Source organism: Haliotis rufescens, unplaced genomic scaffold, assembly GCF_023055435.1.
Source record: "Haliotis rufescens isolate VD_foot unplaced genomic scaffold, xgHalRufe1.0.p SCAF_12, whole genome shotgun sequence".
In the NCBI taxonomy this organism is placed as follows: Eukaryota; Metazoa; Mollusca; class Gastropoda; order Lepetellida; family Haliotidae; genus Haliotis; species Haliotis rufescens.
In genome coordinates this window covers 10,852,927-10,997,105 of record NW_025963802.1, presented here as the reverse complement: position 1 = coordinate 10,997,105, position 144,179 = coordinate 10,852,927, and the positions used below count along the sequence as shown (strand labels likewise).

Genomic DNA, 144,179 nt, shown 5'->3' with positions numbered 1-144,179 from the left:
AGTTGAATAAATGGTAGTGTAACTGAACAGTTGCAGTAGATATACATTGTTATAACACTGACGCCTACTTTCTTAATGTGCAACATTTGGTGAGGACCATCTGCTGCCATACATGGAAATCTGAACTAGTTTCATATTGCGCAGGTTTACCACGAGACAGAAATAGGTCATCTACGTCTTCCCGTAGTTCTATAAATATGTTGACATCAAGTAGAACATCAATTCTATTAAAAAGGAGGTATCTTTCGTGGTGGATTTAACATGACATAAAAACGTGTTTCACCATATAATTGGCAAAAATGCCACACTGACATTCTTTAGACTGTACGGAGGATCATCCTAGGCATGCAAGCCTAGCAATGTCAGCAAAGTTGTCTGGGTGAAGTTTAGCAAGTTTCCATAACCCCTGTGCACTACCGGATCTGATAACGATGTATCCAGACAGTGACAATCTGGACTGCAGTACTCTCTCTGTTGCTAGATTGAATGTATTGTAACGGAACGGGCAAAGACTGGTCGATAATTACCAGTGGACAAACTTCTAAAATACATGGATGCTGCCGCCAGTTACAAAATGTCAGAAAATAAATACCAGAGCTTGGAGACGAGGTTTAGCGAAAATATATCACAAGGATCTACAGTTACGAACGTCGAAACTAGCGAAATGCAGAAGATACACACAACAAGTATGTTAAGTTCAATAACGAGTTTATTAATTATTGACTGAACCGAAACATCGTGTACATGGTCTCGAGATCGCGAGATGCGATACCGGCTGTCAACTGTACTGGAAACATCAGTCCCCCGGCATGGTCTGTCACATTATGGCACTGGAATCCGGTACGTCTCTGTATCCCTCACACGACTGATATATCTGACCTGTTAAAACAATTAAACTGTACAATAAACTTTGAAACTTGAAAGTATACGAAGTTGGCTGCAACCGAAAATGGATCCATGTAACGTAAACAATACATTCCGGAAGTCACGTGACCCAGAATGAATGACAATGAGGCCACACCTCCAAGAGCTGTCAAACGTCAGCATGAAGTTAAATCCTAATAAAAGCTTGGAATTAAATACATAGGATCGATTCTGGAATGATCCCTCTAACATCGGTAGACAAAAACCCTTTGAAGTTATTCAAGTTGGAATTTACTGTTAAACTTGATTCTGTAGTTTTGAAAAATATTGCATAAAGGAATGTCATCATAACAACCAACATGATGCTGTTACCATGGTTGAAATTAGTGTGATGAGTGTGAGTTGTCCCACTGTCAAAAAAGGCTAGAAGTGTGATCTTTGAAGTACCAGTTAACCTTGATAACACAGGAATTTACACTATCATGGCGGTTTACTCTTAGCTTAACTAGGGCGGTCGGGTAGCCTAGTGGTTAAAGCGTTCGCTCGTCACGCCGAAGACCCGGGTTCGATTCCCGACATGGGTACAATGTGTGAAGCCCATTTCTGGTGTCCCCAGCCGTGATATTGCTGGAATATTGCTAAAAGCGGCGTTAAACCATACCCACTCACTCACTTAGCTTAACTAATTGGGTCCAAAATGTTTTCTGAATGAAACGAGAATCATATACATAGCTGTCTATTTCATCGCACAGCTAATATTTTGAGGCAAGCTGTAGCATGTTAATGATTGACGACTTCATATTCCATTTCCGCTTTTCAATGACTATTACTTTACATATAAACTGTGCTAGCCTGGCCATGAAGAGGTGTTTGCAGATGAACTTTCATTTGGTGTTTCCCCAACAGAAGACATTAGACGCACCATATCTCGAGCAATTACATTAAGTGTTTGTTTTGGGAACCCTTGCATTTTCTTACAGAAATATCGTTGTATTATTTCTAACATTTCATATACGTTCAGCGAAAGACTTGTCCATACATTATAGCCATATATACCACTTGGTAAAACAAGTCTTTCCCATATATGAACATCAGCAATTGGTTTAAGACTACCAAAGTGCAAGCCAAAGTTCTGATTAATATGAATCAATTTTCTGAGTTATTCACAAGCTTAGGTTGTCCGCTCAAGAGACAATCTGCCTGTAGGGATAAATTCTCCTGCATATACAACAGACTCCTTCACCGGGAGTATGATATATATCAGTTTGAGGGTGGCGTTAGTTTTCTTGCACACCTAAATGACAATATAGCACTTTTACTTGCATTGTATTTATACTGCCATCTGTTTGCATACGTTTCAGTGATATGTACTAGTTGTTACAAGCCCGTGGAGCTACTACTTACTATAGTTGTATCATCTGCAAGGAGTATACCGGGACAATGTCCCCATGGGAGATTAAGTCCATAAACAGAGACGTTTAGTTGATACAGTAAGCCATTAATATGGAGCGTAAACAGCCATGCAGATATGACACAGCCTTGGCCAACTCCTTGGTTGACCTTAAATACATGAGACTTGAAGCCAGCTTTATGAACACATGATTCCATTCTGATGTATGATAAATGCAGAATTATCCATAGTTTTCCAGTAATTCCAAATTTATACAACCTGTAGAAGAGGCCGTCAGGCCAAACCCGGTCGGACGCTTTCCCATTATCGGGGAAAGCCCAGTGTACAGGTGACTCTCTCTCATAGTAGGCAAGACTTCACATTTTCATTAGTCCACTTTTCTATTGTTTCAAGAATACATCTTTCTAACAATTTGCTTAAGACGGGATTTATTGTTATACCCAGTAGCAAGAAGGGTCACTTTTACATTTTCCGTGACCTTTGCATACAGGGAGGATTTGACCTGCGTTATACATATGGAATGAATTCGTAGATAACAACAGTGTTAAATAATAGTAATATATATTGTATCTAAGATCTTCCTGAGTATTTTAGATGCTCACTGGTTAACCCGTTTGGTCCCGGGGTCTTGCCAGGTTTTAGGGCCTAAACTTGACGTAAGACTTCATTGTGGGAAAACAGTTCCTGTCTGCATTTGGTACAGACATGACTCTGAAGTATCGGGGCTCGGGGCCATGACTAATGTCATTCTTATGTAAAATTTGGTATATGGAATGATCATATCAGCTGAAGCAAAAACAGATTGAGTGATATACTGATATGAATAGTCAATACAGTTTCATGGTTGAGAATCGAGTTATATCGTCATTTACCTTACGGAAGTAGTTTTGTGTTTCGTGACGACATAGCATCGAGTCTGTTTCAGTTGTTCATCTATGGTGTAACTACAGCTGCATTTGCTGTAGACATGAAAATCGTCATGAATTTTGGCTTGGGTAATTGTCTGATTTCTCATTGAAATAGTTCACAGTTTGAGAATGCAATAGTTTGTTTCAGGAATTGGTACAGTCAAGCTTCCCCTCAAAGGTACGCGCTCCTCTAACAATGGATGCAGTGGTGAGCGTTTCTCGAAGTTCGTGGATTTCAATGTCTTTACGCTTGAAGTCATTTCTCATTTGTATTACATCAGATTTCAGTTTCCCCTCACGAGATTGTAGTTCTTGTGATTCAGAAGAGAGATAGACGACCTCTTTACTTTTCTCTTCTTGTTCCTCAATCAAATGACGCATGTCACCTTCAAACATTTCCTGAAAATGAGTTAATTTCTCACGCATTTAACCAAGCTGTTCATTCATATCCTCATGCATACACATTAATGTGGACAAAACAAAACATGAAAGTAGGTGTTGTTTTTTCTCGTCTACAATGTTAATGCTATTTATATCAGAATTATCCTCTGATGTGCGTGACCTTTGCCGATTCACTTCTTTAGACTGTATAATATGTGCGAAAATTCAAGTTGAAAATTCAAGAAGCTACGTTAAATATTCACATTGCTGTGTTGAAAATTCAAGTTATTGAATTATTTAAGATAAACTGAAATAAAAAAAAATGAACTTCTCAAAGCGTTACGTTTTGCTTTGAGTTGACGCTGTTGCCAGAAAAGAACTTTTAATTTTCAGGATAGCATCTTGAATTGTCATAGGAACTCGAATTTTCAAAATAAATATGAATAATTTTGTGACCCTAATGGGCTTCGTACCACTCACATCCCCATGATGTCCCTCGAACCTTTTTTCCGAGATGGATGACAGGGAAACACTCCGTGTGGCCTTTTCAAAGGATCACAGATATGATTGTATATTCGTCATTTGTAAACTGTAGCAGCTATTCACACGTTGAAATATTCCCCATGGAGAGGACGGGTAATAATTGGTCCCCAGCAACCTATGTTTGCCTGACGACTTAATGGATCGGGCCATCAGGCTTGTCGCTGGGTTGATGACATGCACCCCGACAGTGCTGATCGTTTCTCACAATATCATTTACTAGATCGTCTTGCCCAGACTTGATTATTTACAGGATACCTTCAAAGGGCTGGAATATTTTGAGTGCGGCGTTAAACAAAAAAACAAGCAAACAAACGTTAAAATATAAATAAGATTTCGATTGATATTTGTTTCCCCATTTTGACTTCTTTTGATTGAGTTTTGACTTGCATCTCTTCTTGGGGACACTGGTATTGTACCATACTGCTTGTATTCCGCGTCGTTGGGTCGAAAATGACAATGTATTTTGTATAATAAAGCCATGTCTCATATAAGGTAACACGATGTCCGGAAAAAGAGACCATCCCCAACAGCTCTTGAAAGTAATGTGACTCTTTGAAGTTCATTGGTTCTAAAAAGCTTTAGTGAATCACGCCCTTGGGAACAAAGTCAGTGGTATTGTTTGTAATAATATTCAAAATAGATTTAATTACCTGCGACAGTTATAAATAGATGCACATCAAAGTGAAACAGCTCAGTTACAACACGACAATGATTAGACATCTGAGGAATCGTCTTAAGGACCCGCAGTTTGGCAGCTTGGAATAGGGAACTGTATATTGATCAAGACACGAGCTGGGGCTCTTTTATTGAAGACAAAGGTTGCTCCAGGCTGTTTGTTTTGCTGACAATGTTTTCCAATAATAAGATTCACAAGAGTGATGTGCCTGAATTTGTCCAACTCGGTTGACATGTGATCAAACAATGAAAGCAAAGCACGGCCGATTGGATTCGGGAGACATTGCGATTGGGTTTCAGCATTTCGGGAAGGCAATGAAGAGGACTCTATGACGATCTGGCTCGCATTGTGCCAATAACTATAGACATTAGGCCACTTCGGTTGTGCCTCGGCTTCAGATGGCTGTCATATGACGGTGCGGTTTAATCAATAAATACCCCCAGATGGAATGGGTCGCATCCTGGGGAGAACTGCCGTGTGTCTCGCTTTTATGACAAGGAAATACCTATAATTTCCGCCGAAATTGTTACATCAGTTACTTCAAATCGGGATGCAAGGAAGAGGTGGTGGTTTTCGGGAACCTCGTCTTTAAATCGATCTAACTGCCCTGACAACATAAATCATTGTCACTGTATACGGTTGACGCTAACTGCGCTCCGGCCGTCTTCTGTTGACGAGACCCCCGAGAGTGTTATCGTGATCTCCGGCTATCACCTTCCAATATATTTGAGTGAGTTTGTGAATTATGTGTTACGCCCCATAAAGCATAATAGTTATTCCAGATATCCGTGTTGTGGTCAGCTTATTGCAGTAGACATCGGCAAACCAGTTGTCAATTGAAAGCAATGCCGTCGCCAAACCAATATTTCCAGCCTCGTGGGTTAGATCGCTGACTTTGTGTGCTGGCGATTAGGTGCCTCACTCTGGCAGTGTGGGTTCGAATCCCGGGCGGGAAAAAGTACGAGAATTAGTACTTTAGTAAGTGTTACTATAATCAAGGTTTTGTCCCGGGTTTGGGAACTTGATTATACCTTAATAAGAAGAAGAGGAACGATTACAGTCAAGCAGTTTACTGTCAGTGGTATTGTGTTTTATAATACAAAATACAAGAGACATAATAGCAATACATGGTACATAGAATGATAATAGTATGAATACATGAAACATATAGAATAATGATAGAACGATCGAATAAGCAACGGTTATAATACTTGAGGGGGGAAGCTGGAAAGGTAGGGGATATAGCTATAGGTAGAGCTAAGCACACTTTCATGTCTAGAGAGAGCATTACATCATGACACCAACATTATGACCTGGGACTGCATTTGTAAGTAACGTCACTATAAATACGCCTGAAGTAAGACGCGCTATTTACTAAATGTAGATAGACATATACGCGATAAATGATAATAACAATAACCTCAAACCAAGTATAATAAAACATGTAGATGTAGGATATGAACGATATTGATAATCAGAATAGTATCATTTGCATGGAGTTGACTTATCACGATGTTAGATTTGATTTCTAAGTTCATCAATGCTTTGTCATCGTTTGTATCAAAATATGATAAAGTAACAGTTTCTGTAACGGCCGAACATTAGATATACAGACTAACTGTCTGTGTCTTTATCGTTCAACATACCGCCCGATTAACGTTACTTTCATGACATTTATTTGATACATATTGTGTTCTGATACCGTGTATATTCGGATATTGATAATGGAAAATCATATTCAATTAATAGGTAATTACTGCTCATTTACGGACACATGTGGTGCTAAACACATTTCATAAAACATACAAAGTATAGTAAACATCTATTCATAGTACATACAAGTTCTGGTAAACAAATATCTCAAACACGCACGTTATCTCATACGTACATAGGTAATAATGAACGTTTCATTATTTAAACATACAAGGGACCCGTGCACATGCACAGTGCAAATATGTCTCCACAATCTTACATTAGCTTGTTAGAGTTAACCATCTATAGAAACACAGACTATCTAGAATATATCACACACATATATATAATATAGGACCAAATGTATCAAATAATAAAATGTTTCTTACCTTAATAAGAAGAAGAGGAACGATTACAGTCAAGCAGTTTACTGTCAGTGGTATTGTGTACTGACCAGTGGAGATGCTTGACTTTTATAGTAATCGCCTCGTACATTTTGACTTTGAGTGATTCCCTAGTCAATGAATTGTGCATTGTCTTCATCTAGTTCTTGACCGACGGACGATACGTCACGAGGTAGTGATGTTGTATTATTACATAATAATAACTTCTACGCCGGCGCGACTAAATCCTCTGGACAATAGAATTCACTCAGCGCGATGGGTTTGATGGATACGTCCATCTTACATCACTGTAGCCTGCTATGTAGCTGTCAGTGTTCAGTGTGACACGTGAACGTCTACCAGATTTAATTGCTTGTTGATATGTTGTAGGTAATGAAACCTTTATGAATATTTTAATTCCATTTATATTTAGCTAATAATTATATCAGAAAACGCTAATATTTACATAACATATTGGAACAATATTGAGTGTAGTTTACACTGGTATAATTTCCCTCTTGTGTGTTTTAGCTTTTGGCCTCAAAAGCTGAATTAAAGAACATGTTAAACAATGACAAATTGAATATAAGACTAATAACATATGGAATCTATACAAACATACATAATTATATAAAGGCATGGTGATTAGTACTGTAATGGGTTCAGTATTCACATGTCTGGATACATTTTGTCACTGATAATCTCTGGTTCCAGCACGGTGAAGAATCTTTGATGTACAACCAGAATGTGGGCTTGAAAGGGTTGCTTTAAGACGGTCTTCAATGTTTTACCAGAAAGGAATGGTACATTCAGTGTAGAACTTACTAATATGCTTTTACCCGAAAATTTGTTTTCAATTTTGAATCCTGGCCAGTTAAGAGAAAGGGTCGGCCAAAATGTTCCAGTAAGGGATAAATTATCGATGGTAATAGGGTGTGTCAGATGCCAATATGACGGACAGAGGGACAGTTTCATTATAGGGATAATAACACACGCAGAACCTGTGGTGATTTCCAGATGTAGCTCAGTGGTGTGGGAACGCTTCCTAATCAATTTGGAAATGAACAGAAGAAGTACAAGCAATGTACAGATACCAACCAATAATGATGCTAAGGGGAAAGCATAGTCTACATCAATGTAGAATGGTGAGGGGGGAGGGGGCGTGGTCTCAAATGAATATTTAAAGGATGGAACGGTCGGATCTCCCAAGGCTTTGGCAGATGGAGTTTGTGTAAACAGTATTATCATTGCTGTAAGAGCGCGCAATCTTAAAAACATCCAAAAAACTGATAATGGATAATAAACATACCATGAATAAGGAAGCATAGGAAATCATAGACTTACCATCTAACCATGACGTTTGTAAGTGTATTTGACCATCCAATAAGGGTTCAGTAAGTGTCTGGAAAATGAGTTGGTCCTTTTTAGCGCTCTCAGCCATGCGTCTGAGATTGAGGTGACTATTATGGTCATTAGCTATGATGTTCGAAAAATTGTGTGAATAAATGTGAAAGTCTGGAATTTCAACTTTGACAGGAGATAGGTAGGTGGTGGTTCCTGTAAGTGTTTCTAATGTATTGTCCTCAAAGAAATGCTGTAGCAAGGCCAAATTGACTGGATGAGAAGGAGTAACAGTGTCACTTGCGTTACTGCATGAATTTAGACTTGCAGGAATAAATAGTGATTGGGTGGATAGCGCACATCGACATGGAATGGACAATATGCAGAAATTACAACCTTTTACCATTTTTAAACCTGACTCGCAGTCCAATGAAATTAGAGGAACATGATAAACTAGTACTTTGGAAGGGGATATTTGAATGAAATTAGACTGTTTGGTAGTGATGAGAAAACGGAAGTTGCAAAACTGTTTAACATCTTTTACTTTGTTATGAAACAAGGACATAACACAGGACGACTGGGTGTTAGGTATCAAGGCGAGTTTGAAAGCACATTGTAATTGTTTGAATCCTTGACACTGGGAAAGATGTTTGTATGTTAAGGGAACATGATATTGACCATCTGAAGAAATAGCTAAATATTTGGGTAAATCTAAAAGTTGGGTAGAATGAGCTGAAGTGGAGTTAATGGGAACAGGAAGAGAAATAATTTCATAAAGAGACATTGGTAATTTCATAGCTGAGATGGGGAATTTAACAGAAACATATAAGTTCTTGTGGTGTCGAGCAAAGATGAAATCAGCCTGTGAATAATAGTAATTTGTGTTTTGGTGCATCAGTGTAAACGTTTTGTATTTGTCATGTATAATGGCAGTTATTTGCCGAATACTGTGTCTCATGTCCTGTGGTTGTACAAGGAGTGGAGAAAGTTTTCCTTTTGCTAGATCCTGTACACCTGAACTAAGCTGGTAGAGTTGGTGTTTTAAATGTGATGATTGCATCATGTGTTTGGTAAGCAGAGAAGACATGAATACGTTTTCAGCTTGGAGGATCGAAAGAGCTGCATTTACCGAATATGTGATATTAGATATATCGTCGTGGTTTTGTTTCATCCCACGAATAATATTTTGGAACCTGTTATCAACTGATGCCATAAACGATGAAAGATGTTCTGAATGTTGACTTAAAGCATTGGTGATACGAGAACGATCCTTTGTAAGGGCATTGATGTGTTCAGCTAAAACCTTCACATCGTCAAGTGTGGCTGTGTTAAAAAGTGATCGAGACAGATCACCTATAAAAGAAAATATAGCACGTTTAGTTTTGCTTGGTGATGGAAAGGTTGTGTGTGGAACAAATGTATGCACAAGTTTGACTGTTTCATTGAGTGTTGTCATGACATCGGTTTGAATTGAGTGTAGAATCGTGTTAACATTATTCAATGCAGTACATTTGTGTGATTCGGAATTGCATTTTGGACGCATTGGCATGTGAACATGTTCTGGGAGGGGGAGTTCAAAAGTATGAAGCCATTGTTCTGTACCCAATGTAACATATGGATGAGCAAGGACTGGTTTGAAGACAATACCATAGTTCAGTCTCTGGACGATATCTGGAGCTGAGGAAACCGCAAATGGGAGAAGCATACTCAACAGTAGCAAGAAGTAGATCCACAGTGGTCCTGGAAGTGCCAAAGAGAAAAAAAAATGATGTAGCTGTCTCATGGGTAGGGGTGAGGTAAAGCGGCCAACAATACCTTCTAGCACTTTTATAACAGGACAGAACTACAATAATTTTCCTGGACAAAAAGGGGAAGGGAGGGATGGAATGGAACTATGATGTATGTGCACATACAAAAAAAAAATTAAAATGGTATACCAGGTGTGGAATAGTATACCTCTGTGATCTATTTCTTTGTAAAGTATGATTTCCGTGGTCGTTTCCTATTTCTACCTGACATGGCCTTTGAGCTGTGGAATTGTCGTTTGGCATACTCACCAACATGCGAATCTGGTTCCCATGAGGTGGTCCATCCTCTTTTTTCTACTTCACATGGTACATTCTTGTACCATTCACCCATTTTGATGACAAGATCTTATCGACTTCAAAATAGTCAGATGATTGAAATTGATCTTTTTCACCTGACCGTTGTTGTCCTTGATCTGTTTGGTTGGGTCCTTGGCTGGTTTCTTGCTTTTTCTGATTGTTGGTTTGTGTGTCTTGTTGTGGTCGGGATCTGTGTTGGTCGTTTCGTGCTTGTTCTTGGTAGTGATGTTCTAGGTCTGTTGCTTTTTCTGGCCACCATCCATATAATTTAGCAGGGCCCACTGGTCAAAGCTGTTGAGCCAGGTAGTGGCACAGTCTTGTTCCTTGCCATGGAATTCAGGCAGTGTCTGCAGGGCGAATACAGTGGCCATGTTGGTGTGGTAAGGTCTCCTTTGTAGTTGTAGGGGCTGGTTATGCTGAATGTGTTGTGGGTGCTCTTGTTCTTGTTCTTCTTGTAGCTGTTCTTGTAGATGTTCTTGTTCTTCTTGTTGTACTTGTGTTTGTTCTTGTTCTTCTTGCAGTTGTTCTTGTTGGAGTTGTGCTTGTGGTTGTTCTAGTTGTGTTAGCTTGGTATGTGATTGTTCTAGTTCTTCTTGGACAGGTCCTTATTTGCGCAGTTGGTAAAAGTTCGTTGGTGTCGCTCCTCTAGACATGTAGTGTTTTTCGAGGTCGAGATCGAATTTGTTTCCACCAACTATAATCAAGGTTTTGTCCCGGGTTTGGGAACTTGATTATACCTTAATAAGAAGAAGAGGAACGATTACAGTCAAGCAGTTTACTGTCAGTGGTATTGTGTTTTATAATACAAAATACAAGAGACATAATAGCAATACATGGTACATAGAATGATAATAGTATGAATACATGAAACATATAGAATAATGATAGAACGATCGAATAAGCAACGGTTATAATACTTGAGGGGGGAAGCTGGAAAGGTAGGGGATATAGCTATAGGTAGAGCTAAGCACACTTTCATGTCTAGAGAGAGCATTACATCATGACACCAACATTATGACCTGTGACTGCATTTGTAAGTAACGTCACTATAAATACGCTTGGCCTATTACGCCTGAAGTAAGACGCGCTATTTACTAAATGTAGATAGACATATACGCGATAAATGATAATAACAATAACCTCAAACCAAGTATAATAAAACATGTAGATGTAGGATATGAACGATATTGATAATCAGAATAGTATCATTTGCATGGAGTTGACTTATCACGATGTTAGATTTGATTTCTAAGTTCATCAATGCTTTGTCATCGTTTGTATCAAAATATGATAAAGTAACAGTTTCTGTAACGGCCGAACATTAGATATACAGACTAACTGTCTGTGTCTTTATCGTTCAACATACCGCCCGATTAACGTTACTTTCATGACATTTATTTGATACATATTGTGTTCTGATACCGTGTATATTCGGATATTGATAATGGAAAATCATATTCAATTAATAGGTAATTACTGCTCATTTACGGACACATGTGGTGCTAAACACATTTCATAAAACATACAAAGTATAGTAAACATCTATTCATAGTACATACAAGTTCTGGTAAACAAATATCTCAAACACGCACGTTATTGTGTTTGATCTCTCATACGTACATAGGTAATAATGAACGTTTCATTATTTAAACATACAAGGGACCCGTGCACATGCACAGTGCAAATATGTCTCCACAATCTTACATTAGCTTGTTAGAGTTAACCATCTATAGAAACACAGACTATCTAGAATATATCACACACATATATATAATATAGGACCAAGTGTATCAAATAATAAAATGTTTCTTACCTTAATAAGAAGAAGAGGAACGATTACAGTCAAGCAGTTTACTGTCAGTGGTATTGTGTACTGACCAGTGGAGATGCTTGACTTTTTTAGTAATCGCCTCGTACATTTTGACTTTGAGTGATTCCCTAGTCAATGAATTGTGCATTGTCTTCATCTAGTTCTTGACCGACGGACGATACGTCACGAGGTAGTGATGTTGTATTATTACATAATAATAACTTCTACGCCGGCGCGACTACGGCCTCTGGACAATAGAATTCACTCAGCGCGATGGGTTTGATGGATACGTCCATCTTACATCACTGTAGCCTGCTATGTAGCTGTCAGTGTTCAGTGTGACACGTGAACGTCTACCAGATTTAATTGCTTGTTGATATGTTGTAGGTAATGAAACCTTTATGAATATTTTAATTCCATTTATATTTAGCTAATAATTATATCAGAAAACGCTAATATTTACATAACATATTGGAACAATATTGAGTGTATTTTACACTGGTATAATTATCACAAATATAACAATGGTTACAGTACTTCCAGGTTAAGATTAACATTTGATTGTCTAGATTGTCTAGATGGACACGGCTTTGGTAACACATATATATATATATATATTACTTTTTTCCGACCCGTGAAGATCCGGGGTAGAATAGGTCTTCAGCAAACCAAGCTTGCCGTACAAGTCGACAATGCTTGTCGTAAGAGGCGACTAACGGGAACGGGTGGTAAGGTTAGCTGACGTGGTGGATTCATGTCATCGATCCCAATTGCGTGGATCGATGCTCATGATATCAATCACTGGATTGTCAGGTCCAGACTCGATTATTTACAGACCGCCGTCATATAGCTGGAATATTGCTGACTGCGGCGTTAAACAACAAACAAACTAAAGAAACTACTTTTATTCATACAGAAACGAAAAGGGTGGTAGTCTGAGCATAACGGTCGTTTTCCCTCACAGTTTGGGTCCCGATATTTAAATAATCTGTGTAAAATTAAGATATGGGCACTGAGTAATATTTCACCTAGTTCGGTTGTTCGTTATTTGGTGTTTATCGCCGCACTCAGCACTATTACAGCTATACGACGGCGGCCTGTCAAGAATCGAGTCAGACAATCCAATGATTGACATCATGAGCATCGATCTATCCCGTTGGGATACGATGGCATTCATCAGCGAGCCTGACTCCCTGATCCCATTAACACGGATCTTCACGGAGGTACGGAGTAATGTTGAGCCATATCACGCCTACAGTGTAGCTAGCAAGGGATTAACTGTGGTTGACATATTTTAGATCTAACATTACTGTCTGACTCCACATTCTTCTGTTTAAAAACTGGTGTCCGATATTCAGCTGAAGTTAATAAATACGCACATTGTACACTGAATGACAGTGGAGGATCATAATGGACAAGGGGCGGTCGGGTAGCCTCGTGGTTAAAGCGTTCGCTCGTCACGCCGAAGACCCGGGTTCGATTCCCGACATCGGTACAATGTGTGAAACCCATTTCTGGTGTCCCCCGCCGTGATATTGCTGGAATATTGCTAAAAGCGGCGTAAAACCATACTCACTAACTCACTAATGGACAAATAGAGAATCACACCCGAGTGCCTTTTGTTATCAAATATATATCAACACGAGTAGATAAAAGTGGAACGACTCCGAGGCTTGCCGAGGCGTTTTTTATTTTCAGTTACACAACATTTTATCACTATATAGGAACAGATACATTGTTCCGTTATTATAGTTCTGCGACTTTGACGTTGTTGTGTACATGTAAGGTACAACGGAAACCATTGGATACCATGTAAACAATACTCCTCACATGTATAATGACCAGATGGTAAAGTGTAGCAGGACGTAGCTAGGATTTCGCAGCTAAGGATAGGCAAACAGTAGTCAATTAGATTGCTTCCGTGGTCTTGTGGTAGAGCGTCCGCCCGAAAGCCGCGTCATATCAAAGTACGTTAAAAGATGGTACCTATTGTTACCCTGCCTGGCACTCGGCATTAAAGGGCCTGGTCGGCTCGGAGTGAGTATAGTGTGTCTGAGTGGGGTAGTCATGGTTTCTCACTTGGCTAGCACTATAAACTCAGCACTATCGTCGCCATATAAGTGAAATGATATTGAACGCGACGTTATACCGTTTCGCCTCTCCTCACATGTCATAAATGGAGTCCAAATTAAAATCGCCGATGATTACGTATTCATGTAGCTGAATTGCTCAGTTCGCCGTTCATACCATCAATCTTCGTTTGTTTGGTCCACACACTTTTTGTGCAGACCGCCGACATTGCTGAAATAGTGGAGAGCGCGGCGTAAAAGAACAAACAAGCAATTATACACACAGACGACAATGTTAAATGTGTTAATGGTGTCCCAGGGGTGATACATTCACATATGCCACATCAATAACTACGTCCCTATGTCAATATGAATGTAAATTGTATTAATACATAATACCCCTCAGGGCATTCCGGGTCATAGGTCCACAGAACGCCATGTTTGTAGAAAGAGCCACCTAATTGGGATCGGGTGGTTGCGACGTGTGATCTGGCTGATTGGTGGTATTGTTTACCGACGGTGTAGTGGTGTAGCACCTGGCTACTGGCGAAATGGAGTTTAACGTCACGTTCAAGATCATTGCAATGGCACAGCGACACGCATGCAGATTTGTATGTGACTGATAGTACTAGTCATGCCTAATGCCAGGTTTATAGTGCTAGTCTACTGAGATACCATGCCTCATGTTAACATGGATAACTATTCATTATATACTTCAGTGTGAAAGACTGAGTTTTCTGAAGTTGAGAAAAGTGATATTTTCATTGCAGTGAACATAACACTTGATATTTCACTGCAGTGAACATAACACCTGATATTTCACTGCAGTGAACATAACACGTTGACGGAACTATGTTGGCCTACACGAGACAGCTCGTACACAAACTGTTGATTTACGTCAGTTCAACGTTGACAAGTCATATAATGACAGATGGTCATTTATGTAGTTAATACCGATTCTTACCGTTTGTTATTTTGTTGAAAATGATTTGTATTAAACTGTGAATTTCTCTTCTGATTTGTCAGTCGATACTTTCCGTTTCGCAAAGCGCCATTTTGTTACTTGAATTGCGTGTATTCTGTCGCTTCGAACAACCGTCTCATTGATTTGAAATTTATTTTTTGATGAAGTTGATTTTGTATATAATCATATCCAAATATATGCTAAAGAATTTTAGTGACATCAAATATTTTTGGTAACTTTTGTTTATATTTTTTAAGATTTAGCAAAGACGGAACTACATTTTTAGTCGTACTTACAGGGGGTGGAAAACCGTCCATGTGTGTTATGTAGGGAGAATTTACGCTTGAAGGTTTTACATTTGTAATGAAATAATTTAATCTTCCTGCAGACAACTACACCAAAAGTATATAATAAATAGGATATTTCATGTGTCGAGGGAAATATCATGTTTCTCTCATCTCGTGACGGGGGGAAAGGAGATATTATATCGGTGAGAGAAACATGATATTTCCCTCGACACATGAAATATCCTCTACGTAGACACAGTGTACTGACTCCAAGCCTCCCAGTCCCTGTTTTATCCCTTTTTTTACAACAAACACCATATTGTTCAGTCTCTTTGGTACATGTATGAAGTGATCGGGGATCGAACCACCGACCTTCGTCTCTCCGGAAAGACGCTCTATCCACTAGGCCACGGAGGTGGTCCCTTAAATACTTGTTTGCCTGGTCCAGGTTCAATCATTTTCAAGCCTGATTAATCTGAAATATTGCTGATGGCGGCGTAGAGCAGCATTCACAAACGAAACACACATCTTTGCACTTGGTGCGCAATCAAAATGAACGATTCGTGCCATATATCACTGTCTAAACGAGCGGTCGGATAGCCTAGTGGTTAAAGCGTTCGCTCGTCACGCCGAAGACCCGGGTTCGATTCCCGACATGGGTACAATGTGTGAAGCCCACTTATGGTGTCCCCCGCCCTGATATTGCTGGAATATTGCTAAACTCGGCGTAAAACCATACTCACTCACTCACTGTCTAAACAAACCGAAAGACGTACACAACTGATTCCCATATGAATTCTTCTTACTCCATTGGATCGCATTTATATTATAATAAAACTACCATACAGAAAAGATATCAACCACCTGATTTACTTAATTAAACAGCTATTGGAATTTTCCGGATATAGTTTCATGGAGTCATTTCCCCAATAACGAGAGACTAATTATCTCGACAAGGCATCACTGATGTGAAATACTTGTACATTGTACTTGAAAATGCAATCATTGTATTGTGTTTCATAATTGTAACCAAACCATTTCGAGATGGATGAGTATTCAATTGATGGATTGATCACAGTTGCTACAGTTAGTGCTTACGCTGTGTACATTGGCCACCACTGGTTAAAGAGTCTATCGAGTTTCGAATAATGAAAAGGTTCGATCGCCTTAATTGTGTTGTTAGCAATATCTCGTTGCAGCCTTGACAACTGCTTTGCCAGCAAGGGAGAGTTACGATGAAGGCCCTTGTTAGGCCACCGTAAAAGTCAAATCTTATAACGTTGATATATTGGTATGGGTGTTAGCAGACATGTTTATATGGCTGGCAAAGAGCCCATTCTTTTCTTAACGTGGCCGTTTTGCACTTTCGACATAATCAAGTAAAGTTGTATGACTGAAGTGAATGATGAAACATCTAGACGATCGCCTATATGAACTTTCAGCAAACCCGTCACGAAAGATGTATTGCTCGGTCTTTGTTGACATCTTATAAGTATATAAGTGCAAAGAGATTAAGAGAAAACAAATGTCGTTCTCAATAATGTTAACACAACACATTTTATTTATTTTATTAACCATACAGCTCGTGTTTTAAAAAATGATCTTAATGATACCTCGTCGTATCAGTTTAAAAAAAAATGATTTACAGAAAATCGATAAATGTACTTATGCACCACCAAGTTGTTAAACTGTTATTTTACGAATATTACTTTGGATCCATCTGTCACAGCTGAAGAACGAAGAACGTGCCTCATCATAGTGATGGCAGTAACATTGTTCTACCTTTGTAGCTTCCGTAACTGGTGTCTCATATGATGATTGCTGTTATATACTGGCACTGCATAGTAATTACATTTGATTAAATATCCAATTTCTTGTATTTTAAATCGAAATCAACACTTGAACCGCTTGCAATTGGCTACTAGACCACCCAATATTCATTAAGGACCCTTGTTTAGAAAATAATAATTACAATACATTCATAAGTGGAACAATAATATATGTATCACTTTTACCATCTAAGCAATCGTTCGCCTTTCGTCATTAACTGTAACAAAATGAGTGAGTGAGTATGGTTTAAAACCGGGTTGAACATTATTCCAGTTATGTCATGGCATGTCACGATGTGGGCGAAATGTCTGTAGTGCTGAAAGTTTAGACGTTTATAACCTTCGTGAAACCTACGAACAGGGGTATGATGCTGACGAATCATAATGAAACATAATGAGGGCTAACCTGGATTCGAACCACGATTATAGGTTTCTGGCTCGCAAGGGACGCACAGCTAATTGCGGCGCCTTATACGACTGGGCCACCCATGCCCCCGACGACAAAATGCAAAACACATGGACGAATGAGTGAACAGCAACGTATGAGTGGTATTTCGAAGAAATGTTCTTCGAGGCATCTTTGACTTGAAGACTGGAAGTTCATCATCTCTGTTAGTGTCCCATTCCAGTACTGAGTCAACTTCCGGCTCCGGTAGCGGAAGGACGCAGTTCGATCCCCGTTCGGGTCATTCCAAAAGAGGTTAAAAGATGGTACTTGTTGTTACCCTTCCTGGCGCTCGGCATTAAGGGGACAAAACAAGGACTGGTCGGCTCGGAGTCTGAGTGGGGCATTCATGTTAAACTGCGACGTTAAAACCCGTCCATTTCAGAATACATCCACAAGCCCAAGTTGCGTTTGATATATTCTACACGGCAGGTCCTAGGGGTAGTACATACTTGTCAGTCAGTTGAGTGAGAGAAACAAGATGTAAGACCCGTTTTATCACAATATAAATCTTGATTATTGATCAGATCGTCTTGACTGGGCGCCGTCATTTTGTTTAAAGCAAATGCAAGTGATACAAGGGGTGGGATCTGATTGAGAAATAGGAGAGACATAGAAGGGACACAACTTGTAATAGGCACTGGTGGCGCTACGATCGAGCCTAGAAATTCCAACCTAGTTGGGCAAGGGTGGAAACTGGACACTCACAGTCAGTGAACTCTCTTGCCTCGGGAAGACGGCACGTTCCAGGCTCTCTCTGCTCTTCACTCGCAAAACGCCTTGATGACATTAAGAGACGTTGTACAAGTAATCTTAGCGCTAAGGTGATCGTAACTCCATACATTGACATAGACTTTCGACAGTCGTTGCGCTGAGGTTGTATTGTACAACGGCACGCTGGACATATGCCTTGGTACGCTGACACGAAGGACGTGTAGTTTGGTTGTGTCAGTAACAAGAGAACTTCACCTGTTGGCCAAACTCAATCAGGACACATGCACTAACAAAAGGCCTTACCTGCTAGGGTACATGCGTTGTCGAAGATAACAGTTTCATATTGTGAGCCTGTCGCGACGTGCCCATGAACTAAGTACTGGCATCTGTGAAGTCAAAGTACAAGGTAGTCTGATATAGTTTTTTAACATGTAAAATCAATATAACGGTTGTTCATATAAAGTCAAAAGTAGTTGTGATCAGGTTCTTATTTATTGTACTTGATTTTGTACAAGAGCTGTCTAAAAAAAATATTTCTGTGTTTTATTGGACCAATGGACATTCTCAAGATGTTCCTTTTTTCAAATATTCTTTCCAGCAATTCCGATGTTCTTAAGACAAGTTGCTATGTGTTGTTTGGTTATTATTATTTCTGGATATAAATGACCAGGAATATTATGGATACAAACGTCTTTATCACATGTATGCATACACGGCGTATGCTCATGGTGTCAATCACTGGATTGTCTGGTCCATATTCGATTATTTACAGACCGCTGTCCTACAGCTGGAGTGTGGCGTTAAACAACAACCAAAGAAACAAACAACGTATCAGGGCTACATCGTGTCATATGGATCTCCAACTTATTTTGTGTATTTTCATTATTTCATTCAGTGCGTGTATGTTACATACCTTTGTGTAATGCACATGGCAATGTTCAAAGGAGTGTGCACTACATACATGTAAGAACATATGGACATAACATATACTCTTCCAAAACAAAAAAAAGGCAAAACGGATATTTTTGGCCCTAAAAGCAAAAAGAGGTGCAAAATGAAGAGGACGACCAAGAGTAACCACCCCCGCCCAAGATCGCTACATCCGTCTGCGCCACCTACGTGAAAGGACGACCACAGCCACCTCAACCCTACCCAAATACCCGGACTGCGCAGAATCTCCGACCAGACCGTACGAAACCGTTTAAGAGCAGTAGGTCTACGAGCAAGACGTCCTGTTCGACACGTCATATTGAATCGACAACAACGACTGCATTGGTGTCGTCAACACAGGGCATGGCCTCAACTGCGATGGAGAGATGTCTGGTTCAGCGACGAATCAGTATTTTACCTCCGTCGAGGGGATGGAAGGGCACGGGTCTACAGACGTCGGGGAGAACGTTACGCCGGAAACTGCGTATAGATTTGGTGGGGGTAGAGTTATGATGTGGGCGGCTATATCTCATCATGAGAGGACAGGTTTGGTCCATATCAAGGGCAATCTTACGGCTCAACGATACATCAACGAAATTCTCCGACCACACGTCCTCCCAATTGCAGCCAACGGCAACGGTGTATTCCAGCAGGACAACGCTCGAACGCTATTTGAACCCGATAGAGCACCTGTGGGATGAATTGGATAGACGGCTACGCCGACGTCAACCACAACCCAAGACGTTGCAGCAGTTGGCTTTTGCGTTGAAGGCCGAGTGGGCTACCTTTCCCCAGGATGTGATTCGCATACTCGTCTCTTCCATGGGCAGGAGATGTCAGGCCGCTATCGATTCCAGCGGGTTCCATACGCGTTATTGATGGCAGTTGACCTTCACCTTGGACTTTTCCTATGTACCGATAACTGAGATGACTACAATCACCAAGCGTTCTCTCCACAGCATTTTGGCTCAGTACCTTGTGCGGTTCCTCGTATAAATGTATTTTCCTACCTCACACAAATCTAGCTTTGCGTACAATAAAGCCACAAACTTTAGAACAATAATCTCTATTTATTTCAGATTCCTTAATAAACTAAGGATATGACATATTTCCAATTTCTAAATGCCTATATGCCAAAAAACAATTTGAGACGTGATTTATTTTTTGATGGGCATACAAAATATTTTGGCATCAGAATACTCTGATCTGTGGTAGCTCAAATACACAATTTCGCCTCAACTTGTTATGACGGTTGGGACAGACACATCAAGGGTATTTCTCTTTGGCATAGAACTACCACGTTGCTGCACGACGACACTCAAATGACAATTGAAATTCAAATTTAATTTCAATTCAACTGAAATTCCCCATTTGCATGCTTGTGCTTTCTCTCGTCCCAGAATACCAAACCAGTGCCCCCTAGTGAGGAAAGTAATACAGCGCCACCTGGTGTGAATATCGATGCCGCCATGTTTGATTGCCGGAGCCAACTCATCTGATGGAGTACGAGGTCAGCCTGGGGTTAGGGCTGGCCAGATACCATCGCATCACTACGCCACGTGAATTGATTCATTTCCGCCGCCAGAAATGTAATATTTTGCGATGACATCGACACTTCGTGCATTCCATGGCTCCATTGTTCATGAGAATCTTCCACACTGGCAGAAATAATCTCACCAGCTGAATAGAAGCGACTGAGAGACGAATGATTTAATATCACAGCTGATCACAGTCACTGCTCTGGATATTACGAACATGACAACATTGGATATAACGAAGTTAATAGGATTTGAAAACAGCATGTCCGGAAGTCACAATTTATCCTAAACATCCTTTCAGAGGTAATACATATGTATAAAGACACTCTGTCCTATAGCTAAGGTTTTGGCTGTTGATGAATCTAGCATGTCTCAATTTCACACTGTTACAATGTTTACACATAGACTGAAACAGATACCACAGTCAAAGGCGGATCGTCGCTTCTGAACACAGTAGCAACTGCAGCCACTGATTATGCGCATCATCTGTTGGCCTTAGTCAACAAAAAATGTAACGCATGAATTCTTTCGCCTCTTTTAGCAGTTGTACACTGTTTATCTATCATGTTGTGCCAGCTTCTGAGAGGAAAACACGAAGATGTAGGTCTTAGCCGTTTACCATAAGAACATGGCGCTGTTGTTATGAGAATGAACCTGTAATTCAAACCCACCATCATATACGATTTTAGCACTCGAGGTTTCAGAAAATAGACTTGCTCAGAATTAATTAAATTGGTGCCCCAGTGGGATCGGGGTTTTAAACAAGACCCATTAAACGAATATCACAAAAAACGCATAAATAACAATGGATATATCCAGATCATGTTTCCTAACATACATATGATCAGTAGAAATACCCCTGTATGCGATGTCTTCTATTTCTTTTTTATGTACAGCAACAACTGGCTTTTGTCATTTATCCGTTTTTGTTCTGTGAAGGAAGTAAGTTATTCGACCCCACTGCTGGTGGTGTCTATTAGCCCAGGTGGAATTCAGTGTCTCGGATTTGATTGGGTATTACTTAATCAAATGATTCCGATGTGTCATGGGCTGTCCTTGGACTTGGCAGATCCAACAGGAAATTGGACAAAATGTTCTGAACGTTTTTTCTCAAAATATATTTCATCTGCTTAATTTAAGTTTATTGATAGAAATAATTGCACTAGAAACATGATTAGACTGATTTTTGTATTTCATCCCCGTGTGTAGAGGATTTATATTGGAGTTCCCGCTGGTCTATGACATAAAACTATATGAGCTTTTATTTTATTCTCCGAACTGCGGAAATTATATTTTTTTTATTTACATTTGTAACACCGCTTACTGACAGTGCTTCAGGACAAGTGAATTTGGCAACATTACCGTTATACCAGCCTGAATTGGATGAACCTGCAGTGTCTGAAGGAAGTGAGACAAATGGCTAGCTGTATCTGCAGGGAGTGAGACAGACGACTGGTTGTTTATGCAAGGAGTCGGACAGACGACTGGTTGTGTTGGTAGGTAGTGAGACATACGACTGGTTGTGTTTGCATTGAGTGAGACAGACGACTGGTTGTGTCTGCAGGGAGTGAGACAGACGACTGGTTGTGTTGGTAGGTAGTGAGACATATGACTGGTTATGTTGGATGAGTTCGTGGCATACGACTAGTTGGGTTGGCAGGGAGTGAGACATACGACTGGTTGTGTCTGCAGGGAGTGAGACATACGACTGGTTGTGTCTGCAGGGAGTGAGACAGACGACTGATTGCGTCTGCAGGGAGTCGGACAGACGACTGGTTGTGTGGGCGGGGAGTGAGACAGACGACTGTTTGTGTGGGCAGGGTATGAGGCAGACGACTGGTTGTGTCTGCAGGGAATGAGACAGGCGACTGGTTGTGTGGGCAGGGAGTGAGACATACGACTGGCTGTGTCGACAGGGAATGAGACAGAAGACTGGTTGTGTCTGCAGGGAATGAGACAGGCGACTTGCTGTGTTGGCAGGGAGTGAGACATACGACTGGTTGTGTCTGCAGGGAGTGAGACAGACAACTGGCTGTGTTGGCAGGGAGTGAGACAGACGACTGGTTGTGTTGGTAGGTAGTGAGACATACGACTGGTTGTGTTTGCATTGAGTGAGACAGACGACTGGTTGTGTCTGCAGGGAGTTAGACATTCGACTGGCTCTGTTGGTAGGTAGTGAGACATACGACTGGTTGTGTTTGTATTGAGTGTGACAGACGACTGGTTGTGACTGCAGGGAGTTAGACATACGACTGGCTGTGATGGCAGGGAGTGAGACATACGACTGGTTGTGTCTGCATTGAGTGAGACAGACAACTGGTTGTGTCTGCAGGGAGTGAGACAGACGACTGGTTGTGTTGGTAGGAAGTGAGACAGATGACTGGTTATGTTGGATGAGTTCGTGGCATACGACTAGTTAGGTTGGCAGGGAGTGAGACATACGACTGGTTGTGTCTGCAGGGAGTGAGACAGACGACTGGTTGTGTTGGTAGGTAGTGAGACATACGACTGGTTGTGTTTGCATTGAGTGAGACAGACGACTGGTTGTGTGTGCAGGGAGTTAGACATACGACTGGCTGTGTTGGCAGGGAGTGAGACATACGACTGGTTGTGTCTGCATTGAGTGAGACAGACGACTGGTTGTGTCTGCAGGGAGTAAGGCATACGACTAGTTGGGTTGGCAGGGAGTGAGACATACGACTGGTTGTGTCTGCAGGGAGTGAGACATACGACTGGTTGTGTCTGCAGGGAGTGAGACAGACGACTGATTGCGTCTGCAGGGAGTCGGACAGACGACTGGTTGTGTTGGCGGGGAGTGAGACAGACGACTGTTTGTGTGGGCAGGGTATGAGACAGACGACCGGTTGTGTCTGCAGGGAGTGAGACATACGACTGGCTGTGTCGACAGGGAATGAGACAGAAGACTGGTTGTGTCTGCAGGGAATGAGACAGACGACTGACTGTGTTGGCAGGGAGTGAGACATACGACTGGTTGTGTCTGAAGGGAGTGAGACAGACGACTGGCTGTGTTGGCAGGGAGTGAGACAGACGACTGGTTGTGTCTGCACGGAGTGAGACAGACGACTGGTTGTGTTGGTAGGTAGTGAGACATATGACTGGTGATCTTGGATGAGTTCGTGGCATACGACTAGTTGGGTCGGCAGGGAGTGAGGCATACGACTGGTTGTGTCTGCAGGGAGTGAGACATACGACTGGTTGTGTTGGTAGGTGGTGAGACATACAACTGGTTGTGTTTGCATTGAGTGAGACAGACGACTGGTTGTGTCTGCAGGGAGTTAGACATACGACTGGCTGTGTTGGCAGGGAGTGAGACATACGACTGGTTGTGTCTGCACGGAGTGAGACAGACGACTGGTTGTGTTGGTAGGTAGTGAGACATATGACTGGTTATCTTGGATGAGTTCGTGGCATACGACTAGTTGGGTCGGCAGGGAGTTAGGCATACGACTGGTTGTGTCTGCAGGGAGTGAGACATACGACTGGTTGTGTTGGTAGGTGGTGAGACATACAACTGGTTGTGTTTGCATTGAGTGAGACAGACGACTGGTTGTGTCTGCAGGGAGTTAGACATACGACTGGCTGTGTTGGCAGGGAGTGAGACATACGACTGGTTGTGTCTGCATTGAGTGAGACAGACAACTGGTTGTGTCTGCAGGGAGTGAGACAGACGACTGGTTGTGTTGGTAGGAAGTGAGACAGATGACTGGTTATGTTGGATGAGTTCGTGGCATACGACTAGTTAGGTTGGCAGGGAGTGAGACAGACGACTGGTTGTTTATGCAAGGAGTCGGACAGACGACTGGTTGTGTGGGCGGGGAGTGAGACAGACGACTGTTTGTGTTGGCAGGGTATGAGACAGACGACTGGTTGTGTCGACAGGGAATGAGACAGAAGGCTGGTTGTGTTGGTAGGTGGTGAGACATACGACTGGTTGTGTTTGCATTGAGTGAGACAGACGACTGGTTGTGACTGCAGGGAGTTAGACATACGACTGGCTGTGTTGGCAGGGAGTGAGACATACGACTGGTTGTGTCTGCATTGAGTGAGACAGACAACTGGTTGTGTCTGCAGGGAGTGAGACAGACGACTGGTTGTGTTGGTAGGAAGTGAGACAGATGACTGGTTATGTTGGATGAGTTCGTGGCATACGACTAGTTAGGTTGGCAGGGAGTGAGATATACGACTGGTTGTGTGTGCAGGGAGTGAGACATACGACTGGTTGTGTCTGCAGGGAGTGAGACAGACGACTGATTGCGTCTGCAGGGAGTCGGACAGACGACTGGTTGTGTGGGCAGGGAGTGACACAGACGACTGTTTGTGAGGGCAGGGTATGAGACAGACGACTGGTTGTTTATGCAGGGAGTGAGACATACGACTGGCTGTGTCGACAGGGAATGAGACAGAAGACTGGTTGTGTCTGCAGGGAATGAGACAGAAGACTTGCTGTGTTGGTAGGAAGTGAGACAGATGACTGGTTATGTTGGATGAGTTCGTGGCATACGACTGGTTAGGTTTGCAGGGAGTGAGACATACGACTGTTTGTGTCTGCAGGGAGTGAGACATACGACTGGTTGTGTCTGCAGGGAGTGAGACAGACGACTTGGTGTTTTTTGCAAGGAGTCGGACAGACGACTGGTTGTGTGGGCGGGGAGTGAGACAGACGACTGTTTGTGTTGGCAGGGTATGAGACAGACGACTGGTTGTGTCGACAGGGAATGAGACAGAAAACTGGTTGTGTTGGTAGGTGGTGAGACAGAAGACTGGTTGTGTTTGCATTGAGTGTGACAGACGACTGGTTGTGTCTGCAGGGAGTTAGACATACGACTGGCTGTGTTGGCAGGGAGTGAGACATACGACTGGTTGTGTCTGCATTGAGTGAGACAGACGACTGGTTGTGTCTGCAGGGAGTGAGACAGACGACTGGTTGTGTCTGCAGGGAGTGAGACAGACGACTGGTTGTGTTGGTAGGAAGTGAGACAGATGACTGGTTATGTTGGATGAGTTCGTGGCATACGACTAGTTAGGTTGGCAGGGAGTGAGATATACGACTGGTTGTGTCTGCAGGGAGTGAGACAGACGACTGGTTGCGTCTGCAGGGAGTTAGACATACGACTGGCTGTGTCGACAGGGAATGAGACAGAAGACTGTCTGTGTCGACAGGGAATGAGACAAAAGACTTGCTGTGTTGGCAGGGAGTGAGACACAAGACTGGTTGTATCTTCAGGGAGTGAGTTTGGCGTTAAACAAAACACATACGCACGCAAAGAGTTCAGTGTTGCCGCTCAATAGTTTCGCCACTCTGTGCCTGTGTATGATCGGTTAAAAGTAGAATGACGGTAACAAGAACTAATCTGCAAACTTTCTCCAGTAAGTTGTAAATTTTAAAGAAATATATCACGTCATGTGTTTTCTGAATACTTTTTTCCTCTGTATTTTTTTCCACAAAGATGGATTGATTCGATTTTTATACGTCACCATCAAAGTCAATTAACAGAAAATAATCATAAAAAAGATTGGATTTAATAATTACTTTCTCTTTCGAAAATAAACTCTCATCTATCATACTGGTAAAACTAAGGTCGGTGACAGCAACTTTGACACGAGAGGCAAAGTGACATTATAATTAGGCTTACTCTGTAGTGTATAACATGATGATGTGGTGGGGTGGTAAAGGTTTGAAAGAGCGACAGGAAGGATTCTTGTAGAAAATATAAGAAATCGACTCCAGGTTAGAATTGGTCACCAGCAACCTATGGTTATCGCACTTAATGGATCGGGTGGTCAGTTTCAGAAACTTTCTTGGAAGCACGTCAGCGTACCCCGACGGCATGGATCGTTGCTCATAATTCCAATCACGGGTTTTTGTGGTCCTCGTAATAACCCTGTGGCGTATTACCGCATTATCGCAATATACATACTGAACATTATCATTCTGAATATATCATCAACATCCTAAGTATCCAAAGCTTATGAGAACTCATTCCTTTAAAACCATGCCGATGCCACAATTCTTCCATCCCTAATCCTCCTCTTCGTCATCATAACATCATACTCATTGAGGTTAACTGCAGAAGGGCTGAAAAAGCATTACCCTCTGACTGTATTGGGAGTTATCATCATCACTGAGAACATCAGAGGCGCTGAAACCATCAATGCCATCACGTTTTCATATACCCGATGAGCGCTATCAGACTGCACATCAATATTATCATCACCATAATCATGATCCATTGTATATACAAGGGGAGACCGTAAGTCCACGTCATTCACAGTATATTTATTACTACCACGATTTTAATCGCAGAATATATGTTCTTTTAATGCGGCTAAATTGACAATAATCGCCAACCACTGAAGGGATGGTGTAAATCCTGCTGGGGTCCATGCAGGTAGCAAAAGTACTGTAAGTCCCCATGGCGTGGTGATCTACCTTTAGTTGTTGGCGATCTATAGCCTGTTTTTATATTGTGTTGCAAAATGATAATATATTTTTACATGTTCTCTAACTAGTTTTATGTAAATCTGTGATGTTCTAGTTATTATACTGCCCTTCGTCGGCAGAATTTTATACAGTTTAATATATATTGTTGATGTCAAATTTTGTTTCGTCACGATATGGCTGAAATATTGCCGATGTGACGTTAAACTTTAACTCACTCACTCACTCACTACAAGGGGAGAGACATGAACCAGAGATCCATCACAGAATGGCTCATCTATTTGTCCAGCTGCTGTCCAAGAGGCCTCAGGCTGTCAGTAATCAACCCTTTCTCACCCCCCTCACCCCCTCCCCAGATGGACGGTTAATGGGTTGTATCTATTGTTGGCAAAACAGGAAGCACGTAAGCCCTCTGGATATAGTGGACAATGTCATCCGTCAAAGCTCCTTTCTTGCCTGCCATTATCATTTTATTTTGTGAGTAGGTGAGTTGGTTTTAACGCCGTTTTGAACAGTACATTCCAGTTATATCACGGCGTGTCAGCTTAATGTGGGAGGAAAGCCCGAGGTGATGCAGGTCTTAGACGTTTACCATTACGGTGAAACCCACGGGCACGGGTATGGTGTAGACAAATCTAGAAACTTAATCGTGGGGATCAGGGATTCGAACCCACAATCATAGGTTTCTGGCGAGCCCAATGGACGCACCTCTGCACAGCGAATTGCGGCGCCTTAGACGACTTAGCCACCTGTGTCCTTTAGGATTCAAAAACAGTAAATGTTGACGCTATCATATTCAATATGTCTTCAGGATAGTACACGTATCCGACACCTTTATCATACAAACTGTGATTTTGCATCTAGATTAGATATTGTTTAAGCTACGTCTACAAAACCAAAATATTCTTTATTCAAAACTGAACCTTAATCTTAAACACTGTAATTATTGTTGTAATGTGACACAAGTCTTCTTAAAAAAATAAATCAGGCAACACCACACCACCCCCAACCTCACCCCCAGAAAAATGGTCGGTCCCTAATCAAGCACCACCTGATTCAAAATCCAATTCCGCAAAATAATAACGCACCCTGACCTGAACCCAGTTGAACACCTCTGTGATTACCTTGGCCACCAAGTCAGAGCTGGAGGCCCGCCAGTTCAACACCTGAATGAACTGACCCCGACTCTGCACCAGGAATGACAGAGGATCCTAGTGTTGAAAATCAGACGGCTGATGAGCAGGAAGAGACGATCGAGGCCTCGTGAAAGTCATCCGTTAGAGGGTTGGATACTCCAAATACTAGTTGCAGGGATAGTAGTGATTCCTAGGCTGACAGTAATCGTTTTTCACTTCATAATGCGACAGTCCGATTCGTGGTGTGGGCTGGTTCCTGTTACCTTTCAGCATTGTTAAAATGAACATTTTTAGACTATTAAGACGTGTGATGGTGTTTTGTATGTCATTTTACTACTCTTTTGTCGTGTTTCCAAAAATGATTCACACCAGGCCATTTTAATGCAAATCCAAAGAAGTGAGTGGTGCTTCACCAATGCGCATCTGTATATATCTAGCCAAAACTGATGCAGAGCTGCTAGAGCCCCAGAAACGTCTGAATTACACGTCTATAAATCTTCTATTGTTGATCAACATGCTACACTTACTGCAATTCATATTTCCACAATATATATCAAACATTTTAAAAGACATGGAACGTAAGATAAAAAGAACTTTATTGTATATATTGTGAAGAAATTACAACTGGTACAGAATATATTTTTCTGAATATACAACAAACAGTAATGCATCAGTACGACACAATTTTCAGAAAACAGATGAGATAAGAATTACAAACAAACATACGTCTCATATATCAATAATTCTATTAGAAAAATACCTCAAGCTAATGAACATGCATTTGGAATAGAGATACATTAGAAAACGTGGCATGCTGGTACATTTAACCTTGTTACTCCGGACGACGATAATGCGGACACTCATTCTCCCTGACAGAAGCGTTGGGGTACTAGGTAATAGTTACTGGTAATAGTTAATCTGGTGATACTTCATGTTTCACATGTGGAAACAAATCGTAGTTATACATGTGTCACTGGTAATTATGTCGCCCGGATTAACAAGGTCATGCTACGTATTCACTTCCAACAATATGGATGGTTATACTAGATTTCTTTTTAAACAAACTACAGTTGCCTGGAACTAGTGTATATTACCTAGTAGGAATAGACAAGTGGCTGGTTTCAATATAGACGGTTTTGTTCAAGTATGGACAATTGATGGCATAGTATCTCAAACCAATTTGTTACCATGGTAATCGATAGGGGAAACTGAACAGGTTGGAAAATCGGTTTAGGGGACATGTTCTTACATGTAACGGTTCCAGTTGTGGGTTGGACTGTTTACCCTCGTTAATCCGGACGGAATCCCCTCCGTGTAGATATATGTAGATATCGAATAGAATTAATCGCCCGAAAGGTTTTTTCGAAGTAACAGGGTCCGGTATACCGAGGCTATAACTGTACATGCTGAGGAACAACCTAACACATACTTGTAAACGACCAACAAACAACCCTTACGCCTGATGAATTTAACGCCGCTTTAAAGAGTATTCCAGTTTTATCACGTCGTTTTAGGTTTAAGTGATGCAGGTCTCAGTGATGCAAGTCTCAGACGTTTACCACTTCGGAGAAACCACGAGCACATGTATGGTGCTGACAAACCTAGAATCATAATCGGGGTGAACCATGATTCGAAACCATTATAGGATTCTGAAGTGTCCAAGGGACGCAACTCTCAACAGCGAATTGCGGTGCCTTTGACGAGTGGGCCCCCCGTGCCCCCCTAATGAATTAACAAGGATGAGATGGTATGTTTTATACTGCAGATCCAGTGAACGATATGATGAAGAACAGGACCAAGGGGTGTTGGAAAGAGTAAAACAAACTCACTGTGTGAAAAAGGACAGGTGGTCATACAAAATGTTAATACCTCTTGGGGGATGTGGACGATATATCTTGTGAGACAAAGGTGTATGGACTTGATAATTATTGACCAAAAAGGCTCTTGGTGACAGAAAAAATGGTTACGTACAATCCTGTCTGAGTATAGAGCGATGTTATATGAAAAAGAAATGCCTTGATAATTATGATGATAAATCATGTCTAGTCATACACCAATTATCAGACAACGTTACGTACCACGGAAAATATAATTTCAAAGGCAAGTCCACATTTAAAGCTTTTATGTTAACACCACGAAGTGGGCAGTTTCTCTCACTTGTAAGCTTCCCCGTGTACTTGTATGATATGCCATTCATTGAGTGAGTGAGTGTGTATGGTTTTACGCAACTTTTAGCAATATTCCGGCAATATCACGGCGGGGGACACCAGAAATGAGCTTCACACATTGTACCCATGTCGGGAATCGAACCCGGGTCTTCGGCGTGACGAGAGAACGCTTTAACCACTAGGCTATCCGACCGCCCCTGCCATTCATTGAATCAATACATTACATCACTAGCCTTACCAAATCATGTCAATCGTGCTTCCAGTACCATCTATTCCGATATCAAACAAATAACCATTTCTCAGATCTGTGTGGTCTGGATGTCATTGCTGCCAACAACCAATTGCCCTCAGTCATAAGGTAGACGAACAAGAACGTAACCATATATACTTTTGTCGTAACCCACAATTTCAAACTTGTTTAGTGCAGTGATAAACATGTTTTCTTTCTCAGTAGGAACCTCGTAGAGCTGCTGTTTATTCCAGGTGCTGAAACATGATGCTTATTATTGTAATATTCTTCCAGGAAAACAACACGAGATAACAACATACATTGTGCAAAGGGAGAAGGATAACATAAACAAATAACTTTCATGAATATAACAGAATAAGGTATAGTGATCAGTAGCTAATTAAACATGTCATCTAAACCAGCGAAATCCACTGGGGAAACAACGATAACAACTGCAAATACATGGCTATTTGTACAGTAATGTACATAGTTATTCAGGTTACCATAGCAACCTCTGTGATTGCGTTGGTGATCTTAACTGGGGACGGCTGAGGCCAAATAACAGTCCAAGAAAGTCAAAACTCACTTAATTTGTCTCGCGGTCCAGGATTGTCCTTCTCACAAAGATGACTTTAGTAGGCCTGGACAACAGATGGACAACAGCTCAAGTAGCATAGTCTCTCTTACACTTTTACACATTATAAATATTGATGAAACCATTCACGATTTGGAACCATTATCAAGGGAATTTTGAACCCAGTGTATGACATACGGATATAGGCTTTGACATGTAAGTGTGTACATGATTCACACGCTACAATATGGAATACATACAGGCTGGTTTTCTAGAAGATTGGTTCCCTTCATCCGTGTATATAAAACATATATAAATGTCATTTGCACTGTTGGACTACCACGTCAATAAGAGGAACGTCATTCATCTCTGGTTGCAGACTCACTGCCATTGTTTTCCCTTCTCAAACAGAATCCTCAGAAACTGTTGTAAGTTCTTCTGTACACAGATGCGATGTCTCACAAAACTCAACTTTCCACTCCTACGATTATCCCTGAGATTGAGTTCCAATGATACAAAATCCACAAGACGAATAGTGACGTCATCCAGTGCGACGTCATCGATGACATCACAGCACTGTTACAAGCGTCCGAATCGCAGCTGAGTATGCATCCACGCATTTCCTTGCCGTTATATTTTAGCACTCTCATCCAACCACAGTGACTTTGTCGACCGATCTCTGTCTCGGAGTTTGTGCCCCCGTCGTCGACGACACAGTTACGGACGATGACGGTATTGCCGTTACTATCTGCAACCAGAAAACAAATAGAATAAGCCACGACACATTGAAATCGGAATGCTATGTTATAATCGGTAACAATATCTGCTCATTGATACGGGTGGCACGCTTTATACTCATGTCACCCGTGAAGATCCAGGGTAGAATAGTTCTTCTGCAACCCATGCTTGTCGTAAAAGGCGACTATGCTTGTCGTAAGAGGCGACTAACGGGATCGGGTTGGCAGGCAAGATGACTTGGTTGATGCATGTCATCGATTATTTGGAGGCCACTGTCAAATAGCTGGATTATTGCTGAGTGCGGCGTTAAACAACACACAAACAAACAAACAAACTTATACCCATGTGGGTAATATAACCCAGACATTCGTGGTTGTGAGCGAACATTTAACAACTATGTTAACTAGGGCTGTAACGATTCGCCGATATAACGATTTAATCGATACTCGGTTACACACGATACTTGAATCGTCAGTCTGTGAGATCGCGATAAGCTATAAATAGATCAGGAACTAATAGAGTTACTTCCCGAAATTGCAGAAGTCGACCAGCGCGACCTGTAAGCGTGGCAGAACACAAGGACGTGGAAGCTGACGACGTGCCGACTAACTGTTGCATTTAATAACCATCCCTTCATTTAAAACCGTTTAGTTCTTGTGGTTTTCTTTGTAAAAGTTTTTCAGATAACAATAAATAACTGTATGAAGAAAAAAGTTTCAGCGCTGTATTTCACTGATTTCATCATTTCTTTCTATTTGATGTGTATCGTGATACCAGTAGTATCGTCAGTCCGTATCGTGATACGAATCGTATCGCATGAAACCAGGCGATACTAAGCTCTAATGCTGACCCACTGAATCGCCTGGTGCTCAAGTAATAATTGCGAGTGCGCTGCATTTATTTCAACATACGTGTCCATGTATACATCATTTCGCGTGGGGGCACGTGTGGCCCAGCCGTCTAAAATATGGCTCCATTATTACTTGTGCAACCAATTACAGAAATCTATGACCCTGGTTCGAATCCCAGCTTCACCCTGATCATAGGTTTGTAAACACGTACCCGTGCCCGCGAGTTTCAGCAAAGTAAAACGCCCAAGACCTCACTACTTCTTCCGACTTTCGGTTGACACGCCGTCATGTAACTCAAATACTTGTTGGTAACAAATAGCTGGAATGCAACTTATCTTGCACGTGAACATGTGCACGTGATTCACGTGATTTGCGAGAAAAGTGATTGTAAACATTAAAAATGCAAAATGTGCACATAGTTACCCGTATGAAATTCGGGGATAAAACATGAGCAGGACTGCACTCTCTGATCACATGAAACCGTTTAAAGTAACGAACATGCCTAGACTAAACGCAGAGCAGAGGGAGAGAGCCATCGGTATGTTGCAAATGGGAGCGACGCAGGAGCACGTTGCCAGGATCATTGGCTGCTTCAAGTGCACCATCGCCAGATTGCAACACGTCTAGATTCCTAGCTGGGGCGTCATCATCCGCAAACAGCCTTGGACATCCAGTCAGCAAAAGGACCGTTGCTAGACGACTCAGCCTGTATGGTCACCGTGCCTATCGACCTTTCAAGGGCATGATATTAACGTTTCCACACCGACGTCACAGACTGAGATGGGCCAGGACTGAACAGCAGTGACAGCAGAGAAATTGGCGAAGAGTGATCTTCTGCGACGAGTGCCAGCCCTTCAAGTCTGATGGGCGGGTTTGAATCTACCGACGACGTGGCGAACGGACGCACGTTGTTGTGTCCAAGAAGTGGTGCCTTATGGAGGTGGTAGTGTCATGGGCTGGGGTGGCATCCGCGGAGACCAGAAGACAGATCTGGTCATCATCGACGGAAATCTCACTGCAAGTCGTTACATTGATGAGGTTATGCGGCCTGTGGTACTGCCTTTCCTGCAACGGCACCCACAGACGCTGTTTCAGCAGGACAACGCCACCCCGCACACAGTTCGATTCACAAGCGACTTTATGAACGCAAAAACGTGACCATATTACAGTGACCAGCCAGATCTCCGGACCTGTCGCTCATAGAGCACCTTTGGGACCAACTTGAACGCAGGATTCGGAAACGTTAACAACCTTGGAAACTGCCCTGCAGGAAGAATCCCTAATCAGGATGTCAGGAGACTGTGTACTCAGTTTGACATGTTGCTGGAGGGGGTCACATTCGATACTGTGCCATGTGTGTAGCACGAAACTTTAAAAGAGGTCGACGTCGATTCTGCGTATGTGATCGAATACTGGACAGTGCAACGCCCATGATAAACGTTTCTGCAGAACTTTAAGTACATGGTTTTTGATCTTGTCATTATCAAATACCGTTTTTGAATAATTGTTTTTTTTTATAATAAAACATCAACTGTTACTAAATTTTGCGTCTGTTAGGTTTTAGACCAGAATTGTTTGGTTTCTTTTGCCCGTTAATCAATGTGAGAGTAGTCTTTCTCAACCGGTTCCACCCCTCACGAACAGATACAAAAGGCAAGTCAAGCGTTCACCTGAACAAACACGGGAACAAATAGGGAATTGCATGGGGCATAATTTTAGTAACTGATGCGCCAAATGTCCTCCATATGACTACCATAAAGCTTTTTTTAGAAGCGTTACTCAGGCCTTGAATGCCGTAACCCTGATCATACAAATGTTGAGCAAGAGGGTTATGGCGCTCTTTTAAAGCTTTGTAGAAAGAGCATGCGACTCAGCTAAATAGATTTATTCGATTAGGAAAAACATCACGAAGAAGGTTCTTTACAAACATTGCATGTTGCTGGTTCTGATGTTAATATTGAGACATGAATGGTTATTGTTCATTTGTAATCTCAATTCTTAAATATTTTTCAAGGGATGTTTGGCAGTAACGTGTCACATGTGTGTTGAGTCGCTTGTTGTTTCACGCCAGATCGATGACCATAAAAAGTTAGATGAGCAGGGCAATGTTGTCAATTGGCAACAGGACCTGACTGATGCTTTAAACTCATCAATAACGCATACCTATTCATGACTGGTATAATGAAAATTCGGTTGTCATGGCAATGTGTGCGTCAGTTCGTCTGACGGAATTGGTCCACACCTTGCCATCCACAACCCCCGTCAGTTTCTTCATCATTTTCTTCATCACGGCTGATTTAACAAACCTCTCGGAATTTGTTTAAATCTGTTTTAGAATGATTGCTATAACTCCCGTAATGGGGTTGTTTAACACCAGCGTGTTACCTCCCTTGGTATGAATGACATAGAAAGGTCACGTTGAACGTCTAAATCGAATTACGTCAAAGCTCATTCAAGCTAGATTGGTTCACTTAATACTAGTTCGGAAGAAAGCGAGTTCTCGCTGCTAGACAAGGTGCTCAATTTTCCCACTGGCAGTCAAAACAGTTAAGTAGTATTTAAAGGTACGGGACGCCTAAATGTCTTGTCACCGCTGATATATTTGTGAGAAAATGGCGATTAACGCGGGGCGTTTAATGGCGCTATGCTGAGATTTTGCAGCCTAATCTGTCTGAAAGGCCAGTGGAATATATAATTGAAGTCTTACAGTCAATTTAGGAAGAAGGTTTTCCAGCCTGGCAGCGACGGTTGACCAACGTTAGAGAGACGGGGAACGGTCTTTGTATTAACCTTTTAAAGTTGTCCCATTAACTGCATTAAACACACCTAGGTAACATTGGGCGACCAGATATGCACCTTGTAATGTGGTGTATACAACGCCCATGGTGATAGATTATAGTGCGGTATTGTAGAGATTGGGAAGAATACATGTAAATATGTATTATACCTCTAGGAAATGTTTGGTCGTTGAGTATTAATAGCAGGTACTGATGATGATTTATTCAAACCTTTTCTGAGATAAAAAGCCTGGCGGACGTAATTCCATTGCATGGCATAATAGCTACAAAACGACTTAATGCGGCAAATGTATTCTCTTTACATGCAAATATACATGAGATAAATCAGCGTTTGCCTGAAGTACAAGTGTTTTAATAATCGAGCACGACGAGACTTTCTCATTTCATTCCGAAAGGCTTATTCACTTCAGGCATTCACTTCCTTTCCAACTAAATCGAAAAGGAAGTAAATGTTCAAGCATTACTGACATAAAATTGATATATAACGTCCAATTAGGGAGAAATTGCATTGATCACCAATTCAACACGAGCCGAATTTAGATATCAACGATCTATGAAATTGTAAAATGCAAATATCAACATAATGGCTTCTCATTAATCAGGTAATGTCCATTCAAGTAACCAAAAATGCTATTCTACTAATGTGATGAGGGCACTTGCTGAGAAAAATGCTTTTCAACAATAATAATTTTCTTATATTATTGTATTATGTACAAATTACATACACATATTACTGTACACATGAGTCAATCCTATAATTATTCCAGAAAAAATGACAGTTGTGAAAGGCACTTAGCATATTACATATACGAAACATTACATATCTAAAAACACATCGGTTAGAAATAAGTGTACCAAGGCTCCGAGTATATACGCTGATATATCATAATTTACATTGGTTCGTTTCATGACATGCACTGGAACTGTTACTATACTGGTTCACCCTTCTGCCTGCGGACTTACAATAAGGGTCATTATGACAGAGCCTGATTCTCGAGGGCCCCTATGTCAGTACTAACAAGACAATCAAGTGAACTCTACAAGGTTAGGTATAGTACGACCCCTGATCTTTACTGCTTGGAGAAAAGCTGTTCGGCTCCAATACCGTATCTCTATCGGAAATGGTTAAGCGGATGCTTCTTGTTATTACTTTAAATGTTACCTGTATGGCTCCAATAAGTCTCATTCTGCCCGAGAATGTGTAAAAGATTCAATCTTGTAATTGCTGCAAATGATTCAGTTTGTTTTAATTTGAGTTTGATAAATTGTTTTATTGCCAAGGGAAAACAAGTAGAAAACATTGTAATATTAACAACACGACTTTGACAAATTGATCAGAAATTAAAAACAGCTATTTTATTAAATCAAGTTTTAATTCTTTGCCAGAAGGAAGAGGAAGACGCCCTAAAGTGATACACGTTACCTTCAATGTAAGCAGTTATCTTTGAGGACAAATATTCAAAGCATTACCTCTATGTTTTATAATGTGTATGCGTGTCTGATGTTACATATATTCACACCTAAATCTGTAGCAGTCTTTTAAAATCTAGCCCACTGATGTCAGTGGGCCCTTATTACTACGAACACAAGAAAAGACTTGGAAACGTGAAATGTCCTATTTGTCGACACATATATGGTGGAAAGTCATTTTCAGAATCAATCAATAATTCAATCATACATGTTTGGCCAAGGACCTTTTATTCTCTGGCCATTTGTGATTCCTAATCAGGTGATAACATAGTGATCACTCCTTTTTCTAATCATGATTGAGATTATTAATGAATATTATTGTCATTTGGCTACATGTAACCTCCCGAAAGGTCTCACGACGAAGGTTCACAATACGAAAAAGGTTAAAAGAATGACTAGGCAATGACTATCCAATGACTTTCCAATGACTATCTGATGACTATCCAATGACTATCCAATAACTGTCCAATGACTATCCAATAACTATCTAATGACGTTCCAATGACGTTCCAATGACTATCCAATGGCTGTCCAATGACTACTCAATGACTAGCCAATGACTATCCAAAGCTCCGATGTGTAAATATAAATTAAAACTATAAGTACAAAGAACACATAGCTGAAACATATATTTTATCTTTTAAACATGTTCTTAATATCGGATTATCCAGTGTTGTATTTTATGACAAGATTCATCGAGACGAACACGACACCAATGAATGACTGGGCTCCACAATCTCGTGTGCCTGTATGTCGTCCTTGCTATGTCAGGGTTAAGGGGACTACTTCAAGATGTTCTATGTCATCGGCCTAGTGTCTATTTCCAGTCAAGGTCTAGACGTTGAAATTAGTGCCCGAGATATTTTGCAAGGAGGTATATGCATTACCTGTTTGATTTATATAACCTTACAATGTCAGTGAACAGACAAACACAGATACTTGAAAGACTTGAATCAGGTTTGATGTCTGCCAATTGGTCGAGTCTAGTCCTACTATAAATGATCGTCATATTGTCATATGACCTTTAATCCAGTAAAAAAGACTCTTGCGTATTCGAAATTATCATCATATCGATATGTCACTCTAGCCCTTTCAGTCGCGAACGAATACTGCCACCTGCTTAAAAATGTACGACGATCGATGGAGAATGAGAAAAACTTGGAAGATATATTAGTTTAAAAGCTACGTCTCCAATCGATACCAACTTATATTTTGGTACAAAGAAGCTGTATACAGTTATCCTCAAAAGGAAACCAATAATGGCAAAAATCACTAGGTACAGCTTTTACTCCAATCGACATAACTGTCGTCATGGTTGGAATAACAAAATTTATGCAAAACAAACAAACCTCAGTTTTTCTATTATTGCCATGGTTACCAATAAGGAGATCTGAAGTTTGATTGTATACGAAGCTGGTTATATGTTAAATGCTTCAACACATTGAGTTTATCAGTTTAAATTTTACTTAAACCACAAAAATAATACAGGGTTGTTAATGGTCACTGTTGGTGTTAGATGCAAGGCAACATGGCAAACTTATGATCTTGAACTATGGTTTTGTTGTTTGTTTGGAAACTGAAGAGACAGGCTGGTCGATAGACAGGAACAATATATATCTCATGGTACCTACTAAATGCCATTACATATTTATATCTGAACATTAACTACCACACTGTGTACGATTTAATCCATAATGATTGACATGTAAATAGGGTTATTGAAAACGTTTCACTGGCCAACATACGGAATTGAACGTTGTAATATTCCAAAATTAATATTCCACAGGATTAATTTCTGTATAGAGACCTGGCGAACCACAGTTCCCTGTTAGAGAGAGACCAGCGTGACTACTTGCCTACTCCATACGTGTGTTGGTGGAAATGTGCCGAAGACAAGGGTTTGAGTCCCAATATGGATACAATGTGTGAAGCCCATCTCTGGTGTCTCCTGTGGTGATATTGCTGGAATCAAAGCCTTGTGAAACCACTTTCACTCACTTATAATATTGTTTTCAATCATATAAAAATCCCTATTCACTCAAATCCAGGCCCTTTAAAAAATGACCGGTTAATCATATCCACATAATAGCCCTTACAAAGATACGGGAATCATTGCAAATTCATTTGCATTGACGCAAAACAATTTCCAAGCTAGTATCTGTTTATAGCAAAACCAACATGAAAGTAAATAAGTAAATGAGATTTTACCTTATCCATTTAAATACACACGACTGACATCTCACATTAAGAAACTAAATCGTCTTTATCTTCAAATCAAACCTGAATGTTTATCTTACAATGCTATCTTAAACATCGCAAGTTCTTTAACTGACCCAAATCAACGTCCAAGCAAATGGTCTTTCATGACACTGAAATGAAGGTATATATACGGACGTAAGTGTACCCCAGCGATTCAAGACATTCAAGACTGACGACCTCGTCAAGACCCGAGAGCATGAGGATCTGCTACCAACAAGGATCGCAATGGAATACCGACAAACAAGAGAGGGAAATAAACACCCCTGAGTGAAGACGCATGTTTGCTGTTTACAAAGGTAATGATCAAACACGAAGGCAGTACGTCGGTTAGCCCTCCTGGTGGGCTGCAACCATGAAGCTGACGTATGAGGTTAATTTCCTCCGTGAGAGGTGTTTGGTAACGGCCGGAGTTCCTGGCTTTCAATCTGAAGGCTGGACATACCGTTTCGACTTTCTGTACAGATCGGATATTGTCACAGCGGTACCTTTATGGATACTGACAGTAATCAGAATTTGTTTGCCAGATATAAATATAGAGATACTACCGCGGGCATCTGACCTACTTGGTCTCTGGCACAACGCCATGCTCTTTCGCTGCCGGGCCAAGGATGGCGAGTTTATCAAAGATTATATTCATAAAAAATACAGTGGTTAATCGTAATGAATAAATAAGTACACACAAAACAACTTTTATGACTATAAATGATTAAGAATGGAAACCCTCGAGTATTAATTGAATGTTTATGCCACTTAGGACATTATTCCAGTTATATCACGGTGTGTCAGCTTAATGTGAGGAAAGACCGAAGTGTGATCCAGGTCTCAGACGTTTACCACTTTGGTGCAATCCACGAGCGCAAGTATGATACTGGAATCAAGAAATATAATCAGGTTGAAACGCCGAGTATTAAGGAACCTTGAAGTCTCGTAATTCCCGGAGCTAATCAGGGGGCGAGTATCGGGCTGCAAGAGATTAGAATGGGGTAGGAGTGGAGTGGGTAATGTTCTGTTATACATGTTGTCTACGTGTTAATAAATCCACCAGTTAACGATACCCCTAATTACACCGATATAATGTCTCAGTTTCACACAAGGTACTGCACACCCGGGAAGATCCGGAGTAGAACAGGTCTTCAGCATCACATCCTTGCCGTAAAAGGCAATTATGCTTGTCGTAAGAGGCAACTAACGGGATCGGGTGGTCAGGCTCGCTGACTTGGTTAATGCATGTCATCATATCCTAATTGCGTAGATCGATGTTAATGATGTCAACCACTGGATTGTCTGGTCCAGACTCAATTATTGACAGAGCGCCGCCATATAGCTGTAATTTTGCTGAGTGCGGCGTTAAACAACAAACAAACAAACAAACACCAACAAGGTACTGCATGTATCACGTCTAGAGCTAGACTGGAATGGGGAACCAGACCATGCTAACAGTGCCACTTGCAGTAACTTGTTTAGCCCCTGACAAAGACACACGACGTGCATGGGGCCAATAGGATTACAAGGGGATAGAGGTTTGTTAAATCAAACTTCAAAGTGACTGGATGGAAGCCAAACTAGATTTTTAATGTTAAAATCCATACTGGATCTGTGTATATATAGAACGAAAGCCAAATTAGGTACTCGTATACATTTTAGGGTTTCGTTAACGTAAGAGGAACGTCGTTCTTCCACATCCATAAGGGTGAGTGAGTGAGTGAGTGAGTATGGTATTACGCCACTTTTAGCAATATTCCAGCAGTATCACGGAAATGAGCTTCACACAATGCTATCCCCACGCCCCAAATCCATTATGACACAAACACTTCCCCACTTACAAGTAATGTGAAACAATTATCTGGACTTCATTGTAACGTCAGAGGACACGTAATCCATCATCTGCTACAGCATCAACAGGAACGTGCTATTTGCCCATACAGTAAAAAAATTGACGTCGTTAGTCTTGATTCCCATCTTTTCTTAAAAGAACTGATTTGTTTTTTAAAACATCTCTGATTTTGCATTATGAAACTGAAGGACGAATAGTAGTGTTTATGAGTCATGTTATGATGTTTTACTCCTCGCTGAATTAATTCGGAATCATGAGAGAGAGAGAGAGAGAGAGAGAGAGAGAGAGAGAGAGAGAGAGAATTGTTCTGCGAAGGATATATTCTCAGAATATGTGAGAGGTAGGTCTTAGGTATTGTTTTTGCAGAATATGTACAAATCACTTTCTGTCAATAATAGTGAAAATGTAAAAATATGTTAATTGATGTTTTCTGGAATCTTCATCTGTATATCCTTGGTTGTTTCATAACCTTTAAGAACGTCTATAACGTCTTATTGAGCTAAGTTTCCTTACTCAATAGATTTTCAAGATGTCATTATATTTACCAAATAAAGAAGTCAAAAGATAGTTAGTTCTTTTAGCACATTTGAAGAGCTTCACGCACTGACACCATTTAAAGAAAGATACCTCTAAACCAAGTTTTTTTTTATAATGCTTCAAGATCGTATCTGTCAATTTATTTTGATTGAAGAAGTTCACATTGTTGAACTGAGTGAGTTGGGTTTAACGCCGCTTTAAACAGCATTCCAGTTTTATCAAGGCGAATCAGCTTCGGGAGGAATGCAGGATACAACTTTGGTGAAACCCTCAAGCACGGGTTTAGTGCTAACAAACACATTCTTGAAGATTAAGTTTGGCTACATCATGGTTACCAATGTAGAACATACTTCAGTCACTTATATACAACGCACATGATAACCTGGTGTTGTCATTAGTAGTGGTTCAACTTATAAATCATTATTATTATTATCAGCTCATTATAAAAACCTTACTTGTCTGTCCTTCAGAAGAAAATATTCGAATAATATTATATTATTATATTTATAGAATTATGCTATCAGTTGAGTTGTACTGGCATACACTATGGGTAGCTATGAATAAATTCTTGATCATTTCACAAAGAACATACTCCATGAATTAGTCAGAGAATCGGGTTTTACACAATCGTCGTGGTGTGGTCGATCAACAGATATGAGCGCTACGATCGTGGTAAGTGTAAGCTTAAACTTCGGAGTGAAACAACTCGTAGGATTAACATTGTTTTGTAGAACGGGCCTTGTCCACAATGTGTTCCCGTGAGAGCCGTCGTTGAACGAAGACACGTTACCAGCAAGGTGACAGCTGCATGTAGGTTTTGGTCACCGTTTCAAGAACTACCAATTGACAACGACCATTGTCGACATTGATGTTTTCGTCCGTAAATCGACATCGTACACACGCATGGTGTGGTTAGCATACGTGGTCCCCGGAGTCGAGACTCCGCGGGCCACGTTGGGAGCTTCTTGGAACTACGTGTACTTACAGTCCTCTGCGATCATCTTGATGCACTGTGTGCCGGGGAACTGGCCTATCCTGCCCTTCCTGGATGCCCAGCAATTCTCAATATAGTACTTTCCGGTGTTATTAAAGGTATCCTCACAGTCAACATTGCTGTGGTTTATAGATGTACACGCAAAACACCCAATGCCTTCACCTGAAACAGAAGACAGACCATCAGTATACGATTTGAACGAGTAGTGAGTGAGTGAGTTGGGTTTAACGCCGCTTTTAACAATATTCCAGTTACATCACGGCGTGTCAGCTTAATGTGGGAGGAAAGCCCGAAGTGATGCAGGTCTCAGACGTTTACCACTTCGGTGAAACCCACGAGCACGGGTATGGTGCTGACAAACCTAGAAACATAATTGGGGCGAACCGGGATTCGAACCCACAATCAAAGGTTTCTGGCGTGCCCAAGGGACGCAATTCTGCACAGCGAATCGCGGCGCCTTAGACGACTGGGCCACCCGTGCCCCCGATTTGAAGGAGTAAAATACCACCAACATACAGTAATTTTCTCTGATATCAACCAGACAGCCTATCGGAATCACATTAAGTTTGTTTGTTTGTTTGTTATTTTACGCCGCACTCAGCAATATTCCAGCTATGTGACGGTGATCTGTAAAAAAGCAAGTCTGGACCAGACAATCTAGTGATTGATATTATGAGCATTTGATCTACGCAATTGGGATCGATGACATGCATCAACCAAGTCAGCGAGCCTGACCACCCGATCCCGTTAGTCGCCTCTTACGACAAGCATAGTCGCTAATCACATTAAGATCGGCACTTGATATTGCATGACACAGTAATACTGGGTTTTGCGATTTCATTCATTGACGTCTTGTTTTGATATGGCACACTCACTGGGTGTAAAGTTAAACATTGTCATCATTATCTAGGGTGTCAGGGGCACGGGTGGCCCAGTCGTCTAAGGCGCTGTGCAGAGTTGCGTCCCTTGGGCACGCCAGAAACCTATGATTGTGAGTTCGAATCCCGGTTCGCCCCGATTATGTTTCTAGCTTGGTCAGCACCATACCCGTGCTCGTGGGTTTCACCGAAGTGGTAAACGTCTGAGACCTGCATCACTTCGGGCTTTCCTCCCACATTAAGCTGACACGCCGGGATATAACTGGAATAATGTTAAAAGCGGCGTAAAACCCAACTCACTCACTCACTCACTCTAGGGTGTCATGTTATGCCATCGCACAATATCACTTGGTGTTTCAAGTTACACATTGTCCTGAAATAAATAATGTAACTACCCGAAAATATCTTTTGCAACCTAAACACATATGATTGTACTATGTCGTTATATGAGGGGGTTACACCATCGACAAACGACAGTAGCACAATGACTGAAGTGCAAACCGTTGCTAAAATGACAACGAGAAACATTTCAATTTCCTGCTCATTACATGTAAGTGTTATTAGCCGTATGTAGATTTACCAAACAGTTATCTTTTGGGTTAAATGCTCATGCTAAGGATGCGTACACATTGGTTGCCACATACAATTAAAGTATAACGAAGACTTCACGAGTTAATAATACAGTTATATGTGTAGGAGAAACCATGTCTCCGAGGGATTACTAGAGATTGTAAACCCTCACATGAGGGAACGTCCCGCGGGGGCCGTAGGGCCACGATGGACGTTCCCGAATGTGAGGGTTTATAATCGAGTTACACAAACAGAAAGTAGGTTTATAAGTGTACGTTTACTGCCCTAGCCTCTATACACAAGGTGCACGCTCAAAGCCCTAACATTATTACCCCAGTCAATGGATCAGCATGCACTCGTGCATTCTCAGCTCCCTGGGAAGAATACAACCTACGCTGACTTGTCAGGCGCTGAAGGTTGAAGGTCACATTTTACCGTGTACCATTTTTACTGCTGGGTGAACAGAGGCTTATTTATTAAAATCACTTGCCTCAGGAGAAACCACATATGCTTCAGCATCGGGCAGGACCGGAACCCTAGAAGTTCTCGCAGTCACCCATCCAACTACTCTCCGCGACCTGGCTTTCTATCTTCACCTGATGTGTTGCGCTGCGCACAGAACCACGTGCCATCACCATATTCTGTGGAACTGGATAGAAATGTTTCACTACTGCTACTAAACGGTTACGGAACCATAACCACACTCATCTCTATGTTCAACTTGGGACAACCAGATGAATCTCCATCTTTACATTGACTGACGCCAAATGCTGTATGATGGAGCTTGTTATGGCGTTACTTCATAGATGCTGTCATGAGCAGCCTTCCTCTCTGAACAATAAATATAAATTAAGGTAGACAACTATTATCACAGATACTGCTACCTACGAGTCAGCCATGGTTACGGTACACTACTGTTGGTTAATCATTCGTACAATAAAAGCATAAAACCTCCATAACTAAAATACCATGCCTGCATATTCAAAATACTACATAGCGACTATCGATGTGTTGTTCAAACAGTATTTCATAACTTCAATGAAATTTCGTACTTCAAGTTTCTGCTGCGAAAATGTTCTCAGAAAGGTAATCGAGAAAAAAACATTACACAAGTTCGTTAGTGTGTTCCTTAGAACTGATTGGTTTTTATCACCAAAAACGTGCGTTCATTTAATTTACTGAACAGTAAACCGATATAGCATTTTTTCACATTCTGTACTTGCAGGAAAGCAGATTAAGTTTGTCACAAACACGCAAAAAAGTGACCTCTATCAAAGACATCGTCTTGATTACATTTTTCCGTTTGAAAGATAATTCGCCTCACGAACGAAACCAATATCCCATGTTGTTTCGGGAGAGGAAAATAGAATGTGAAGAATGATGCCATAGTGTGTAACAAACAGATTATTTCGGTCTGGTTAGGTCATCATGGCAAACACAATAAACCCCTGAATCAAAGACACACCTTCTGAAATATTCATTTTGGTTATAGATGAAAGAATATGTTTCTGCGTTATTGAATAAATGTAATGGGAAAATGCAATTTTGAAAAAAAAAGACAACTAATGCTTAAGATTGACAATTCTTTTGGGAAGTGGACCTCCGCCGTACTGTGATTGTAAAATTTATTTTTTTAATAATTAACATGCCAATACAATAGGAACGTGTTTAAACTGGAAGGATGTTCAGTGTCAAAGCGATTCGTTTTGTAACTAGTGTTAAAGACAAGCTTGTGGATTAACCACGATTGTGTATATTTGTTTATTATGTATTGTAGCATGCTGGATTACCCTCATTATTTCAGGGGGCAGGGGTGGCCCAGTCGTCTAAGGCGCCGCAATTCGCTGTGCAGAGTTGCGTCCCTTGGGTACGCCAGAAACCTATGATTGTGGGTTCGAATCCCGGTTCGCCCCAATTATGTTTCTAGGTTTGTCAGCACCATACCCGTGCTCGTGGGTTTCACCGAAGTGGTAAACGTCTGAGACCTGCGTCACTTCGGGCTTTTCTCCGACGAAAAGCTGACACGCCGTGACATGACTGGAATGCTGTTAAAAGCGGCGTTAAACCCGACTCACTCACACACACATTAGTTACGAAGCCACAATCTGCTGTGCAAAGTTGTGTCCCTTAGATATACACAGAACTGGCCCAGGCTTTGATAAACCTTTGGATTAAATTCTAGCAGAATCACTCGAAGGACACCAAAAATTGGATTTGTACCGCTGTGTAGCATTGACGGCATGACGAGCAAACGCTTTTACCACAAGGCTACCCAACGGCTAGACTAACATATTGTCTATGAAATCTTTTTTGTACACAAAACATTTCCCTCCGCCAAATACTTTTCCTGATGCTTATTGAGATAATGTTGGCTAGACTAGCTTTATATAAATCTAAATGTTGTGTTCATATAATATTTAAAAAAACCATGTATTTTACAGTCATGGTGCAGGACTACCCATCGCCTCCAGATGAACTCAATTCTAAAATTGATTTATGGCTTAAAAGTGACTCCATGCATCTTTTTAAACTGACACATGCTACGAAACACATATGACAGACAGACTAAGATAAAAATCCATCTGAACATGCTGGGTCTATTTCCGAGAAAGAGGAAGTCACGTGACAAACCAGTATGATACGAGACTCCTGCATCTTAATTGTGATATAGTACGCGCAAAGCGTGGACCAACAGGGCGACCAGTTAGCGATGGTGGCATTCTCACACTTGGCATTTTATTACCCACAAGTCACAGCAACTTCCTCCCTCAAATTCCATATTGATTTTCTAACTCTACAGCGGCCTGCTGCTAAAAATAGCCTAAAACTGTCGATGAGATGTCAGATAGAAACATTGTTCAGTATGGAGGCTTGTGGTTCTCAGATTCACTTTACGATGTGGTTTTTTTTGGAGAACAATTTCACCCATAATGCATTAAAAAAATTCTAATAAAGAAACTTATTTCCATAATATGCTGTTATCCAAGAGTTAATGAATTTGTTTATTTTGTCTTCAAAAACCTGATCTATGTATAGCACTGCATGTTTTACAAACAGCCTGAGGATAAACGCTTTAGCTCATTGGGCCAAAGGCCCGGGTTCGAACCCAGGCAGGTCCAATATGAAGCACAATCCCAATGTATGCATTGGGATACTAGTAACTACAAGTAGTTGGTAGTAACAACAACCAACAATTCACCAGTCCACAGTTGGTTTCTTGGGTTGGCGGTGTTTGTTATTTTACTGTTTCCCCTTGACTTTTCTCTTGCAACAAGCGAATATCAACTTTGGATATAACGTTCTCAAAAGAATCAACAAAGTTTGTTCGTCCCATCGTTAATAGGATATTACGTCATTCACAAAGCGGATATCTGTCAAATGGCTCTTGTATAGTCAGTCCACTCGATACAGTTGTAGTGATTAAACACTCGAGTTAACATGGTCATGATTAGACTCGGGATATCACGGGATTCTAAATGAGTGTACCTATGAACAAATATTACAACTGCCCAGGAATGATGACTGACCTATAGATGATACGGAGGATTAATGAGGAGATACTAGATAGATTGATGCAACATAGATGATCTGGAGGATTAATGAGTAGATAGATTGATGCTATATAGATGACCTGGAGAATTGATGGACAGATAGATAATTGTTACACAGATAATCTGGAGGATTAATGGGCAGATAGTTTGATGTTACGGAGAGGATCTGGAGGATCAATGAGTAGATAGATTGATGCTATATAGATGACCTGGAGGATTAATGGACAGAAAGATAATTGTTACACAGATAATCTGGAGGATTAATGGGCAGATAGTTTGATGTTACGGAGAGGATCTGGAGGATTAATTGGTATACAGACTGATGTTACATAGATGATCTGGAGGATTAATGGGTACATATAATTAATTATATTGATGTTGCATAGATGATCTGGAGGATTAATCGATAGATAGATAGATGTTACAAAGATGATCTGGAGGCTTAATGGGTACATATATATTGATGTTACATAGATGATCTGGAGGATTAATCGATAGATAGATAGATGTTACATAGATGATCTGGAGGCTTAATGGGTACATATATATTGATGTTACATAGATGATCTGGAGGATTAATCGATAGATAGATAGATGTTACATAGATGATCTGGAGGATTAATCGATAGATAGATAGATGTTACATAGATGATCTGGAGGATTAATGGGTTGATAGATTGATTATTGACTTTAAAGGGGAAATGGTGGATTAATGGGTAGAAAGCTAGATAACAAGTGGGGATACAGCTTGTTGGAAAAGGAGGGGTACAGTTGTGGTCAGAAGTTAACATTCAAGTGTTAGACGAATACAATGCTAAACGACAACGCCAGGGAACAGTCATTCTCGACTATCTTCATTGTTTCCATGGGGCGTAAAAAGCAAAACAGTGGTGATAAAAATCAGTGATAACACCAGATGGCAAATAAGCCCGAAAGCAATTTATGAAATGGGTAATCGTCACAATGTGTTGAAAACATTTCATCCAGTGACTTAGTTATAGTGCTGTACGCTTACACGTCGTTTACGCGATCACCTGTTCCAGTTACAGGTGTATGCTCTAATTCCTCTATCGATCTGATTATGGTTAGCTAGATGAACCAGTTGATTGGAGCCCTACAGAGACTGACTGTCGACTCGATGGTAGACTTGGCAGATGGTTGACTAAATAGAGCAAATGGAGGACTGATGGGTTGTTGTAGTGATGTTGAACTCATTGAATCCTTGTGGAATCTCTGCTTTAAAAGCAAATTAATCATACTACGTCATATCAGGTGAAGTTGATACATATTGCTGAGACCGGATCCAGTTTCAACCATGTTTCAACACCTCGACGTTAACACGCTGTCGACATTAAATTGACTAGCCGTCGAACGATGCAGCTGGGTCCTTGTTGTACATACAGACTCATGATTAAAGTCAACAGTGTGAGTGTTATGAAAAAAAATCACCATGCCATAAAGAAGATCTGTAAACTCAGCGTGGCTAAAAGTACAACCCTGTAAACAATGTCTGATAATGCCGCTATCCAAGGGAGTGATGGCTTCGTGCTTCATGCATTGATCTAAACCAGGTTTTATTGCAGTGCATTAACAGAGACGAATGAGAATTGTAGACCAGCTTCAGCCTAACACATCTGTAGAAGAAAGGCGCCGTCAGAGCCTATGTTCACGTTAACGGTCATTAAGCGTAATATGTCATAGGACAATGAACTAAACGTGCACTAACTTCCCAAGAATGGTCATAACGTGACGAATGGGGTGGAAATGTTTCGTCGAGTTACAGCACGATTTCAGTATCGTGGTTACGATTTATTGACTAAAAGACATCTTCGTGTCCTAGAAGCGGTTATTTCATAAACAGCATGGGTCTAGCTATAGGGAGATACGATTGATACGTGGAAAGAGATAGAGAATTCCGCTGAGACGTATTTATGCCACGTGTAACTTTAGGTCTCCCAGCCTTTTAGTGTGACTCGATGACTATCTTTAAGCATGTGTAATCTACATCTGTTTGTGCATAAGTTTCTTTATCTGTCCCTAACGATCTCCGTGTGTCCTAGTGCAAGACTTCGAACATAACATGCCCCGGTGTAGGTGTGAAGTATGTCCATGTGAATGAAGCATGTCGTCAAATGAAGATAGTGGTTTCACTGCCCGAGTACAAATCCAAGCACTTTAACATAGACGTGTGACAGTAGCAGAGTTGGTGGTCACAATGATAATTCAGCATGACAAAGTTATCATAATGAATAGTAACACGTCCCATACGTATCCTGGCATAACACAATGTGGAAGTAACAGATTGACAATGAATGTTTCTGTAATTGGTTTAAGGCAAGTATTAACACTAAATCACTTTTACCCTCAGTATAAGTGACGAAAGGTCGAACGTTTATCTGTGTACCTGCAACTGCCATTCACAACACCACACATGTATAACAGGGAGTCGAATTGGGGGTATTAAGACGCCAGCAGCGGTATTGACAGTTGAAGGGAGAGAGAGAGAGCCACCATGCGTGTAACCATGCGGCCACGGGGGTGTAACCATGCGGCAATTTGCAGACGGACGTCATATCGGGCCATATGTATGACAAATATACCTATTTAACATCAGCATCTGGATTATGTCACAATTATTCTGTTCCGTAAAGAGTTTAAGGTGTTCACATCTGTGCTATTCTGATTTCGGTTCATAGGATTATTACAAACCCAATCATATGTCCGGAGCAGTGGTAAATTACGTTGTTGTTCATGTTTCCCGTCGCTGATCCGCGATCCGATTACATCGTGCCCGTGGAGTTCATTAAATTCAGAGTAGACTGGATTCATATGTACATTGTGAGTCAGCGTCCAACATAATCCACCTGCCAATACACGTATGTGTCATAAAGAAGATCATGGATCATAAGATCATGGATGTAAACTATTTCACAACCGATAGGCACACACGGTTTAGGAGAATGTTCTTTCTCCTTCATCCATTGATGACCACACAACTTTCAGGAGAATGTTCTTTCTCCTTCATCCATTGATGACCACATAACTTTCAGGAGAATGTTCTTTCTCCTTCTTCCATTGATGACCACATAACTTTCAGGAGAATGTTCTTTCTCCTTCATCCATTGATGACCACACAACTTTCAGGAGAATGTTCTTTCTCCTTCTTCCATTGATGACCACATAACTTTCAGGACACTGCCCTTTCTCCGCATTCCATTAGTGACCACACAACTTTCAGGAGAATGTTCTTTCTGCTTCATCTAGTGATGATCACTCAAAGTTTAGGAGAATGTCCTTTTTCCTTGACTGAGTGATGGTAACACAACAATATGGAGAATGTTCATACTCATGAGGCGATGATCACACAAAGTTTATGATACTGTTCTTACTCTTCATCAAGTGATGATCACACAACAACATCGAGAATGTTCTTACTCCTTCATCAGGTGTTGATTACACAAACTGTAGGAGAATGTTCTTACTCCTTCATCAGGTGTTGATTACACAACGTCTAGGAGGATGTTCTTACTCCTTCATCAGGTGTTGATTACACAAACTGTAGGAGGATGTTCTTACTCCTTCATCAGGTGTTGATTACACAGACTGTAGGAGAATGTTCTTACTCCTTCATCAGGTGTTGATAACACAAACTGTAGGAGGATGTTCTTACTCCTTCATCAGGTGTTGATAACACAAACTGTAGGAGGATGTTCTTACTCCTTCATCAGGTGTTGATAACACAAACTGTAGGAGGATGTTCTTACTCCTTCATCAGGTGTTGATCACACAACAACATTGAGAATGTTCTTACTCCTTCATCAGGTGTTGATTACACAAAGTTTAGGAGGATGTTCTTACTCCATCAGGTGTTGATTACACAAAGTTTAGGAGGATGTTCTTACTCCTTCATCAGGTGTTGATTACACAAAGTTTAGGAGGATGTTCTTACTCCTTCATCAGGTGATCACTCAACGTTTCGGAGAAGTCTTTCAAAAGCAGGTTGAAGTGATACACATAACGAAGAGAATTAATGGATGTCAACTTCCTTATTATGAGGAACACAGCGTTTCGGAGTATCTACTTACTCAATTATCAGGTGAATAAAGTGAGTGAGTTGGGTTTTACGCCGCTTTTAACATTATTCCAGTTATATCACGGCGTGTCAGCTTAATGTGGGAGGAAAGCCAGAAGTGATGCAGGTCTCAGACGTTTACCACTTCGGGGAAACCCACGACCACGGGTATGGTGCTGACAAACCTAGAAACATAATCGGGGTGAACCGGGATTCGAACCCACAATCATAGGTTTCTGGCGTGTCCAGGGGACGCAACTCTGCACAGCGAATCGCGGCGCCTTAGACGACTGGGCCACCCGTGCCCCCTCAGGTGAATAAATGCTACGAGGCAGAGAACAAATCTATGTACCTGTAAGAACAACAAAAGTAATAACATGACAAAGGTGGAAACGTAACAAGGGAAGCCAACAGGTAATTGACGCTTATAGGTGATAAGCAATGGACAAATTGTTTAGGAGAAGGTTCTTCTTCATCAACAGATGAATGATTGATAACGTAGGAGTATGATCGTACATGTACCCCCAAAACGTTGAGTGCCTATCCATAATGAAGGTGACATACAAACAATGCCAAACAGAGCCCACCACACCCTCTACAGAGCATGTTGATCGAGTGACCTTCATACACCTGTCACAGGTTGAGCCAAAACTCACCTCCAAGCATTCCTGAAATACTCGAAGAGTTAACAAGGAACACCAACAGCCTCTAATCAAATCAGGTAATAATATCGACTTGTGCTTCCTGAAAATCTATTTATCCGTTTGCCTCACAGACGTTAACGTGATTTCTCCCTCTAGGGACCCGCATAAATACACAAAGTAAACTTTCAACTCAAATTGGCATCTTTTCCGGCTGGCCTGAGATATTTAGCGCACACCTTGTCCCGTGTACGGCTCTTAATTCCGTCTGGTCAAGCTAATATGTCGGTCGATGACGTCAGTAAATAGCAGTATCAGCAGTCTCGTCGATAGAAAATGTTACAAGTAAATGTATATAATCCAACATCTCTGTTTGCATAGGCTTATGCAAAGGCTTATGCTTATACAAACACAGACAGAAGTGAGATAGATGGTGGACATATTGCGAATATAATTCAAAACATATAATACTATCCAATATTCGTTCTCGTGTCCGTGCTTTCATCTGATACCATGTTATTTCTAATATGTGTAATACACGAAAGAAATTTGATAAATAACAAACGCGCCTCTGTCCCGTCTTGTATAAATATTCTTCATCAAACTTAGTTTATCTAGTAACAAATTCAATGTTTTCAAACTATAACCAGTGAGTGAGTGATTCGTTTTTCCACCGCATTTAAACATATTCCACCTGTTAAACCAATAGACAATAAAATGGCCCCCAGCATCCAATGCTTTTCATAACAGGTTGTCACAACATGGTATCTACGTATACTGAGCTTCGAGTGGGTGAATAGATGCTCATGCTGTCAACCACAGGTTTGTGAGGTGAGGTGAGGTGAGGTGAGGTGAGGTGAGGTGAGGTGAAATTGGGTTTAACGTAGCGGCCAATATCATTGCACTTATATAGCGAAGGGAAAGCCCGTGCGTGTTTGCTTGTACTAGTCCGGTGTAATGCCGATTTATAGTGCTAGCTCACTGAGATACTATGTCGCAGTTGAACATGAATATCCCACTTAGACACAGTATACTGACTCCGAGCCGACCAGTCCTTGCTTTAGCCCATTAATGCTAAGTGTCAGGAAGGGTAACAACAAGTACCATCTTTTAACGTCTTTTGGTATAACGCGGCCGGGCATCGAACCGGCGACCCCCTGCTCACGGGGTGGACGCTCTACCACTAGGCCAAGAAGGCGGTATGATGACTGACGCAAAAGAGCGTTTACTGTGCTCGGGAGTTGTCCGTCAGGTTAGGACGGATATTTGTGCTGGCAATTACTTTGGAGGCTACCAAATTGCTATCTTTTAATTTATCGAACCGATAATTCGTATTCGATGGATACATATGTAAAAGTTAAGTAAAAAAGGCGATCGCTTTGAGGATACGAATGTAGTTATGCCATTGAAACGAGACAGTTAACAGTCGTGTATGCATTTTCTGCGCAAATTGTCTGCTAACAAATGACGGCTGCTTACAAATACGTTGCCCCTTCTAATGACCAGATCGAATATGTGTTAATCACCTCGATCAATCAAAGCGGAAACACCTCTCTTTGATTTGCTTGGTAATCGATGGTTCAGAGGCCGTCTCATTTTATCACCAAAAGGATGTATGTTCACCTTGATGTCAACAACAAAATCAATATGGAACCAAAATGATCTCTTTAGATGAATATTGCAACAGTTATTGGAAATGCTCGAGAAATATCCAACCCACGTTGTTAATGTATCACGTATACAATTACAATAGATATCATGTAGATGAGTGGGAGAGTGGGATATATTGGTGGACTGGGATGGGCAAATTGGGTGTATCTGCCTATTTGATTCAAATTCTTCAAAAAACATTTTGTTTATCAGTTAACAATTTTTCTCATGTTTATGGTTACTCAGTTTCACACAAGGTACAACATATACATATATACTTGAAATTGGCATCATATCATGGATTTATCCTTTAACGCCAACGTGAACAATATCGCACTTATATCGCGGCGTGTCAGCTTAATGTAGCAATGATTATAATGTAAACACCAGAAAAAAATCAGTCTCCAAACAATAAAAGGCAAAATAGCGGTGAAAGTTGTATGAATGGATTACTGAAAATCAGATTGACACCAGGTGTTCACTAAAAGAGTAAGCGAAAGCTACCAACACGGGCATAGCATTGCAGCCAATCATGACAATATCAGGGCTTATAAAGAACTTCGCCCCCGACCAGCGGATCCTGACCCGACTGAAGGACGTAACTCTGAAGGACGATATTGCGGTTTTTTAGACGGCACCGTCCGTGCCCCACCCCATTTGCATCCCTAAACACACCTCACCACCACCACCACCAACAACCCAGCTAACCCTCGCTTCTCCGCACACAAGGCTCTGACCACAGCAATCAATAAAACAGATACCTTCGTCTCCTACCTAAATATTAAACTGACGAAATAATGATCAAATGTCAGATTATTTCAGATCATTTGATACTTATTTAGTCCATTTCACAAAGGAGATGGATAGTATGGCTCAATTGGCAGACAAATCAACTCCATCACCGTTTAGTCAAGGCATCTCACTGTATTAGTGATACCTGTCTTCAGGTGAACAATTGTCTTGCCGTTCTATTTGTGACCGGCGCCACCAGTGGGGCAGGATACACTCACCTTTCGCGAACACCTGGTGTCATCACTATTTGATAGTGATTCATACAAGAGCACTCATGCTTAAGTCGGAATCGAACAATCGACTCTGCTTTTAGCAGTGATCTCTTATGAATATTGAAAGGATTTTTACTCTTTTATTCTTTTACAAAATTTCATATGATGTACGTTGTCAACAGATGACTTGTTTCAGTCTCTTTCAGAGACAGTTTAAGCAGGTCGAATCTGCCACGTCTACATGCATATTTTAAAATGTTCATTGTCATGTTTACCATATCGATACCACCTGTTGGCATGTTGAAACAGGCTGTCATTTGTACAGAGCTAGAGTTGTTTATGTGTGATAGAATCACGTGCCGTGTGTTGTAGGCCGTGTATTTGATACAGTCTGATGATCACACGTGTACCAGATTGTACATATGTCACATAAGCTTTTACTGCGTTATGGAAGTGGTGTAATATATGTACCGTATTCGACGTAATAAGCGCCCCGCTCTAATAAGCGCCCACGGCGATACTTGCCAATATATTGGCCAGTGAACAATCCTAATTAGCACCCCTTCCGAGTGATCAATGTACACAAGACATATTTATTCGCGTATAATACGCACTCATGTGTTATATGCACACTTAATTATGGGCAATTAAATTCTGGAAAAATATATCTGTCGTACATAAACATTTCAGGCTGTCAGCATAAACCACAGAATTTATCTTTTAACTCGTTTCTTTCACTAAAATAATACTCTAATAAGAGCCCCCTATTTCTAATTTTGAGAGCGCCCTCGGCCCTTATTGCGTCGAAAACGGTATACTGCAAGAAACGATATCAAGTATAAAGTATAATATTATAATGATCAATCTGAATTGGAATTGTTGACATAACATAAGCGGTTAAAGCCATGTTAACATACATACGACGAACATTCACATTAATATGTAAATAATAAATGAGTGAGTGAGTATGGTTTTACGCCGCTTTTAGCAATATGCCAGCAATATCACGGCGGGGGACACCAGAAATGGGCTTCACACATTGTACCGATGTCGGGAATCGAACCCGGGTCTTCGGCGTGACGAGCGAACGCTTTAACCACTAGGCTACCCAACCGCCCCATGCTAATAATAAACATTCGCAGTAACCCGAATATAGCATTGTCAGTCACGTCATACGCGAGAGACCCCGTTGTTATTCCGGGTTAGAAAGTCCCCAACGACCTATGCTTGTCTAAAAAAGCGACTGAATGAATCGGGTGGTCAGGCTCCATCACTTGGTTGACAGCATGTCCTCGTTCCCCGACATCGCAGATCTTTGCTTAAAATCTCGATCATTGGATTGTCTGGCCCAGTCGATTATTTACAGGACGTCGTTATAGTCCTGAAATATTGCTGAGTGCGGCGTTAAACAAACAAACAAACAATAAACATCCAGGAGAATCGCTAAACGCTGGGCAAGGCCCTGACAAACCAAACTGACTTTTCCATTCTTCGATTTCCAATCATAATTATTGAAGTAAATCTCTTGCAAATACATACTTGCATCTTAAATATATACTGCACACGAGGTGAACAGGTTTTTACCCACACTCTAATCAACCGGTTGCGTTTCAGCACATTTACATGATGTGTATGTATACATGTTATACACATGTTATAATCAACATTAATTATAACAACAACACACTTTTTTACCTTTCAATTAACCGAAATGTTCTGATTTGTCAGGTTCGTAGGATGTGAGTAGCTTCCAACAGAAAATGTTAAAAAAGAAAAGACTCTGTGTTCCACATATGTATGATACAAACACACCGCATTTACATTAAAAAAACGTTTGGTGTATAAAAACCTCATCACTACCGTGTCACTAGAAAAAGGCAAAATAATCTGTGTACAGTAAAGAGTAGCGTCTCTACGGCGTGCCATGATCCTAAGTTAGAGGACTGGAATTCAAGATTCACCCTGATCTAAATTCGTGTTTTGTCAGCACCATAAACGGTCTGGTGGTTTCACCAAATGGATCTTGGATCTTCTACATGACGCTGGTATGCCGTGCCATAACTGAAATAGGGGGCACAGGTGGCCACTCGTCTAAGGCACCGCAATTCGCTTTGCAGAGTTGCGTCCCTTGGGCACGTCAGAAACCTATGCTTTTGGGTTCGAATCCCGGCTCGACCCGATTATGTTACTAGGCTTGTCAGCCCATACCCGTGCTCGTGGGTTGCACCAAAGTGGTAAGCGTCAGAGAACTGCATCACTTCGGGTTTTCCTTCCACAATTATATGACAAGCCGTGATATAACTGAAAGGCTGTTCAAAGCGGCTTTAAACCCAACTAACTCACTCATAGCTAAAATACTGTTCAGTGAGACTAAAAACCCAATTAACTCAAACACCGTAACATGCTCATAGAGTTAACCACATCACGTCCCATTGGCCAGGAGGCCATTACAAACTAATTAAAACTGTCTGCCTGTTTTAGTAACTAAAATGTAACACGTCAGACGTCCCCAGAGCTGTTGTTTCGCTTGCCCTGTTAAAACCTCGGTCCTCGTCTATGCCCTAAGACATTTCAATTCTTTCCAGACAAAACATTAGACTCTCCAAAAGCATGAAAATAACTCATGACCCTACAGATATTTTCAATTCCCAGAACAAATTCTGAGCACTCGTGAATCTTTTCTGCCCCTCGAAAAGGTAGGAGTCCAAAGCTTGTCCCATACTGCCATTTTCTTGAGACTACAATATCGCTCTACTACCAGCGTCTGAGCATCTCTAGGTTAAAGGCATTAGTGGTCGCCACTTCATATAATCTCCTCACGTCCAGTAATTAGCAGCACATTCTGTCTTAAACCCTCTGAAGAGGAAATTTGTCTGACGGTGACGCCGATTAGTCATGTGAAGCACTGGTGTTAGATGTTGGGGAAGCTGGTGAGCTAAATACGGATTGTCTAGTCTTCCTCACAACTTAACAAAGGGTGCCGGATCAGAAGAAGATTGGATCAATCCGGTAAATGGGCACCCTTGAGGATTATCTGAATTCCAAACCCTAGCAGTACGCCATTATCACATTGTCTTGTTAGATTTGAGATGTTGGTGCTTAGTGCTGAATCATATTAACGGTATCCGGTAAGCATGGTTAGGGTAATATAGGACCAATTAAGCCATAAGTGAATAAATATTACAATGTTGGACTAATGGTTCATAGATTTCACAAAGCGCTATTCTGATTGCGGGATTAACAGTCTCATCAATCCCAAGCTTCAGTACCAGTTCCAAAGCAGGGTACGATGACACACGGTCATAACTGAGATTTGGTCTTCCGATGTGGTTCAACAGCTTACGAAACACAGCAACCAAATTCTCATTTTGAATCAGTCACGAGAAGCATCGGTTTCTGAGAACTGATCCGAAATCTCCATAACGATTAGCATCACAAATGGTGAAGTAAAGTAGAATGTAGTTGGGACTGGTAGGTCAAATTAGGCTTCCCTCCACACAATTATTCACTTTGTCTTTCTAACCCATCAGCTGTAGCAGATTTATGTGAGGAAGGTCTCATGTTGCGGTAACATTGTTCACATTGGTCATCCAGAAACTGGAATGACTTTACACACGAAACCATTTATGAAGAGCCCGAGTTCACAGCCTTCATTTGACGCATCACTGACAAAAATTGATGTCCGATGCAATTCCCTATTTTGACTTGCACCGTGTGTGTTTTTTCAGGTGAACAATTGACTTGCCTTTGCATGTGTTTGTGACGGTGCCACCTTTTCGCGAACAACATGTATCATCACCAATTGATAGTGATTCCTGATATAGTCGGAATCGACTCTGCTTTGGTCGCTTTTATTTTTGGATATGGTTGTATGGAACAAACAAGTATTTTGTTGTTTTAGCCGCCAATGGATCTTGTAGATTTTGAGATCATTGATCACATGGTACTGATTGTGATGTTGTTATTAGAATAAATGTTAATACAGACCATAAACGGAAAAGAATAAGTTAACTGTCTAGTAATATGCCTGACTTGAACATCGCAAGAGAGTATATAGATAAGTAGTGTGTTTTTCTATCGCAAATAATTATCATTATGAATACACATTGTATTGTGCGAGACTTAGAAACTGGTACTTTAATATATGGTTGCCTTTGGCCATGCCCCCCTCCCCCCCCCCCACACACACACCATGTTATGCCCCCCAAAATTCCACACACTATCCCCTCCTTCATACATCAGTAAACAGCTATACATGTACATTGTATATCGGATCGTGATACCAAGTTTATCACATCGATAACACTATTCAATATATATTATATATATAAGTCACGGAAGACTTCTGATTAAAGTGTAAAAACTAGAAATAGTAGGAATGTATAAAATGTCCTTAAATACATTAAGTGCGATATGAACATATGTCATTGTTTTATATATCATAAACATTGATAGTTAATCCCCTGCAAATGAAAAACCTTACGATACATGACGCATTAATTACATATAGTTAGCGCGACATCAACCTGCTGTGGTATGCGCATATATAAGCATGTTCTTAAATGTCATTGACATATATGGTTCAACACCTGAAATATAATTGAATATAATTGAACATTGAGTGCTGCTCAATTCCTGATAATTATGATGCAAATAGAATGGATGAATGTATGATTGCACAACATGCATGGCCTACTGTAGCGTGTGCCAGGGGACTGGCATGCATAATTCATGAAACACTGCACCATTTCATCAGTGTTTACGTAGCTTATCATCAGCAACAGCAGCGGATAAACTGGCACCAGCTTCCAGATGAGAAAATACCATAAAACCATACACTATTAGAGACCGCCTCCGTGGTCTAGTGGTAGAGCGTCCGCTCGGAGAGCAGAAGGTCCGGGGTCATACCAAAAGACATTAAAAGATGGTACTTGTTGTTACCCTGTCTGGCGCTCGGCATTAAGGGGCTAAAACAGGGACTTGTCGGCTCGGAGTCAGTATACTGTGTCTGAGTTGGGTATTCATGTTACGCTGCGACATGGTATATCAGTGTGCTAGCACTATGAATCGGCATCAGTCTGGACTAGTACAAGCAGCCACACACACATACACGTGCATGCACGTCGTTATAAAAGTGCAATAATCCTGCACGCGACGTTAAACCCCATTTCACCTCACCCCATACACTATGAACCATGTTTCGTCACACATGAAAACGACTTCATTTTACTTGACGGATTGGGAAATATACAGAAGATTGACCTGGACTTCAGGACTTCTGAGGTTACCTATTTAGGTTTCTTGTACATATTGAGCTGACCCGTGACGACCCGTGACGACCCGTGGCGCTATAACACACTGACTAATCAAGGATGCACCATACCTTTGAATTTTGGTTTTGTCGGAGTGGATAACTAATGATGTCCATTTGGACTCCCATGCTCAATCATTGAAATTAGGGGTGGTTGAACAAGCTAAGATTTGGCTCGGTATCCACATGGATTCTATGTGTAAACACGCATGGTGTTTTAGTGCTGTAACACTACCACGGGAAGTGAGTGAGTGAGTGAGTTGGGTTTAACGCCGCTTTTAACAGTATTCCAGTTATATCGCGGCGTGTCAGCTTAATGTGGGAGGAAAGCCCGAAGTGATGCAGGTCTCAGACGTTTACCACTTCGGTGAAACCCACGGGCACGGGTATGTTGCTGACAAACCTAGAAACATAATCGGGGCGAACCGGGATTCGAACCCACAATCATAGGTTTCTAGCGTGCCAAAGGGACGCAACTCTGCACAGCGAATCGCGGCGCCTTAGACGTCTGGGCCACCCGTGCCCCCCTACCACGGGAAGAGTAACACTGATCTTACTGTGTACATTAATTTCTGAGCATTTCGGAATGTATTCCCACATAATACACCGCATTGTCACCCTAGATATATGTGTCTTAGTATAAGGGTGACTATAATTGTGGACCCGTGAAGATTCCGGGGTAGAATAGGTCTTCAGCAACCCATGCTTGCCGTAAAAGGTGACTATGCTTGTCGTAAAAGGCGACTAACGGGATCGGGTGGTCAGGCTCGCTGACTTGGTTGATGCATGTCATCGATCCCAATTGCGTGGATCGATGCTCATGATATCAATCACTGGACTATCTGGTCCAGATTCGATTATTTACAGACCGCCGTCATATAGCTGGAATATTGCTGAGTGCGGCGTTAAACAACAAACCAAACCAACGACTTTAATTGTGAACATGGAAAAATAAACAAATATGTTTCGCCATATATAACACACATTTATTGCAATACCTTTTTTATGAAAATAAACCCGGGTTCTTCAGGATTTTTTGTATGTGGCTTTACTGCTCTAACACTACTGTAATTATTAAGTTTTGCTATAGTGTGACAACTCTCTTGTGTGACATCAGGTCCCTGATAGATGTATTGATTATTGATTTTAACCGCGGACAGTCAATGATAATACATGTATCAGTCACACCTAAATATTGGATATGTCAAGGGGAAATGACATGCTTTAACTGAAAGAAAGCTACGATGCAGAAATCGTTAATATCTCGACCGCGTTGTAAGAAAGCAATCACCATAATATATACATAGGCAAAGTTGTAACCAGTAAATTCACCTCGTGTGTAATGGGTATTTAGTTATCTATTAACAACGCACACCGACGAATCAGGTATCACGTTACAAGTATTTGGAAACAAACTTATCCCCTTATTCTCTCAGGATGTGGATCAATCAGCAAAGTAATCAGATATCTGGGTACAATGAGTTCAATATTGGTGATACCGCAAGTTCTGAATAATATATGTCGGGTCGCAGAGTGTCGCCTCAATAGGCAAACACGTTCCAGATTTGACACTGATCAATATTGACGACTGTTAATGAGATGCCGTTATTAATGATGGTGTTTGTCTGCGCTGAACTGTTAGTCACGTTAAACGTTGACAAGAGCTGTTTACTTTGAATTATTAATGACAAGAATTTTATGCGATAAGGTAAAAATCGATGCAGGTGTTGAATGATTAAAGGCTGACTGAAAGATGTCTTGCTTACAAACATACAATGACCATGCCGGGAAGTGGAACAGTGAAAGCGACTGTGACGACGACTACGACAGCTACTGTTACGTATATAGCTTCGGCTATGGCTGAGACAACGACTGCAGCTACTACTGAGACTGTAGAGGTTCACGGTAACCGTGTTAGGATTGTTAGTCTTTGATATTCTTTTCTACTTAAAACCATGAGCCGAAAAATATTTTGGAAAAAATACATTTGGCAGCCAAATATGTTTGGTGGCTGACAATTTCGTGTTTTCACCAGTCTGAGGCATACTTATTTATTTCAAGCATATTCCCCTGTACCAACCCAACAAATACACCCGAATATCAAGCGGTCGGTCCTTTATTTCCAAAACACTTTAGGTTTCATGGCATTTCAAAGCCTTAGAACCTCTGGCCAGGACCAAACCTATTGCAGCTAATTTTGGCGGTGTACCCGTACCTGTCGACTGATTTACCCACCTGAGTTAGAAACACAAGATACCAGTGACATATTCACCATTTTCATATTTAGATCTTGCATACAAATCCACAATGATAAATATATCTACTAGACCGTATGGCAAGATGGACCACTTCAATTTTCCAACATTGAAACTTTCCCTTCATGTCGATCAATAGTCCAGCAGCTCCAACCTTTGGTGTCGACATCTCAGGACATTTGGAGCATTCTCTTTCTCCGAAGATGTCATACGACTGTTGTCACAACATTCAAGGCCTAAGTAAACCTTGAATTATGTGTAGGAGAAACCATGTCTCCGAGGGATTACTAGAGATTGTAAACCCTCACATGAGGGTTTACAATCTCTAGTAATCTCGAGGAGACATGGTTTGTCCAACTTATAAACCGACTCATCGAATAGACAACGTTTTTAATTAAATAACTGTAATAAAAACAAATGTATAACCTGTATCGTAGATGAAATATCGCCTGCAGTCGTGAACTCGGTTCAATGAAACCGGTGACCTCAGCACGTGCGTCTCGCAATGGCACGAAATCTGCACGTGCGTCTCGTAGGCTGTTCGTAGTTTTTGTTCTATCAAGGGTTTACAATGATTGTAATACCTCCTGCGAGGTGTGTTACCACAATTTCAAAAACTCCATATCGAGTTACACAAACAGAAAGTAGGTTTATAAGATATAGTTGGAATCGTGCAATGGACTCCTGATTTGTTTGTTTCTTTGTTTGTTTGTTGTTCAACGCCGCACTCAGGAACATTCCAGCTATATGACGGCGGTCTGTAAATAATCGAGTCTGGACCAGACAATCCAGTGATTAATATCGTGAACATCGATCCACGCAATTGGGATCGATGACATGCATCAACCAAGTCAGCGAGCCTGACCACCCGATCCCGAGGCCAAGTCGTCTAAGGCGCCGCGATTCGCTGTGCAGAGTTGCGTCCCTTGGGCACGCCAGTAACTTATGATTGTGGGTTCGAATCCCGGTTCGCCCCGATTATGTTTCTAGGTTTGTCAGCACCATACCCGTGCTCGCTGGTTTCACTGAAGTGGTAAACGTCTAAGACCTGCATCACTTCGGGCTTTCCTCCCACATTAAGCTGACACGCCGCGATATAACTGGAATACTGTTAAAAGCGGCGTTAAACCCAACTCACTCACTCACTCAAATGTCGGTGGCCATGAATAATCAGGGCAATCGGTCGGTATTCGGTTTACAGTGAAATCATGCAATGTCACTATTCCATTGCTTCCCGAAATATCATGTACGTAACGGAATGAGCAGAGTGGATCCAAATGCTCCGAGAAACTATATAAAGATTCAAATGAAGCGAAAAAAGCGAGATATCTCCCTGCTATTGATCCCATGTAGTGCATTGAGCTTGCTGTTCAACTTTCGCAAATCAAGTGACATTTAGAACGCTGCCTTTTGTGTACGACGGCGTATTCAGACGGGCTGCAAAGATCAATCTTTTGTTGTCGTGATCCTAACAGATGTTCACAACACCCACAAATGGTGTGTGATCAAAACATGCTTCTACCTTTGGTACATTGTTATATTTCTAAAAGTTAAACTTTAATCCCAGCTCAGCTTTCGAAATAAGGATGGAAACCTGTATCAAAGCCGAACCATAAAACCTTTTTGCTTCACAAACAGTCTGAAAATAGACACGAAAATGTGGTCTAACAAAACACAACAAACCAATTTGACACAAGAGTGTCTAATGAGGTCCGTGAAAGGGTTCCCATCGCATATGTGGATTACATTTACATAACATAATGCAGAAACTATCTTTGTAAAAACCATGAAATACTATGACATTTACATAATCCGAGGGCGATGTGGACAACCAACCCATGAACTGTTTGGTTGCAGGCCTACTGGCCAATATTTGATGTGACAGAAAGGTAATTACCATTGAATAATGTACATATGATTTTTGCCTTAAACTAACTTCTATTTCTTATGGGACAATGACACATTATTTAAAGATTTGACCACGTTTATTTTCCTCAACATATATGAAGCTTGTTCTCAACGTCACTAAGATTCAAACGTTGTGACGATTCTGGAAAACGTTAGATAACCACATCAATATATTCAAGTAAAATATACTGTTTCCTAAAAATATTATTTCTTATAGATGCTCATTACCGTACGTTCTCAACCTTTAAACAATATCCATATTTCACAACGCAAATAGAACAAAAAACAGTTCCTTCTCCGAATGCTTCAAGTTTGATGAGTGAGATGGAGTAGGAAGTCAGCAACATTTTGTCTTGGGCAGACTTAAGCTCTGCAGTCACCACCACATCGTATCAATCTTGTAACGCAAGCTGCCATTGGCTGTCTGAGCGATACGATCGGAACATACACTACTGATTAAGGTTATATCCACGCACATTGTTGGCCATTGATTTTAGCCTTGTGGGGAAATTAAGAAACATTTACATGTAATCTTCCTTCTTTGCGACACGTGACAAATTGTGAAGGAGAGTTGATTTGACGAGGCGTGAAATCAGTGATTGGACGCAAATTGATGTAGGGCTGTGTCCTGATCGGTATTGGGAAAGAAGATCTGCAGGCCGACCGGGAACAGTTAAAGTCACAATGTGCTGGCAATGTGCGGATACATATTTGCCGGTGTCGTTAACATTGCCAGAAGAATTGAAGTTTATTATTATTCAATTGAAAACAGCATGGTACCATATTATAGAGTTTTATTGCATGTGTTGTTTTTGTGTTTTGCGCCGTACTCAGCAATGATCCAGCTATAAAAAGTCGAATCTGGACATGGCAAACCATTGATTGATATTATGAAGGACACTTCACTCCGTCGGGGTAAATGCAGTTTCGTTAAATGTGAAGGCTATAGAATGCTGACGTCAGTTAGACTATAAATGAATGACGTAACATGGCTATAGCTCTGCGATTACCTTGGGGATTGATACATGTCATGTTTCAACTTCAGGATTGAAGGTTTCGGTAAAATGATACAGTCACTCGGATCCACCATAATGCCTTAAAGCGAGCATCGCGTTAAACCGTTGCGTAAGAAAAGTCACACGATTTGCTAGAGAACTCAAACAGAAGACACCGGGGGCCAGGATATGAACATTTTTAATTGGTCATATATAAGTATTGTGTTGTTGTGATGATAGTAGGATAATTTTGAAATTTGAATGAAGTTTTAAGGGAGGAAACAACATAAAACAAATATAAAAAGAAGACTTTGTAGGGTGTGATTCTCCGATGGTACTTTGAATATGAAATTTCTCACAGGTCTGTAGAAACTTTGAGATATCTGGATGTTTTATATTGAGGAATTGATGTCAAAAGGAAAACGAATCAAATGTGTATATTTTTGCTTATGAAACATTTGTATATAAAAGTGTCGTTCTTTGTTAAATTTACTTAATACATAACTATTTAAAGTTGTGAATATGTCTATGCAATAGTAATTACAATAATAGCTGGTCGCCAATCAAGTTTCGAAGTAATTACATTTGTATCTTCACCAACCTTCCAGAACACCACCATTACACACCAATCAGCTTACATTCTCCCTTTTTAATAACTCGATCAGTGTGGGATGCAGTAGTCCCTGGCTAACGTACCAAACAACCACCATTATATTGCAATGAAAATGATAATACATTCGTATTCAACTAAGGATAAATGACACAGTTTCACACAAGACAATGGCAAGCAACGTCAGCCCATGGGATAAATAACGCCACTCGTTCCCGAAAGGTTATGAATATATTTACTGATGCTCGTGATTGTGTTTCCAAGCAACAGATAATAATCACTAACGTCACGAGACTAGGGCTCAGGAATAATGTACTATACACGTCATCTAAATCCATACTAACATGTTCTCCATTAATAGTACAAAAGGACTCACCTCCTGCAATAAGCAGCATCACAATGAAGATTCCCGCCGTAACACGCAAAGGAACAGAAGTCACCATGACGGATACGTCTGATCATCCTCTCACTCATAACGCTGCAAGGAAAATGCACTTATTAGTAACAATATGCACCATGCATTGTAATTAATGACCGTGTCAAAGAGTAAGACGTTTTGCCACTGACCTTCTACGCACTGGCGTTTGACGTCGCCCTGCTGCGGAGTTTATGACGTGTGTAATTCAAGGTTTAACGCTCCCAGAAGCGTCACCCTGGGGCCGAGTTTTGACGCTAGATGGCCAAAGTGTGGCCACAAGTGTTGAGGCATACAACATGTATTGATTGGCATCACACGATTAGTTGTTATTGTTGCCACCGTCCGGAGTCGACTTAGATAGTAAACAGGCCTGGTTATTCATGTGGTTAAAGGTGACCGTTAAATATTGATTTGAGACGACAATAACCCTACCCGGAGTTCATTCCTATTCATTCAGCAGTGTTTGAAAACACTTTAAAGTTATATGCGTCCATAAATATTTAAGTCATATCTAAAGTTGCTATCGATGCCGTCATGCTTGTTTTCGTGAAAACCTCATCTGCGCAGAAAGACAATGCTCGTCAGTAATCTGTGGACAATGCGACAAATGGCCAAAATGCCGCGTTGTCGCATTGTCGCGCTTGGGTTAATTTTGACACTTTTTGCTCGTTTTTGAAAGGGCGACCACGCGACAATGACCCTTCTAGGATTCCATAGTAATCAGGCTGTAATGAAACACTCGGGGTGATATGAGCGTTGTTAAACGCCCGGCAGCGAAATCAATAATCCCAACATGTGAAACAGATCAAACAACGCCGATTAGACTAGCGTGTGTCACTTGGGCCTTGGATTAATAACACCTAACATGAGGATGTAACATGTACATCGACTACCATACTTATAAATAATGTTAACCATCTTAAACATCCCTATGCTATCACTTGTGGGTAACGTGTGTGTGGTAATCTTATGTACCACCGTTGGAAGCTTTCAGAGAATACATTTGTTTTATTTCAGATAATGTTAACATTTTTGGCATTGATATACTAGAACTAGAATGTGTATGTGGCTAAAATTAGTATCTTAGGCACTGATGTGCTGCTGCTAGTAGTAAGTGTATGCGGTTTACACTAGCATCTTAGGTTCTGATGTTCGAACTATTGCTAGTAGTAAGTGTATGCGGTTAGTATCAGCATCTTGGCAATGACATAGTATCATTAGTAAGCAAACGGTCTTTTGTAGCTCCGTCTGTGGTTTTAAGTTGTTTCTGTTTCCGCTAATAGTAGCTTCTGGGGCACATAGCAATGATATACATGTTCTATCACTTGAGGGTATCGTGTATAAGGTACTATATCCTCAAGGCAGACAGGGACTGGAACCCATGGCAATGCTTGTTGCCATGCAGCAATTCTTTCGGGTACATATGTCACCAGACATTACAGGCGACGACGTACTCAAACACACTGCACATAAACTCGATGCAGAGGTCGTTCAGATAGCTTCTCCGAGTATGGGCCGATCTGACTTGGCACTTCGCTTGGTTGACACTCATTTCTGTACCGTCCAGCAGTACAGAACCATCAACAAAATCTTCATTGACATTGAGATTATGTCCCACATCCTTGTGTTGTTGTGTATTATTATTATTATTATTATTATTATAATTATTATCATCATTATTATTATTATTTACAGTTTAAAATAAAAAAATGCAGCAAAGAGGATTTGGCTGATCCTGGCACAGTTAGGCTGGTCAGGCGCATCATCAGCTCACGGCCCTTGCCCCCTCTACACGCAGCCCAAACAGCGAATGGGACTTCTCCCGGGAAGCGCTGCCTAGTCAAACCCACCCAGAACCTTTCGGAGAATATGAAGACTCCCCAACACTGGAGCCTTCTGCATTACCCAAATTGTCAGAAGGGCTGTATTCCTGGCAGCAAACCCGGGTACTCTCCCAATGTCAGTCAACAGATTGCGAGGTACCAAACCTAAGGAACCGAGAACAATGGGGAGTCGGACAACTTGGTTCTTGGGATGCAAGCGTGGCACTTCGAAAGCGAGGTCCGCATATTTGCCATGTTTTTCCTGTATCTTGTCAATGACATTACTGTCAAACGGGACAGAAAATTCAATAATATAAATGATTTCATTGGATTTATCAAAAAAGGACAAGATCAGGTTTGTTGGCCTGGATACGTCTGAGGCTATCCAGGTTTGTCAGCACCATAATCGTGCTCGTGAGTTAAACCTCTACGACCTGCAAGACTTCAACCTTTTCTCTCAAGTCAAGGAGACACGCCCTTATATAACTGAAATATTGTTCAAAGGAGCGTTAACCCAAACTCATTCACTCACTTAGTCCTGCACCATGACCGTGGAATATATTTATTTTATGAAAAAATAATAATCTAGAAATGCATACAAAAGCAAGTCTAGCCAGCTCAAGCTAGCCCCACTCTGAAATCAGTATAGGGAATTTTTTATATTTTTAGAGTCAAGAAGGATATTGTGTAATATAAGATTTCAGAGACTAAATGTTAGTCTATCACTCACTATGCAGCCGCTTTCACGTTATAGCAAATTCTTGCCACAGATCTAGAGTACCAGTTCACTTCAGAAGGAACAACAGCTCCTCTTTAGATCTTTTCAAAGCGAGGGCTCCTGAAACCGACCGGTGTTTACCCATCTAAAAATATACCCTGATTTGTTCCACTTGTTTACCTGAACCCCTACAGGGATCAGACCTTATCTAAACCACTAAGCTTGCCTCGACTGATAACGACCTAAAATGTATAACATTCTGATATTGATACCGCAATTTTGTATGTTCTCTGGTGTTTTAACAATAACAATTTACAACCAACACTTAATGAAGACTGGAATGACGTTCAAAGCGATGTATTGGCACATTTGCTTGTAACTTTATCCAAAATAGACACAAACGAAACGTCGCATTAAAAGCACGAGGTGAGATTAAATGCATCAGCTAATCGTGTGTTTAATAATTCACCAGTAGCAGCTTCTAAATAGAACATAAAGAAGTTAATTAAGTCAAATTCCATGAATCGATTTGCAAAGTGGACATTTAAGAAGAACATGTTATCCGTTGGACACCTTTGGCCACTTGGGGTGACTGTGGTAAAACGTATGGAGCCGTGATCAAGTCTAGCTACCTGCCACATAACGAAGAATTGCAGGTTTGGATAAAGAAGAAGGATTTCACTTCTACAAGATATAAACATCAAGAACCCGGAGTCTATTAAAGGCGACCAACGGTGTATTCAACCCTTAGCATTAACATGAGATGTATTGTCAATATATTCACAGATGGCCATGCCAGGGAACTCAAAATACCGCTATTCCTAAAGATAACACACACGGATAGTTTATAGCAGGAACATCCTCGTCGTGTGTGATGTCGTAAATGGTGGTTTGTTTACCTCCCGGCGGCGCATTAAACAACACCTGTTGCTGCCTTCCATGTTTTGTTACCTCAACCCCTTCTCCCTGCCCTCTTCTCCTTCCTTCTTCTCCCCTTCGCCACCTCCCATTACCATTGCAGTACGACAGAGATATGTGATTGCCATGGTAGTAGCTATATAGGTGATGTGAACGTTATTCTGGGGTTGTTCATCATCACAGCAAGATATACAAACATGCCCCTTAGTCCTTTCCTCTAAACATAGGTGGCATTTTTAACGCATCTTTGCCACCTGTTTTTAACGAGATTCTTCATTTTTAGCCTAGAGATATAAAACAAATTCCTCTATGTAAACGTTTTGTTTGGCAACATATAGTTGAACCAGACCCAAAAGAGAGATAGAGTACCGTATTGTATACAAACTAAACGTTTGTAGTGATGTTAACTCTTCTTTCCACACTTGCTTCGGAATAATCCCTTTCAGACATTCGTGGTTATATTTTTTAATTTGAATAAATAGTCTTTAATATAAAACGTCAACATCGGAGAATAACCAGTCTCAACTATCCACCGAAACAGATTCCAATGGGCGTCAAAGGCACAAGAGCGTTGAAAATAATAATAATAATAATAATAATAATAATAATTATAATAATAATAATAATAATAATAATATATGCATTTGTATAGCGCAGCATTCACTGTGCATAAGTGCTCTGTGCGCTGTGCATGGATCACTGACAAACAGTGGGGATACGAACGAGTGTTCGCGAATGGTGTAAGCATGTTCGCAATGATCGGATAACGGGTTGTTTCCTGCATAACAAAATATTGAAGTTACAACATAATTTATCGCCCAGTATTAATTATTATTACATTATTCTTATATCACTCGGAGAGGGATATTAATAACGACGAGCAGATCACCTGGTGTTCCTTATGAATAATGAAAAGTTTATACTAACTATGATACAGATTGCCCCAGATACAAGTACTGCAGTATTGTTATGTAGAGGAAACACTATCTCGGTATCCGAGGGTACCACACAGAGGCCGATCTCTCTCGTGATGCCTGGGGTCCGGGGGTGGATGTGCGTGTATATTTACCTGACGCCATCGGTTTGTTCAACTCGGGGTCTCTAAGAGTGTTTCGGTTTCCATGGTATTATCGTTAGGCTCAAAGTATGCACAGAAGATCAAGAGAAGAAAAGCAAACGCATAAAAGTTAGCGAAACAAAGTAAACACAAGAAGTTTTTTGGTTGTTTGATGTTTAGCTCCACACTCAGCAATGTTTCAGCTATACTGACAGCGGTCTGTAAATAATCAAATCTGGACAATATAATCCAGTGATTGGCTTAACGAGGATCGATCTACGCAATTGGTATACATGACATACATTAACCATGTCAGCGAGCCTGACCACCTGATACCGTTAGTCGCCTCTTACGACAAGCATGGGATGATGAAGACCAATTCCAAACCGGATCTTCACGGATTACACAACATGGTAATCACAGTAGTCATAAAATCATAACCAAATTAAACAAAGAAAATATGCATTGAAACTAACATATTAAAGTCAGAATTGGTAAGCTAACATATTTAAGTAAGCATTGGCAAGCGAACATATTAAAGTAAGAATTGGTAAGCTAACATATTAAAGTACACATTGGTAAGCTAACATATTAAAGTACGCATTGGTAAGCTAACATATTTAAGTAAGCATTGGCAAGCGAACATATTAAAGTAAGAATTGGTAAGCTAACATATTAAAGTACACATTGGTAAGCTAACATATTAAAGTACGCATTGGTAAGCTAACATATTTAAGTAAGCATTGGCAAGCGAACATATTAAAGGTGAGGTGAAATTGGGTTTAACGTCGCGTCCAAGATTATTGTACTTATATAGCGACGTGCGTGCACGTGTATTTGTGTGTGTGGCTGCTTGTACTAGTCCGGACTGATGCCGATTTATAGTGCTAGCTCACTGAGATACCATGCCGCAGTTTAACATGAATACCCCACTCAGACACAGTATACTGACTCCGAGCCGACCAGTCCTTGTTTTAGCCCCTTAATGCCGAGCGCCAGACAGGGTAACAACAAGTACAATCTTTTAACGTCTTTTTGTATGACGCGGCCCGGGATCGAACCCTGGACCTTCCGCTCTCCGGGCGGACGCTCTACCACAAGACCACGGAGGCGGTCCGAACATATTAAAGTAAGAATTGGTAAGCTAACATATTAAAGTACACATTGGTAAGCTAACATATTTAAGTAAGCATTGGCAAGCGAACATATTAAAGTAAGAATTGGTAAGCTAACATATTAAAGTAAGCATTGGTAAGCTAACATATTTAAGTAAGCATTGGCAAGCGAACATATTAAAGTAAGAATTGGTAAGCTAACATATTAAAGTACGCATTGGTAAGCTAACATATTTAGTAAGCATTGGCAAGCGAATATATTATAGTAAGAATTGGTAAGCTAACATATTAAAGTACGCATTGGTAAGCTAACACATTTAAGTAAGCATTGGCAAGCGAACATATTAAAGTAAGAATTGGTAAGCTAACATATTTAAGTAAGCATTGGCAAGCGAACGTATTATAGTAAGAATTGGTAAGCTAACATATTTAAGTAAGCATTGGCAAGCGAATATATTATAGTAAGAATTGGTAAGCTAACATATTAAAGTACGCATTGGTAAGCTAACACATTTAAGTAAGCATTGGCAAGCGAACATATTAAAGTAAGAATTGGTAAGCTGAGATATTTAAGTAAGCATTGGCAAGCGAACATATTAAAGTAAGAATTGGTAAGCTAACATATTTAAGTAAGCATTGGCAAGCGAACATATTATAGTAAGAACTGGTAAGCTAACATATTAAAGTAAGCATTGGTAAGCTAGCTATTTGAGTAAGCATTGGTATGCTAGCATATTAAAGTAAGCATTGGTAAGCTAACATCGTAAGAATTTAAAGCATTGCAATCTAGCGCTATAATCATACTGGCAGCGAAACAGGGTAGGCACAAGCAATGGGGGTCTAGTTGGAATAAAGTCAGTTGCAGTTATATGTATTAATAATGGATCAGTAGCGCTGTTGTCAGTGACTACACTATACGACGTTCCGTAATATATGGTGTATTCTGTAAGGATCAAATATGACGATCTCCATGTATTCATATTCGTACTGTCACGTGAACAATGAAGCATAAGTGAAGCCACACGATCTAAGTAATTCACCTACGAACAACCCTTATGGCAGCAGATAAATCAGACGTTCAAGTGTCAGCGCTTCTTGTCTACGGTTTGCACATTACGAAACACAAGACTCCTCTGACAGCAAAACCTAAAAACAATTCCATCTATTTTGAACTTCAAGAACATTCAATTCACACATTCCAGAACTGCTACCGATTTAATTGTATTGCCACATTTTGTCTATGACCCTGAACCATGTGTGTCGATATTAAATTAAACATAAGCTATCACCGACATTGATCTGACCACCACCTGAAACGACACCAAAGCACCGTTCCAAAAAGCATTTAGCAATAAGCACCAACTAAAGCAGCATCTGTTTCTGTTAACCTGCCAATAACTGTGATCATTATTGCTACTCCCGGGAGCCTGGCCTGCGTCAGAATGGGAACTGTATACCTGGGCGTCTCGTCACATCTGCTGCACCGGATCACCCGGTGGCATGGACAAACTCATATATGAGCTACATGGCCTTTGGTAATTAACCCGATGGTGCTTCTGAAATATATGCATTAATAACCTCCCCAAGTGAGGTATAAGGAGATAGATATATCTACCTGTCAGAGACTTAATGGACATCTCGGAAATATATTATTCATAATGAAACGTACGCTTTAAGGGCATATTTTCCTTATATAGTTTATTTTTTCTCATAATATTCTTGGATCTTTTCGACTGACGGAGATGGAATTTTTGAATAATCACCATTGGAGTTCCAATCTGTCATCTTGGTGATCTGTACAAAATGGCGATGACTTAGCTCTCTTTTAAGACGGATAGTAATTCGTGCAACGAGAGATATTCGTGATACAAAAGCTCACAGATAATGTTATTCAGTGAACTATGTTGAAAGGTACGGCGTGTTCAGAATCTTGATATACTTGGTTTCGATTCTTGTTCTATGTTATTGGACCCCAATGATTGCAAATCTAAAATTCGGCTTGACGCTTGACGTAGGTTATGTTTATTCATTAGCCTGTATTCCGTGCATAAAAATGGGTCGATGTTAGTAATTATACAGTTTAGATTGTTTAGGCGCTGTCGGTACTTGAAATGTATAACACAGAAAGAAACACACGAACATATTACTTCATATGCCAGCCTTTGTCAATAAGCTAATAAATATTAATAAGATAGATTCAAATGGTAGCGACAAATTGTTTATTTATAACTTATGTTCCACAGGTCCGTGTCGTGTTTTGAGCGTCAGCAACGTTATTTGCTCGGCGTACTGTCCATAGTAAACCCTCAATAGTTCGGACACTCAGTCTTTGATTGATAACTGGTTCCATGGTAATTACTCTGAAACAGGTATATCCAGTCCAAACTATGCAAGTCTATAATAGTGGCGAGAATCGATGGGCTCCTTTTTATTATATTTCATTAAGATAATTTAACAACATTTATTCTGTAAAACATATTCATCTCAAAAACAAGATGTTAGTCTGATTTTGATTTTTATCCGGACATATATAGTAAATATGGCATCATAACCAGAGTTATTAAAAACAAGACCTTACTGACACGATTATATAGAAGATTAAAAAACCCAAAGACACATCCATTCAAAAGGATGTTTTCGTCAACATCATCCCGATTTGTTTGTTATTTGAAGAAAGTGAAGGATTCAGAGGGATCATTAGCGCTGTGAAACTACTGAGATCAATGCAATTAGTTTGTTGATTTAGAAGAGGAAATTATCTCGAAAGGATTACCGACATGGCCAATCTTGGTAAAACTTTAAACAAAATGGTATTAAAACCAGGGAATTGGAACGTTTGTTCTGTAAAATATTGGCATTGGCGTTATAACCAGGGTGGCATTATGACTAGGGAAGTTTGCACAACAGAATACCTTCTGCGAAACACATGGCAGTATAACCAGGGTGGCATTTAAACGAGGGAGGATTGTACATCAATCCGGTTGATTAACGGCGTTTTACTATATTGTTGACAATTATTGATTGGCGGCGGATTGTCAAAACAGTTGTTGTTACCTAACACCCCATGCTTGTCGTATGGGCCGACTAATAATTGTGTGATAACAATGGCCGACAGTGTGTCATCATCCCTCGACGGCGTGGATCCTTGTTCATGATGTTAACTACTGCTTTATCTCGCCCAGGTTCGATAATGTTCAGACTGCCGCGATAGAGCTTTAATTTTGCTGGCAGCAGGGCACGACAACCATTCATCATGATATAACATAATAAACTGCAGGGCGTCAATTCCAAGCAACGCATGCTCCTTGCGTGTAGAATTATTTTCAGGATCAGGAAATAAGATTGGGTAATCTCAACTTCCCGAGGAGAATACAACCAAAAGTACAAATTTCCAAAACCTCGAGGGGATTCCGGGTTGGAATTGATCCCCAGTAACCTATGATGGACTTAATGGATCGGGAGGTCAGGCAAGGTGACGTGGTTGATTGTGTATTATTGCACGGACTGAGTGGGTCGTTTACCTACTATATGGGATAAGGGACCTTGGAGGTAAAACATCACATATTGACGTTTCATTATATTCTAAAACTACATGATCTTAAGTCTTTGAAAGGCATTTGGAAGTGATACACATACGGAAGAAAAGAATCGGATGTTAACTTCTTTATCATGAGGAACACAACGTTTCGGATAAGTGCTTACTCCTTCATCAGGTGAATACTGATGAAGGAGTAAGCACATACTCCGAAACGTTGTGTTCCTCATAATAAAGAAGGTGAGAAGTTGTGAATACTGATGAAGAAGTAAGCAAATACTCCGAAACGTTGTGTTCCTCATATTAAAGAAGTAGACATCCATAAATTTTCTTCCGCACATGATCGCACGAACACAAATATACAACTTGCAAGATTTAATTCCTATTCATTACAGATATTTTTCATTTTCCGACTTATAACTGTTTATGTATAAATTGCAGTCTTTAGATGAAATCTGATGAAGTGAAGGTAGACATGTACGCTTAGAGGTTTTGAAATAATGTTTTTATTACACTGAGAACTGACGAGAGAAAAATAAGATAGTTTTGTACAGTTCGCACACATGGTGATATTCACTGAAGAGAGTTGACGTCAAACGTCACAGGACGTCACAGCACAAATGTATCCCAGCAACCATAAGGTCACTGTGCTCCTGGTGGGTTACATATCAATCACTAGTTTTGGCTTGCCGAGATTCGATTATTTACAGGCAACAGTCTTATAAATGGAATATTGTTGAGTGGGCGTTTCAAGACATTAACAGCCTACATAGTATAGATACAACACTGCCTTAGCAATCCTGACAGTACTGTATCGACGCCGATGATCTGCGTGTGGATGAGTTAGCTCTCCCAGCATTTTCGCGTTTTCTCTTGTTACAAAGAGGACGTTTAAGTTGCACGCAGCGTATGGCTTAGGGGGGAATCGGCCTGTTGGTAGAGTTACAAGGGGATCAAGATCGAGATGATCCTCCTTAAAATATCCACCTGTTCATTAGGAAGTGCCACATGTACAGTAAACTACGGTTATAACGAACTCAAAGGGACTACTAATTTTAGTTCGTAATAACCATAATTCGTTATAAGCATATATACAGCATAACTATAGCAAATAGTCGGGACAAAAAAGTCGTTATATCGTTATATCCGTCAGTTCGTTATAAGCGTGTTCGTTATAACCGTAGTTTACTGTATAACGCGCTCTGGTGTGCCCCAGGCTGAGATTCGAGCAGCAGTCACACAGTGACATTCTGGTCTCCGGGCTATATCGTTATTGTCAGTATAAACTTTTCATTATTTACAAGGAATATCAGTTTATCTGCTCGTCGTTATCCTTTTTAATATAAAACTAATGTAATAATAAATAATACTGGGCGATAAATTATGTAGTAACCTCTATGTTTTGTAATGCAGGAAACAACCCCTTATCCGTTAATAGTGAAAACAGTCCGGATAAACGAGATTCCAGTAGGACAGGACATGCTGTCCCCACCGATTTTCAGTGATCCATTCACAGAATTTTCATCGCTCTTTTGCTTTTTAAGGGGCGGTCGGGTAGCCTAGTGGTTAAAGCATTCGCTCGTCACGCCGAAGACCCGGGTTCGATTCCCAACATGGGTACAATGTGTGAAGCCCATTTCTGGTGTCCCCCGCCGTGATATTGCTGGAATATTGCTAAAAGCGGCGTAAAACCATATGATTCTGACAAACCAGCATTCGTAATCAAGGATGTTGTAGGATTCGCACACATTAGCTGCGGATCCTGACAACTAAGGTACACAACTTTACATATCGACATCACAGAGAAGTACATACCGGTATATCCTGAATATGCCCTCTGTTTAAACACGAAATATTTCCCCAGTTGCTGACTCAAAACATGCTCAAAACATCACAAATGTCTCTTGGGACACTATCTCAATCCTTTTTAAAAATATCAACCCATCCTCTTCTCAACGCAATATCCTCTTCTCAACGCAATATTGATAAACCAAATGATTTCAAATATCCTTTGAAATCAATCAAAGTAACACTTTGGGAACATATAAGGAATTGATAGTGTTTGTGATACAAAATGCATCGGCAAATAATATTCAAAATGCAAAACAACCCCATCACTACATCCTGGAGGCAATTTCAAAAGAATTGGTTATACCAAACTAATTATAATGTGCTCGATAAAACGAATTTTACGCAAATACAATTCCAGGTTGCAAAATAAAATAATTACATTTGTTGATTTGCATGCTATTTGGAAAGCGTATTTAGAAATATTAAAGTTTGCCGAATTATTATTGGATTATCTTATCCATTTGTCATCTTCCCTGATTAATTTGGGAAGTAACCGAATTTCTTCAACCCATTATGGATTTGTTCTATAATCTGCAGGGTATCGACTATCACCCGCCGGTATCAATCGCTTCTCGTTGGAGCATGATTGCTTCTAGTCGGCGTGGCTGATCTCAAATTGTGCAAGAAGTATAACAATATCGGGTCATTAGCTGCAGTAAAATGTCAGTCGGTGCAATTGTGCAATATCTTACAGGAACATGTTTTATTAACTGATCGCAACAGCAGCGGTAACAGCGTAACACCGCTCAGCGTGACCAGGAAATCAACCTGTGTGATACACGATAACGAGTCATTTGTTATTTGTTTGGATGATAATAATCATACTAATTATAAGGTTTATATCAAAATGTTCAAACCTCCTTTCATAACGATTTCCATCAGTTGAACTGGTTCAGTAACGCACTTCGCAGCGGAATATGTAAACGAGATGCTGTTTTTATGGCGTATTATATATAGGTGAGGTGAGGTGAAACTGGGTTTAACGTCACGTCCAAGATTATTGCACTTATATAGCGACGTGCATGCACTTGTGTGTGTTTGTGTGGCTGCTTGTACTAGTCCGGACTGATGCCGATTTATAGTGCTAGCTCACTGAGATACCGTGTCGCAGTTTTAACATGAATACCCCAATCAGACACCGTTTACTGACTCCGAGCCGACCAGTCCTTGTTTTAGCCCCTTAATGCCAAGCGCCAGGCAGGGTAACAACAAGTACCATCTTTTAACGTCTTTTGGTATGACGCGGCTGCCGATCGAACCCCGGACCTTCCGCTCTCCGGACGGACGTATTATATATAGTCGTCATTACACTAGTATAAACGTACCCAATAATAAATTTCAGATTTCATGTCTTAACACAATTGCATGATTATAATATGTTCTAAATTGTAGGACGTTTACTCAGAAAAACTGATATATGATGCTCTATGCAGTACATGTATACTTAAAAAGACTGATATGATATGTTCTATGCAGTACATGTAAACTAAAAAGGCTGATATATGATGCTATATGCAGTATATGTATGCTAAAAAAGGCTGATATGAGATGCTCTATGCAGTACATGTATACTAAAATAGGCTGATATGAGATGTTATATGCAGTACATGTATACTAAGAAAGGCTGATATGAGATGTGCTATGCAGTACATGTATACTAAAAAAGGCTGATATGAGATGTGCTATGCAGTACATGTATACTAAAAAAGGCTAATATGAGATGTGCTATGCAGTACATGTATACTAAGAAAGACTGATATGAGATGTGCTATGCAGTACATGTATACTAAAAATGCTAATATGAGATGTGCTATGCAGTACATGTATAGTTTTACTAAGAAAGGCTTATATGAGATGTGCTATGCAGTACATGTATACTAAGAAAGGCTGATATGAGATGTGCTATGCAGTACATGTATACTAAAAAAGGCTGATATGAGATGTGCTATGCAGTACATGTATACTAAATAGGCTGATATGAGATATTCTATGCAGCATATGTATACTTAGAAAGGCTGATATGAGGTGTTGTTTGCAGTACATGTATACTAAGAAAGGCTGATATGAGATGTTCTTTGCAGTACATGTATACTAAAATAGGCTGATATGAGATGTTCTATGCAGCACATGTATACTAAGAAAGGCTGATATGAGATGTTCTATGCAGTACATGTATACTAAATAGGCTCATATGAGATGTTCTATGCAGTACATGTATACTAAGAAAGGCTGATATGAGATGTTCTTTGCAGTACATGTATACTAAAAAAGGCTGATATGAGATGTGCTATGCAGTACGTGTATACTAAGAAAGGCTGATATGAGATGTGCTATGCAGCACATGTATACTAAGAAAGGCTGATATGAGATGTTCTATGCAGCACATGTATACTAAGAAAGGCTGATATGAGATGTTCTATGCAGTACATGTATACTAAATAGGCTCATATGAGATGTTCTATGCAGTACATGTATACTAAGAAAGGCTGATATGAGATGTTCTTTGCAGTACATGTATACTAAAAAAGGCTGATATGAGATGTGCTATGCAGTACGTGTATACTAAGAAAGGCTGATATGAGATGTGCTATGCAGCACATGTATACTAAGAAAGGCTGATATGAGATGTTCTATGCAGCACATGTATACTAAGAAAGGCTGATATGAGATGTTCTATGCAGTACATGTATACTAAATAGGCTCATATGAGATGTTCTATGCAGTACATGTATACTAAGAAAGGCTGATATGAGATGTTCTTTGCAGTACATGTATACTAAAAAAGGCTGATATGAGATGTGCTATGCAGTACATGTATACTAAAAAAGGCTGATATGAGATGTTCTATGCAGTACATGTATACTAAGAAAGGCTGATATGAGATGTTCTTTGCAGTACATGTATACTAAAAAAGGCTGATATGAGATGTGCTATGCAGTACATGTACACTGTTGCATGTAGTCTCAAATGGACGGATATGAAACTTAATGTTCTATGAACTTGTATGTGTACTCAAATAGGCGGGTATGTGATGTTCTATGAAGGTGAAACATGTATCATTATCATTATCATTACAGCATATACATACTGACATACCACAGATATAATAGTAGTTTTCATGTCGCCACACCAATAGTCAAAAAGACATTTATAGTCCACCTTTCATCAACACGTTCATTCTCATTGTGTCACACTACAAGCGAATATTCGGTATGGCATACAATATATATTTATATAGACTAAGTATAAATATTATCAACATGTCCATATCAATTGTGCCTGACACCCATTAAACGAATATGCAATGTTCTCAATGCTATATCATATATATTTAAAAGACCTGACAGCAGATATATTTTATAGGTTCATTCAAAATGCAGCTGCATCTGGCGGATGCTACCGGTAGAACAGGACACGTTTATCATTTGCGCGAAGTCCTTGTATCATCAATGATTTTCAGTGATCCATTCACATAAGTTTCGTCACTGTTTTACCTTGGAATCTATTTCGGTAGATATTCGAGACAGGCAATTTTTAGTAATTTAAGCGTGTTCGTTATAACCGTAGTTTACTGTAATTGGTATTTCACAGATACCTCAGATCTTCTCTCGCAGCACGCGAGAGAAGATCTGAGGTATGTGTGAAATACCAATTACAGTAAACTACGTTTATAACGAACACGGCGATGTAAAATCATAACTCACTCACTCACTATAACGAACACGCTTATAACGAACTGACGGATATAACGAACTTACTTTTTGGTCCCGACTATTTGCTGTAGTTATGCTGTATATATGCTTATAACGAACTACGGTTATAACGAACTAAAATTAGTAGTCCATTTGAGTTCGTTATAACCGTACTTTACTGTACTACTTTACTTTAGTTTTGTAAAGTCTATATGATTAATTTATTAAAAACATGTTAACTACATTTCAACAGCTGTTGTCATTCAAGCAGGGTTGTAGTACTAACACACAGAGTCCTATTCGATTATTTCATGGAAAGAAATGATATTGATGACTTACGCTATTTTGACTAGTTCCCTATTTTCTTCTTTAAATTGCTTTTGCATGTGTTTGTGACGGTAGCAAATGGTGGGGCGGGATACGCTCACCTTTTGGGGAACAACTGGTATAATCACTATTTGATAGTGATGAATAAACACATACTCATAATATAATCGGAATCGTACAATCGACTCTGCTGTTAGCAGAGATTTCTTATGAATATGGTTTAAGTTTTGTCTCTTTTATTTACAGTTTCTCCATGACAAAAGAAACCCAACAAAAATGAGTACGGTAGAGTAAATTTTAAATTAAATTTAGATATATATCCCCTTTACCAGGAGATACATTAGTATTCTATATCAATCTCGCTCATTGCGTTTCATTGCTATTGTAATACAATATTTATGGAGAACATCACTGACTTGTGAAAACATAACGTACTGAATGGAAACCAAAGGTAGATGGGAAGACCACGCAGTGATGTATATGTGATGTATATATTTAGTTCATGGCCATTTTTTATATCAACTTCATTTGCCATATCATTTTATTGACGCTATTATAGCTCACCGTTAGCGATAACCTTATCCTTCCTCAGACATTAAGATATCATTTACATGAATTGACATTCAACTCATATACTTATTATGACTGATTAATGACCATGAATTGTGAGATATATAGTTGAATTAATTAAACATAATGAAACTACGGAATTAGACTTCATCGGGAACGCCAGTTAAGCACTTAGAAGGACTTATCCGTTCTTGTCAATGAATATTCGAGTGGGAGACGTCTGTGTCCGCGTGTTCTTTCTGACTTTTCTATCTCCCACCCACCCTAATTTTTCATTCCGACGTGAAATAAAGGTTTTCGTATCTCAAATGTCCCCATCACTGTTGAGAACTAAACCCCGATGCCATAAATACTACTACCATTGCACACATAAAATTCAGCTTGATATTTCTTCAGTTTATTACAAATTCCTTTCCTAAGCAAAGCGATTCGATCTACGTCATAAATTTAAAGATTGTTGCCAAGTGCTTTAAACCTCAAAATAAGTTACAGAATTTATGACAGCTATTTTTTATTATTATTTCATTATAAAGGAGCGGCGGGATGCCAAGAGCAAGTGGTTAAAGTTATTTCTCGTCACTCCGACGACCTGGGTTCGATTCCCCACATGCGTACAATGTGTGAAGCCCCAATTTGGGCTTTCCGGCCACGACATTCCTGGAACATATTAAAAGCCGCGTTCAGCCAGACTCATGATACCCGTGACGATCAGGGGTAGAATAGGTCTTCCGCAACCCATGCTTGTAAAAGGCTAGCATGATTGTCGTAAGAGGCGACTAACGGGATCGGTTGCCCAGGCTCGCTGACTTGGTTGATTCATGTAATCGTATCCCAATAGTGTGGATCGATGCTCATCACGATGGATCAATCACGGGTTTGTCAAGTCCAGTCTAGATTATTTACAGACCGCCGTCCAATAGTTGGAATATTGCTGAGTGCGGCGTTAAACAACAAACAAACAAACATACATTACACCATGAAACATACTGAAATATACCACATGTGATTTGCACATACGATTGGTTAGTCAACACAGTAGGTTTTTCTAATATTTAAAATTCATTTACAGGCCTGCGCCCTTTCTAATATCTAAAATTGCGCCCTTAGGAACAAGATTTCTGGGCTGAACAGGACACATATTTTCTCCACATCATTAAAACCAGTAAAAATATTGCACCTTTCTTGCATTTCTCTAAAGGACTGGGAGTATTATAGATAGGACACGGAATAGGACATGACATTCATCTTCAACAGCAACTTATTCAATCATAAGAAGTTCACACGTCCGACCAGAGGCGTAAAGTGAAGACCATCACGTAATGTGGAATGTACTGCAGAAAAACAAATATTTGTGAAAATATAAATAATGCCCTGAACACTGTATGATCCATTCGCAAACACGTTGAAAGAGTAAGTTATTTGAAGCAATGGCATCACAAGAAAGCCTTTTAAATGAATATTAAATGCAATATAGTCAGTGAAAAATGTCAGACCATTCAGATAAGGTAAATATTCACGCAGAATCGTCTGCACAGTGTGGCGTTACAGTGGGATGTATTAAATATTCAAATGATAAAACACAGTCGAAAATATCATGAAAAGTGCTGACGTCGTTCCCAAGCCGTTGACGTCACGCCACCCTCGGATGCGTTCTCAGCGGTTCTTGTGACGTTTGTGAAGAGTCGAAAAGATGATAATCGACGTAAAGGGATGAACGATATTTGTGCAAGTTTAGCGTCACTATTGATTTGCTTCCGAAAACGGCATTTATATGTTCATATATGTATATATGTAGCCGGTAAGTGATATACACGCAACCTATAAGTGAAGACCTTTACGTGGACCTAACCACTTAATGACGTCACGAATGCGAAGTAGCGGTATAAAGTTCCTTTTCGCCTTCTTGGTTTGAATAGCAATTCTTAAAAGAAGAAATTTGCAGACCTCAACGTGATCAGTGACATCTGTGATAACACATAATTGTATGACTTAACTTATCTGCGAGGTATACTATTTATAATTTTATCCAGCCTGTTCTAAAAAAGAGTTTATATGAGTTATTTTCCTCCAAGTTTGATACATTATAAATTGCTATGTGCAACGAATGATCATTAATGAAAAGAAATGTTTCCCCCGTGAATACAACTTTTGTGTGGGTCGAAAAAACCTCCCAAGGAGCAATTTCTTCCGTCCTTGCTGAATTATTAAAATCAAAGAATCTTCACACAATGATTTTAGTGACCTAAATACAACATAATCGATCCTGACAATGCCTTTGACAACGTTTTCTGTTGTGCTAAAGCTACGGCCTAGACAACGGCTTGGCGAGGCTCTTGGTGCACCTGGTATTGGTTCAATAGTGTCGCCATCGCATACACAGACTTGATGACCATGCGAGGGTTACAAGACTCCTCCAGGATATTAGTCCTCATGGCATGCCTTTGACCCACCGGTGCCGATGATTAGAGGCTTCTGACTAATGTGTAGACCAATTTTAGTACCAGATGAATCATGGGGTAACCAAGTGGAAACGTTGTAGCTATAACTCCCACCACCAGAATTGATATTCTTCTTCATCATATATCAATGCTTGACAGCTTTCACCGATTTGAACTAAACGTGTCATTTGGCCCTAAGACCTTGTGTAGCTTTGACGACTTTAACAATGACAGCGTTCTGGCCGCTTTAACAACGACAGTGTCCGATGGATTTGATAACGACCGTGTTCTTACGAATTTAACAACAGTGCCTTGACAGCTTTAATAAGGCACGTGTTCTGACAGCTTTAAGAACGACACTGTTCTGACGAATTTAGCAACAGTGCTTTGACGACTGTACCAACGACAGTGTTCCGACAACTTTCTTTGACAGCTTTAACAATGACCGTGCTCGGACGACTTTGATAACGACCGTGTTCTGACACTTTTACAACGACAGTGTTCTGACAACTTTCACAACGACAGTGTTCTGACAACTTTCACAACCACAGTGTTCTGACAACTTTCACAACGCCATTGTTTTGACAACTTTAACAACGACCTTGTTTTCACGACTTCAAAAACGACAGTGTTCTGACAGCTTTAACAACGACCGTGTTATGGCGACTTCAACAACGACAATGCTTTGACGGCCGTGTTCTGACACTTTTACAACGACAGTGTTCTGACAACTTTAAAAAACGACAGTGTTCTGACAACTTTCACAACGATATGTGTTCTGACAACTTTAACAGCGACCGTGTTCTGACAAGTTGAACAACGACCGTGTTCTGACGACTTCAACAACGACAATACTATGACGACTTCAACAACGACAGCGTTCTGATTTTAACAACGACCGTGTTCTTACGACTTTAACAACGACCGTGTTCTCACGCCTTCAACAACGACAATGACTTTAACAACTTTAACGACTGCGTTCTGACTTTAACAGTGCTTTGACGACTTCAAGAACGTTCGGGTTTCCTTGCTCTACTATATTGAATACGTCACTCTTAGTGTATACATGTGAACATTCAATACTTGTGAATGATTCAGATTATCCTGCGGTCCGCAATGTGGAGTTAGGCGACACTTTATATTTATCGGTTTATTGATCGACTGAACATTATGGAACACGACTGAACTATAATTAATAACACAAAGCATCATGGCTCCATCGGTCTACACCACGATAACAACTCTCCAAGATCGATTAAATTAAAACTTGAATTACAACCAGGCTGAACAACTCTGCTGAGATGCTCTCAAATTGTTATTGGGATGGCTTTGTATTTTAAAGGAGATCAACATGTGTACCAGGTCGATCTGACAATTCTCAGGCTAATTTCGACCCATTGAACACTCCTCACAAAATATTCCCCTTCAATGTACAGTTTCGCCTCCTGCAGTTACAGGGCTCAAGATGGAGTAACGTTGAAGTGACTTCATCGCGGGAGCTAAAGATGCCGGCCCCGCGTATGGGCAAAATATTAAGACAGAACACATGGTTTATAGAATTAAGAAATCCAGAGGGATGAAAACCTATTACTGATACTCGCATAAGCAAAGACTGGTTATACATCTTCGGAAATCTTCTATCTGTGCCGGTAGCCTAGACCGTCTTGCGAAACTAATGTTGTTCTATCGAACATAATTTGGTGGTACCAGCGTGACAAAGGTCAGATGAACGCCAAGGGCTCTGTGGAATTTATTTGACGCCGATTGTCACCGTTGCTTGACTAATAAGCAATTTCCCGCGGAGGTTTCCTGATTATGGAAGACTAGAGAATATTGCGAACTCAAAACTGATACCTCCATTAATCAAAAGATCAGGCGACCGACGCGACAATGGTGGTTACTTTGACGACGGAGTTACTTCCCTTAGGTGCTTCGCTGTGAGGAGCTGTTCACCTTTTAATGAAAAGCGCTCATACATTGAGATCTTTGGATTCTTGGCCCTGGTTCACGAAACAATATTAATGCTACGAGCTCTGTGATTAATGTTAAAGTCCAGTAGTTACATGTACAATATGAGTAGCGCAGTGTACTCTTGTGTTAATAAAAGCGACAAAACAATTTCCATATTCATAAGAAATATTTGCCCCGAGTCGATGGTACGATTCCGACTATATTATCAGCATGTTTCTATTATCACTATTTGGTGTTCGCGAAAAGGTGGGCGTATCCTTCCCCACCAGTGTCTACCGTTACAAGCACATGCAAAGGCAAGACAGTTATTAACCTGAAAAAAATACGGTAACCAATGACGTGATTCAACAAGGTGCCAAGGAGGTATGACAAGGAGGTTTGTTTTGGCACAGTTCTCTCACTTTTTGCGTGTAGATGACAAGTAGTATTTTACCGAGGCTAAATTTTTATGTCGGTTAAAACATTTTCAAAACTACCGAGATATCGGTTTGGACAGATTTCGGCCTGCTTAGAGGAATCATTGGAGAGGTTGTTTGAATACTCAGATGTCGGTTTGGACAATTTGTCGGTCTACTTAGAGGAATCATTGGAGAAGTTGTCTGAATACTCATCAGATGTCAGTTTGGACAGATTGTCGGCCTATTTAGAGGTATCATTGGATAGGTTGTCTGAGTACTCATCAGATGTCGGTTTGGACAGATTGTCGGTCTACTTAGAGGTATCATTGGAGAGATTGTCTGAATACTCAGATGTCGGACTGAACATTTTGTTTGACTAATCCTAGGTCATTACTCACTAACCCGGTTTCCGGAATCGGCCATGTCTGAAATTGAGACGTTACCATGTAATAATGGTATTCAGTACTGTTAGTCGGTGCACATCAAGCAAATCGTGATTTCAAACGAATTAATTCAAACTGATTTGAATACAATTGGTCAACAACTAGTCCCCTGTAAATGCCATTCTCAATTGTCCAGCCATAGTTTACACATTCCTATTATTTCTTAACAGTGCCAAAGTCAAGAAGACGTACGTCGTGGTCCCTTCTACTTAGCAAGCTGTGGTGCTCGGGTATATATGTACTTGTATCAAGCGCAGTCGTAACACTACGTGGTTTAACCATTGAAATAAACCAGATGATCTCAAGACATACTCCCCTGTATTCATGTATGTGTGACAAAGCTATGGCTATATAATAATAATAAAAATAAAAATAATAAAGTCCATTTCTTCAGCGCCATTTCCGTCTACGTAGTCGCTCATAGCGCCTCACACAGGGTCATGGACACATCTAAAGAGATAAGTCTTTAGTTTTGTCTTGAAAGTGTCCAGAGTTGGAGATTGCCTAATTTCCACTGGAAGGGAATTCCAGAGCACAGATGCAGTGTGAGCAAAAGTTCTGTTGCCGAATGCTTTGAGTGAGACCATAGGGACACTAAACTGGAGTTTATGTGCTGATCAGAGATCTCGTGCTGGCTGGTGTAGGGTAAGAAGTTCACTCAGATAGGAAAGTGCCGTACTATAGTAGCACTGGTATGCAATGCACACGACTTTGTATTCAATCCTAGATATTATTGGAAGCTAGGGTAATGACTTTAATAACGACACCTAAGACATAAACATGTTTTAAATAGATTTTTGCGTTACCATGACAACACGTATCACGTTTCGCCATGTTGCTTGCTTTTTGGGAGGACATTAGTGGAGTATATATGTGGTATTATTTGGCATAACACCAGGTGAAACCATGTACTGTGCAAATACTGTCTGGCACTGTCTGTAAAAGATGGATATTAGCGTCACCTTGCAGATTGATCTCGGTCAAATTTCCACATGGGTCCACACATATCCCATTAGTGTCCTCTGAAGTTTCTTATTGTTATAAAAGGCAGCGTAAAAACACTATCACACATGCTGTTGAAGTTATTATATATGTTTGAACGTTAAGGCGCGGAAACGCGGAAAATATTTCCTAATGATGCAAATATTCACCCTGATATAACAAGGTATCGCTTAGGATGGTGATTTGTTTTGGCAACAGGAAGTTGCAGACCTTACATCATCAGAAACATTTTGACTGAGACATCAAATCCATAAGAGCATTCCTAAACACTGCGTCATAAATCATTCAACCAGTATACTTCCGTACCAATGTTTCCATGAAAGGGATGACTGTTATGTCCCGGACACTTAACGTTGCTGGCAAATAAGGACTTATTGGAAACGTGAGTACGTGTGGCTTGTTCGGTTAGATTAACCCTCTTGAGACTTGGACGGAGTTCGATTTCTTGAAAACCATTATGTTTATTGCTAAGCGTAGTACTAACGCAGCTTGTCTCATATGATTATGCGCTGGTTGATATTATAAGGATCCGCTGAAGAGTGAGGTTAGAGAAGGCTTTTCAGGCGTCAGTTGCTAGAGGCCTGCCGATGCCATGTTCATCCTTGTTTTTGTTGAAATACTCCTCAGCCTTGACAATCACGTCACATGCACTTACAATATAAGGACGTGGTAGTTGTTTATGTAACGTTATTTTCAGCCTGCAGCCTAATAGGCCTAAGTTGATGTGCTTTACATATTGTTGCCAGATCGAAGGGGGCTTTATTGAGTTTCTTCCATAATACATTCCCAATGATATTTTCTTCATGCAAAGCCATGAAAAGTTAAGAGAATGTTTTTGTCCTGCACTATAATTGAGGATATGCATTTTACTTATCAAGACCATACATTACACAAATAGGCAAGTATAGATAGCAATATAAATGAATAAAAATGATAATAACGCTTAATAAAATATTTCATAAAATAGATGTTTTATATTTGTCATCTTGCGGGTCATTAAAAAGTGTGATCGATTTACTTCCCGAGCGTTCTGTTGTTGTGTCCGGGAAAATATCGGTCCAATATAACAATTGCCTCTTGGATTGCAAACTTTAATGCAGGACACCTTTTGAATGATTGCCACAGTTTGCCTTTGAATGTCTACCACGGCACCTTTGTTCGTGTCCTTTACAAATCCTTTACAAATCCATCCTTGCAATGTCGAGTGGAGCCTTATTACTGTCTATAACATGTTTTTTCGTTACGGAAGTGCGAATGAATAATGACTGATTGCACAAAATTACAATTTTTAAAGGAAGTAGAAGGCCACTTTTTAACATAAAAAACTCACCAGGATAAAATCAGAAAACAAACACAAAAACAAAGAAACACACACGCGCACGCACACACATACACAAACACAAACACACACAAAGACACACACACACACACACATACACACACACAAAGACACACACACACACACAAAGACACACACACACAAAGACACACACACACACACACAAAGACACACACACACACGCACACGCACACACATACACAAACACAAACACACACACACACACACACACAAAGACACAGACACAAAGACACATAAACACACAAACACAAACAAACACACTCAGGTAGAGAATATTGCTTAATACTATAGATCAACACATTCATTTGAGACAAGTTATATTTATCATCGCCCGAGAACCAGGTGGTTCTTTGTCCACATCTGGCAAAAGATAATGTTTTTGCACTTTCTTTCCAAATGGATCTGTTTCGATTTTTGTTGTAAATTTCATGCAACCCTTATTGCAGGAAGGTCCCTTTGTCAGTATGTGCCAATAGTTCTATGTCCAAAAAGTCACAAGTGGCTCAAAACCAGTATATTCTATGTGCATTTCCAATCAATGTCTTCACATGAATCATGTAACTTGGAGATGAGACCACTAGGTTTCAATCATTTGGAGATAGGACCATATGGTTATCATATATCAACTGTATAATGTAAACATGGAGAGTGAAACAATCGTTCAGATTTGATGAATTGGTTACTTTGTGCTGTCTGAAGTATCTGATCACTGGAATTAGTCATTTGAATATACTAATGTAGATAGAACACTATGGGATACGCTCACGTTTTCGCGAACACCCGGTATCATCACTTTTTTATAGTGATTCATAAACACATGCTCATGATATAGTCGGAATCGTACAATTGACGCTGTTTTGGGCAGAGATTTCATATAAATATAGAAAGGGTATTGTCGCATCCATTCATATTTAATGTGATGGCTTTGAAAATATGACTTGTATTTTATGACTAAGGAAGATAAAAAGGCTTCAGTAAAACTAAGTATTAATTTATCACACTATTTGCAATTTCAACTTTTTAAAATATTAGTAGAATAATGCTTTTTCTCAGGTTGCCTGCACGATCACTAAATCCTTGTCATTAAAGCCTAAATATGTTATAAAACCTTTGTTTTAGAACACCATGGATTTTAAAACAAATGTTGAAAATTCTTTTGTACTCTTACATTAAAATAACAATTATCTGTATATGAGTAGAGGGATTTTAACCTTTGCTTTAAAAACACATCGGTTATTTGTATTTTTTTGTTTTTTAGTAAAAGAAAATACATATAGTTCTTTAATTTTAATTACATAGCACTTCAAACTTTAAAATGTTATTAAGAACAAACTTAAATGGAGTGAGGAGATACTGGTTCTCGGGCGATGTTGTGTTTTATTAATACACAGTTCTTTACCGATAATGGGATGCATACATTGATTGGACATTCGAAAAATATTTAAAAATCCCAGATTTCAACTGTCAATGTATTAGTTTTATCCACAAATAAAGCTAAGATATCTTATTCCGAAACTATGACACACTTTCCTGAATATCACGAATAAACATATATCATCAAATCCTAAAATGTTTGATTTCGAAAAGATCGTCAGTTGTCTTTCAAATCTAAAGCTACACAGCAATGATATTGATAACCTCATCCAAGTGATGACTGCTCTTGTTTTGTTACAATTGATTTAGGTTAATGGATTATCGACGCCATTAAACACGATTGTTTAAAATCAGTTAATCATTACAACAAACAAACGCTAATCCACAGCAAATATGATTAATCCAATGTCCAAATTCCCTTGTGATGAAACCGGAACTGTAGTGCTCTCGAAAATTGCCAATTTCTTAGCTGGTTTAATTCCCCGTGTACCTTGGCTACATTCGGAATTCTTAAGAGATGCCTGTCTCCTGTTGGCATATTTACTGGCTTTCCATCGCCCGTGCTAAACGCTTGAGTGTGCACGGACTTCAAACACACGAACCGATATTTATTCATTTAGTAAACACAATCGATATCCATAACTGGGGGTTTTGCGGTGTAATTATCCCCGTGCTCCCGTCCACTGTGATGGGATCGATAGACCCCCCTCTACTGGTTGTGAGGGCTATGTGTGATAATATAAGAGACGGGTGATATCGCATCGTAAAGACAAGGGGGCATATTGATGTACATAAAATGATGATATATATCCCTGGTCAGAGACCACCAGATGGGCGAGGCTTCTTTGAACATTTGGAGTCGTTGTGTGGAAGATATACATATACTGTCTGGGATATTTGGGCAGAGCTGGGTTCGCTTAGAGAATCATCTATGTGTGAACTGCTGTACAAGGAACTTGGCCCCTGACACAACTTGCTTCGTTAATTTAATGCGAATTCTTTTTCGAGTGAGTGAGTGAGTTTCACGCCGCTTTAAGCAATACTCCAGTAATATCACTGCGACGGACACCAGCTATTGGCTTCACAAATTCTACCCATGTGGGGAATCGAACCTGGGCATTCGAACGCTTTAACCACTAGCCTAACCCACCGCCATTTTGTTTTCGAACACATCAGAGACGACGCATAACTGACGTCAGCGACTGGCGGTTTTAGAATTAAATCATGGCATAAAGTAATATCAAATCAGATTCAGTATGAAATGATATTTAACGCATTGTAGACAATAAATTGTTATACTGGATTGTCTATAAATAATAGATAAGGAAATACAATAAATAAATGAGTAAATTTGTTTTAACGTCACAGTCAGTTCTCCAATAAAAACAAGGCGTAATGCATATAATTGAGTCTTGGGCAGGCAAACTAGTTCAGGACAGAGTGAGGAACGATCACAATTACCACATATTGTGGCAACAGCCTTGTGGATAGACTGTCTTTCCGAGGAGCGGAAGGTCGATGGTTCGATCCCCCACTGTGTCTAGCAAAAGATTTTAAAGGTGGTACTTTTTGTTACTCGGAATGGTAGGGATTAAATAAGGATTGGTGGGCTCGGGGTCCGTATACTGTGTCTGAGTAGTGTATCCATGTTAAACTGCAACATGGTATCTCAGTCGGCTAGCACTATGAAACCGGCAGGAATCCGGACAAGTACTAGCAGCCACACACACACACGCGCATGCACGTCAATATGTAAGTGCAATGATCTCGAATGTGTCACGATCTCAAAGCTTACTCGTCATGATCTCGAAATGAGTTCGAAAATTGCTCCAATTTCATCTTAGTGAATGCTGCTTGCAATGGGCACATGCTTTCCCAGAAACTACTGAAGTTACACCGATGCTTACCTCAGAGATACAAAAATTGGTGTCGTAAATTATATTTGAACACAGTTACGGCCCTTGATCCATGTTACTTTACTGCGTCCCTAGTGTCTGAAATGGGGGACAGGCTTTCTCAGAAAATACTAAAGTTACATGAATGAAACTTGCAAGCTTATCTGAGAGATATTTATCAAGGCTAAGTCCAAATATTGGTGCTATAACTGACGTCCCTTGCTTCATGTTTTCATATTGTGTGCACCCTATCTTCATTGAGGACATGTTTCTTGGGAAACTACATAAAAGTTTGCATGTTGATAAGAGATGCTTGCTTTATAGTTAACATTAACTTCCATGGTACTCACTACTGTAAGAACAAACACAATTCTAATGTGTCCCGTTTTCTTGTTGAGATAGAATTAGCCGTAATATATATCAATTAGTACAAACCAATGAGAATCTACAAGGACCGTATTTCTGACACTCCTACAGAGACTTTACCGTCCCTATGATTACACAACAGGTAATACCCAGCCGACGGCACGACTTAATCACGATCCGATCGCGATATAAAGAAACAGTGACAAGAGATTTTATTGGAAACAGATTTGAAGTGAAATATAACCTTGAGTAGAAATCTTACTAACGAGGTCTGGATTCATAGATTTAGAATAATGGTTAGTCGATACTCTTAAGAGGTTATACAGTATCCATCGCGGCTAAGTTATAGCACTATTTTAATACACGTTTGAGGGGGGAAAATGCAAGGTTTTGAATAACGAGAACTTTTTTATTTTTAGTGCCACTTTAGGATATTATGATCGTGACACACCAACATCTATATCATCATCCTTCTTTAGACAAGAAGGCTAAACTGCAACAATTTAGACAACTGTTACAGATTCGGTGTACCTTTATGTGTTTTGTATACCCAACACATCCATAACACATTCGATTGACATACTTGAATTTAATTGCAACCATTAAATAACGAGTATGCATTCGAAACACATACATCAATGCTTTGTGGCAGGGATACGAGTAACGAACCGCTTTAGGCTAAATTGTAGCTGTATTTTTATTACCAGCTTGGAAAGGCACACCATCCCCCTCTGACGTTAACTATGTAACTTTTATTAATGATCGACACAAGTTGAAGAATGGCGTTGAGCCATCCACTTATAAATCGTGGTGCCCACTTTAACGCTTAAATGTAATTGCTTAAGGTTAAAACATTATATTTCATATCTGTTTTGTTTTATATGGAAACATATGTCACAATTATTACCCTGCGCTGTGTGAAGATGTCTCCGTGAGATTAACCATGAGCTATCGTCTTAACGTCAACTAAGAATAGATTCACTGAAAACATTTTCTAGTGAGTGAGTGAGTGAGTGAGTATGGTTTTACGCCGCAATATTCCAATAATATCACGGCCGGGGACACCAGAAATTGGCTTCACACATTGTACCCATGTCGGGAATCGAACCCGGGTCTTCGGCGTGACGAGCGAACGCTTTAACCACAAGGCTACCCGACCGCCACGAAAACGTTTTCGAAACCAACTCGTGCGAACACATCATGAAGGTGATGAAAACTAAACAATACCAAGCACGGAAGGTTTTCACTTCCGAGCCCCTTAGGTATTCTGGGGCAGAATAGGTCCAGGAATCCACTGCTTGTTAACTATTGTAGATCACGTGGTCTCCATGTGTGACATGGCTGATTGTGTATCATCGTGCCCCGACGGCATGTATTGTTGTTCATGCTATCAGTCACGTGTTTGCCTGGTGATATAGTCTATAGTAGATGCATTGTAAAACAACACTCACACGCGCTAAGTCGATAAGATTAAGGGTCGGAAATAAAATATCGCTCTTCGGGTGGAGCTTTTGGGTAAATCTTCGTACACCTAACGTAGGATGTTTACGACTTATGTCTAAACAGCTGTTATAACAAATTGTGTTTGTATGAAATATTTTTCTACGTACATATATAACAAATGCAATTAGCACTAAAAACCAATTCATATATTATCTCGCACTTAGAGTTAGAACGGCTTGTCGGATGTGGTGACTAACAGGATCGGGTGGTCAGGTTCGCTGACTTAGTTGATGCATGTCATCGTATCCCAACTGCGTGGATCGATGCTCATGATCACTGGATTGTCTGGTCCAGGTTCGATTATTTACAGACCGCCGTCATACAGCTGGAATATTGCTGAGTGCGGCGTTAAACAACAAACAAACAAACGGCATTACAAGAGACGTCAATTCTCCGGACCAATGTAATTATATCTGAAACACGTAAATCGCTAACAGGAGCATTACTGTGGTAGAGACGTGTAATGGGATATGTAACGGCTGTTGGTCCAGTATCCTTGGGAAAGTAAGGAGAAAGATATGCCCATATGTTAATGTGATTCCCAGCAGGAACCGATGATACTGCCAAGATAGTTGTAGAACATCTTGACCTTTTGCTCGGGTCAAATGGTCAAATCAGAATAGAGAACCATAGCTCCACCAACGATGTAAACAATCCGAGTCAGCGTCATTTTTGTTTTGGAAGGACCCTTCTTTTGGGCGCATCTTTGTTTACCAAGGGCAGATGATATGATTTACTATTACAATGTATATGGTCATGGAGGGTTTTTGTCTATCAATAATGACGCATATTTTTATTACTTGTTCACGTAGTGAACTGGATCGGGCTTATACAAGTAGCGGATCCAAAGGGGTGGGGTGGGTATGGATGGGTGTGGGTGGGTGTGGGTGGGTGGGTGTAGGTGGGTGTGGGTATGTGTTCTGGGGATGCCCTCCTTTTTTTCGTTTACATGTAATGACATTTTGTATGCTCATTGCCTACCATGATAACATGGTTTGATTTGGTTGTTAAAGCAAATTCAATGATGGTTTACATAATGTGTTTGTGGTTTTGGGGGTAGGCGTTTGGAACCGCCGAAAATTTACAGGCCGCCACCATATAGCTGGACTCTAGCCAGAAGCGGTTTCGAACAAGCAAACAAACAAACACATAAACTCTCAAAACAAGCATACACTGCATACTTTTCTGATGACAAAAGGAAATGTGCAAAAACGTTAAGCAAAGAACGTATAATTAATCAAACAAATCAATTATGTTGATCATGTTTGTGTGTCTCGTTGTCTCATGACGATAGAAGTGTATTGTAAAGTAACGTTAAATTGAAATCAGTGGCAGTGTTATCATCTAAAACACATTTCAATGTTGCAGTCTCTGTCTCTCTGTGCTGCTTCTAAAGTGAACAATCTGGTAAATAATGAACTGAAATTTCACAGGCGTCACTACACAGACATTGTGGCGCGCGTTGATAGCTAAAGTATAGGTCATAATGCAGATGGCTCGTCATATAATGTAATTGTGTATGGAAGAAAATAATGTCCTATTCTATTTAAATGGTTGTCTGGAACATTGGAATAATATCACTGAATTTTGATTTGATACCTTCATTCTCTTTCTGTTTTGCAGCGGTAACTGGTTAAATATCCTAATCGTCGACATTCTGATTGCATACAGTGACTAACAAGACCGGTCTTGAAGGGCTCAGTAAGGCCTTGAAAGATATCTATGGTTGACATGTGTAGGCCATTTCCAAATGTTATGCTTCAGTGACAAATATGATGTCCGATGCTATTCCCTTTTTTGATTTGTACCATATTTATGCTATTTTCAGGTGAACAAATAACTTCCTTTTGCATGTGTTTTTGGCGGATACGCTCACCTTTCGCAAACATCTGGTTCCATTACTATTCGATATTGATTCATGCACATGCTCATGATACAGTCGGAATCGTATAATGGACTCTGCTTTTAGCAGAGATTTCTTATGAACACGGAAAGTGGATTGTCGCTTTTATTTTATTTAATTGTCACAATTATATTTTGACAAAAGTTCCTGTTCGGCGTTTCCATTCCAACGTGCTAATAACGAAGTCAAAGATGATTTGTGTGCGTATTGCTTCATCTCGTAAACGACGGATGCAGGCGAACTTTAGCGCTGTTGAATATATTTGAACAAAGTGGGGGTTATTCATCATGGTGTTTTTATTCTACGAACATGACGAAGCATTGTCATTTAACATGCCATTTCCTGATAATGCGTTGTGCTTTTATTCGGTTGTAGCTTAGACGTTTTCCATCACATTGGCATTTAAATTCAGAGATACTGGCAACACAAACCCGCAAAGAACAAAAACACGTACAAACTTTAACCCCGATTCACGGTTACGTTCTAAGTGATATACAAGTGATGACATGTGGTCTATTTTTGTAAATTCCTTTCCAAAGTAGTTAGGAACTCTGTTTTGCGGTTTTGTGTTTTTCTTTCCTGATTGATGTGTTGTTTCGTTTTCAACATTAGAAAGCAGATATGACGTAAGTCGGTAGTATAAATATGTGTTGGTAATCCTACCCTAATTGTCCGAATATGAAGGCGTAACGGGGGGAAATCTTTTGAAAACGAAATCCCAATATTTTAATCACATTACTCGAAGACTAATAGTCTTTTTAATTATGTTCAAATTTTTTAGCTATATTGCAAATATATCTCGTATAACTTATGAATACCTAATAATCAGACACCAAGGACAGTTTTTACGTCCCGATCGCGATCAAGAAAGAATGTGGTTTGAAACAGTTGTGTACGATTGGATACACAGCCCTGAACAGATAGACAATCATTGTCGGATGGTTTGGACACATCTCATTTTTACGACCTTAACACACAGATAAGTCTAAAAAGGGTTCAACGAACTTGTATTATGCGCTACTGACTATCTTAAGACACTTCTGTGATGTCACTGTGATTGTACGTTACGTGAAGGAGCATCAAAGAGAGGAGGGGAAGTTCCACATCCGATGCAATGCCAAAGGGCTTATTAGGGACGCATATAATCAAATAAATCTACTCAAATAAGTTACGACAACGTGCACTCCTTGAAATAAAACCGCAAAAACCCAACGGAAAGATATAAAATCTCAACGGATTTCGTGGAGTATCCCGATTTACGTCCAGGAAAGCTTTTGAATAAAAACCAAAACGCACCAAGGACTTCGGTGGGATTGATAGTGCTACGGCAAATAAAACCTAAAAGGTTTTCAGGAGAATGCTTTGCGAGATATAAAACTGCATACAACTTAATGGCTATCAGTTTCCTCACATACAAATTGAGAGGATTCATCTTGGAAAAAAGAGTTTACTGAATACAACTTCAAACAGATGGACAGATGCTCTTTTGGTACCAAAAACTGCACCGCGTGACCGGGGGGATTTTGAAGTAAATGAAATAACCTTGTGAGAACATTTATACTATTGCTGAGAACAAAAAAAGACAGTCACAATGGTACCTTTGCTTTGTCCCACAATGATGAAAGATGAGATGTGATAAACCCTTGAAATCCCCAGGAATGACACATTTCAAATATTGTCACTGGACATGTCCATGTTTCTTGTAATAATATTGGAATCAAGTTGTGGCCTATTGACATGATCATGTGTGACTAAAACCCAAAGAGCAAGGCTACGTCTGAGCAACACACAAGGATATACACACCACAATGTTTGTACTTTCTATATCTACATCATCAGCGAAAATCATCTTAGGTCAAACACTTGTTCCAGTGGAAAAATTGGAAAGTAACATCCTGAAAATCTCTTAAATTGGCATTTTGACAGTTGTTTGTCCTTAATCGTTTGTTCGTGTTGTTATAAGTCCAAAACATGCAAATGCTGAAAAGAACAAAGCTTAAGTATCATTCACATGAACACATCTGATGACTTTTGTATTGTGTTGTATTGTATTTCTATACGTGTCTTAAATTCTGCACACGTAACACTTATTATACACCATCCTTTGAGAGGTGACCTTATCAACGCTCTTCCACATAGAACGCTTGGAGTGTTTGGGGGCTTGTGGATTTATTGCTTACCCTAACAGAGGTTTGTATCCACATTTATAAAAACGCCGTTAATAGGATCTTAACCGCTTACCCAATATCGTAATACAACAATATCGTATGATTGTTAGCAATATATAAAACTCGAATAACAAGCAGCATGTTGATGCATGAAGGCGTGTAATTACAAAATTATCACGATGTCACAACACCAACAAATGGAGGTATGACTTTAACTAAATCTTATCATGACAATATGTGTAACTTCTTCTGAATAGTGCTAACAAGGGGTGATTAGTTTTTTTTGCGAACACCTGATGTCATTACTGATTTTCAGTGATCCATTCATATAATTTTCACCGCTGTTTTGCCATTTACGCCCAAAGGTGTCTGTGTCAGCAGATACTGGTTATTCTCTGGCGTTGACGTTTGATAGTTACGTAATATTCATACAATATCATGACGGGGGCGACAAGACCAACTTGCGCGATCCTGAAGACCAGGTGTCCCACGCATCCCCTGAAGGCTTTAATACGAGGCTAAGGAGAGTCTCATGATAGATAATTGATAACGCGTTGTGGAGGGCTGTCTGAAACTGTTCGTTGGTTCTATGCCGTGATCAGCAATATTTCATCTTATCACGGCCATCTGTAGATAACTGTGTGGGTCACCCAAACCAGTGGTTAAGAAAATGAGCAATGTCACTGCCGGGGTAAGATGACACTCGCAGATTAACCATGTTATCTGGCCTGAATACATGAACCAACATTGTCACGGCTGGTAGCAGAGTTTTTATCCTATAATTCTTAACCGGCTTCCGGAACAAAGCGGAAATAGTATTTGTTGTATGACAGCAACTGTTTTAACGCCACATAAATCTTATCTGCAGGGTAATTTCAAATCCAGTTTTATTTAAAAAAAATAAATCAGCTACTAAAGAAACCGGTATGAAGGTTCATTATATTAAATTCTCTAAATCATTACAATGTTACAATCCATTAACATTAGCTTCTCATTACTTCACAATTCGTTATATCTGAACATTATATGTGCTACTTAACACGTCAACACCATGTAACATTTATTACAGCCATCTGTGGAAAATTAATAATATAATCATAAATGGAGAAAAATGAGTGCAATCTTGACTTCTAAACCTCATTCATCGACTGTGGGTTTTGTCAGAGAACACAACATGTATGAAACTGACAAGAAAGAGTTGTTTCTTGCAAGGTTCACCAAGGTTCGCCGTGTCCACCAAAGTCATTGCTGTTAGAATGATAAACAGCTTGTTCGACAAGGAGTACAGGTATATCCGGGTATGATTGATAGTCTCGTGGATATTATGACCAAGTTCTCGCACTGTTGTGAGCCGGTCAATATATCAACCTTATCATCTGTGAACAGGAGAAAGAATTAGTTTAGATTACCTTTGAAGTTGAAATAACTCTCTTCGTGCAAGGTGGCGTTAATAAAAGAGTTTCTGGGCGGGGGGATTGCTTTGAGTGCTGTAAATGAGAACTGGATGTGACAGGGTTGGATAAACCCTTTGGAGACGTGACAACTAAGCGTGTCACGCGTGACGCAATAGTATTTACTCGTCATAAATCATCTTCGTTAAGGTTAACTGGATACGTGAGAATCATACACGCAGAAACGCATTGTGTTCTGCAGTTCAGATGTATTTGATATGATTGGATGGATTCTGGCATTTCATCAGTTTGGTTGGTAATTGGACGCTGTAATCGGGAGTGATGGTATAAGTCCACAGTGCTTGCGAGTGATGGTTTATGTCCGCAGTGCTTGGGAATGATGTTTTATTTCCGCAGTGCTTGTGTGTGATGGTTTTGTCCGCAGTGCTTGAGAATTATGTTTTATGTCCGCAGTGCCTGTGAGTGATGGTTCCTGTCTGCAGTGCTTGTGAGTGATGGTTTATGTCCGCAGTGCTTGTCAGTAATGGTTTATGTCCGCAGTGATCGGGGATAATAGTTTATGTCCGCAGTGATCAGGAATGATGCGTAATGTCCGCAGTGTTTGGAGTGATGGTTTTGTCCGCAGTGCTTGTGAGTGGTGGTTAATGTCCGCAGTGCTTGGGGATAAAGGTTAATGTCCGAAGGGATTAGGAATGGTGGTTTATGTCCGCAGTGGTCTGAAAGGATGGTTTAGGTCCTCAGTGTTTGAGGGTGATGGTTTATGTCCGCATTTCTTGGGAGTGATGGTTTATGTCCGCAGTGCTTAGGAATGATCGTATATGTCCGCAGTGATAGGAGGGGGAGGGGGGGTTATGTCCGCAGTGCTTGTCAGTAATGGTTTATGTCCGCAGTGATCGGGGATAATGGTTTATGTCCACAGTGATCAGGAATGATACGTAATGTCCGCAGTGTTTGGGGGTGATGGTTTTGTCCGCAGTGCTTGTGAGAGGTGGTTTATGTCCGCAGTGCTTGGGGATAAAGGTTTATGTCCGAAGGGATTGGGAATGTTGGTTTATGTCCGCAGTGGTCTGAAAGGATGGTTTAGGTCCTCAGTGTTTGAGGGTGTCCGCATTTCTTGGGAGCGATGGTTTATGTCCGCAGTGCTTAGGAATGATCGTATATGTCCGCAGTGATAGGAGGGGGAGGGGGGGTTATGTCCGCAGTGCTTGTCAGTAATGGTTTATGTCCGCAGTGATCGGGGATAATGGTTTATGTCCACAGTGATCAGGAATGATACGTAATGTCCGCAGTGTTTGGGGGTGATGGTTTTGTCCGCAGTGCTTGTGAGAGGTGGTTTATGTCCGCAGTGCTTGGGGATAAAGGTTTATGTCCGAAGGGATTGGGAATGTTGGTTTATGTCCGCAGTGGTCTGAAAGGATGGTTTAGGTCCTCAGTGTTTGAGGGTGTCCGCATTTCTTGGGAGCGATGGTTTATGTCCGCAGTGCTTAGGAATGATCGTATATGTCCGCAGTGATAGGAGGGGGGAGGGGGGGCGGTGTCCGCAGTGCTTGGGAGAGATGTTTAGGTCCACAATGATTTGGGGGTGATGGTTCATGTCCCAACTATCGTAAAAGTTGGCTTATCTCAACAAGGATCAGGAATTATTCCGCAGTGATAAGGCGTTACTTATATATTCGCAGTCATTGGGAGTACCGTTGATGTCTTCAAGCATTTTCGGAGATTTTTTTATATTATTTTATGTTCAGTAGTGCCACATGTACATACTGCAGCAATGTCATAACAGGCCCATTCAAGTAAGCAATGAACACAGAACAGCAATTGGGGGAATCGAACATGGGTCTTCTGCGTAACGAGTAAGAACACCACCATGTAGACTAACAGATCGGGATATTAGTAATACAATATAGAAAACAGCGAACAAGTGAAATCAATCCTCTCTGGAGGTTTTCTGTATGGGCATCGATTTGTCCCGACTATTTTATATACAAACGTGCATGGAAAGGTAGCTTTTATCAATACATTGGGTGGTTTAAAAGTTGTGAGACTGACTTTGATGGGCCGTGTTCATGGGAGTTGGTTGCTAATTATCTTCCCCTCATAATCCCCTCCGAGGTCCACACAAAATGCGACCCGTGAAGATTCCGGGGTAGAATAGGTCTTCAGCAACCCATGCTTGCCGTAAAAGGTGACTATGCTTGTCGTAAAAGGCGACTAACGGGATCGGGTGGTCAGGCTCGCTTACTTGGTTGATGCATGTCATCGATCCCTATTACATGGATCGATGCTCATGATAGTAATCACTGGATTATCTGGTCCAGACTCGATTATTTACAGACCGCCGTCATATAGCTGGAATATTGGTGAGTGTGCCGTTAAACGACGAACCCACCAACCACACAATATGCTGGATACTGGAGAGGTCCTCCACTGGTATAGAAATCTTTCTTCAAGTGTGGGAGTATTCAACGACATTTAGCCTTGGTATTATCACGGTGTTACATAGAAAGATTAGCATCACATTGACCATTAATGGCCTGCCTTTCGGAAGGAGTCCACAAGAAGGAATCTTTTTAAATCACAGAACACTGAAGTCTTCACCTTGTCAGCTGATGGCATGGAGTTTGCCTTCTTCAGAGGAGCCGTTGGATGTTTCCACAGCTTTGAGTGTTGTTTAGTCTCTGGCTGATAGTGGTATAACACAACTCACCCACGGTTACAAATTTATCAACAAAATCAGCCGGGTCGGCTTCAAAACGACGTTATTTCTCACGAGAGGTGATGAACCTGGAGCGTTTCTTCTCACTAGTCAGAAGCCTTGGAACCCAGCGTGCTGAAACCTTTTTCATGCCCAGTTCATTTCTCATTTCTCCTTTTTAACAAGAGTGAGTGAGTGAGTTGGGTTTAACGCCGCTTTTAACAGTATTCCAGTCATATCGCGGCGTGTCAGCTTAATGTGGGGGGGAAAGCCCGAATTGATGCAGGTTTCAGACGTTTACCACTTCGGTGAAACCCACGAGCACGGGTATGTTGCTGACAAACCTAGAAACATAATTGGGGCGAAACGGATTCGAACCCACAATCATAGGTTTCTGGCGTGCCCAAGGGACGCAACTCTGCACAGCGAATCGCGGCGCCTTAGACGACTGGGCCACCCGTGCGCCCCCCCCCCCCCCCCCCCCCCCGTGCGCCATCTATATTGATCATATCACGTATTTTATCAACATTTTCCTCAGTTGCAGCAGTCTTCCTGGCCCTGGGTCATCTTCGAGGCTCTCTCTTCCCCTCTCGAACTTTGCTGCCAACCTCTTAACCAGTGGCTGCCCACGTCTTGACGCCATTTCTGCATGGATGGCTCTTGGAGTTGGCCCTCATTCAGCAGGGAAACTTGATGACAGCATCGTAGCCAATTTTGTCCATTTTCATCAACAGAGAATACCTCGTCACTTTTATGCCTGAAGAAATAGAGGGGCGGTCGGGTAGCCTAGCGGTTAAAGCGTTCGCTCGTCACGCCGAAGACCCGGGTTCGATTCCCGACATGGGTACAATGTGTGAAGCCCATTTCTGGTGTCCCCCGCCGTGATATTGCTGGAATATTGCTAAAAGCGGCGTAAAACCATACTCACTCACTCACTGAAGAAATATGCTGTGTATTTGGTTCAAATGCAGCCTGTAAGCATGGGAAGGATTGTACTTAATACATGCAGACTGTTAAGTGTGTACTATACATCCTTCGTTGGTAGGTTCAGAACATTTCAACACCCCTTGTATATGTGTACAATAACATATCATTTACAGCACGTAGTTGGAATAGAACCGGAGTTATAGTTGTACATATAACAGTAAAACAAATGAAAATCGATAAAATTTGCAGGTGGTTGAAACAGACATTTACGATTCGCCTATTTCGCGTAAGTTGCAAATTTCATAGAATTCTTCAGATAATGGATCCGTGAATCAATAAATAATATTCACTTATAAATTCATGATACACAAATAAAACACGTGAGCGTTGATTAACACAAAATATTTCGTATATCAAAAACACCAACGCCATTGCTGGGCACGTCGTTCTCCGTGAAACAATGCTGAATCCAGAATGAAGGCGTTAATGATTCGGTGATCTTAAGGTTTCAATACTTTATAAGTTCTACCTTTTAAAAGAAGCTGCTCTAATGAAACGAGTATTTTCTAAAGATTGTGGAAAGCCACACCACGTCTTCTGTGACATCAAAGACCATAAAAAAGACATTCCTGAATGCGTTATTCAAAGAATGTACAATATCGTCATAGAACAGCATGAGATGGTCGTCTCGCTGTCGCCAGCATACTTATTGCAGATTCCTGTCGAAAGGGGCGCTTTTAATAAATTACGCATTTGATTGATCTAGAAAATTACCAAAACCCTAATGTTTTTCATCACGCCATTAGAGATTTGACTGATACAGAACGGCCACAAGTAAGTGTGCATGTCAAGCTAGCAGTTATTACAATCCATGAACTCTTTTTTTCATTTTTCAAAGGCAATACAATTAGGTGGAATACCAAAGAAATGTTTTATATCTTTATAGCTCTATTTTATGGTTATATGGTTAAAGTAGATAATTAAATTCGTTAAATAGGTTTGTCATCTTTTGTGTTAACGGCTATAAAGGAGACGTACAAAGTCATTTTGTATCAGTTATTTAAAGATGATCAAAACCATGTAATCTATACGAAGAGTAATAACCACATTGTCGGGCTTTAAGAGATTACGTCAAACATATCGCCAGACGAAAACAAGATTGATAGTGTTGTGTTTTTTGTGTTTTTTGTCGATCCGATATTTAATCCAAAATGGAAACTCAATACATAGACGCTGTGTCTGCTTGACAAAAAAAGTTATTCCTTCAAGTTCCCAAAACGTTAGGATAGTGGTTTTACGATTATGTTTCATTTGTTTGTTTGTTGTTTAATCCGTTTACATGACGGTGATCTGACAGTCCAGTGAAGAACGTCATGAGCATCGACCTACACCAGCGTCAACAAGCATGGTTTGTTGAAGCCTTGTTCTAACCCCGGATTTTCAAGGTGTGCATGTGTAGAGGGAGGGGCGTCTATAAAATCTGAGTCTGTTTCAGCATCGATTCGCGATTGTGAGTGAGTGAGTGATTTGGTTTTAACGCCGCTTTTAACAGTATTCCAGTTATATCGCGGCGTGTCAGCTTAATGTGGGAGGAAAGCCCGAGGTGATGCAGGTCTCAGACGTTTACCACTTCGGTGAAACCCACGAGCACGGGTATGGTGCTGACAAACCTAGAAACATAATCGGGGCGAACCGGGATTCGAACCCACAATAATAGGTTTCTGGCGTGCCCGAGGGACGCAACTCTGCACAGCGTCTTAGACGACTGGGCCACCCGTGCCCCCCGATTCACGATTGTGAGTGCATATTACAACATGTACAGTTTGTAAATGGAACTATATTTTAAAGTTCGATTATTTTAAGAATGTGATAGTTTGCTATAAAGGTATTATTCTCCTTATGCTTTTTGCATATACATCTAATAGGAATCGAAAATATGCATTATACTCGCTCCCATTATAATGTTTGTATTCCAAATATGTGATATTTAAGATACGGAAGCTCACTCGGCTAATACTCAACATGACACAAACATAAAAAAGTCCTCTTTCTTATTTAATTAAAGCACATTATAAAAAATACATTTTGCATGAGAAGTGTGTGCGAAACTACGCATGATACCTTCGTGTACTTTATTTACTGCCGCGTGGTATCTATCTTACTTCTATTTTGGCTGAATATCGCAATTGGTATAAAATGTTCGTGCAGCACCCACTTGTATGAACCGTGCTGCATGCAGTATACCTTGCGGTATATAAATAGACTCCACGTGCTTGCTCAAATAACACTACCATCCCAACTGCATCTTGCATAACTACTTCAGTAACTCTATATCGAACAATTTTGAAAGTGCTTTGTTATATTAACCGTGTCATCAAACAAAAATGGTTCTTCAGACAGGCTTCGACACTTTGGGTTACGAATAATACCTGGACGTGAACGATTTATCATTTATCCTAATTCAGAATTTAAAGGGATACATACTAATTTTACATTTGCCTGCCAAGGAACAATTACCAGGAAATGAAATACACCTTTCCAGCTGTTGCTGTTAATTGGGAATATCAACAAGGATGGGCACCAACAAGGCTATGATAGTACCATCAGATCTATTAATTTCACGTTAGACAATTGAATGAGCATAGACGCACATGCATAATTTGTTACAACTAATAACAAATTCAGGAATCTACCGACATTTGGGCCAGTTCCTAATCCAGATGATGGGCGATGTCATTAGCATAAAGATGTGCATGAACAATATGTCTACTGTCACGTACATAAACAATTTCGGTGTGTTTAAAAATACGTCAACAGGTCAACTGATCGTGAGATCGCGATTGTATTTTAACATGTTTATCACATGAAGAGTCGGTGGGGTAAGTGGTTCAAGTATTGGCCCGTGTTTAATGTCCCTGGGATATTGGTAAAAGTGGGGTACACCATACTCACTCACTCACTCACTCACTAATCACATGTGACAGTAATTTCAGCTTGCACAACAATTTTGTCTCGCAAGAAAAACGACGTTTTATTACTTGTTGGATTGCTATTTAGCAAAATGTTAACCTACATATACATAAATCTAAAACGCTTCAAATGTTCATGTGCACAGCTGATGAGGGAGAAATGGTGGAAGCGTTGGTGCGACCACAAGCACGGATATAGAGCTGACAAATGATAAACCAAGAAACATAATCAGCTGAATTCGAGCCAATGATAATAGTTTCCTGGCACAACTAAGGTATGTAACTCTGTTTATCTAAATGTGGCGCCAAAGGTAACTGGAGTGATTGGGTTGGGCGTTCACTCGTCACGCCAAATACCCATGTTCGATTCCCGAATTTGATTTTGATCTTGGGTATTGCTTTCATATAATACACACTCAATCATCTCATCAATGTCAGGTGGTTCTAAAAAGCTCGAGTGGTAAACAGAAGTAAGGTGGATTGAATGTTGACCACTTTTGACGAATATCCTTCACTGTAAACCGTAGGTCTACGACTATTACACCTAATATACTTCATCAAAGACTTGTGCAGATCGATGCTCATTATATCATGTGCACAGCTGATGAGGGAGAAATGGTGGAAGCGTTGGTGCGACCACAAGCACGGATAAAGTGCTGACGAATGATAAACCAAGAAACATAATCAGCTGAATTCGAGCCAATGATAATAGTTTCCTGGCACAACTAAGGTATGTAACTTAGTTTATCTAAATGTGGCGCCAAAGGTAACTGGGCCCCATGTGCCAACTGGGGTATTGGATACATTGGCTTTTCATCTCTTGTCATCACAGGAAATCTCTACATTGTGCAGTTCGACATGTGACAAGAGGAGAGGGAGGACCTTGATGGTTAAAATGTACATGGGTTTCACAGACTGAAGAACATTCTCCGCGTCCTTTCTTCAAATTTGTGAAACCCGTACTCGTTCGACATCGTACAGTTCGATACAAAATTCTAGATAACACGACTCCAGTGTAATATAACTAATTTAATAAATTGAAGCCCCCTTAACGAAGATTGTCGTTCAAGTTAATTCTCATCAGCTGTTGTCAACAGTAGGTAGGCCCAAAGACAAAACCGTCTATAAAATAATCATTCACCACTATTGAACGCAACCAAGCATCTCGTTAACGATCAGAGAATATCGATCTGAGGTAAATGTGATCAGGAAATCAATACGGGGGACAGCTTCCTTATATTGCATGGACATATGATGTCCTACCTCCCTGTCTAACCTACATAAACATGATTATAGAGGGCATTGTATGTTGTTTGCTCTAGTTGTTTCAGTCCTCTTATAATAACCTATATTATTATGGTATAATTATATTTATTATATATATCACAGCATACAACGGCAGCGAGTACATACAACGCTGATGAATCGATTGCTTCTAACAAAGGTCCTCTTTTCTTTAATATGTCACAGCGTGCAATTATTGATTATTCTTAATTGTTTGCTTTTGTTATCTGTTATTTGCATCAATATTTATCGCTCTGTTTTTATTACATCTCCAACTAGTTGTGAATATTTTGTAGAAATCTGAACAAACGTCAATAAAACTGGACCCATCTGTTACTCTCAAACAACAGTGATAATAGTCCATGACCCCTATGAAGAAACTTGACACACCCCTACATATTCCCCACATCCCCACCCATATATACAATGAATTAAAACAAGGACTGGTCCGCTCGGGGCAATTATACTGCGTGTGAGGTGGGTATCCATGTTAATCTCTCGTATGGTATCTCAGTTGGCTAGCACGACAACACCAGCATATGTCCGTGCTAGCACACGCCGCCACACCTGCATGGTCCGCCTCCTTGGCCTAGTGGTAAAGCGTCAACCCGGAGAGGAGAAGGTCGTGGGTTCGATCCCGGGCTGAGTCATACAAAAAGTCGTAAAAAGATGATACTTGTTGGTACCCTGCCTGACGCTCGGCATTAAGGGGCTAAAACAAGGACTGGTCGGCTCGGAGTCAGTATACTGTGTCTGAGTGGGGTATTCATGTTAAACTGCGGCATGATATCTCGGTGGGCTAGCACTATAAAGTCGGCATAAGTACGGACTAGTACAAGCAGCCACACACACACACAAACACACACACACACACACACACACGCACGCACGCACGCAGGCACGCACACACACACACACAAACACACACGCAAGCACGCACGCACGCATACAAACACACATACATGTACGTCGCTATATAATTGCTATTATCTTTGGCGCGACGTAAAATCCAATTTCACCTCAGCTACATGTATAAGAGATACATGTGGTGTATGTGATTGACAGGTCATTATGGCAAATGGCGACATCTGTATCACTACCTACATTTTCATTGGAATTTATCTGAATAACAGAGCCACGTCATGTAGCACGGCGCCTGGATTTAAAAATAAGTTATATACTACAATACCACACAGCCCGATCCTTCAATTCATTAAGGGTCTATTGGTAGCACTAAAGTTATACACGAAAGCTAGTCCGCTTGTTTCGATACTAGTAAATCAATTTTCTCTAAATAATTGACATACGCTCCAGTTGGATTTTAACATTGGTATCAACCCCTGTTTACACAATCGACGAACTCCTTTAAAATGTGGACTATCACATCAGCATCAGCTGGCGTTCTCTGTATAATAAACACAAACCTATTTGATATACGAGGATGCATTTTTTACCATTACATCTGCAGATATTAATACATAATATCGACCATTTCCTACAAGCACACATATCTTGTATTTTATCAGGCTGTGCGTCTGTCATTGTTTTGTAAAGGTTGGTAGACTGTACGCGGGGTTATTAATGATACATATTGATTATTCTGTTTTGACTGGTTGTTATGATTTGCATTCTATCATATGGTAATTCTAATACTGTTTCTGTCATATATATGGATATTTATTCTACACTCATATTGACGTTAATGTTAACATATAATATAAATACAAATGTAGAATATTTCCTTATAGAAAAAATAGTTTACGTGTGTGTTGCGAGAGAGAGAGAGAGAGAGAGAGAGAGAGAGAGAGAGAGTAAAATACAGACAGAGACACAGAGAGAGAGAGAAAGAGAGAGTGAGTAAGACAGACAGAGACAAAGAGAGAGAGAGACAGAGACAGACAGACAGACAGATATGTAGACTGACAGAGAGGGGAGAGATGAGAAGAGTGTGTGTGTTCGTTCGCATGATTTCCACAATAACAAGTTACTTTAAAATAGTAGGAGCACACGGTGCATATCATCCCGTAGTTAAATATACTATAACAGACAGGATATATTGTCATTTATGCAAATCAATATATAGATACATAACTATAGAGTATTATGACATGTAATACTATAATATTATTTTGCCTTGTGTCGTTAATAATTATTTCCATACCAACATATGACAACAGTATACAGTATCACATATTCCTGCAAATATACATATCACCTCAAAGGATGTTACACTTATATATATTTAAGTAGCACGTTATTGCAGGATATCAGTGACATGTTACAAATGAACCGTTTTGAAGCAAAACAACCCTGGACATCTTGGATTTTAAAAATATGAACATTTGGGTGATGGACGATCTGAAGAACTCAACACGTTCCTTCCTCCAACATAACTTCACAGACGTGATTTGTACAGATATTTTATCTGTAGGGACACTTGAGGCTGTGAATAGAAACTTGCCGAGGGCGGTAAAGATCACAGCAGATGAGAAGAAGCTCCCCCAATATGTAAGTGGTAACAGATTCAATTATTGATTGAATCGCCGACACTTTGAGTCAAAGTTTGACGGAGACGAGTCATGAATTAGCAAAGACACACTCACCTCTTGTAAATATTCCAAGCATTTAGCCCGTCACATTTTCACAGATTCCAGAGCTTTTCGTTATCCATTCATTGACTCGGTGCTACAGATTCAACTGGAACAAATGTTAACTGCCTCCACAGCAGCTCTGTCTAATTCAGGCAGCATCCTTATCGTCTGCCGCTGAAGACTGGCGCATGCGCAGTACGCCTCTTCGCCGTTGACATGGTTACAAATTTGTAGGTCTTCTGCAAGCGAAGATAGCTGTTGAAGAAGGGAGGGAGGAGAGCTCAAGCGGCAAGCAGGCCTCTCTCACGACGCCAGTGGGGAAGGAGAGACCACAGGCATGGATTGTCTTATTGAAATAATGGCAGATCGTTGATGGTATACTACATGCGGGCGGGCTGTACGGTACTTGGGAGAGATTGACTGAGGGCTTCTGCTCACTGCTTGCGGAGCGCACACCATTTATATTCAGTGGGCGAGCTGAACACGTTGAAGGTCTTTGAGTATAAAATGATTGTTATGTAAGGATTTAAACATGAAATGCATCAATCTTGTCTCAAAACGGGACATGTGTACTGAAGGATATTATATTTTGCTTTGATACATGGCTGTATTCTGGTGAAATGAATGCACGGATGCAATGAAGCCAGAAAACCACGGAGAACGATATTGATTACGACCCGATCTTTATGATAGGGATTAGATGCATTAAAAAAACTCACGCAGATCGATGCTCATTATATCAATCACAGGATCGTCGTGTCCAGACTCGATTATTCACAGACCGCCGTCAAATAGCTGGAATATTGCTGAGTGCAGCGTTAAACAACAAACAAACAAACCAACCAACCAACCCTGACCCGAACGAAGTGAATGCTGCTTTTCGTCACGGTCAGCAATATTCCAGTAAATGAAACCTGGGTTGATAGCATGAGCAACGCGACACACCGTTGAGACACAATCAACTGAAGTAAATCAGACATTTACCCCTGAGTCGTATTAATACATTTCATTCTACCATGACTTTGGAAATTACTTGATTCTGATTAGCGACTCAAATGAATCAAATCACTATAAGCACCTCTGAAACAGCCGATTTGACGGCCATATTACCACGGATGCTAAGTTCTAGAGAAAAGTATTTCTTACTTGGTCATGCAACCTGAAATTGTCTTTAGTGGTAACATTGGCCCAGTCGTCTAAGGTGCCGCGATTCGCTGTGCAGAGTTGCGTCATTTGGGAACGCCAGAAACTTATGATAGTGGGTTCGAATCCCGGTTCGCCCCGATTATGTTTCTAGGTTTATCAGCACCATACTCATGCACGTGGGTTTCGACAAACTGGAGACTTGTATTACTTCGGACCCTACGACTCCACCCACCCACCCCAACCCCAAATTAAGCTGACACGCCGTTATATAACTGGAATACTGTTAAAAGCGGCGTTAAATCCAACTCACTCACTTCACGTTGGCTTACAGATTTGCTGTGCTACACATTTGTAATCGCGGCATGTTTTTTGTGAAGGTAAACTATTATGATTTAAAAACAAAACAATGTTTGGGAATGTTTGTTATTGGCTATTATCGGTGTTTCCTTAATTGGTATACATGTACTGAAAATACTGGACTCAACCCATGCCGCTTCAATGAATATACTGGTTAATACCAAAAAGTTGGCATTATATTTGGTCAAGGTAGTATAGTGATTAATATGCTGGGTTTTCAAAGTAGATCAAGTCTACCTGTAGATTTAACAGTTAAATTGATTTTGAAACCTAACACGCATCGTAAGTTTATAAATGTTAAATTTATCTAGCATAAATCTACAGGTAACATATGTCTATATTAAAAACACACTATTTTTATCTCCTAATAATAAAGCTGAACGTAACGATTGGTATAAAAAATGCACGTTTTTGCATCAACGTGTAGACAGATGCTTTGTTGGACTTCAAGGTCGATTTTTGGTCGATTCACCAAACCAACGCATTGAAATAAAGCTTATTGTCCGCATGTTCCGCTGTGAAATGCTGGGAATTAATAACAGAAATATCGACCCAACCCCCTAACTTGTGAAGCAATCGACTCAATGAGATCCTGTGTATGATATCAGCAAATCTGTTGAAATGGCAACTAGCATTTACCGAAAATTGAAAATCAGGGTTATTTTTAGGCTGACACATTCTTCATTCACATAAATATTTTCGTGAAAAAGATAAATATTTGTAATTAAAAGATTGTGTGGATAAACATTTATCGCTTTTGATATATTAACAAGTCAGCGACTTGTCTCGGAGCCAAATTACTTTTTCATGCAAACTGGATGTGGTTTCTCAGCAAGACGTCTTCAGTGTGCTGCCCAAGTGAGCAAGGAGTTGTGTACGTAGCTGCTGCAGCTGGAGCAGATAACACGTGGGCCCGGTCTCACACAGCAATCTTAGCCTTATAACTGGAAAGGGGGGCACGGGTGGCCCCGTCGTCTAAAGCGCCGCGATTCGCTGTGCAGAGTTGCGTCCCTTGGGCACGCCAGAAACCTATGATTGTGGGTTCGAATCCCGGTTCACCCCGATTATGTTTCTAGGTTTGTCAGCACCATACCCGTGCTCGTGGGTTTCACCGAAGTGGTTAACGTCAGAGACCTGCATCACTTCGGGCTTTCCTCCCGACTAGCCGTGATATAACTGGAATACTGTTAAAAGCGGCGTTAAAACCCAACTCACTCACTCACTATAACTCGAGTGAGTGAGTGAATGTGGTTTGACGCCGCTTTTAGCAATATTCCACCATTATCATAGCTTCAATGGGCTTCACACATTGTACACATGTGGGGAATTGAACCCGGGGCTTCGGCGTGACGAGCCAACGCTTTAACCACTAGGCTACCCCACCGCCCACTATTTATTGGAGAGCCCTATGACATGCGTGTCGCTAAGATTACTTTGCGGGAAAGTTCTCTGTTTGTATTTTTAAATTTAAATATAAGGCCAGATAAGAAGTCTCGATTATCGATACGAAGACCGTTAAAAGCGCTCGTAAAATATATTTAGATATTTGATTTGTAAATGAAATTTTCCTTATCTATCATATTTGACTCAGTCTTTTCACTTTCTGAAAAAATAGTAAATCGTTTTCCGACCACTGTTTACATAAAAATGGAATGTGTTATGATAGTAAGGAACTACAATAGAACAACGAGAGTCTGTGTTTATTGTAATAGTCTGTGAAGATTTGCGTCCCTTAGATGCACAAGAGTCCGTTTGCTCAATGTGGATTCGAATCCAAGATTCGACTAATTTTAATCATTGGTTTTTAACAACCCATGCTCGTCGGTTTCATCAAAACGACCTGTATCACTTCAGGGTTTCCTTCCAATATACAGCAATCGTGTATGTCGAGTGCCTACTTCCAACAATAAAAATGAGTATTTATCAATCAGTGAATATCAGACATCTGTATTATTCCATGTACAATGATTATCATTGAAGTGTATCAGTGTACGAACTATTGATATCGGTCGACAATGTGAATCCACGAAAAATGAATATATCAACTACATGAATCCACATTAAAAAAATTTAAGACAACTGTATCAATGAACGCATAATGAATATCAAACAACCGTATCTATCAACGTACACTAAATATCAGAGAACTGTATCAATCCACGTACAATTATCATGAGTCGACAGTGTAATTCCATACAAAATAAATAGGTCAGCTTTATCAATCCATATTCAATGATTGTCAGACAACTGCATCAATCCATGTATAGTGATAATCAGTCATTGATCCACGTGCAGTGATTGCAATGATTGTCAGTCAATTATATCAATCCATATTCAATGATAATCAGACAAGTGCATTAGAGAAAAGTACTTCTTACTTGGTCATGCAACCTGAAATTGTCTTTAGTGGTAGCCATGGCCCAGTCGTCTAAGGCGCCGTAATTCGCTGTGTAGAGTGCGTTCCTTGGACACGTCAGAAACCTATGATTGTGGGTTCAAATCCCGGTTCTCCCCAATTATGTTTCTAGGTTTGTCAGCACCATACTCGTGCTCATGGGTTTCACCGAAGTGGTAAACGTCTTAGACCTGCATCACTCCGGGCCTTCCTCCCAAATTAAGCTGACACGCCGTGATAAAACTTGAATACTGTTAAAAGCGGCGTACTAAACCCAACTCACTCACTCACTATGAACGGCGAATGCTACCGGTAGCGAAGGACAGGCTTCCCTTTTCACGAAAACATGGTGTTATCTCTGCTTGTCAGTTGTCCATTCATATAATTTCCTTTTCGCCAAGTGGAATTTGTTTCGGCAGAAAATCTAGGATGGTTATTCTCTTGCATTCTCATATTTATGAATATGGTTTGGGTTTTGTGGGTTTTATTTAATTGGGATCAACAAGATATCTTCCGTATTGTAGGGGCGGTCGGGTAGCCTAGTGGTTAAAGCGTTCGCTCGTCATGCCGAAGACCCGGGTTCAATTCCCGACATGGGTACAATGTGTGAAGCCCATTTCTGGTGTCCCCCACCGTGATACTACTTGAATATTGCCACAAGCGGCGTAAAACAATACTCACTCACTCACTCTTCCATTGTAGGGGTGACAGGTAATAGTGACAAAAAACGGTTTACTAATTTATTAGTTTTTAACTTATTCTTCAGTTGTACTTATGAACCAGTTGGTCATAAGTAACATGGCTGAACTTGACCTGCTTCCGTCACTCATCACTGTCCATGGCTGCCAAAAAAGTTCTTCACGGTAACAGTGCCGTTTACAGAATGCATGAACCCAAAGGAGTGCCCCGATCCGTAGTTACGTACACCATAAATACAACAAAGGTTCATAACAAGAACACACCTGAGCAAAGAAATCCTTTTTCCAAACATAGTTATTTTTCACCATGTCGTTGCATGATACGACAAAACAAGGTACCTTTAAATTATCACAGCCAAAAATCGAAGCTTATCAGACTACCGTTGTAGGCTATAGAAAAGAAATAAAAGATTGATTACATTTGAGGACAACAGCTTAGGAGTATAATAGTGACAGATTAACACCCTCATTCTAGGCAGACATCTAATGTAACGGGGTACCGTGTCGCCGTCGACGTTGCATCGTGACGGAGGAGGGTGAAGAACGTCCACAAACGTGATTACGTCCCTAATTAGAGGATTTCCTCTCGAGTTGGGAGCCCTGTCACCTGTCTGGATGAGATTTAGCTTGTCAGTGGGCAAGAGCCGGAGAGAAAGTGATGGAATTTTCAAACGTAATCAGCTTAATTCAGCGTTCGATCGACGGGCTACAAACAACAATGGTAGCTGCCATTACACGAGAATTCAAATTCATTGGACGTCTCAGGATGAAACACGACACAATTCCCGTTTCTGGATTTAGACCTCACGAACATGCGTTTCGACGCTGGACAAATTGGATTTATTTTTTACTCCATGAAAAAATAAATTGGCGTAAAGTGGAGCTGGTAGATAGATGGTGTTCGGAGTTCGTGTTAAACACCACATGTCAAAACCAGTCCTGGGTATTCATTGCGCTGTTCATTACTGTATTTATTGGATCTGTCAGCTGTTCGATAGGATGGTTTAACATGGATGTGTTGAGACTAGGGTAACTAATCCATACAGTATTTCATTGATTTCTCATGAACCCCCAGATGCAAACTCCACTGCTCAGCACGATCCGTGAATGTTGTATTTATTGAAATGAGAAAAATAAACTCCAACAAATGCTGTCCCTTGTAATCATCCAAAACTGGTTAGATGTGAATGAGTGGCTCTTGCTTTAAGCAATAGTCAGCGATATTTTATCGGTATCACGGTAGTATGTTAAAAACGGATTTTGATTAAAAAGTTAACCAACATTCAGGATACGATGACACACTAATGCAGATCAGACATTGTGACCATTCGATCCATATTTGTCCGGGGTACTCCGTAAAAGCTCCAAAATCTCCACTTTTCACAATAGTGAGTGAGTGAGTGAGTGAGTGAGTATGGTTTTACGCCGCTTTTTGCAATATTACAGCGATATCACGGCGGGGGACACCAGAAATGGGCTTCACACATAGTACCCATGCCGGGTATCGAACCCGGGTTTTCGGCGTGACGAGCGAACGCTTTAACCACTAGGCTACCCGACCGCCCTTTTCACAATAGTGATACATGTATATGTAAATTGTATATATTGATCATACGTCAAAATTTATATCGATATCGACGGTTGACATAAATTTAACTTCGCGGGAACGGACGTCATAACTCAGAGTTGTGCCGAGTTGTCCATTTTGCTTGCCAGAAAATTCAACATTTTGTCTATCAAATCCAGTGTACATAGTTTAGCAAGCCTGTGAATGTTCTATGAAGGATGTGCGCCGCGGTGTGATGCCTGTGTTTATTGTTAGACAGCTGGCTCAAATAATGACCTGTTTGAGTGAATGAGTTGGGTTTAACGACGCTTCGAACCCACAATCATAGGTTTCGGGCGTGTCCAAAGGGACGAAACTCTCCACAGCGAACTGACTTGGACGAAAGGGCCTCCTGTACCCCGATATCGTGTGTGAAACAGAGACATTGTTTTATTGTATTAATGGTAAAATTTAACTGTTATAACAATATTCATTTAATTTGCAAACAGACAAAATAATATTTGAACAACCTGGCTTCAACCTGTTGGTGCTGTCAATTGGTTCGAGTATTTGCCCTTCTTTAACATTGTCATTTCCTGTCTTGAACAATACCATCTCCAGGGAGGCACGGTGAGCTACTCAGTATGTACATGTTTAAATGACGTCAAACCTTGTCAATAACTAATTGTGTTACCACTAGTAGTGTTTGCTGCGTTCGGCATAACGGCATCACGTGACCACAGGAACGTGTTGTATCAGCATTGTCTATCGATCCCCTCGTGCTGCACGTGCTCTACGGTACACGGATGTCACGTGCGATATATTACCATTGATAAATATCCTGAAGATTTGATTAGGCTTTTCAGCAGTCTTGACCTGCCTAATCATCAGGTGTTCGATTGATGTGCTAAAACTCGTAATCTTCCGACTTGCATTAATTTTCATCATATTGACACACCACTGAAGATGAACAGAGCGGGTCCTTGATCTATACCGTTCACGCGAAGTAGAAATAAAATTTGTCAATGCAAGGGAATCGCCAGTCTATATTATCCTCCGTAACAGATTCCATTTGACATTAAAGGACAAAAAAGCTGAGAAAATTAAATAAATAGACCATTGAAAAACAGGGATGACAACAGGTGTTCGGGAAGCTATTCAGTCGACTTTGCGATCCCATTTATAATATATTAATTCAAAACATTTTGGTTATTGTTTATTTATTCTATTGTCGGTTTCGTATGTCAGCACATTGCTTTTGTGATACAATAAGTATTCTCGTTTGCAAACTGATTTGTTTAGAGCCATTTATTTGATTTTCTTAATTTTGACACAAAAATGTCCAATTTACCTCTAAAAAACATATCGGCCACCAAAGGAAATCATAACAACCATCATTTTTTAAAGCATAAAAAGTAAAGGAAAATGTGGTTGTGCTTTGCTCCTCTGTGGGGAGGGTCTAAACTAGTCTGTCTTACAGACCCTGATACAAATATATATCAAATACAGCCCATGCAAGTCTATAATGTTTGGCAAGTCTAGATCACTGCAGTATCAGTATCAGTATCTGAAAATGAAGAGAGTCACTGGGCTCCTTTTTATTATATTTTTATTAAGATAACTAAACAACTGTTTTTTTATGTACGATATGTTCATTTCAGAGACTAGATTTTAGTCTAGGTCTAAACCTGAAATAAGCCGCGTTTTAAGGGTTGGATGCTTCTCTGATAGAACCACAGCTGTGTGCACATATACTGATAGAACCACAGCTGTGTGCACATATACTGATAGAACCACAGCTGTGTGCACATATACTGATAGAACCACAGCTGTGTGCACATATACTGATAGAACCACAGCTGTGTGCACATATACTGATAGAACCACAGCTGTGTGCACATATACTGATAGAACGAAATAAGCTGAAAACTTGATAAGGAATCCGTGAATGTATAATGTAATGTCACAGTTATCACCCGTACAAATGTATCACGAGATCAAGACGTGGACTGAAAATAGACACACACCGGGGAGTAGAGGGGCAAAAGAAAGTATACCGAGTTTGTTTTTTATGTAACTGAAAATAGAAAACTGTTGTTAAATTTCATCTATTTTTTTTATCTATATAACCATCACTCATTCCTGCAACAGTTTGTAAAAGTAATCTGTGGCTGGGTCATTTTGTGTAAAAATGATTTGGTTCAGTGAGGACCGGGATAAAACAATAAATTTGCATCCAGATGTTTGAAATATTGTAAATTTTTGTCTAAAGAAGCAAATTTATTGTTTATCAAAGATATGATGTTTAAGATACCCATTAGCAGTTGTGTATTATACGAAACTTTTTAAAAGATTAAACGCTTTAAATCAAATTATATATAAATAAATATAAGCAAGTAGAATGTTGAATGTTGACTAAACGCTAATCAGTTTATTTCTTGGATACAATACGCTAACTTTAGATATTTTCAACTGAAAATCAAGCATATGATAAAATTACCTGAGAAGTGACGTTTCCTTTCCTCAGTGTAATTGAAACATGGGCCCCTTTCCACAAAACGACCGTTTGTCATATGTATGTGTGCGTGCGTGCGTGCGTGCGTGCGTGCGTGCGTGCGTGTGTGTGTGTGTGTGTGTGTGTGTGTGTGTGTGTGTGTGTGTGTGTGTGTGTGTGTGTGTGTGTGTGTGTGTCTGACATCTAGTCTCTGAAATGACCATATTTTACAGATAAATGCAGTTGTTAAATTATAGCTGTAATGTAATACATGTATTGGACAGATTTGTTTCGCTCTTTAGGTGAACTATTTGTGAAGACAGTGTTTGGTTTCCCCCGTGGAGATAATCCTTTCATGTGATTTATACTGGCAAAAATACTTTCAATGATCGAATGATCAACCAATATATCAAGTCTTTGAATGACATTTAGATGAAATAGACAGAGAATTTATGTATGCCAACGTCTTTATCATGAGGAACACAACGTTTCGGGGAATAAATAATATACTTACTCCTTCATCACTTGATGATATACTCCGAAACGTTGTGTTCCACATAATAAAGAAGGTGACATTCTCTTCCTTAGCCTTTATATCATATTCACAGGTACACTGCATCATTAATCAAATTTAACGTCATAAATGTCTTCTTTTTTTTAAATCATGTCGTGTTTCTTTAAATTCCATTTATAAAGGCCCAAAGGCATAATCTCCGACAAAGACTGCTACAGCACGTTTATATCACACAATAACTACCGTTATTTACCTCCTCAATCGCTATGCGTCATTGTCATGTACGCTCCTAAATGTGTATGTACATATAAGTATTTATATCGCGCAAAAAGAAAAAAAAACATGCGGGGCATAATCGTTGTAAAATTTATTTGCGGATTTTTACCTTAACATGGTTACCTCCCATTTCAACCAGACACTAACAGATCACAAGGGGGACTGTATCACCACCGGGACATCCCTATCACAATGCTCAGTCCACTGTATGACCCCCATACACGCCTCGCTACAATCACATTAGTGCGAATCAGTTATATGACTGTACATTGTACTTAGTTCAAACAGAGTTGTTGTGTACGGATGTGTTTTGTATTGATGCTTTTTGTTCAAATATCAAACACTTGATATACAGGGCTGCAACTTGCAATTGTGTTTTTTAGATGCTGGAAATACATTTATACATATATTACCAGTTTCTTATATTATAAAGAGATGAGCGGTGAGAAAATAAAATATCTGTCCGTCTATCTGTCTGCATGCCGTTAGTCGACTCTTACGACAGGCGTTGGTCGCTGAAGACCAATTCTAACCCGAACCTTCACGGCTTGGCTTGCAGTGAGCGGTGAATCAGATCAGAGGAGGTGGATGCATGTGCTCACTACGGAAGGTAAATTAATAAATGCAGTTGTCTGGATGCATTAGGGTACATTATGAAACATGTATGAAGTGCTGGACTTGAAAGTTGGTTGGTTGGTTTGTTGTTTAACGCCGCACTCAGCAATATTCCAGCTATATGACGGTGGTCTGTAAATAATCGAGTCTGGACCAGGCAATCCAGTGAGTAATATCATTAGCATCGATCCACGCAATTGGGATCAATGACATGCATCAACCAAGTCAGCGAGCCTGACTACCCGTTCCCGTTAGTCGCCTTTTACTGCAAGCATGGGTTGCTGAAGACCTATTCTACGCCGGATCTTCACGGGTCTGACTTGATAGAAATGAACCCTAATATACCTACAATTTACCGTTAAAGTAGGTTTCAGTGGGTTAACATTAACGTTGGTTTCAGTGAGTTACCGTTAACGTAGGTTTCAGTGGGTAACCGTTAACGTAGGTTTAGTGAGTTACCATTAAAACAGGTTTCAGTGGGTTACCGTTAAAGCAAGTTTCAGTGGGTAACCGTTAACGTAGGTTTAGTGAGTTACCGTTAAAGTAGGTTTCAGTTGGTTACCGTTAAAGCAGGTTTTGGTTGGATACCGTTAACGTAGGTTTCAGTGTGTTACCGTTAACGTAGGTTTCAGTGAGTAACCGTTAACGTAGGTTTCAGTGGGTTACCCAACGTAGTTTTCAGTGGGTTAACGTTAATATAGGTTTCAGTGGGTTACCGTTAGCCTAGGTTTCAGTGGGTTACCGTTAGCGTAGGTTTCAGTGGGTTAAAGTAAGTTTCAGTGGGTTGCCGTTAACGTAGGTTTCAGTGGGTTAACATTAATATAGGTTTCAGTGGGTTACCGTTAGCGTAGGTTTCAGTGGGTTACCGTTAGTGTAGGTTTCAGTGGGTTCAAGTAGGTTTCAGTGAGTAACCGTTAGCGTAGGTTTCAGTGGGTAAACGTTAGCGTAGGTTTCAGTGGGTTGCCGTTAGCGTTGGTTTCAGTGAGTAATCGTTAGCGTAGGTTAGCGTGGGTTACCGTAAGAGTTCGTTTCAGTGAGTTACCGTTAAAGTAGGTTTCAGTGAGTTACCGTTAAAGTTATCTGCCAAGGAAACCTTCAAATTCGATTGAAACCATAGCATTATCAGCAAACATTTAAAACTTCATACAAAATCAGCATCTACCCCTATCAGCCCAAAAAGTGCAACTTTAAAATAATCTCCGCAGTGATAAATTAAAATTGACACTGAATACTTTAGACCCAAAAAGGCTGCTCCTGGTGTTATGCGACTGATCATGACATGTCAGAAGCTATATAAATCTTTGAGCTATACAACTTTAAGACCTCCTTACTCAAAAGAACATCTCGAAGCGAAAAAACAAATTAATGCCATTTGGCTTTAATAAATGATACCGCAACAATCAATCATATCTCACAGTGTACGTATATATATCAAATCAGCAGATGTACTCAATCGTCCCTGTGTGAAGACTTGTGTGAGTCCCTGGTAACAAACAAGGTAACTATCCTGTGGTAACAAACAAGGTAACTATACCGGCTGTTGGTGCCCTGTGACGATCGGGGTTAGAATTGTTTTTCAGCAACCCTTGCTTGTCATGAGAGGCGGCTATGCTTGACGTAAGACGAACGGGATTGGGTGGTCAGGCTCGCTGACTTGGTTGATGCATGTCATCGTATCCCAACTGCGTAGAACGATGCTCATGGTGTCAAACACTGGATTGTCTGGTCGAAACTCAATTATTTACAGATATCTGTCATATCGCTGTAATATTGCTGAGCGTGGGGCTAAACAACAAACAAAAGACTTGTTGTGGTTACTTTGTGTTGCTTACTTTTATGCGTTTGCTTTTCTCAGCTTGGTCTTCTGTGCATACTGATGTCAAACACTGGATTGTTTGGTCGACATTACCGAGGTCGGATTGTTTTCGGAGAGTCAGAATTATTTAAATACGGTTATATGTTAAAAAGGCTGACATAATGTTGATATCTCATATAAGAAATATGCGACTCGTGGTCGTTTTTTATCGTACAATTAAAGATTGCGGGGAGAATATCAGTGGTTTGAATCCCGTTTCTTACCCCAGTTATGATTCTGGGTTTTGACGCATCCTGCTCGTGATGAAGAGATACTAAGACCCAATTTGATTTGAAGATAGTTTTAATGCTAAGGCGACTTTAGTGCGTAGGGGTGAGTTTAGCATAATTATAATACAGGATAATTGTCAGTGTCGTTTTGTCGTAATATTTATATTGTCATGCTCCGCGATGTATATCACTTTCTGAATAGTTAATAAATTATTTTTTTATTAGTAGTAATTTTATTTTTATGGTTATTTATAATTCGTTTTATTTTTATTTTTATTACAATATTTCTTTCGAAACAGGGTCAAAGATGTTGAAGCTGCAATTCCTCATCCTCCTTGTCGTCGTCACTGCCGTCGCCGTTGCACAGCATAACTTCGGTAGTCGTTATCAAGGTAACTCCGCTAGTCGTAACCAAGTATACAACGGAAATCGTTATCAAGGAAGCTACGGTCAAGCAAACCCTAGTTACCAGGGAAACTACGGCGTTCGTTATCAGGCAAACAGCGGTCGCGGTTACCAGGGAAACTCCGGTAATGCCAACCAGGGAATCTACGGTAATACCTACCAGGGAAGCTATGGTAGTAGTTCCTATGGTAACAGGTACCAGTTGATGTACAGCGACTACGACACCCCCGATCATCTCGATTTCGACACACCCGACTACGGAAACAGATATGGGTACTACAGCTAAGGCTTTCGGTCTGAAGGTTCTGCATCCGTGAGTTTGATGGTAAGACTTATTTAGCGCGAATATGCCTCACATAATTTCAGATCTGTGTTCAGGATATACATGATGATAATGCATCCCCGCCCGCCTCACTCCCAAATATAACGTCAGTTTATTCTTCTCATATACCTACAGAAAAAGAAAATCGCTAAGTGATGGTTTAGTTGATGAAAACACCATGTGCTGGAATATTGCTCAAACCGGCGCCAAACCATTGATTTCTTAGACGCACCCACCCTAACCCCACCCCCCACACATCCCTCCTCACATCCATCCAACCCTCGTCACGCACACACACACACACACACACACACACACACACACACACACACACACACACACACACACACACACACACACACACACACACACACACTCAATCACACACACACACACACACACACACACACACACTCACACACACACACACACACACACACTCAATCACACACACTCAATCACACACACTTACTCACAGAGCACAGAGGACTGGTCTTCAGCAACATAAGCTTGTTATATATATAGTATGGATCAATGTCCATGAGGGCGGTCGGGTAGCCTAGTGGTTACAGCGTTCGCTCGCCACGCCGATGACCCGGGTTCGAAACCCGACACGGGTACAAGTGTGAAGCCCATTTCGTGTGTCCCTCGCCGTGATATTGTTGGAATATTTCTAAAAGCGGCGTAAAACCATATTCACTCACACAATGTTCATGATGCCAATCACTGGATTGTCTGGTAATATCAATTATTACCTACCGCCGTCATATAGCTGGACTATTGCTGCTTGTGGCGTTAAGCAACAAACAAATAGACACGTTTTATAACATAAACAATGGCCCTTATAAAGCTGCCTGGATATATATTTTAAAGCACCATTAAATGAAATGGTCAACAACAAAAATCATTTGCAGTTGGCAAAATGAATGTAAGATTTTCTGTCGTGCAAATTAGTAAACTATGACATTCTTCATCAAGCTGCATTTGCGACAGCCTAATCTATGTCAATACTTAAATAAATGACCCTCCTCAAATGTTTATATAAATTTTGGCGATCATGTTTCTTCTTTCTATGACCCTCCCTGTGATGCTTTTTTGTCATCATGAACATCTGACACAAAGTGAGCACAAATTATGACAAATGTTTCTTTACCTTTATAAAGATTTTAGAAGCCTCCAGAAATATATAATATTCTTACGACCCTCAACTAGATGTAATCATCACAACCCCTCATCGTTCTGTGCAACTGTTCTCAATATCTCAACAGGATGATCCGTACTAGAATTTGTCATTAGCCATGAAATTGCAAGTGAGTATGGTTCTACGCCGCTTTTAGCAATATTCCAGCAATATTACGGTGCGGGGCACCAGAAATGGCCTTCACACATTGTTCCATGTCGGGATTCGAACCCGGGTCTTCGGCGTGACGAGCGAACGCTTTAGCCACCAGGCTACCCGAACGGCCCCCAAGAAAGAAACCGTATTTTCGATCAACAATACCAATCAAGGTTGTCTTTCGATGAAATGAAAGCTACCTATTTGAAGTTAAGGAATTTTTGAAGAGATAGATGTTTCTACATTTATGTTGATTTAAAAGCGATGGACAAATGGCATGTCCAACATCCTGCAATGGTAGTTTCCTTTGTTGACATATAGAACAGCTGATAAAAAGATGAAAAACGATGATCGACCTGAATGAGCATGTTTAGTGACAATTAACAACCTGATGTTTCCTCTCCTTACTCTGTTTCCTCAATCACAGAGTTTTCCCTGACTTCACACATGAGGACCCAGATTGACGAGGGGAGAGGACCGCGATACAGCCAGCTAGTTCCCGTGATACAGTATACAAGCCTGTAACTTGGAAATAAAATACAAAATGTATCTGTTCGCTTGAGTATTGAGTATGACATCATATTATAATCCATTTTGTGTGAACTGCCGGGCAAAAGATAGTATGTCCACCATGTTTCATGGGTGGTTAAATATGACACAAACAAGAAATGGTTATTCGATGGTGATGTATTTGTCCGAGAGAACATTTGCTCTCAGTTGGAAGCAAATAGGGAGGACGAAAGACAAGGTGAGGTGAGGTGAGGTGAGGTGAGGTGTAACGTCCAAGGTTTATTGCACTTACAAAGCGACGTGTGTGTGTGTGTGTGTGTGTGTGTGTGTGTGTGTGTGTGTGTGTGTGTGTGTGTGTGTGTGTGTGTGTGTGTGTGTGTGTGTGTGTGTGACTGCTTGTAATTGTCCGGACAGTACTACTGAGATACCGCACTTTAACATGAGCACCCCACTCAGACACATTATACTGACTCCGAGCCGACCAGTCCTTATTTTAGCCCCTTAATTGCGAGCGCCGGGCCAGGCCAACAAGTACCATCTTTTAACGTCTTTTGGTATGACGCGGCCGGGGATCGAACCCCTGGCCTTCCGCTCTCTGGGTTGACGCTTTACCACTAGACCCCAGAGGCGGAAGGCGGAATGACGGAAGACAAAACTCAAGGGTGAAGCTAAGGGCGACAGTAGCCAGGTCTATTGTTGCAAGTTGAAAAAGTCGAAAAAGTACCTGTTGATAGTAATCACGTGACAGAACGCACACCGGGGCCGACTTGTCAATGCACCCAGTGCGAAGACCCGATCTGTCACTTATATACAGGCAAGACGTCGGCGTACACTACAACGCAAAAGTCTTTTACTTTATTTCGCAAAGTTTCCGCAGAGTGTTTAACTGTTGCGTTGCTACGCGGGGACTACGCAGAATGTTTGTAAAATTTCTGCATAGCTACGCAAACACTCCTCGGAGCTAATATCTGCGACAGTAATTGCCCCTTTTAAGGGACCAATTAGTTTTAAGACATTGCCCATCCCGGGCATCGCCACAAGCGTGGTGTTGAAAGATTGGTTTGTTGTTTAAGGCCGAACTCCAGCTATATGACGGCGGTTTGTAAGTAATCGATTCTGAACCAGACAATCCAGCGATTAATATCATGAGCATCGATCCACGCAATTGGGATCGATGACATGCATAATCCAAGTAAGCGAGTCTGACCACCCGATCCCGTTAGTCGTCTCTTACGACAAGCATGGGTTGCTGAGTTGTTGAAAGACAAGTTATACATGTACATCCCATATTGTGACTGTTTTTCACTATTCATATTCTAATTACATTCAAAACACCACACCATTACATTTCAATGACTTCAAATGTTAAGTACAATAGATTGAACGAGAACAGATGATAATGCATTGTACAAAGAAGAATTGTGTCTTGCAGATTTAGACACAGAATGCGCTCATTCGAATTAGGACCGAGACTAATTAATTAATATCATGAATATGTATTTTGCAGTTAAGAGTTAGATATATGCATGTACTCTATAGAAATGTATTATCTTTAACGTCGTAAACGACCTTCGACCTTTGCGGGCGAGTTGAATGGTCCATGTCTATTGGAATTTGGCAAAATACATGAAGGTTTGTTAAATATGATTATAAAACGAATTTCATTTTAATTCATTTCATTCAAAATAGTGCTGACGTGATGGGAGATGTGCACAAACAGGACCCTTAGCTCATATAAAGAATGTAACATCCCGTTGATCGTCCAGTCATCTTACTTACTGCTTTTTATCAAATAAGAGGACTGTATACGACATACGTCAGTCTGATAACGAAGTTTTGACAATTAATATTTTGAAGAAGACCGTCAATCGACATTTGTGACAGGGAGGATTGTGTGGTAGCTGAAGCAGACAGTTTGACAGCCGTTGTCGACGAGAGTTGCGTGCATCACTAGGTTATTTGAACGGCACTGGCCTTCTAGAATGTGACTATACTTTAAGGACTATACTTCACAGTGACGGACGTGGTTCAAACTCATTCCACACTGACACCGCATGAAAGTTATTGGTGTGCCGATTACATCACTTTTACTGACAGGGTGGGGAAGTGGGGTGGTAGTTCACGCGAAACGGATGACACTGTGTCTGCTGGGCTGGGCCTTTGACATCGCCTCCTGCCGATTACATCACTTTTACTGACAGGGTGGGGAAGTAGGGTGGTAGTTCACGCGAAACGGATGACACTGTGTCTGCTGGGCTGGGCCTTTGACATCGCCTCCTGCCGATTACATCACTTTTACTGACAGGGTGGGGAAGTAGGGTGGTAGTTCACGCGAAACGGATGACACTGTGTCTGCTGGGCTGGGCCTTTGACATCGCCTCCTGCCGATTACATCACTTTTACTGACAGGGTGGGGAAGTGGGGTGGTAGTTCACGCGAAACGGATGACACTGTGTCTGCTGGGCTGGGCCTTTGACATCGCCTCCAAACATACATGTCATAGAATGAACCATTAAACGATGACACACGTCAGGAACGCGGAGAACAAACACGATTCGTTTTGGTTGTTGATCAAGGCACCGATTCATCTTTCATGTCTTTTTGCCTAATATATCCACAATTCACGAAAATATGTAATACATGTTTCTACACACAAAAATATACATGCTAGGTATTTGCCCACAGCTACACCAGCATAACGGTTTATTCACGCGTGATGTGGCAGATTGTAATTGACGAGCGTAACGAGAGCAGGTATTGTAGACTCATCTGTAAAGTAGGCCGACTCTTAGGCGAGTGATATTGTGTATTCAAGAGTAAACTGACCTAATCATAAGAAAAAGATATCTTTACTGAAGGTATTAATGAAACCTCATATACAGAGAGACAGTTTTAATGACTTGCGATTACTAATATCATGTACGGGTATTCGTGAACAAATTAAAAAATCGAGATACAAACTAGATACACTATCTACACTAAAGGATTTCACTTACGGATTAGACATTAAACAACGTACTGGTGACAATATGGGAATTATTATCATAAGAAGGCTGGGTTTCTTTTCTGAATTGTTCCCAATTTCAAATCTAAAGAGGCAATGCATTTAAAATTTGCATTCGTGTCCCAATATTCATTCAATTTTTCACAAATAGCCGCAATATCTTATAACCAATTTTCGGGGGCACGGGTGGCCCAGTCGTCTAAGGCGCCGCGATTTGCTGTGCAGAGTTGCATCCCTTGAACACGCCAGAAACCTATGATTGTGGGTTCGAATTCCGGTTCGCCCCGATTATGTTTCTAGGTTTGTCAGCACCATACCCGTGCTCGTGGGTTTCCCCGAAGTGGTAAACGTCTGAGACCTGCATCACTTCGGGCTTTCCTCCCACATTCAGCTGACACGCCGTGATATAACTGGAATACTGTTAAAAGCGGCGTTAAACCAAACTCACTCACTCACTTTAACCAATTTTCGAGCATCCCCGTGCCCAAATATTCCGATGTACATGGTATATAAATTCAATGTAAAGTTCTACATTAGAAATCTTAAACCCCAGTGTACTTGTTGTTGGAGTTTGTTGTCATCTGTGTCTGTAATACAGTTACATATGATAGCGTACAACTTCTCCAGCACAATGAACATGGATGGAAATCAAATGTTCATAGAAACGATGATAACTGAATCACAAAACAGGTTCAACGACTTATCCCAACTCGGAATATAAAGGGGGAGATTGCGAAAGTTTAAGTTTTTCACTACAGTGTAATAACTACATGTGTATCGTGTATCATTGAATCGATGCTCATGAGAGGCGACTAACAGGATCGGGTTGTCAGGCTCGCTGACTTGGTTGATTCATGTCATCGTGTCCCAATTGCATAGATAGATGCTCATGATGTCAGTCACTGGACTGTCTGGTCCAGACTCGATTATTTACAGACCGCCGTCATATAGCTGCAGTATTGCTGATTGCGGCGTTAAACAACAAACAAACAAACAATACGTAAATACCAAACGTCAGAACAATCAAACCTGGTTATTTATTATCATAAACTAACACATTTTTAACTCATCATACAGTTATTTTCGCTTGAGAGTTGTACACATTAACCATGTACATTGTGTTGCCATACTTCCACAATTGCCACTTCGGACTGACCATTCTGTACACAATATGAATATATACCGGCTATTAAATAGTCCAGCAATATATCGATAGGATACGAATACATGTCGATGCACCACATTACAGGGTTCACATTGTAATCATATGGGACATCATACCGAATGCTTCAACCACACATTCACCCCACACATTCACAAGGCATTATTTGAACGCGTTGTTTAATATCTAGAGAAATACACAAAGATGCACTGACGACAGTTGATGTTCATAACACATTAATTACAAACTAAGACAGATAAGACAACCGTCTGTCTAATTGTAATACCCTGTACAGTACGTGCAAAACGTGTTTGAATGTACACGTTCTACTGTTATATCACAATGAGTGAGTGAGTGAGTTGGGTTTAACGACGCTTTTAACAGTATTCCAGTTATATCACGGCGTGTCAGCTTAACGTGGGAGGAAAGCCCGAAGTGACGCAGGTCTCAGACATTTACCACTTCGGTGAAACCCACAAGCACGGGTATGGTGCTGACAAACCTAGAAATATAATCGGGGCGAACTGGGATTCGAACCCACAATCATAGGTTTTTGGCGTGCCCAAGGAACGCAACTCTGCACAGCGAATCGCGGCGCCTTAGACGACTGAGCCACCCGTGCCCCCTATATCACAATGGTACTGAGCATGTGGTGCGCACAGAGAGATTCATATGTTATAGTTGTTTTTATGTAAGTTACATGGGAATTGAAGTAAATGTGTCTAATGCAAATGCGTATATATATAATAAGCAGTTGTGTAGGAGTAGACGCAATGCACTTCATATTGTTATTAACGTTAAACTGTGTGGCCACACTAATCAGGGCGTCCCTCCATAGATATGCATGGTAGGTGTTTTTACATGTACAGTAGCACGACGGCGATGACAAGTTACATATACATGTACATACATCAGCTGTGATATACCCAGTGTTAAAGTGGTATTCATCCAACCACTACATAAGTATATGCTAGTACATAAATGTATACATGTAGATTTATACAAGTCAAGAGACACGATGCAAGGTGATCATAAATCAAATATTCATGTCAATAAGATTATTTAATGACAGCATTAAATTCGCGAATTATTCGCAATTTTACTGCAGAACAAGATAATAAACTTTTGCGTTGTAGTGTAGCTGTACCATCCGTCCGTTACTGTCCATGATCAGGGCCCCGCTCTCTGACTGACAGGTTTTGTAGGTAGAGGATTGACACCATGTGGTCCAAGGTCAATGACCAATGCACATGTAAAAGATCCGGCGATGTAAAGAGGTGTTAATTGATATTTATAGATAGCGCTGGGGATTAAGGGTCCTGCCCGTGGGGGGCCTATGATGAGAGGGGATTCGCCGAATGTTTGCTGTATACATTAAAAAGACAGAAAAATAGTTTTGCAGCAGTCGTTCAACCATCAGAAACTAGTGAGTCACAAAGGAAATATAACAGATAAGTAACTTGCTATCGCTGTCGTGCTATCGGCAACAATGTAGTTAAAACGTAGATTATAACAGAATTAACGCCTATCAATCATCATTATTTTCCTCCAAGGTGAGGCGTTGTTAAGTAGATGTTGTCTTCTTGCTTGTGCTGACGGCGTACGTCGAACACAAGCAGGCCTGGGGGCACACCGCCGAACGAAACCCTAGTTTTTGTCACCTATGCTTTACATTAGGAAATGTGCTCTTTTCTGAAAGTTTTGATGAGGCCTTGAACGTTGCAACCTTGATACAAAAACGTTTGAGAAGGAGCCTTGTGACGCTCTTGAATTGTCCGTAGAAAAAGAAGGCTCGATTGTACTCAAAAGGTATGAACTATAGACACCAAAGATTGGAGCTGCTGGAATATTGCTGGAGATAAAGGAAAAGTTGACTATTGGAAAGTTGTAGTCATCCCTCTTGTACGGAAACCTTTTAGCGCCATTAATGTATTATTTCTTTTATGAAATTTCAAGATACTAAGTTGAAACTGCAAGATATTAACTTGAAATTTCAACTTATCATCTTGAAATTTCAAGATCATTATCTTGAATTTTCAAGAGCATTATCTTGAAATTTCAACTTAGTATATATCTTGAAATTTCAACTTAGTATTCAAGTTATTATCTTGAAATTTCAAGAAAAAAAAACAAAGGAAAAAGGAATGGTTCTGAAGGGCTTCCCAACTCTCGTCGTATTTTTGTTACTCTCAATCATTCGTATACATCGACATTTTTAAAAAAAGTTATCCTCTTTCAAAAGTCCAGAGATGATGTACCACGCAGTGATATTGCAGGAATATTGCTAAAAGCGACGTAAGACCATACTCACTCAAGACATGATGCACATTATCCTATTGTTTAGCTGCAGTAAATGGAGACCTGAAGGATATTCGAAATTCTGATCGTTTTGAGAAGACAAACTATGGCCTAAATATCGCTTAATAAAAATATATCACATTTGATGAAACAGGTCCATAATATATAAAGATTACCAGGCACGACAATGAATCAAGCACTACAAGTACTTCGTTCACTGTGAGAAGACGTCTCCACGCTACAGAATCAAGGTAAATGTAACTACTTCAGATTATCCACATGTCTGTAGGTGTATGTGTTGTTTGTGTTGCTTTACGTCAGTGAGTAATATTGAATATAATCACGCCAGCCCGTCAATAATTGTGGCCAAGCAAACCAGGAGTTGAAAGCATGAGTGATATCCCCCGCAGTCCGGTTAAGATAAGTCTGACAACCGATCCCATGCTTTTGGGACCTCACCACAAGCACGATATAGACGGGACATAGTCTGTCCAGAATGTGCTCTTTTCTGAAAGCTTTGATGAGGCCTTGAACGTTGCAACCTTGATACAAAAACGTTTTGAGAAGGAGCCTTGTGACGCTCTGGGATTCTCCGTAGAAAAAGAAGGCTCGATTGTACTCAAAAGGTATGAACTATAGACACCAAAGATTGGAGTTGCTGGAATATTGCTGGAGATAAAGGAAAAGTTGGCTATTGGAAAGTTGTAGTCATCCCTCTTGTACGGAAGCCTTTTAGCGCCATTTATGCTTTATTTGTTTTATGAAATTTCAAGATATTAACTTGAAATTTCAACTTATTATCTTGAAATTTCAAGATCATTATCTTGAAATTTCAACTTAGTATATATCTTAGTATATTACGTCAGTGAGTAATATTGAATATGCATCACGCCAGCCCGTCAATAATTGTGGCCAAGCAAACCAGGAATTGAAAGCATGAGTGACATCCCGCGCAGTCCGGTTAAGATGAGTCTGACAACCGATCCCAAGCTTTTTGGGACCTCACCACAAGCACGATATAGACGGGACCTAGTCTGTCCAGAGTTCCAATAGGCGACCACCACTGAGATGAACTTATGTACTATTTCAATATATCATAGAAAACTTAAGATATATAATTTACATTAAAGAATAAATGCAAATTAGATAACCAGTTTAAGGTATGATCGATATATAATACGACTCAATGGCATTGCTACTTCTGTAAACAGTACGTGTGTTTGTGACCACTGGTGATCTTGGGTTCGAATCCCAAATTTGCGCTGATTTACGTCCTTGGTTTGTGCGCATATGCCCATGTTCATGTTTTTGTTTGTTGTTTAACGCCGCACTCAGCAATATTTCAGCTACATGACGTACATGGGTTCAATCAGATTGGTAAACGTCAACGACCCATATAATTTTGAACTTTTCGCCAACAGTAAGCTGACGCGCCGAGATATAACTGAAATACTGTTCAAGGCGGTGCTAAGCCAACTCACCACTATGACAAACCCTCTGCTCTAATGTGTCTGGTTGTTTCTGATAACGTCGACCAATTTACTATGCTATAGTCCTTCACCACCTGACTACATTTTAGAAAGGTCCCTGAATTTTCAGAACATTTATATAGCCGACATTACGCTCATTACTTTACGTTTCTTTGTATAATTGCTGGACTATTTAATAGCCGGTGTATATCCATATTATGTACAGAATGATCAGTCCAAAGTGGCAAATATGGAAGTATGACAACCCAATGTACAGGTTTAATGTGTACAACTCTCAAGCGAAAATAACTGTATGATGATTAAAGTTAAAAATGTGTGTAAATATTGTTAGTTTATGATAATAAATAACCAGGTTTGATTGTTCTGACGTTTGGTATTTACGTATTTTTCGTTTGTTTGTTGATTAACGCCGCACTCAGCAATATTCCAGCTAATGACGGCGGTCTGTAAATAATCGAGTCTGGACCAGACAATCCAGTGATTGACATTATGAGCATCGATCCACGCAATTGGGATAGGTGACATGCATGCACCAAGTCAGCGAGCCTGACCACCCGATCCCGTTAGTCACCTCTTACGACAAGCAAGGGCTGCTGAAGAGCCATTCTACCCCGAATCTTCACGGGTCCATTACTTTATGAAATCTTTGAGCCAAGCATTATGGGAGGACCATGAAAAGAAGACTGTGTGTGATGTCCATTACAATAATGTATTATTTTTTCTCTAACAGATATTTGCTTGATTTCTCGTCGGCGTCCAGAATGTTTACCATGCATGTCCTTCTTCTGGTCATCCTCGTCATTGGGGTTGCCATTGGATACCCGATTGGACACTCAAAGAAGACATTCCGTCGTGGTACTAACCCCAGAGGCTACGGTAGTTACTGGATAAACCGCCGTTACTTCTTTTGGGATGATGACGACTTTGACTACCCTGATTTCGACAAATAAGACTTCGCCGAGTACTTCGGTTAAAGCGTTGAAGAAATATTGGATGTAAGTTGACGTGAAGTTTTTTGTTTGTTTGTTGTTTAACTCCGCACTCAGCAATATTCCAGCTATATGACGGCGATCTGTAAATAACCGAGTCAGGACAAGGCAACCCAGTGATTGACATCATGAGCATCGATCCACACAATTGGGATACGATGGCATGCATCAACCAAGTTAGCGAGCCTGACCACCCGATCGATCCCGTTAGTCGCCCCTCACGACAAGCATAGTCGCCTTTTAGGGCACGCATGGTTTGCTGAAGACCTCTTCTACCCCGGATCTTCACGGGTCGTTGGATCGCTTGGTATGAATGTGTTATCCACTCGTGGTCAAAATAAGACCAATCACCCAAGTCACTAGATCCAATTTAGCAGCCTTGGGATCGTACGCCAAACAAATAGAGAGCTGACTATTTAACCTAATGTGATTTTTCATTCAACGTTCAATTATTTACAAATCAACGTTTACAATGTCTCATATATGTACTATGTATTTCAGGACTCCGGTCCCAGGCCAGTAGTACGTCGCTTCGGATGATTATGAGAGGCTTCCAACTCGATTTTTTGTATCAATATGTACTTTAAAAGTTTTACGTCAAAGTGCCATTTCGAAATAAAAGACTTTTCTGCTGCTGTTAAACATTATTTAATTTTCTCGTTGAGAGTTGCTATATTTTCAAAGTATGACATTCATAAGTTTTAAAGATTTGTTTGTTGACCTAGTCAACACAGGGCGACCTGTGATAACAGTGTTCAGGCCAAGCAAACATCAATAAACTGCTTGCAACTCGTGCACCACTGCCATGCATTGTTGCCATGATAACCACGGTGACCGTGACTGTCACGAAGAACAATTTCCTGTCAGTTTCGTACGCTACACGGCGATGTATTGGTGACATTATCTTATGCGTGCATTTTCGGCATACACAGTACCTTGTATCTTGGTACTTTCATACCTTGCAGGTATCATTGAATAACACCACAACATGAACTGTTCTACATTTAGAAAACAAGGATTTGATTAGATTTTTTTGTAAATTTAGATGCCCTTCTCTCCACTTGAATATTCAAAAATTACGATCCTCAAATGATATTAATTCATCAAATGTATTAGAAAGTTAAGTTAAAAATGTGATTTGGCAGTTAAAGATGATGAGTATCATTTTTTATTGGTTTGCCCGGCATACAGAAATAGTCGCCAACAATTTATTCCATCATATTTTCATAAATCTCCTTTAGAGGATAAGTTTAAATTGTTAATGGCAATTAGTGATGTACATGTACAAAACAAAAATGCTCTGTTCCTAAAGAGAAATTTAATTTTTTTATAGTTTGAAACTGAACAAACAAATCATTGTATGACATTTTGTTCCACGTATGCATTCATGCATGTTGTAATGGATGAAATTTCACATTTGTTCTATAAAATATGAATGGATCTTTTGTACTGGAGGCCATGAGGCCCATTATACAGATATAAACACACGGTACAACATGAACTGTTCGCCACCAGCCTCGAGTGATCCTTATTTACACACATAAAGCGAAACCTCATTTAAACGAATTACGTATCGGTATTTCGTTTTTTAGGCGATGTAACACCCCGATAGAATCAGTCTCAGTGTATGGCTAGTCTGGATCAAAACACACAACGTGAACTACATGATTTCAAGGTCCCCATGTCTTTGGTTGACAAGTATAACAATTGCATAAAGCATACATGTGCCAAGCTCTTATGCTCTTAGTCACTCCAATAACCAATTGGAGTTATGGCTTCACTACCTTATACTATGTGTATATATAGATTTTATATTCATTTTCCTGAATGACTGAGGATATGTTCGGTTCAACGTTTCGTTTCATGGACTGAGCCGGAAGTCTATCATTGGGTGGATGTTGCCCTTTTACGAGTGCTTCGTTAAATACTCCCGTGATAAGTTTGGGTGTTCTTACACCAATAACTAAACCGCCACTTTTTCCTCCAGGAGGAAACGGAAGGCCTGTCAACTTTGAGACACAGCACAAGTGACACATTTGACCTCTTAGGAGCAATTACACTCTTTATGTAAACAAAACACGATCAATTGTCTGATAAGGATACTGTATTTCCATAGTCAGCTACATGTACATGATGCCAAGAGTTTCATTACTGTGTTATGCTGTACACAATTTTGATTTTACCCAAAGAAATTAATTGCAGTTTTTGAAAGAATATCAATGATAATATATATACAAAGAGAAAAATAACAAAGTCAGTTCGCCACCACTTGTGTCCCATATATGGCTCATTTATCCCCTTTAGGTATTTTGTTCGCACAAGTGTCAACCCACATTCCGGCATTATTTGTCTGTGATGGAAGACAACATGCTCCCCATCACCCAGTCTGATCTTCTTTTGAACATATTCTGGTATTTTCCACCCGTTACAGTTGTCAATTATTTTCAGGATTTATATTAAGGAGCCCTTCTGAGGGTGCAGTTATTAGGGCTTGGAGGGAGCGCATGTCCCATCCATCTGGCTGTTCCGTTGTGGGTGGTTACACAGGGTTTGATAAAACAGTAGGGGCATGTGCCCTCCTCCATTCGATTGTCACCCTCGGGATCTGGCTGATTTGCAATGTACTGTTCTCCGGGAATAGGGGAGTTCACTTGAATTTGTATACCTTAGGTTTTGTTAATACATTTTTTGTTATTGTATATAAAGTGAATGTAACTATTCTATAAACGGACATGGTTACAAGGAACATTATTTCGTGATTAATGTATATAAGTCATTTGATTGGGATATGCACTTTGACTGGATATATTCTTATTATGCAGTAACTGTTTCATTATTATCAAATTTGTAGCCCACAGACCTGTTGTCCTGCGATGTTCCGTAGCAGCCATATGTACAATATACATCAATAACACATATTCACCACTAATGAACTGCGATATGGTACACAAGTTGTTTGTAGTCAGCTTCTAAATGTATTTGTATGATTTTGTGATATTACTCTGACTTGACCTGACATGAGATCATGCCACTATAGCCATCATATATATATATATATATATATATATATATATATATAAATACATAGACATAATTTAGAAGTGAGCTCTGTTTTGTTATATTTCAATTGTTTTAATATGTTATGCTGCCTTGGACCTGAGAATTTTCCGCAGTCCCCAGCTGAGAGGCAGAGGGCCACATGACCCCTTATCCATAATTGTATGTTGCAGAGGAATGTAATGTTTAGAACATAAAGTTGGAAGCCGATTTGGGTGCTGAAAGGCTGTAACTGGCGGTTTAAGGGTGTCGTCGGCTCGTGTGACTTTGAAAGCAGTCAGGGGCAACTGAAAATCTGTGACTTGAAACAGCATATTCGACATCAGGATACATTGTATATCACGGGACACCAGGCCACATTGTATATCAAGGGACACAAGGCCAAATTGTATATCACGGGATACCAGGATATATTGTATATCACGGGACACCAGGATACATTGTATATCACGGGACACCAGGGTACATTGTATATCACGGGACACCAGGATACATTGTATATCACGGGACACTAGAATACATTGTATATCACGGGACACCAGGATATATTGTATATCACGGGACACTAGGATACATTGTATATCACGGGACACCAGGATATATTGTATATCTCGGGACACCAGGCCACATTGTATATCACGGAACACCAGGATACATTGTATATCACGGGACACTAGGATACATTGTATATCACGGGACACCAGGATACATTGTATATCACAGGACACTAGGATACATTGTATATCACGGGACACCAGGATATATTGTATATCACGGGACACCAGGCCACATTGTATATCACGGGACACCAGGCCACATTGTATATCACGGGACACCAGGCCACATTGTATATCACGGAACACCAGGATACATTGTATATCACGGGACACTAGGATACATTGTATATAACGGGACACAAGGCCACATTGTATATCACGGGACACCAGGATACATTGTATATCACGGGACACCAGGATACATTGTATATCACGGGACACTAGGATACATTGTATATCACGGGACACTAGGATACATTGTATATCACGGGACACCAGGATACATTGTATGTGAGGGAGGTCAATTTTGAACTGATACTAATTTATTTCTATATCGCTATTACTAACTAAATACATGTATGTTATAAATCAATATACCATGGGTTACAACGGACACAGGCTGATTAAATAATTAATCCAACACATTGATCATGTTATGACAAATTTTATGTACTATGAAATGCTATCCTTCATTGAAACAAAATATATAGTATGTGCCAGACAACGTTTCAATTAATGTGGGTGAAAATGTAAGTGAAAATGTGAGTGAAAAGGGAGAACACTAACGATGGTTACTAAATGAGATAAACACTCTTTAATCAAACATGGATCAATGCACAAGCTCCGGGAGATTAGTCCCATGTGTTATATTACAATGGCAACTCAAATAATTTACATTAAAACAGTTATATCATTGAGTTGCGGCCTCCTGGAGTAGGTTAGGCGTTGTCTGTATTGACGATCACGTGCTCTAAATCTGTAGTCAATGTTGCTGTGGCTGTAGCTGTAGCCGAACCGATTGTCGTAGTCATTGCCGTAACCGTTGTCATTGTTGTTTTCATTGCCGAGGATGTACACCTTTACATGTATATTGCCAAATGTGTCGTCGTAGGTATTGTCGAAACTGTTGTCGTTAAAGTTGTTGTACGTGCTGATGCTGTTATAACCGTTGGCGTATCCGTAACTTCGCAGACGTCGCCTACGTCTTAAACTAGACTTAATGTGCGCACTTGCTGCAGCGACAGTGACGACAAGGAGGAAGATGCTTGTTAGATTCATCGTTGTGGCTACTGAAAGATTAGAGAATACTATTACTGCATGTTACCAAATAGTCTTCTTACGTTAAAAAACACAAATCTACCGTACTTTGAGAGGCAATTAGGAGCTAATAGTAATAAAGAAATTGTTCATCCATATATCTTATTCTTACTTTTAAAAAAATCATCAACTGTGAGACCAATCACATAAGGTATCGTTCCGAGTTGCGTCCTAAGATTCGAGACCCGTGAAGATCCGGGGTAGAATAGGTCTTCAGCAACCCATGCTGGCCGTAAAAGGTGACTATGCTTGTCGTAAAAGGTGACTAACGGGATCGTGTGGTCAGGCTCGCTGACTTGGTTGATGCATGTCATCGATCCCAATTGCCTGGATCGATGCTCATGATATTAATCATTGGATTGTCTGGTCCAGACTTGATTATTTACAGACCGCCGTCATATAGCTGCAATATTGCTGAGTGCGGCGTTAAACAACAAGCCAACCAACCAACCAACCTAAGATTCGAATCCAAGCTTCGCCTTGATTTTGATATTTGGCAGTTAAGCACCATACATACAGGAGCTGATGTTCTCCCGCGTTGACCTTTTGTTTTAACTGATAAAGCTACATTTTCAACCTGCTTTACTAAAGGCTCTCTTTTTTAAAGTATCAATAAATACACCTCATTTACTCCATATTAAAGTCATCAATGTGATCTTCAAAGCGTTTGTACCTTCTGTGGAACTGTCAACATTGTTAAATTCTTTCAGAACGTTTAATGTTGTGATGACGACGTGTAAACAAGAGTGAGTGAGTGGGTATGGTTTCACGCCGCTCTTAGCAATATTCCAGCAATATCATTGCCCAGAAATGGGCTTCACATATCAGGAATCGACCCCGGGTCTTCGGCGTGACGAGCGAACACTTTAACCACAAGGCTACCCCTACCGCCCGTGAAAACAAGAGAATGGACAGATTATGCAGATGTTACAACAGGACTAAGGCATCTAAACCATAGGACCAATTGTGTTGCTTATAAATTGTCAAGTATCCATGGGGGCATTAGTTGGTGCACCCTCTATGTTGGATTTTGTTACCCGAGCCCAAAGGGTCCGGTTGACAACGAAGTTATCTTACAGCACACCTAATTATATTGCAGGTATGTCTCATGTATGCATACTTTGGTCCGAACCGGAAAGAAAACTACAGTTAGGCAAACATAGCAGACAACAGTAACAAACTTAGAGTTATTGCCCCTATTGCCTATTTGTATGCAATACCACTTGTTTTAGCAAAGTCCTTTTTAATACTTTATCGATTTAATTATCCCGTATCCATTAGAACTTTAAAATAAAAACGTTAACTTTTTCAAGTTGGATTGAAAAAGGTCCCCTTACCAGAAAGCTTCTAAATGTGGCTGCTCCCAATGAACGTAAGTGTTCCTTAATCAACTGTACCAAATCATATATGGTAGTCTACACTATAGTAATGTATATAGGGATGTCTATAGGAGTCCCCCGACGCATGCTTTCATCTTCTATCAACTCGTGTTGATATATTTGATATCAAAAGCCATTAGTTATGCCAGTTGATTTTGACGTCTTGGTAACCAATGATGTCACGCTGGTCTGCAAAGCATTGTGATGCAATTCACCCAAGCGATATCTCCTGTAGGAACTCGTTTTGGAGGATAAATGGTAGTCTACACCATAGTATGCTTACCAACTAAACTATTATGACAGAAAACGACGATCAAACATAAAAATGAATATTCCCGGCACACAATACATGCTAAGTTGAGCAGATAACTGAGCGAGTCAATAGCATGTGTGACACCGTGGTGAATACCCAATTAATGAGACAGTAAGTAACTTTGGGCATCGTATTTTCTATGTTCCAAGGAGGAGACAATGGACATTTTCGATCCTCTGGATGACCTTATAGAAATTGTAATGAAAGTTATTCAACATATTTATGTGAAGGACAACTAAATTTTGTTCATTCCAACATTTGAAATTTGGTGACATCAAACGCATTGGTATATTTTTGGTCAAACGGTGAATGTTAGAGTGAGTGAGTTGGGTTTAACCCCGCTTTTAACAGTATTACAGTTGTATCGCGGCGTGTCAGTTTAATGTGTCAGGAAGGCCCAAGGGATGCCAGTCTCAGACGTTCCCTAAACCTAAGGAACCTAAACACATAATCGGGGCGAACCGGGATTCGAACTCACAAACATAGGTTTCTGGCGTGCCCAAGGGACGCAATTCTGCACAGCGAATCGCGGAGCCTTAGACGACTGGGCCACCCGTGCCCGTGAATGTTAGATGTTTTCTTGAAGCATTTGTTTAGATATTTGAACATGAACATGTCTATAACCCCTGTAAAATAGTTTGGGGATGCACATAAAATGAGTACAAATATACCATTAACAAATCATTTCAGGTCACGTACTTACTCAAAGTTAGATGTTTCTTTTGAAATTTGACAAATCGCCAAAAGAAAGATAAAACCCCAATCAGCCAGGTGCCCATGTCAAATACTTCTTCTCATCAATATTTCCCAGTTTATCGCAACAGTAAGGTTTGACATTTCCTGTGGGCCAAAACGTACCGTTATCATACCTTGTCCTTTAACAGATTTCAGTCGCCCTTCAGTTGTCACTCTAAGAGTGTTTTCAAAATCCATGTATTTTTCCGTTTGAAGAACAAATCCCACATACTTCACGCAATTACTTGTTTCTTCACTGGTAGTTGTCATTCTTAGAGTGTTTTCAAAATCCATGTATTTTTCCGTTTGAAGAACAAAACTCACATACCCACAAAAACCACGATTGCTAGCTAGTTTCTACACTGACACGCCGTACCAGTGTAGAAAAAGAAGTTGTCATGCATACGAATTCCTTATCGTTACCCTACCACACTTCTTAATTTCAATCCAAGAATGAGCATTTACATTGCCACAAAGGTACTACAAAAGAACAGCAGAAGAAATGGTTAAACTCATACTCACTTGTAACTTCAGTCAAAGCAAATAATCTCAAATGATTGTCACGAGTACATGAGACCTTTATAGGGCTTAGCTATTGGGGATGCTAAAATATGAGTGATGGGGGTCATTGTCGTAATTCATTCAACGCCACTAAAGTACCCTTTATGTAACAACCAAGAATGCATTCTTCGTGTCATTTATTGAAGATAAAGGTTGTTGAGAGTCCATGTGTACTGATACTTCACTATACATACATGTAGCTATCCCGGAATTTTGTTTTCAATGAAATATTATTCTACACATGAACTTAATAATTGTAATTAATTTGATCGCTTTATCAGCGAATGCACAACATGCTAGTCTGTGTATCACTGCGAATACATTCTTCTTTCTCTTTTAGTTGCCACTTTATGAGAATATTAATTACATTTTGATAATGGGTTTATTGACAGTTGAGTCGACACAAATGCTGGTGTATAATTTGATTGATTCCGAGTTATCAGAACAGTTTATTGCACATATTGTAGGACAGTATACAGTCCGAATCACTTAATTTTGCTTTCAGCAGATATTTTGTATTGAAAGGGTTTTGTCCCTTTTAAACCATTGTCTAAAACCATTTGTGTTGCTTAAAATACCGTGATTAGATGTATAAAAACGTTTTGCTAATTGATAATAAAAATGTTGATGAATAATATATTTAACGAACAGCCGTTGTGATACATAGAGGTTATCACGCGAGTGTGTTTGGGAATGGTAAATATCCTGCATTAGGAATAAACATTGTATTTAGCGAGCCTTGGCGACCTAAATACATAGTGTTTATTCCAATTAAAGGATATTTACCATCCCCAAACACACAAGCGTGATAACCTCTTTATCATAAAATGTCATTCTTTAATTCTGCGCTTTAAAATCGCCTTCCCTCTCTCACAAACATTACCGAAATATTGCGAGTTTTCCTGGAATGCGCGCATAAATATTTATTACGTCACAGGGTAAGTGATGTGCCAGTCGGACAGTGACAGTAGCCAATATAGTTCCAACTGAAATCTGTTTCTTATACAGTGGCGAAGCAACATATACGCAAAACAACAATAGGTTTTAATTGCCTTTCGCGGCAATCCATCGGTCTGTCCGCTAGAGTAACTGCCCTTTGTCAAAGGGAAGCTACAATAAATAACTCTAACCCTAGTCTATGAGACGTCACGGCCACGGTCAGACGTTGTTGACAGTCGGTCTGTCCTGTCATAACGTTAAGAAGTGTAGTCAGATGTACACACAGCGACAAAACGAAACAAGGTAACAATTCAAACATATTTCGGTCAAATCCAACTATTTTAATTTGTGGAGAAGGTTTCAAACCGCAGAGGTCTACAGATATGGCTACTGATCCCGCTTGGCTAGGCCTCGTGCCCTAGCAAAAGTGTTTCGAAATTTATATCTCCAAAGTTGCCAAAACATATAAAATGCCTTAGCTACGTTACAGTTAGACACTGATTTTCAGTATATTAGACTGTTATTTTGATAATGATAGCAATTATCCCTGTAATTCTGAATCGATCGCCGAAT

At 40.3% G+C, this 144,179-nt stretch overlaps 1 protein-coding gene and 2 long non-coding RNA genes across 4 annotated transcripts; 2 read left to right on the top strand and 1 right to left on the bottom strand.

Moving 5' to 3' along the window:
* Positions 1–29,065: 29,065 nt before the first annotated feature.
* On the bottom strand, positions 29,066–111,328 carry LOC124119560. Its single transcript, XM_046482113.2, has 4 exons — positions 111,119–111,328; positions 66,760–66,861; positions 42,930–43,100; positions 29,066–32,205 (listed from the first exon to the last, which is right to left on the bottom strand). Exons 2-4 carry the CDS (start codon positions 66,824–66,826, stop codon positions 31,925–31,927), a joined length of 519 nt encoding a protein of 172 aa, XP_046338069.1. The 5' UTR covers positions 66,827–66,861; positions 111,119–111,328; the 3' UTR covers positions 29,066–31,924.
* Positions 111,329–122,568: 11,240 nt separating this feature from the next.
* Positions 122,569–125,844, top strand: LOC124119569. 2 transcript variants are annotated; one of them, XR_006858670.2, is made up of 3 exons: positions 122,569–122,671; positions 123,532–123,962; positions 125,723–125,844. It is a non-coding gene; the product is annotated as an uncharacterized LOC124119569 (long non-coding RNA). The 2 variants fall into 2 exon arrangements; XR_006858671.2 differs by having other exon boundaries at positions 122,588–122,645.
* A 6,607-nt stretch (positions 125,845–132,451) lies between these two features.
* Positions 132,452–135,390, top strand: LOC124119559. Its single transcript, XR_006858665.2, has 3 exons — positions 132,452–132,520; positions 134,490–134,754; positions 135,250–135,390. It is a non-coding gene; the product is annotated as an uncharacterized LOC124119559 (long non-coding RNA).
* Positions 135,391–144,179: the final 8,789 nt, after the last annotated feature.

Coding starts and splice junctions, on each gene's coding strand:
- LOC124119560 (XM_046482113.2), bottom strand. CDS start 66,826: ATGGTGACTTCTGTTCCTTTGCGTGTTACGGCGGGAATCTTCATTGTG. Junction 43,101..66,759: donor GATGCTGCTTATTGCAGGAG/GTGAGTCCTTTT, acceptor CTTCTGTTTCAG/GTGAAGGCATTGGGTGTTTT. Junction 32,206..42,929: donor CAAGATGATCGCAGAGGACT/GTAAGTACACGT, acceptor TTCTGGTTGCAG/ATAGTAACGGCAATACCGTC.